Source organism: Lacerta agilis, chromosome 5 (assembly GCF_009819535.1).
Source record: "Lacerta agilis isolate rLacAgi1 chromosome 5, rLacAgi1.pri, whole genome shotgun sequence".
NCBI classification, from domain to species: Eukaryota; Metazoa; Chordata; class Lepidosauria; order Squamata; family Lacertidae; genus Lacerta; species Lacerta agilis.
Genome location: NC_046316.1, coordinates 10,354,234 through 10,466,460, shown reverse-complemented (window position 1 = coordinate 10,466,460; position 112,227 = coordinate 10,354,234). Strand labels below are relative to the sequence as shown.

Below are 112,227 nucleotides of genomic sequence, written 5' to 3'. Positions count from 1 at the left end.
CGAATGTACTGTACCTAACGTTTAATTAAAACTCACCCCTTCTGAAAACCCAACACCCCTCTCTCCTCTGTTCAGTTCCTGGAGAAAACCCTGATGGAAGTTATGGGGAAATAGCTTTAAGCCATGGAGACAAGAGGGCTGAAGAGATTCAGGTCATCCCCTGCAACAAGCGACGGCAATTAGCTATAACGTCGTCCATCGCCTCTGCTCAGGCTGCACAGAAAAAGCATTTTGGTTCCTGACATTCATTCATTCCAATGGTGCAGATAAAATATAACTGATAGAATTCTACAGGGTGGGGTATTCGTGTGTGAAAACTGCCCCGATCTAGTGATCTCCAGGCACGCGCCTCCAGATGGTGGAGATCTCGGGTGCCCAGGCATCTTCACTAGGTCACAGGTGGCTGAGAGCCGGGTGCCAAATGCGACTGGCGACTGGCTAATTTCGAACACTGGCTAGACCTGTCTCCCTATGCCACCTCTACAGCAGTCTATCAGTGAATAGGTGCTGTTGGTCTCCTCCCACCCCTAGGAAGGAAATGGTGGGGGACCATGTCATAGTTTGATTCAGGCAAGTTTGATCCCCCCCCCAATCGCCTTGTTCCTGATGTAGATCTTCACTCGCCCTTTCCTCCTTGGTGTGAAGGGTGGAGGGACGCCATTCTGTGGTTTGCCTCAGGTGCCAAAATGTCTTGGGCTGGCCCTGTTGCTTTTTCAGAGTCTTAGCCCTTGTGGGAGGGAGATGTTTATACAGGACCTATTGGAAAAGAAGGGCAGACTGATCTCTTCCGCATGCTCCCCCTTCTCCCTGCCTTCCGATTTTTCTTCCATAGCATTCCAGGCAGCGTTAGAAACTGAGATAGGAAAGCTAGGAGCTAAATGACACCTTAAACTTAGGTTATGGGCGCAGAAACAGAGTGTCTGGGTGCGCTTTTTTTATACCAGTAATACGAAGCTGAAAATGAACGAACTGCAGTTAAAATACTGTGTTCATTTTTCACATGGTCTAGTCCTTCCCCTGCCCACCACCCTAATATTCTTAAGAGGGTCTCTTCTCCAGTCTTCAGAGAGTAGCTGGATGTGGGGAGGCAGAAAAGGGCCCTCTTTTCCTTCCACTCTGCAGCTCAGAAACTGCTTGCGCTAATGAAAATTACCCGTCACAAAATGTGCCTGGAACAATGGGGGTTTCAAACACTGATTCCAGGGCATTTGCAGTAGTGCTGCTATCAGTGTTCGAAACTCCCAGGCTCTGTAAATGTATTTGCTTGCATTTATTATTATTATTATTATTATTAATAATAATAATAATAATTTTAAATGCAAGCGAACAACAGAGAACCTACACAAACAACGCTGACACCAAACCCTACATATATTAGAAACACCATCTATAATTTATTTAATTTTAATTTTTGTTTTTTATTTTTTTATTTTTTTTATTAGTATATATATGTTAGGTTTTTTGTTTTTTGTATTTTATTATTCATTGTTACTAGTATTATCATCATTATTGTTTTTGGTTGTAAACAATTTATTAGTATTTGGAATGGAAAGGTATGATATGGAAAATTTGTAAATTTGTAAACTATGTAAATGTTGATAATATCGTTAATAAAGGAATATTCATTAAATAAAAAAAAGAAACATCGTCTCCCCACCTCACCCATCCCCCCATCCCACCCACCTCTTTCCCCTTCTCTCCCTAATGTCTCAACAACCAAAACTGCTTTGTAAAAACGTTACATGGAAAAAAAAATAAGAGAGAGACATTGCACACACTTTTGTAAATTAAGAAAATCTTTAATAATAATAAAACAATGTAGTCCCTGCCTATCCAATAAGTATGATTGTTGCACCCCAAAAATGCACGACATACCTCAGGAGGAAAAACGGCACTCTGTGGAGAGTAGATTTTGCGTTTCCTGTGCGCAGCTCGAATCGCTGCATTCAAAACAAGACGGAACTGTGCGAAACCGGTTTGGCCAGAGCAGGATACTAAGAATTAACATGTGTATCGTAGTCAGTGTCTGAAGTTACCAGGACACCGCAAGAGCCTTGGGGCAGCCAGAGGGAAGGGCAGTCTAAGGACCAAGGAGCACGTCGGGAGCTCTGGAAGACCTAAGCCACATTCAAGCATTGTTCCTGACCAGGAAATGGCAACATGCGTAGCGGGCATGGGGCCATGTTGAGAAGGAAGAACTCCAGCTCTCAGAAGCCTGCCCACTTCACCAGTTACCATATTTTTCGCTCCATAGGGCGCACTGGACCATAGGGCGCACCTCGTTTTTAGAGGCGGAAACAAGAAAAACAAATATTTTTCTGGTTTTCCTCCTCTAAAAGCCCTGTTTTTTTTGAGGATCAGCTAAAGGTTTTGCAGCTTTTTTTTGCAAAGGGAAAAGCCCTGGTTTTTTTGAGGATCAGCTAAAGGTTTTGCAGCTTTTTTGCAAAGGGAGAAAAGCAAAGCTCCTTTTGCAAAGGGGGAAAAGCAAAGAGGAAAAGCCCCATTTTTTATGGGGTTCAACTCACATTTCTGCAGCTGAAGGAAAGGGAGCCTTTTCTACAGTTTCCAGACAGATAATCTAATCAGCCAGTCACATATCTCTGGGGAAACAAACAACCTCCCTCTGCAGCACATTCAACAATGGAGGGTGGGGCTGAAAGGGAGCCAGGACTCTTATCTCTCTCCTGATCTCTTGCTGATCAGCTGCTGAGAGGCAGCCTTTCAACACCCCCTTTTCTCTTTGTAAAATAAAAAGCACTATCTGCTTTTGGCCCCTGGGCAATTTGGCTCCAGGGACCACCATTCGTTCCATAAGACGCACAGATATTGCCCCTTAATTTTTCGGAGGGAAAAAGTGCGTCTTATGGAGCGAAAAAATACGGTAAGTCCCTGGGAAGTCTGGGAAGCTCCACAAGTTTCTGTAATTCAGTAGATTCCCCCCCCCCAAAAAGGCTTCTGACTAAACTAGACATGACTGAAAGAACCACATCTGTTTCCCCACCTCATCTCTCTCTGTTCTGTTTCATATAAAATGATGGAATCGGTTAAAAGGGCATGCGGTCAAGGGAAGCCAAATCCTGCCCCCCTACTTTCTCTGAGGCAACATGACCCCACGTATTTTTCTCCCCCAGCCCGGCTGTCACTGGATGGAAGAAGGAAAAATGACAACACAAGGTGTCAACAGGAAATGTACTCCCCAGTCGGTGTGTTTAGGATTGCAACCCGGGAGTGGCTCTAAAAATGTTGGCCTTCGTGCACTAAATCTTGTGAGTCCTGGCAAACAAGGCTCGCTTCTGGCAACGGAGCAATTTGGCAGCTCGGCCTTTAATCGTTTCCCTGTTGCCTGCAAAGTATCGGCTTCCGTTTCCACCGGCTTCCCCATAAAACAAGAAGAACAAGCCCTGCATTTCGAGGGAGCCTTCACCACGACACATCTCACCTCACCTCTCTCTCTCAACTTTGTTAGGAGACCTGAGCGAGCAAGCCCATAAATCTTTGCCGTGAGGTTGGCATCAGTGGCAGAGAAGGGGGTGCAGCTTGCTTTATCACTACCCGAAGGAGTCTCAAAGCGGCTAACATTCTCCTTTCCTTTCCTACCAAACAACAAACACTCTGTGAGGTGAGTGGGGCTGAGAGACTTCAAAGAAGTGTGACTAGCCCAAGGTCACCCAGCAGCTGCATGTGGAGGAGCGAACCCGGTTCACCAGATTACGAGTCTACCGCTCTTAACCACTACACCACACTGGCTTGTTTGTGCCTTCCTAGCTTTGGAAACCGGCAGGTCTTAAGGACAGCATTGCTGTTATGCAGACCTCTCTTCTTCGCAGTTGGACTCTTCCTGCCGCCTCTCCGCCTGCCCCTTCTAAATCTCTCCCCGGGTCACTCTGGAGTCTTCTTGCTGTTATTTTTGCATGGAGTACAGCACATACTTTCGTGGCATCCTAATAGGCCTCATTTATACTACGTGAAGACAAGTTGTCTCAGGCCTGTTTACAAACCCCTAATAAGCACCAGGCCACCCAGTTTGTCCAGCTGACGGCTGTTCTCAAGTGTCAATGCACTACCAGGTTGGACTTGCAGAGAACAAGTGCCTTGACAGTCAGAGTTGATGCTCCAGGCATCATTTTATGTCATTTATTGATGAGGAAATATCATTTGGAAAGGGTAGAAGAAGCGAGTATCTGGTCTGATTCTTGCTGATTCTTCTTAGGAGCTCCAGAGGTGTTCCGAACACCTTTAAATGTGTCCCCTTAAACGAATATAAAAGTAAATGATGGAAAAGGAAATTGATGTGCGAAATATAGATGAATGATATAAGGAAGACATAATATGAAAGAAGGGAAGTGAACGTAACTGTAATCAGAAGGATTTGTGTGACATATTTTTTTTTGTTTTTATCATGATCTTTGTAACTTTTTTGTGATGATTTTTGTTTGTATCCGGTCAAAATTAATAAAAAATATTTATTAAAAAAATGTGTCCCCTTAGAAGCCCTAACTTTCACCTGGAACGTAACCCAATACAGGTGAAATTCAAAAAATTAGAACATCGTGGAAAGGTTCATTTCTTTCAGTAATTCAACTTAAAAGGTGAAACTAAAATATGAGATAGACTCATGACATGCAAAGCGAGATATGTCAAGCCTTTATTTGTTATAATTGTGATGTTGATGTCCTACAGCTGATGAGAACCCCAAATTAACAATTTCAACTTTGGGGTTTTCATCAGTTGTACGCCATAATCATCACAATTATAACAAACAAAGGCTTGACATATCTCGCTTTGCATGTCGTGAGTCTATCTCATATATTAAACTCCAGTAGCTAATGAAAACAATTGCTTACATAAATGGACTTTTCCACAATATTCTTAATTTTTTGTGTTTCACCTGTATTACTATTCAGGATTCAAAAGCATGTAACCCTCAGTTTAGGCCACCTCCTCTTTCTTTGCCGTACGCCACCTCATCCCTGACAACGCAATGTCTTCAAATAGCAGCCACAAATGGTGATCCAAAGTCAGCCCAAAGCAAGAGTCCCAGCTTGGCAACAAAAGGCTCCTATATAGTCCCCACTGTGAGGGACAAGTTGCTTGGATGAAGAAGCAAGTTCTAAGGTCAAGACATCACTAGGTCTAACAGTGTTTCTCAAACTCGGGTCCCCGGCTGTCATTGGACTACAACTCCCATCACCCCTGACCACCGGTCCTCCTAGCTAGGGATGATGGGAGTTGTAGTCTAACAAACAGCTAGGGGGCTATGTTTGAGAAACACCGGTCAGTGTTTCTACAACTCCCCCCGGCATCTAAGAGGATTGTGTTGTAGGCCTAAAGAAGTGGCTTAGGTCTGCAGTGGGTTAAGATAGCAGGGGCTTAGTGTGGTCAAAGCTTGTTGAGGCTTATGCTGAGAGTCACATCGCAGGAGAACCAAGTCACTTCTGCGTAAGGCAGTGGGAGAATCCTGCCTGCATTTTTGTCATGTTTGGTGAATGTATACATGCCTCCCAATGTAGGCTACGCTAAGGCAAGCTACGACTAGCAGCCGATTCTTCCCTATGAGCATGTGGTGAAGCAGAAATATTTTGCCATGTGTCAAACCCCACTGAAGATTTTGAGTTTCCAAAGCATAAGCAGGGGTGTAGTGGGGGGCGCGAGTAGGGGGCGGGCTGCCCCATGTTCCATAATGGAAGAGGTGACAAATTATCAAGGAACAATTACTAGGGCGGTTCATAAAAAACTTTTTTCTATATAAAAAAATGCCTGCTCCAAAGGTCTGGTCTTACTATACTAGGGATTATATAGCTATATATGAAATTTCATGCATATCGGTTAATATCTTGACCCTCCTCCACCAAAATAGAAGAGTTTGGATTTGATATCCCGCTTTATCACTACCCGAAGGAGTCTCAAAGCTGCAAACGTTCTCCTTTCCCTTCCCCCCCCCCACAACAAACACTCTGTGAGGTGAGTGGGGCTGAGAGACTTCAGAGAAGTGTGGCTAGCCCAAGGTCACCCAGCAGCTGCATGTGGAGGAGTGGAGATGCGAACCCGGTTCCCCAGATTACGAGTCTACCACTCTTAACCACTACACCACACTGGCTGTTTTCCTATGTCGTGAAGGCTGAAATTTCAGTTCAGTGGAGCACTTACTGTTCCCAACCCTAACCCTGTGGAAAGCCATCTAATTAGACTTTAATTTGATTTTGAGATGTTTTTAGGAGGTAATATAATTATTGTTTGATTTTATACCAGTGTTATGTATCTGATGTTAGCCACCCTGAGCCCGACTTCGGCCGGGGAGGGAGGGATATAAATAATTTTATTATTATTATTACTTGTTATTATTCCTTTGTAAGAAAATATGAAATAACGTAAAACCATTTTTGCAGGGGGGGGATATCAATGGGGGGGGTTGACAATAAATTTTCCGCACCGGGTACCACCTGACCTTCCTACGCCTCTGAGCATAAGTTTCCTACGTGGAAGTTACTCCCATGCAAGGAATTTTCCTCTGGCCCGGCCGGTCCTAATTCTTCCTTGGATTAACGTGGCCCTGCCGTGGTTGCCGTCAATTCTTCTCTCCTTGCCCCCTTTAAAGATATTTGCAATTTAAATTCTGCAGAGAGAGAAACTGCGAGCTGAAGGCTCCAGCTGTTTCCATTTCCTGTTCATTTATTTCATGTTACTTTTATATCCCAACTTTCCCCCACGGAGTTCAATGTGTACAGGCCTCTCCCTCTCTCTCCACCTCCATTGAATCCTCACAACAGTCCTGCGAGGTAGGTTAGGCCAGGAGATGGTGACTGGCCCAAGTACACCCAGTCGGCTGAGTGGAGATTTGAAAGCTGATCACCCGGGCTCTAGTCTGACGCTGGAACCACACCAGCTCTAGTTTCTGCAGAAAATTTACCGGGGGGTGGGGGTGGGTGGGGAACAACCCACCCCGAATTCCCCATTGCTGGGGGGGGGGGGGAAATCCCCCACAGCCCTCCTCCTACTGAGCCACTGTTGAGGACTGTAGAAATATTTGTCTGACAGCTGGTGTGATCCCTGCCCCGTTGAACTGGAATGGGTGGCATGCATAGTAAAGATGCTGGTTATTTGAAAATGACGGCATTCAGCCACCCTCCGTCCACCACCGCGCCGAGGCTGAGCTTGCCTGCTTTCCTAATGCGACAAGCTAGGTTTCAGACGACTGTTTCTGCAAAGGACGTCTTCCCCACTTTCCTCCTCTTAAAGAGCTGGCGAGTCCCTCTCCACCGATTCCACCCCATTCTGCCAAAAAGAATTGCGGTTCTGGCTGATGTCCAAGTGAGAGGGGGACTGTGCCAGGCAGGCTGGGAGGAGGAGAGAGGAGGAGGACGACGACGGCGAGGCTGGTTGCAGGAAGAGGCCAGTGACATGACTCAATGAGCTCTTCTAATTATAAAGCACAGCCAGGGGTGGGATGAAGTATTTAAAGGTGTCGGAAGGACAGGAAGACGGTTTTCTGATGCCAGTTCTTCCTACACTTCAGCCAAGCAGGACACACACAGCATGCTTCGGACTCGGGGTGATAACTCTCTCCGCCCCAGTTGAAATGAGGAGTGCAGAATATGGCCCCTGCTCTGGTAGAAAAACCTGACCAAAGGTAAGGGGGCAGAGTGCCCAATTTTAGCTCTCTAGTACAGTGGTACCTTGGTTCTCAAACGCCCTGGTACTCAAACAACTTGGAAGCCAAACACTGCAAATCCAGAAGGGTGTTTTCTGGTTTGCGAACCTTTTTCGGAAGCTGAGCGTGCTCCCTTTTGAGTGGCACGCTTCCGGTTTGAGTGCCACACTTCCGTTTTGAGTGTTACGCTGAGGTCTGTCTGCTTTTGCTATTTACTTTGCGTTTTTGTGACTGTGTGGAACCCAGTTTAGCTATTGATTGATTGATTGTGTGACTGCAGTACATTGTTTATTGCTTTCATTTTATGGATCGGTGGTCTTGTTAGATAGTAAAATTTGCTGTTTTAGGGGTGGTTTTTAAAAGTCTGGAACGGATTAATCCACCTTGCATTACTTTCTATGGGAAAGCGCGCCTTGGTTTTGGAACGCTTTGGTTTTGGAACGGACTTCCGGAACGGATTAAGTTTGAGGACCAAGGTATGACTGTAAATATTTCTGGCCTCTTGCATTGATGCGGGTGCCGCATCGACCAGCAAGCGTCGTATAGTTTAATTTCTAATCCCGTTCTGGTTTTGAGGCATCGCTCAACTGCAGCTGTTGTTGAGAGAGTTTCTGATTTGTGTGTTTTTTTAAAGAAGGCTTGGAGCTGGACAGAGCTAGAAAGGTCTATAGCTATCACACATCCAAAGGATTGGCGAGGGTTATGCGAGGAGACTTGTGAGTTGCCTGGAGGCGTGCCGTTTCTGTTGCAGGGTTTTTGTTGTCATAATGGCAAGCGCAGTGATCCGTCAAATCGGGCCGTCCCAAATTCAGACCTCGCCTCTGTCATTAACCTGTTAGGCAGGCTTAGGCAGTCCTCCAGCGGCAATACAGGAACAAATTACTGACCTACTTTATAGGGTTGTTGTAGAGGTTTGCAGTACAATGTGGCTGATATTTTTTTACACGGCATTGTCTTATTACAGATTGAATAGCAGGCTAATTGTTACAGTTAGATAGTATCACATATAAAGAACTTTATACATTTTCTCCTTACCAATCCAGTTGCTGATCACTATAATTTACCTGTGCTTTGGATTGTGGAGTTCAGACTGGTCTGCAATTAAAAAGAAAAAGAAAAAAAGGTTTACGACAATTTTTACCTTGGCTGTTTGCCTGCGTGAAGCAGTCCAATGCCTCCCAGGCTCAACCTCTGTTTAAACGTTAATTGGGGTAGATAATGTAAACCCCCCCCCCCAAACAAAAAAGGTCTGGTGTTTTTATGCTCAGGTGGTTTTTGTTTACAGGAGGGGGAGAATAGTCCCCACGATAGGAAGGGGTGTTGTTTACTATGTGTAATGACAATGAAGAGTCACTACAATGTGTGACACACACACACACACACACACACACACACACACCCTCCCCAATATACACAAGGGAAATTCCCTTCGGGAAGGGAGCGGGCTTAGGACAACTGTGGGAGTAGTTTTATTTCATGATTTGTAGCAAGGGCCAAAGACCTGCTCTGGGATGTTTTCATGGCTTGAATTGGGAAAAAAGGCAATACATTTAAAAAATGATTATGGGGCTTGAATTGGAAAAAAGGCAATACATTAAAAAAATATTGGTTATGGGGCCAAATGAATGGTCTGGTATGGTATCATTGCTGCAGTTAAGCAGGTACAGAACTTATCACTCCCTTGGATGGGAGAACACTGGGAGAGTAGGATATATTTCTAAAAAACAAGTCGAAACAACAGAAAATTCTTTCCAGTAGCACCTTAGAGACCAACTGAGTTTGTTCTTGGTATGAAGCTCATACCAAGAACAAACTCAGTTGGTCTCTAAGGTGCTACTGGAAAGAATTTTCTATTTTGTTTCGACTATGGCAGACCAACACGGCTACTCACCTGTAACTTAAAAACAAGTGTTCAGGTTGCTTTCTTCACTCCATTGTAATATTATCAACACGGGCCAAGGTTGTCGGCTTCTTTCTTTCTTTCTTTTTTGAGTCAAATTTCTATTAAACATTAAAATGTTCAATATATATTCCAGACTCCAAATTTATTATTCATTTCTCTTTAAACTTTTGACTTCCCGGCTTTCCCTCCACACTGTTCTTAATCCCGTCCCATTTACAACATTGCATTCTAACAAACATTTCACCTAAGACACATTATTCTATTTCAAGTATTACCCAAACTTCTGCCTCTCCTCATGTTTCAAATCCTGCTCGCGATTTCATCTGAATATATATATATATATATTTCCAGATATTCCAAGAAGGGCTTCCATTCTTCCATGAATAGCCTGCCATGTTGGTTTCTTTCTTTTGCCGTTAGTTCCGCCAGTTCCGGATAGTCCATTCGCTTTAGAATCCATTCTTCTTTTACCTCTTTCTTTCATTTGGAAACAGCTAGTGCCTCTAGGTTGATTCAGTTGTCCAGAATAGGCCAGCACGACATCTGATTCCTAAACAAAGCCCACATGGAGACTCTCTGTCTCTCTGGATCACAACAGGGTAGGAAGGAAAGCACATTTCTCCTAAGCTACCTTTCAGAACAGGGAGAACCATATAAAGCTCCTTGGAGGGAAGGGTAGGGGGAAATGTAATAAATACAAAGAACGACACAGTTCACACTGTGTTTTAGTGCTGAGGAATATGAAGTGGGGAAGAAGACGGAAAACCTGCTAACTCACAAGACGTCCACCAGCGGATAGGCTGCGAGCTGAAAGTAATTTAAGAATATATTCCCATTGTTCATTTAACTAGCAACGAAGCTCCAGGGAAAGGAGGAAAGACCCGTCTGCCACCAAAGCCACATTTCAACCACAAGTCTATAACTCTTTCATTCTGTGTTCACGACCAGGATGCTGAGATGCGTTCAAGAAATGCAGCAACGCTGTAGGAAGGCCAGGAATGAAAGGGACAAGAGTGAATGCATTCTTTTATCAGCAGAAATGGGGACGCCAACAACGTCTCCCTCTCTTCGGTGTTTTCCAGGGGGGGGGGGGAAAGACCAGAACATTCCTTTAGTTTGCTTCTTAGCAGCTTGCTCCCATGGGATCCCTGTGCCAAAAGGGCCCCAGGATTGATGCAATGGAGTTGCAGCTGTGGGCAACTCTGGCAGCAAAACGATGTCACTTTAAGCTATGGCTTTGTTGAATGTGATTTGATTCTTCAGTGATTTTGGGCTAGGGCTGCAAAGGGGAGCAAAATGTTTGCAGTGGAAGCAACCATGTTCCTCACTCTTAACTGGGCATTATATGTAGGACATACCTAGGTAAAGGTAAAGGACCCCTTAAATCCAGTCGCGAACGACTGGAGTTGCGGCACTCATCTCGCTTTACTGGCTCAGGGAGCCGGCATTTGTCTGCAAACAGTTTTTCTGGGTCATGTCGCCAGCATGACTAAGCCGCTTCTGGCAAAACCAGAGCAGCGCACGGAAACGCCGTTTACCTTCCCGCCAGAGCGGTACCTATTTATCTACTTGCACTTTGACATGCTTTCGAACTGCTAGGTTGGCAGGAGCAGGGACCGAGCAACGGGAGCTCAACCCGTGGCAGGGATTTGAACCGCCGACCTTCTGATCGGCAAGCCCTAGGCTCTGTGGTTTAGACCACAGCACCACCTGCAAGAAACACTAACAGATGGTAAAGTGGGGGGGGGGAGAGAGTAAATGGAGGACATTTGTAAAATGCATGCCCTCTGAGTTCCTTTTTGAGCCCAAATATTAACCTTAGCTGTTCTTCAAGCAACCGAGAATATAGCCATTCATAGGGTGCATACAGACTTTCTTTTGCGCTGCAGTTTCCAGACACATGTCCGAGCTTTAAAGATTTGCAGTTCTTTCTTTCTTTCTTTCTTTCTTTCTTTCTTTCTTTCTTTATCACAGCTCTTTCCCTGGGAAAACCAGTGTTTTACCACTGAACTGGAGCAAACAACAGTCTGTAGAAAGCCTCGCCTGTGGCTGGAACACGTGCTTAGAAATGTTTCACAAATGGAAGTCTGGATGTGCCCTCAAATGTCGGCATCCAGGGCAGCTCTGCTGCCACTCTCCATGTTTCATGCCAGTGAAACAACCCCCTGCCATGCCAATTAATGCGCAAAAAGAGCCAACACATCACGGCAGCAGAATGGTCCCACAATAAGACCTTACGCAACATGCAGGCAAGACACAACTGGGCAGCAGTGCTGTCAAGTATCCCGTTTTCCCCGGGAATCTCCCTTATTTCAAGCAATTTCCTGCTGCTATCCCTTATTTTTTATATCCCTTTAATTTCCCGTTTTTTCAAAGGAAGCAGCTCCTCTCCCTCCCCCTGCTGGCCAGGGACTGGGAAGACCTCGCTTCCTTGCAGCCTCAAAGCAAGCGGGAGCCATTTCCCGCGCTTACAGGCGTCGTAGCCCACAGACAGCATTTCCAAAATACAGTAAGCCTACTGCGTGCATTCACACCACTTTTGCTTCTGGCTCCGCCCACCACTGCCATGTGACTGTCCCCGGGATAGGTGAGGCTGCTGATCCCTTATTTTCAAATCCGAAACTTGACAGCTATGCTGGGCAGGCGTTAAGAAACCAAAGCGCTTCCCGCAGAGCACGACACCCTGGGTCAGGCCGCACAAGGGCTCGAACCCACGAGTGTCACAAGCAGCCTGCAGGTAGCTCCATTTTTGAGCAGCAAACATGCAGGCCTTCGCCCTAAAGTCACAGGGCAGCTTACATCAAAATTACAACACAACATTGATATTAAAAACACAACATTTACAACAACAACTGTAGGAGACACCAGACTCACAGCAGTAGAGACTGGGTTCCTGTTGAGGTTTTTTTGTGTGTGTGTGTGTGTGTGGAATCCCGAGGCAGAATACCTAGAACAGTTTTGAGATAAGGGTTAACAAATATTGAAAAGGCAAATCCTTGTTGGGCCAGGCCATTTGTGGTTGCTGCATCCCCCAGAACATTATTTCACCTTGGCTGCCACCAGCAGGGCTCCCACTTGTATGCCCTTGAGTTCTCCAGATATGAGAATGCGCCTGGGACGTGTGTTTTCTTGCTACGACTTATATACTACGGTTGTCTCTGGCTGCAGAGGTTGATGGGTCCCTGTTCCCCTCACGGCTTTGGAAATGGAGAAAGTGGGGGAAGGGTAATTTCAGTGGGGACATCGTTTTTAGCTCTTGCACATGACACTATTACTGTGGGAAACACGCAGGTGGCGCTGTGGTCTAAACCACCGAGCCTCTTGGGCTTGCGAATCAGAAGGTCGGCGGTTTGAATCCGCGCGACGGGGTGAGCTCCTGTTGCTCAGTCCCAGCTTCTGTCAACCTAGCAGTTCAAAAGCACGCCAGTGCAAGTAGATAAATAGGTACCACTGCGGCGGGAAGGTAAACGGCGTTTCTGTGTGCTCTGGTTTCCATTACGGTGTCCCGTTGCACCAGAAGCGGTTTAGTCATGCTGGCCACATGACCCGGAAAGCTGTCTGTGGACAAACGCCGGCTCCCTTGGCCTGAAAGCAAGATGAGCAACGCAACCCCATAGTTGCCTTTGACTAGACTTAACTATCCAGGGGTCCTTTACCTTACGGTCCTCCAAGCCTCTCTGTGTGTCTCTTGCTCATAGAAGCTAGCCTACTGTAGAGAGGCAAAATGTTAAATTAGTTGTTGTGGGCATAGAAACATGGAACTGTAGAATTGGAAGGGACCCTGCGGATCATCTAGTCCAGCCCCCTGCAATGCAGCTGTCCCATGCAGGGATTGAACCTGCAACCTTGGCACGATCAGCACCATGCTCCAACCAACTGAGCTATCAAGGCTGGGCATCTTTGCCCCTGTCCACTGACAATACACTTGTGACCTTTCCTGTTTTTCATTTCACAGAGAGGATCCGAATTCGCATGTGGAGAAGCCGAGGTCCTCTGGCACGATGACTTCTGGTAAGCTGACTCTCCCTGTATTTTTCTTCCACCTCTTGTCCTCTTGTGAGTGACGTATTTGAAGGTTACCAGATTTTTTTCAAAGAATCCGGGGACACTTTTTTTTTAAAGAGAAAAAACAGTTATTAAAAATTGTTTCAAAAAAGAAATTAAGAAGTATTATCTTCTCTTCTGTGGTCTCCTCTGTCGCATGGTCTTCCTCTGGGCCCTGGCCTGCTCTCTTGGAGCGCTAGCCGCCATGGAGTAGGCGCGGGTTGGGCCTGGGCTTGGCCACGTGTCTTTGCCCTCCTGGTGCTCTCCTACATCTCCTCCTCAGCGGCAACGGCGGCACAGCAAAGTCAAGGCTCCCTCTTTTTTCTCCTTCTTTCTCTCGCTTCCCTCTCCTCTTCTCCTTCTCTCTGTGTCGGGTCCGGGGTTTTTACTGGCCCTGGAGCGTCGCTGGATTTGGGTCGCGGGGGTGTGTCTGTCAGCCGTTCCCCCCCATTGATGTGCTGGGCGTCCCCGGTTCCCCCTCGGCAGCGGCAGTCTCAGCAGCCCAGAGCCAGCCTGGTAGCGCAGTTGGCTCTGGCTGGCTTCAGGAGCTGCTCGCTGCCGTGGCACCCGCCATTTTGCCTCGCCGGAAGTCCCCATATGATGTGTCTTGTGCCGTTGAACCAATCACGCAACATTCATTCCCTACTAATAAATCTACAACACTTGAAATATAAATCCGGGGACATTCCGGGGACAGATTTTGTCCAGGGACAGATTTAAGATCCGGGGATTGTCTGGTAACCATAATGTATTCTGCCGGAAGCAATGCAGAGAACCATCCCAGCATTCTAGGAGTAACTTCAGGTATCACATTTGACCGGTACCTGAATCCCTAGATTCCAGGAGCAGCATCCTTACGGAGTAGTTGGATCGAGGGCAGGAAACCTGATGTTGACTAGATGTTGACATTTTTTCTGCTTGGAACGCAGCTGACCTAGAATTCCAAAAAGGCCCAGAAGATCAACAACAAGTCTGCCTCAGATGTCAAATAAGACATTTCCCTAAGCATGCAAATATTTTAAGCCATATACTTATCGTCTGCAAGAAGTGGGCATAAACTGTGAGTGTCGGTTCTCCTTTAAGCTGCTGTTTATACTCATGGGCAAAATGCGGGTTGCGCCCTTGATCTCCAAAGCATCTAATTTATTAGCCGAGCTTGATTTTGAGGTCCCAGAACAGTCCTCGGCTAGAGATTGGAGGCTGCTGCTGTTAAGTCTGCAAGTCTCAGCACTGTAGAACAGTCTCTATGATTGAACTCACCAGATCAGGAAGAAAGAAGTGGAAACCGGCTTTTTCATTTCCCTCCCGCGCAGTGGGGAAGGAGCAATATTAGCAAGCCTGCTCAAATTACACTATGGTAGGGTGGTTCCCCCCCCCCCCCGCAGTTAACGCTTTGTGTACCTTTGTGCAGATTTTGCAGCCGCTAACAGAAATGTGTTAAAGGTGGAAGCCTTAAGCTGTTTGTAGTGATGTAAGCTCACAGCGATTTAAGCTCCCTGGTAATCTTTTCAGATCAGCGGTGTTCTCATTTGCCCACTGTCAGAAGCACTGTGACTCTGATTAGCAATTGGTGGGAATTGCAATTGGTGAGAATCTGCTTGTGGGTTTTCCGTGGAATTTAGCTGGCCACCCTGAGAACAGAGTGCCAGGTTTTTGGCTTGAAACACCTGAGCCCTTCTTAGGTCTTCCCATTCATGTACTCTCATCACCTGGTGCCAGTGTAATTAATTTTCACAACCTCCTGGATGTTTGGAGAGCATGCAACTCCAGAGTGATGATTTCTTCTTCTTCTTCTTCTTCTTCTTCTTCTTCTTCTTCTTCTTCTTCTTCTTCTTCTTCTTCATCATCATCTTCTTTGAGGCATACACAATACTCATGAATGCACTACCAATTAGCTTCTCAGGAATGTGTCTCAAAAAATAGTCAGAGTGTTATTAGCAATGTTTCACTACCACCTCCCATGCTCTCCTAGCCTGAGAGGATGATTCTTTTACCATCCTTGGACTCTGAGGATAAGTCTGCAGAAGAGATGGCACCTTCCCAGCCTGTTTGAAGCAGCAATTGCAGAACCATAGAATTGTAAAGTTGGAAGGGACCCAAGAGTCATCTAGTCCAACCCCCGGCAATGCAGGAATCTCAGCTAACACATCCCTGACAGAGGGCCATCTAGCCTCTGCTTAAAAACCTCCAAGCAAGGAGAGTCTACCACCTCTTGTGGGGATCTGTTCCACTGCTGAACAGTTCTCACTATCAGAAAGTTCTCCTTTCTTGTAACTTACAGCCATTGGTTCATGTCCTACCCTCCAGAACAGGAGAAAACAAGCATGTTCCCTCTTCCCTTGAGATATTTGAAGATGGCTATCATATCTCCTCTCAGTCTCAGTCTCCTCTTTTCCAGGCTAAACATACCCAGCTCCCTCAAGCGTTCCTCATAAGGCTTAGTTTCCAGACCCTTGATCATCTTGGTTCCCCTCCTCTGCAAACGCTTCAGCTTGTCAACATTCTTCTTAAATTGTGGAGCACAGAATTGGACACAGCATTCCAGTTGTGGTTTGTGCAAGGTAGAATAGAGTGGGACTATTACTTCCCTTGATCTGGACACCATACTTCTGTTGATATAGCCTAGAATAGCATTAGCTTTTTTTGTTGCTGCATCAAACTGTTGATCTCATGTTTAACTTGTGGTCCACCAAGACCCCTAGATCCTTTTCACATGCACTGCTAGTAAGCCAGGTGTCCCCCCATCCCATATTTGTGCACCTGGTTCTTCCTGCCTAGGTGCAGAACCCTACATTTGTCCCTATTGAAATTCATTTTCAATAGGAGGAAAGAATTAAAAGAGGACAGATAACTTCTCATTGGAGATGGGGCCAACTAAAGAACAGGCTTTGCTGGACTTTAATAAGGTTTCAGATAACTGCGGCTCTTTGCTGAGACAACATTCCTCCGTTACCAACACTTGGGTGTGTGAAGAACTACTGTGGCTCTGAATGCTCTCCATGGTCCTGATAAAGTTTGCCTGAATCTTGATTAATCTTGGCTAAATCAAAACGAGATGCTCCCTTTTGCTGGAAGGCGATGCAAAAGGAAAAGCTCCCCATACACTTGCAGCAAACTTGTAAAGGTGTCAAGACATTCTGCTGATGTTTGGGATTATATCAGGATTTGTACAGGTGAAACTTGAAAAATTAGAATATCGTGGAAAGGTTCATTTCTTTCAGTAATTCAACTTAAAAGGTGAAACTAATATATGAGATAGACTTATGACATGCAAAGCGAGATATGTCAAGCCTTTATTTGTTATAATTGTGATGATTATGGCATACAGCTGATGAGAACCCCAAATTAACAATCTCAACTTTGGGGTTTTCATCAGCTGAATGCCATAATCATCACAATTATAACAAATAAAGGCTTGACATATCTCGCTTTGCATGTCATGAGTCTATCTCATATATTAAACTCCAGTAGCTAATGAAAACAATTGCTTACATAAATGGACTTTTCCACAATATTCTAATTTTTCGAGTTTCACCTGTACATCAGATCATGCCACCTGACCCTAAATTAGAGCTTCTTTCAATATATTAAGAGCAGCTTCTCCACAAAGATATCCTGTTCCTCCTTACAGCTGCTGGAGTGGAGGTACCTAGATACTCGGCCGGGGAGGGAGAAGAATCCTCCTCTGAGCATTTACTACAGAATTTGCTTCACTAGAATTTGGCTTTGGGCAAAAGTTATGGGGCTGGCTAGACTGGCTTTAGAAGACAGTGTGTGGAAAGGAGAACAAGGCAGCCCTTGGAGAAGACAGGAGCTGCTGCAAGAGTCTTTGGCCGACTCAATCTGGAATGATCTCATCTTAGTCCTTTTCTGGAGAGAGGCGTGCATCCCACAGCACAGTGTTATCTATAACTACGCCACCTTTGCTTTGCCTTCACGGTGCTCTGCGTCTTTTAATGGCTGCGTGGAAGGCAGCCATTCAACAGGTTCAGAATTTCGCTGGCTAGGGTGGTTGTAGGTGAGGAAGGCCGTGCTTTACCTGTCCCATTATCCACCTTTAATAATTCAGGGCACAACGCCTCTCAGGAAAAGAAGGGAAAAGCTCTTGGAAACTCTGAGCGGGAGAGATTGAACGAATGTGAGCAGTGAGTGTGATTTTTCGGAAACGATGGATTAAGTGGTTTTATGGTGTGTTACAATATTAAGGCAGACATTTTGCATTTTTATTGAGTGTCCCCTTCCCTGAATTAGGGTACCCATTGCACGGGACACCATGCTCCAATTCTGTTTCCTGTTCCTTGCTCTTGCATCTTCCGTATACAGTGGGCACCTCGGACACCTTCCTGGCCTTGTGGATTCAGCATGAGAATGTTGTACTGATAATTTCTGCTCTTCTTTCAGAATGCAAAGAAGTTGAAGTTGGAAGCACTGTTGTGAATGGCTTGGTACTGGGCAGTAATGGACAAGACAGAGGTATGTTGAATAACAATACAAAATATTAGTAGTAGCATTAGTATATTAACCACCTTCTACACAAGCATCTAAGGGACGCGGGTGGTGCTGTGGGTTAAACCACTGAGCCTGGGGCTTGCTGATCAGAAGGTCAGCGGTTCGAATCCCCGCGATGGGATGAGCTCCCGTCGCTCGGTCCCAGCTCCTGCCCACCTAGCAGTTCTAAAGCACGTCAAAAGTGCAAGTAGATAAATAGGTACCGCTCCGGCGGGAAGGTAAACGGCGTTTCCGTGCGCTGCTCTGGTTTGCCGGGAGCAGCTTAGTCATGCTGGCCACATGACCCGGAAGCTGTATGCCGGCTCTCTCAGCCAATAAAGCGAGATGAGCGCCGCAACCCCAGAGTCGTCCGCGACTGGACCTAACGGTGAGGGGTCCCCTTTACCCTTTACGCAAGCATCTCAAAGCAACGGCAATAAAAATAGCAAACAAACCATTAAAAACACAAATATTAGTTGTGGAAGATGGAAAAGCCACCTGAGTTTCCCTGCTGTAGGAGGCAGTTGCTGGGTTTTCTTTGCGATATTACATTTGTGAGATCCACGTGTATGTAAATAAATTTCAAGGAGTGAGATGAGCAATAAATTCCCCCAAATCAGTAGAAAAAAGTAAGAGAATTAAAGTAGAGGAGCAGTCTGCCTGATGCAGCTGTTGGCCTGCTTCTGTAGAAGGAATGCTACTCTGATAAACCCAAAGGGAACAGGAATAGTCCCCCGTGAAGTTAAGAGAAGTTGTCCAAGGTGCTTGTGAACAGATTAATCTCTTCAGGCTTCCCTGCAGCTTCACAGCCCGGCCTTCCTGGCTGCATGCTTACAGTGCCGAGGATGCTAATGTATTGCCAGCTCAAGCCCTGCATATTGAAAATACTCCCTCCTCAGTTGCAGAGGAAGAGGTGCTGTTTTGTTTTGCAGCATCTTTGAGGAGGGCTAAATCTGGCTTCCTTAGAGAGTGCTTTGAGCTCTGGATGTTATCCGGTCCACTTCGGGCTGATTTGGGGCTGTCTCAACACATTCGTCATTGGGGCCCTATTCAAAATTCAGGATTTGCTGCAGTCTCAGTCGCACATCCCATGCCTGTAAAGGATTAAACAAAAAACACAGAAGCCGCTGTGTTCAGTGTAATGTGTAGTTTGGCTCTCCAAGGTCTTCACCTTGCATAAGACACTGTCATGGCAGGATGGTTGACTCTATATTAGGTTGCCTTATGCTTCCCCTCCTGGTAATATGCCCCTAGCCCCCCCCCCCAAAGCTCAGCTGATAGGAGATTACAGCTCAAAAGCATGGGAAAGGGAGCATGGCTGAGTCCTGCTACTGAGTTGTGGGAGGAGGAAGAGGTCTTAGTCTTTGTTTCCATGATGCTGGTAAAAAAAAAGGAAATGCCTTTCTCCGCATGCAGCATGGAAACCAGTGAGCTGAATTTGTGAGAATCATCAAATTGTAGATTTGGGAAGGGACCCCCCTAGGCTCATCTAGTCCAACCTCCCTGCAATGCAGGAATGAATGTGTGGGCAAGTAGTGAGAGAGTTGTTTCTGAATAGTGTGTTAGTGGTACCTTGGTTCTCCAACTTAATCCGTTCCGGAAGTCCATTCCAAAACCAAAGCGTTCCAAAACCAAGCCGCGCTTTCCCATAGAAAGTAATGCAAAACGGATTAATCCATCCCAGACTTTTGAAAACAACCCCTAAAACAGTAATTTAACGTGAATTTTACTATCTAACGAGACCACTGATCCATAAAATGAAAGCAATAATCAATGTTCTGTACTATAAAATAAATAAGACAGTATTGTAGATGATAAAAATTAAAACTATTTTTTCCCTTACCTGCACTTATGATAGTCATTGTTAAGATGGGGGGGGGGCGGCTTTATCCATTTCCGCAGTCACTCACTCACTCACTCACTCAATCATAAAACGAAAAACAAGCCAGTCACAAAAATGAAAAAGCCACACAAACAAAAACACAAAAAATAACAAATACGAAAGCACCAAATATCACCTCAGAACACTGCAATCGGAAACAGAAGGCTTTAATTGCAACGGGGGTGGGTGGGACTGAAATGAGCTGCGCAAGGGTAAAAACAGAAGCTCAGGAGCACGTTCGGCTTCCAAGGCAAAGTTCGAAAACCGAAACACCTACTTCTGGGTTTGCAGCCTTCCAAGTTGTTTGGGAACTAAGCTGTTCAAAAACCGAAGTACCACTGTATGTGCATGTTTCGACCTCACCCACTGACGATGTGCATCTCACAGCCACTTTCCCCCAAAGTTGTATAGCCTTTTGGGGGGGGGGATGAGTAAGGCTCCCTACCTTGTATTATATTGTGACGCCTGGTTTATTTTATCCGTTTTTCCTTGGAAGCTTTTCTTTAGAGTTCCAGAACACATAGGTTGTTGTTGTTGTGGTTGTTGTTCAGTCGTTCAGTCGTGTCTGACTCTTCGTGACCCCATGGACCAGAGCACACCAGGCACGCCTATCTTTCACTGCCTCCCACAGTTTGGCCAAACTCATGTTGGTAGCTTCAAGAACACTGTCCAACCATCTCATCCTCTGTTGTCCCCTTCTCCTTGTGCCCTCCATCTTTCCCAACATCAGGGTTATTTCCAATGAGTATTTTTCTAGGGAGTTAATGGGTTAAAAATAAGGACATGAGTGGCGTTTCCATTTTATTCTGCACTCCTGCCATACAGTTTCCCTTGTTTCCTATAGAGGTGAGATATGTGCCACATATGGTAACTAAGGGTTTCTTTCTATACCCATGTTCAGATGCTACATATTTGTTGTTGTTTAGTCAAGTCCAACTCTTTGTGACCCCATGGACCAGAGCACGCCAGGCACTCCTGTCTTCCACTGCCTCCCACAGTCTGGTCAGACTCATGTTGGTAACTTCGAGAACACTGTCCAACCATCTCGTCCTCTGTCGTCCCCTTCTCCTTGTGCCCTTAATCTTTCCCAACATCAGAGTCTTTTCCAGGGAGTCTTCTCTTCTCATGAGGTGGCCAAAGTATTGGAGCCTCAGCTTCAGGATCTGTCCTTCCAGTGAGCACTCAGGGCTGATATCCTTCAGAATGGATCGGTTTGATCTTGCAGTCCATGGGACTCTCAAGAGTCTCCTCCAGCACCATAATTCAAAAGCATCAATTCTTCGGTGATCAGCCTTCTTTATGGTCCAGCTCTCACTTCCATACATTACTACTGGGAAAACCATAGCTTTAACTATACAGACCTTTGTCGGCAAGGTGATGTCTCTGCTTTTTCATTAGTTGTATACTCTGCTTGAATCTTTCTATGCCGCATTTCAACAAAAAAAGTTCATTGGAGGCCGTTCTTGCCATTTTTAAAATCACTTCCAGGTTCGGTGTGATGAATGAGCACATGCTCATCATATGACAATTGGACACGTATACAGGTGAAACTCGAAAAATTTGAATATCGTGGAAAAGTCCATGTATGTAAGCAATTGTTCTCATTAGCTACTGGAGTTTAATATATGAGATAGACTCATGACATGCAAAGCGAGATATGTCAAGCCTTTATTTGTTATAATTGTGATGATTATGGCATACAGTTGAGATTGTTAATTTGGGGTTCTCATCAGCTGTACGCCATAATCATCATAATTATAACAAATAAAGGCTTGACATATCTCCCTTTGCATGTCATGAGTCTATCTCATATATTAGTTTCACCTTTATAGTTGAATTGCTGGAAGAAACGAACCTTTCCACGATATTCAAATTTTTCAAGTTTCACCTGTAAATGGGTAGGTGCCTGTAGTTGTGAAATAGACCCCATGCAATCCTGCATATTGCCAAAGTCAACAGTATTTCAAAACGATAAGCAGCCTTTCACATATAGACTGAGGTTTTCTCTGATGTAACCTTTCAAGCAGTTTATAACCCAGACTGAAGATGCTTTCTTCTGGGCAATGCATGTTGGCAAGCAAGCAGTAATTGTTTCAGACAGTGATGCTGCATTCTCAATAATATGGATGAGGGTGAGCAGAGCTAGCTGCTGTCTAGTGAACTCTTCCCTGCATACTTGCAGAAAGTTGAGCGGATTGAGATAGGAAGACCCTATAGCAGCTCATCTCAAGACAGCGAACCTCTGGGTTCACACTGAATGCCAAAGGCAACAGCTGTTCTCTTTTGCAGCTACATCTTATTTTAGGGTGAGCGGGGGCAGTTGACACGCTGCTGTCAAATTGCAGCTCTTCTAGGATCCTGGATTTCTCAGTTGTTTGATGTGGCCAGCCCCCAGTTCCACCCTGGGGGTTGGGAAAGGCGTTGAAGAAGACAGAAATCCAGTAGACTCGAGTTCATAAATGTAGTCTGCGCCCGAGAGAATAATAATAATAATAATAATAATAATAATAATAATAATAATAATTTTTATTAGTACCCCGCCCATCTGGCTGGGTCTCCCCAGCCACTCTGGGTGGCTTCCAACAAATATTAAAACACATCAAAATATCACAGATTAAGAACTTCCCTAAACAGGGCTGCCTTCAGGTAGTTGTTTATCTCCTTGACCTCTGGTGGGAGGGCGTTCCACAGGGCAGGCGCCACCACCAAGAAGGCCCTCTGTCTGGTTCCCTGTAGCTTTGATTCTCGCAGTGAGGGAACCGCCAGAAGGCCCTCGGCGCTGGATCTCAGTGTCCGGGCTGAACGATGGGGGTGGAGACGCTCCTTCAGGTATACGGTGTCGGTTAAGGAAGAGAGGATTGGGAAAGGAAGGAAGCAGGGGGAGAATGGCAATTGGTCTGCATCTTTATAGTTTATATAGTGAACATTGTGGAGGGAGGGTTTAGTCTTGGCGGTGGAGCATGTATGTGGAGCAGTTAAACAAAATGGAGGAAAAAACCCTTCCCCTTTCTGTAAGATGTGGGTATATTTCAGGAAAAAGGACATCTGCCAGAATCAGGTGCACATACACCACACTGTAACAATAACATATTGGCAGTGCCGGATTTACGTATAAGCTAAACAAGCTATAGCTTAGGGCAGTGTTTTTCAACCACTGTTCCGCGGCACACTAGTGTGCCGCGAGATGTTGCCTGGTGTGCCGTGGGAAAAATTGAAAAATTCAAGAGAATTACTTTATATATAGTCAATATAGGCACAGAGTTAAATTTTTTAACATTATCTAATGGTGGTGTGCCTCGTGATTTTTTTCATGAAACAAGTGTGCCTTTGCCCAAAAAAGGTTGAAAAACACTAGCTTAGGGCCCCACTCTCTTGGGAGCCCCAAGAAAATTTAAAGAGAAAAAAACACTGGGTGTACATTTCCAAAATATAAGGAGAAAACCACAAATAAAATAAAACCTACATACATCAACAGCATTTTGTGTTGTGTAGGCTCCTATATGTTATGTGCAAATGGCTTTAGATACCTATTAGGTCCATAAATTACCATACAGCATATATTCAACACAAAAAACAGCGACAATTTGTTGTTGACAAAGGACAGCTGGACATATAAAGGGCCCCATTACCTTCAGTAGCTTAGGGCCTCATCAAACCTAAATCTGGCCCTGCATATTGGGACTGGTCCTGCATATTGGCCCTGCATATTGGGACTGGTCTTAAACCTGGGTCTTCTTGCACCAGCAGGAGCATATCTCAGGGAGATACGAAAGAGGGAAAAGTTACCCTCATTTCTCCAGTCTCCTTCCTGGAGAGGTCAGAGAAGCACTATAAGTCTCCTGTTCCAGAATGCCTGGAAATTGAACCCTTCTTGGTCTGTGGTGGGGGAGACAGATGGGAATAATGAGAGCCTAATGTTTTAATTAGCAAGTTTTCTGACATTGTTAGAATACTTTATGCCATGTTTTTGCCCCCATGCCCTCCCCCTTTTGTTTCCTTCCGACTTCTGTACTTTTATGTTTGCAGCGAACGATGTCCCTTTATGTTCACGCTCTGTTTCTGCTGTTAAAATAATTCCCGTGAAGAAAGTGAAAAGTTCTCCTGGTCTAGTGTTGCCGACAGGTATAATTCTCTCTCTCCCTCTCTCTTTTTTTTTTAATTTTTGGTCCTTTCTCCACATATTCTTCCCAGGCCTTTTGCTTTGCCTTCTTGTTGCTAGAATAGTTTTCCTGCACCGTCTCTGTCCCTCCACTGCTTTGCCCGGCCACACATTTCATCAGTGCTATATAAAATTAGACCAGGACAACAAATATGCCAGCAGAGTTCACCAGAGAGCCATTCTGAAGATAATTTACCATGGAGGAGGGGGGGAGAGAGTTACGAGCAGGCCTCCACTTGCTCCAGTAGCGAGTGTCTGGTGAATTTTGAAAGGGGTAGGAATTTAGTGACGGCACCTGCAGACCACGGCCCTTTTGCTCATTCCCGCTTCAGCGCACACATGTATTTATTTATTTATTTTGCTTTGGGACCTAAACTTCTTCCTCTTTCCTTTCACCAACTAATTCAAAATTGTGCTTGCTTAAACAGTCAAACCTCGATTTTCGAACGTCTCGGCTGCCGGACACCAAAAATGCGGAGTGGAATGCTTCTGTTTTCGAACGCGCCTTGGAAGTCGAATGGCTTCTGAGGCATGTTTTTCATTGCCCCCCCCCCATTGAACTTGCTGACAGCCCTTTGATCCTCGATCCTGTGGACGTCCATAACGGATTACGTTCGAAAACCGAGGTTACACTGTATATTGTTATAGATTCAGCAGGGGGACCCTCCTAAACCCTAGAAATTAGTAAATTAGGGTTGCTATATTTTCTCAAGGAAATCGGCCCTGATTGCTCACTAGAAGGACAGATCCTGAAGTTGAGGCTCCAGTACTTTGGCCACCTCATGAGAAGAGAAGACTCCCTGGAAAAGACCCTGATGTTGGGAAAGATGGAGGGCACAAGGAGAAGGGGACGACAGAGGATGAGATGGTTGGACAGTGTTCTCGAAGCTACTAACATGAGTTTGGCCAAACTGCAGGAGGCAGTGAAGGATAGGCATGCCTGGCGTGCTCTGGTCCATGGGGTCACGAAGAGTTGGACTCGACTGAACGACAACAAATATTTTGCTCTTCTACTTTTAACTATAGAGGGATGCTGGTGGCGCTGTGACATGCTTTCGAATTGCTAGGTGGGCAGGAGCTGGGACCGAGCAACGGGAGCTCACCCCATCGCAGGGATTCAAACCGCCGACCTTCTGATCAGCAAGCCTTAGGCTCTGTGCCACCAAATGCAGTGATTCTTACTTCTGAGTAAACATAATGCATAAGATTGCATTGCAAATATAATAATTCTGATGGAAGCCGCCCAGAGTGGCTGGGAAACCCAGCCAGATGGGCGGGGTATAAATAATAAATAATTATTATTATTCTTAGCCAGATACTGTTAAAGTATCTGTTCTACATACCAGCATTTTGTTAAGCCTTCTGGAAGGACGTTCTGATGGTGGCAGACCATAATAATTAGACCCTGCCAACAAATTAAGATTCTGAAGTAGCTTGGACTGTGAAGGTTTACTTTGGAGAGCAGGGATAGTGGTGGCAGGTGAAAGAAGAGAACGGAATGTTGGAGAATTCTGACGAAAATGAAAAAGGAAGCAGAAATTGCTGCAGTTCACATGTTTGTGGAAATCAGCCAAACGAATACATAGTTGTTGTTGTTTAAGTCTGCAAACAATGCATAATTAATTACTATTTTTATGTAGTTTTGACATTTCCTTTACACTGAAATGAGTGAATGCTTTGAAAGTTACTCATATACTTAAGTAAATCACGTGACTTACGTTAAAGAATGGACAGTGTAACGGGTATTATAGTGTTTGGCAGAAACCGAACTGCAGTAGAATGGAAACAGCGCCGCTGATTGTGGCAAATACTGGTTGGAATGGAAATTTCCGCCTTCTCACATCCCTAGATGGGAAGCCGTTGAGGATATTTGGTCAGGGGAGCATTAGCAAGCTGTGAAGGAAAGGCTGGCAGCCTGAGAGGCACTGAAACGTCTGCAGTTAGTGCCTCTTCCAACCCAGAAAGTAGCTTTAGAAGTTAGAGATTCTCTGGAATCCCATTTAGCTGCTTAGTGTGAAATCTCACATATCCAGAAGCTAGACAGTCTTATACGAATCAGTTTGTGTGCCTTCAGTATTCTAGTGAAGAAGCTGCTCTGGCTGCTGCGATAGGCTTCTTAGGTGAAGTACAACTATAGTCAACAGAGGATGGGACAGAAATATAATCCTGCCTGGCTGATACTGGTGGTATATCTGAAAATGCAGCCGTGGTATCAAATTTCTATACATTATGTATTTTCTTTCTATTTTAGATCATGGTCTTGATTTGGAAATTTGACTCATCTCTCTGCAGATAAACTTACCGCATTTTTCACTCCATAGGGCGCACCTCGTTTTTAGAGGAGGAAACAAGAAAAAAATATTTTTTTCTGGTTTTCCTCCTCTAAAAGCCCTGGTTTTTTGAGGATCAGCTAAAAGTTTTGCAGCTTTTCTTGCAAAGGGAAAAGCCCTGGTTTTTTTTTTAGGATCAGCTCCTTTTGCAAAGGGGGAAAAGCAAAGAGGAAAAGCCCCATTTTTTATGGGGTTCAACTCACATTTCTGCAGCTTCTGAAGGAAAGGGAGCCATTTCTACAGTTTCCAGACAGATAGTCTAATCAGCCAGTCACATGTCGCTGGGGAAACAAACAACCTCCCTCTGCAGCACATTCAACGATGGAGGGCGGGGCTGAAAGGGAGCAGGGACTCTTATCTCTCTCCCGATCTCTTGCTGATCAGCTGCTGAGTGGGGTCCTTTCAACACCCCTTTTTGTCTTTGTAAAATAAAAAGCACTATCTGCTTTTGGCCCCTGGGCAATTCAGCTCCAGGGACCACCATTCGCTCCATAAGATATTTCCCCTTACTTTTTAGGAGGAAAAAAGTGCATCTTATGGAGCAAAAAATACGGTACTTTAGCGTATATATTTTTAAAGCTGGAATCAAAAGCTAATTTCCAGCCACACTGTTATGACTAGATCAATTTGCTCAGATGCTAAACCGAAGCAAGCAGGAAGCTTTCTGTGTAGACAGCATGATTTAAGATTCTTTCACATTCCAAATGATCATCTTAATGTTTCCCCCCCCCCCCCCGCCCCTGTAGACCTGGATCCTGCCAAAGTCTGTACTGGAAAGGGGGCGGTGACCCTCTGGGCATCTCCAACCTATGAGGAGAATCGGAGCGCCAGTCCTACAAGTCATTCACAAGACGTCCACCAATCTGAAAGTAAGTCCAAAGTGTGAGATAATTGCCATAGACTAGAAAGTAAAGTGCTTGTTGTTTAAGCTGCTGCCACTTGAGTTTAAAGACCTCTAGTCTTCTAAAAAAAAGTATTTCAAAACTAACTCCATTTTTAAACTAACATGCTTGAAATGTGGGCTATGTTTGGCTTTTGAAATTCAGGTTTTTCAAAATACAAACTGCAGCGAGCAACTTTTTATCCAGCTGAAAACCGAATCCTAGTTGTGGAATGTGACTGAAAAAGAGCAAAAAGGTCATCGACACGTCACATAGTTCAGTGACATCATGCATATGTCTGCATCAGAACTTAAGCAGTAGCACAAAATCCCCATTTTAGAAATTCAGAATGTGCTGTCTCAGATCTGAGCTATGTGAATTTTTGAATGCAGTAATTTTGAATTTTCAAAACACGGCGTTTCGGAATGAAGTTAATCTTTTGTTCAGTTCTAATCTCGGAAGCTGTCTGTGCACAAACGTCGGCTCCCTCGGCCAGTAAAGCGAGATGAGCGCCGCAACCCCAGAGTCATACGCGACTGGACCTAACGGTCAGGGGTACCTTTACCTTTTAATCTTGAAGTGGATGTGTTTGCATTGTGATGCAAAGCATCTTCTGCCCCCAGGCGGCTATGCTCTCTCACCGCGGTGGCATTTTGTCGTAGACAGTATTCCCAAGTTGACTCTGTTGTCATTAAAGCTCTGCCTCCCTTTAAATAGCAGGTACGTAATCGTAGTAAACCAGCAAAGGCAATAAACAGTGCTCAAATGAGTATCTGACCCTGGGAGGACAGGATGGTTCTTGAGATGGCATTTGCAGCAGGTACAGAGGAGGAACCGAAGCACTTTTTAAACCAATGGACAGTATAATGAATTTATGGAATGTTTGCTACCCTACAAGATACAGAGATGGCCATTGCCTTTTGTTGTTGTTCAGTCGTTCAGTCATGTCCGACTCTTCGTGACCCCATGGACCAGAGCACGCCAGGCACACCTATCCTTCACTGCCTCTCGCAGTTTGGCCAAACTCATGTTAGTAGCTTCGAGAACACTGTCCAACTATCTCATCCTCTGCCGTCCCCTTCTCCTTGTGCCCTCCATCTTTCCCAACATCAGGGTCTTTTCCAGGGAGTCTTCTCTTCTCATGAGGTGGCCAAAGTACTGGAGCCTCAACTTCAGGATCTGTCCTTCTAGTGAGCACTCAGGCCATTGCCTTTGATGGCTTCAACTAGGAACGAGTCAAATTTATGAAGGGTAAGATCTTTCGGTGGCTATAAATCAGGACAGGTGCATAGTCACCATTATGGACTGTGCTCAGAGCCACTCCAACAACAAATAAAAATGCAACAGGAAGATTCTTACAACACAGTGCTGAGCAATGTTTTTTCAGTGTGGCTAGCTTATTGTTCCCCAGCAAGGTGGTGGAATGAGAGTTACTCCATTAACCAGCCACTTCGTTCTTCTCAACCTGCTGTCCTCCTCTCAGAAGGTATGGGATGAAGGGATTTCTGGAAAAAAAAACCCCACTCTGCAAGGCTGCTTGGGTCTTAATAGTTTCAAACGCCTCACAGCCCCTGGTCTGTTCCCCCCACTAGCTGAGATCCTTTCAGGAAGTCACAACCCCTTCTGCCATTTGAAGGTCGGAAGGAGAATGGCCCCACGGCAGTTTATTTCCTGGGGTAAAATCCTAAAAAAAAAAAAAAAGCTCAACAACTAAGCTCAAGAATTTCAACCCTAAAAAAAAAAAAAGGTCCACAACATCGGTCGGCCATCACGCATGTTCACTTCATCAAATCTGGCCCTCTTTGAGAGAAGTTTGGACACCCCTGCCCTAGAAACTGTATCCCAACTATCATCGACCTGCCTCCCTTCAGGTATCGTTGGACCATAATGCCTATTAGCCCCAGGCAGCAAAGAAGAGGATGAGAACATTCAGTTATGCCTGAGGCATTTGTCAAAACCCGGACAACATTTGCTGCCTTTTTTAACCAGTCCTTATTTTTAACTGCAGTTGTATGAAGTTGTTTCAAGAAGGTCAAAAGAAACAATACTATCTTGTTTTGGTTTCAGCAGGTGGGATGGAGGCTGTTTTTATTGCTAATGGGCCTTACTCCTCACTTCCCTGGTTCCGCTTCCCCCAAATGGTTTTTTGTTGTTGTGAGAAAGGCACTCTGTTCATGCTGTGAAGTTTCTGTGCTTGGGCCAGTTGTGTTTAAAGATGTTCTGGTGCTAAGCCCTAGCGAGCTCTGGCTCAAAATAGAGAGAAAAAGAGAGAGTTCAGTCTCCGTGCCCTGAGACTCTTAATCTCAGGCTCGTGTCTTTGAGTCCCACGCTGGGCAAAAGATTCCTGCAGGCAGTTGGACTAGATGACCCTCATGGTCCCCTTCCAACTCTACAATTCTGTGATTCTGTGAAATTATTAAGACCTGTTCCTGGATTAGCTAAAACCACCAGTGGCATTGACAGAATCAGATAACTACTAGTTTTGATATTTCCAAAGTGAGGTTCTTGGAGCATTGAGTAAGCCTTCTAAGACTTACTTCTCAGTAGACTTACATAGGATCATGCTCAGAAATTGGTTCTCTGGTCTAGCACGCCACCATTTTACTTTTTACTTTATTGCAAGTGAATATTGCACTGTTGCAATTTATTGATATTTTATGAAAACAGCATTGAAGGGCTGTCCAGAAAGGTCTTGAATGTTTAAGGAGGCACAGTTTTTAATTAAGTCAGCAAGAAATATCTGTACTGTCCCTTAAAGCTTGGAACAAACTGCAGGCAGCACAAAACACTATGCTCTCTCGTCGGAACATCTATTCCCCCCTTTTAATTGCACTTTTAATTACTCTTTTGACCGTGCAAAGTGGAACGTGTGTGGATGGAGAGAAGCATTGACTCCTGGAGCACTCCCCAGTGGGCGTAGATACCCTGTTGAAATTCCAGATACAATGTAAAATAGAAAAGTCGCAATCGGAGAGTACTTAGTGTGCTGTACCAGAGCTCTTGTTAGCCACCTGTCTCGGTTTATCTCCCTCCCTCTTTCATGTGCTTCCTTTCCCCTTCGTCCTCTTCTCTGCACATCATCCCTCCCATCTATGCCATCTGTCCTTTTTTATCGCTGATGGCTTCCTAAATTTCCAGCAGTGAGTCATTTACAATGGAAAAGGATCATTGTGCTGACTCTCCCTTTGGAAAATGCCTTTCGGAGCCAGGAGGATGCATTTTGCATGTGCATCAACAGGGGGTTGTGCTGTGTGTGTGTGTGTGTGTGTGTGTGTGTAGTGGCACCAAAATCAGGTTCTGAAACATCTTTGAAGGGAGCCAGTGAGAGTTATGAACTTCCCTGGGATCTGATTAAGGACTTTGCTCTGCTGCGGCAAATTTGTTCCTAACCCCCAAAAGAGAGAGTGTTTGTTTGTTTGTTTGTGGTTTCCATTCTTAGGATCTCGGAGCAACGTGCGTAAGGCCAGCATGTAAATAGAAAATACTGTGTCACACCTTGTGGCCGGACTCTATAAAGATGGCACATGTTGTACCAAGCGCTTCTAAATATGTTTGTTTGTTTGCGGCTCTCACTCCCATCTCCTCCAGCAGGGTTAAGAAAGGACAGATTTATTTTCCACCCCTTGCCTACATCTCCATTTGAAATATTGAAGCCCTGCATTTGCAGCAGTGTGTGGCATTTGGGCTCCGTGCTGAGAGCTCCGGCTGCCTTTTTGACTCTGGAAGGAAATGTCAATGAACAATTGTTTCTTCATCACTCTGAATGAATTGCCTTGTGTTTACAAAGGTCAGGAGCGGTGAGGGAATCATGTTTCTATGGAAATTAGGCAGCCTGAGCTCCTAAGTATCCCATGCACAAAGTGGACTAAATTCTTAACTCTGATTGGTAAATGCAACCCCCCCCCCAATGTAACAGTTGATTTTGGTGTGTGTGTGTTTCCTAATTCCCTCCCTTCTTTTCATTTTTTCCAATGCTTGCCACCAAATGCTTCAGGTGTAGAGCCAGGAACACCCGAAACAGGTATTTACTGAATGCTTGATTTTCTTACGGTTTCCGCGGCACACCTCTCGGTTGCTTAAGCAAGCACAAAACCTTGGCTGTTCGGTAGAGCTCTAGTGATCTGAAGTTCTTCGTTTTGCAGATGACTGGGGGTTACCGCTTAGTGCCGACTCCAATGGGGATGCTCAGTCCTCTGCTCTGGCTGCCAAGGGCTACCGCAGTGTGCGGCCAAACCTCTCGGAGAGCAAACCACACGTGAGTACCTGCTTACAAATCCTTATGTGCTGGGAAATCTTTTGAGCCAAAGTCTTGAAGGGTGAAGAGACCTGTGCCACCCTCCCGGCCGTGCTTGACTGGGGAGCTTTTGTAATTCCTTTTTAATGGTCTGTAACACGAGCATAATGCCAAGGAACATCTCTCATGTCTGTTAAAACACATAGGTAGCTGTAATTGGTGGGTGGCGCTGTGGGTTAAACCACAGAGCCTAGGGCTTGCCGATCAGAAGGTCGGCGGTTCGAATCACCGCGACGGGGTGAGCTCTCGTTGCTCGGTCCCTGCTCCTGCCAACCTAGCAGTTCGAAAGCACGTCAGAGTGCAAGTAGATAAATAGGTACCGCTCCGGCGGGAAGGTAAACGGCGTTTCCATGCGCTGCTCTGGTTTCACCAGAAGCGGCTTAGTCATGCTGACCACATGAACCGGAAGCTGTACGCCGGCTCCCTCGGCCAATAAAGCGAGATGAGCGCCGCAACCCCAGAGTCGTCCGCGACTGGACCTAATGGTCAGGGGTCCTTTTACCATTTTTACCACAAAAGAGCTGTAGGGACGATGGTCGGGGTCCTTTTACCTTTACCTTTTTACTGCAAAAGAGCAAGTTTCCTTGTTTGTTTCCCTGTAGTCTTCTTCTGCTTGGGATCCATCTTTAGCCCCAACCTGCAACATGGACCCAGTGTTTCTTTGTTTTTTAAGTTAATGTGGACGATCACCAGAATCACCTAATACCAGAATGCTGTTACAGCATCGCTAAGATCCAACCATCAAGCAGGGGAGACTTTCTCAAGGCAGGCTGTTCTACTGCCAAACAACCCTTACCAGTAGGAAGGTGTCTCCTACTGCTCAGCTGAAATCTGCTTCCACGCCATTTCTGCCGAGAGATTCTAGCCCTTCCCTCTGGAGCCACACACACAAAGAAGTTTCCTCCATCTTCTCCCTACTGGATATTTGAAGACTTGCTGTCGTGCCTCCCCATAACCTCCTGATCTTCAGGCTAAAGAGCTCTTTCAACTGTTTCCCCTAGGACTTTGTTTCCAGGCCACACGCCATCCTAGTTGACCTTCTTTGAACATAACCCAGTTTGTCAATGTACTTCTTAACGCACGGCACCTAGAACTGGAGGCAGTATTTCAGATGTGCCCTGGCCAGCACAGAAGATTTATAGTCATTTGCTTTCCTTAGGGAACTTGGAGAGTTGTCTGGGCTGGTGGTGAGGGTGGAGAAGGGTTGGCTTAGGATCTCTAAAAGAGAATTCTTGGTACTCTCCAAATTACGATTCTCAGGATTTTGGGGGCAGGAGCCACGATGCTAGTAAATAGTTGGTATAAATATGTATAGCCTCACATACCCCACCCCACCCCTTCCCCCTTCTCTCTCCCTATTCTCTCACCCTTATACCAGTGGGGTGTAGTGGTTAAGAGCAGTAGACTTGTAATCTGGTGAACTGGGTTCGCTTCCCCGCTCCTCCACATGCAGCTGCTGGGTGACCTTGAGCTTGTCACACTTCTTTGAAGTCTCTCAGCCCCACTCACCTCACAGAGTGTTTGTTGTGGGGGAGGAAGGGAAAGGAGATTGTTAGCCGCTTTGAGACTCCTTCGGGTAGTGATAAAGCGGGATATCAAATCCAAACTCCTCCTCCTCTTCTTTTCTTAAGAAAGCAAAAGCAAGTATCATACCACTGGTGTGGTTCTCCACACCTTAACTGATGGCCACTGGGAGTGGACTGATAGTTGTTTTTAAATCTGAAAGTTGTTTTTAGATCTTTATGAACTCATTGGTCCAATGAGGTTAAGCACAGGCCTAAGTGGTGATCTTAACAGCTTCGCGTAATAACAAGGATTTGTAATGTTTGCCATGCACAAACCCCTGCTCTGTTCTCACAATCGCTCGGCATCGGTATGCTGGTTTCCATTTAACTGATGGGGGAACAGATAATGCTCACGGTTACACAATGAGATCTCTGGCTGAGCTGAGAATAATAATAATAATAATAATAATAATAATAATAATAATAATAATAATAATAATAATAATAATAATAATTTATTATAGTAATTTATTATTTGTACCCTGCCCATCTGGCTGGGTTGAGCTCAGGTCCAAGGGCAGAATGCTATTTGCAGACTAATGCCAACACTCAGTTGCAATATTTCCTGCTTGGCCCATCATTGACCATTTAAGAAGTAAGTGACCCAGTGCTTCATTTCTTTTGCTTGAATGCAAACAAGCTCAAGTGCACATGGGACTCTCAGCTAGTCCAAGGCATGCTGGTTCGAATCAGGCTGGTTTTTTGTTTTTGTTTTTTTAAATGCTGTGGGGTCTGCAATTGAAAACTGCTTAACAAAGGTTATGAGTTATAGGATTTTACCAGAAAGGCAATTTGAGGCTTTTTGACATTGCCTTTCTCCTAGAACTGCACTTGGTCAGCAAAAAGGGACCGGCGTTCTCCTTGATCTTGAATCTTGGCTCCACGTGTTTAATTTCCATTACCGAACGAAGCAAAGTAGGGGAAACCGCAGCTGTTTTCTCTCCGGCTACCAACCCTGCCTGTCCTTTGCCACAAACTGGATTCTTGGTGAACCAGATTGTTACTATGCCGCCACCCACTATGTATGGATTGCAGGAACCATTAAGTTCTGGGTGGCTGTGCTAAAGCTGGTGACAGGCAAAGCTACTGCTTTGTTTTATTTTGAATAAGGTCACTCATTATGAGCACCATTGCAGAACACAGATTTTTGTGCGTGAGAGGACAAGCTTGATTCATAATCTGCCTTCTTTATTACATTGCCTTAAAATTTTGCTGAGTTGCATCCTATGGTGCTTGCTTCCCCCCCCGCAAACAGAAGGTTCAGAGGCGTAGGAAGGTCAGGTGGTACCCGGTGCGGAAAATTTATTGTCACCCCTCCCCCATTGATTCCACCCCCCCCCCCGCAAAAATGGTTTTACGTTATTTCATATTTTCTTACGAAGGAATAATAAGTAATAATAATAGAAAACTTTTATTTATATCCCGCCCTCCCCGGCCGAAGTCGGGCTCAGGGTGGCTAACATCAGATACATAACATTGGTATAAAATCAAACAATAATTAAATTACCTCCTAAAAACACCTCAAAATCAAATGAAAGTCTAATTAGATGGCTTTCCACAGGGTTAGGGTTGGGAACAGTAAGTGCTCCATTGAACTGAAATTTCAGCCTTCACGACATAGGAAAACAGCCAAGTAAACAGCTATTTTGGTGGAGGAGGGTCAAGATATTAACCGATATGCATGAAATTTCATATACTTCTACAGAAAGTGAAGTGGCCCCTCCATGTGGTTCCTCTGCATTAACTTGAAGTATTCTGATTCCTGAAATTGCTGTCGATATATAACCAAAAAGGTTAGGGGGCATGGGTGGCGCTGTGGTCTAAACCACCGAGCCTAGGGCTTACTGATCAGAAGGTCGGCGGTTCGAATCCCCGCAACGGGGTTAGCTCCCATTGCTCAGTCCCTGCTCCTGCCAACCTAGCAGTTCGAAATCACGTCAAAGTGCAAGTAGATAAATAGGGACAGCTCCGGCGGGAAGGTAAACGGCGTTTCCGTGCACTGCTCTGGTTCGCAGTGCACTGGGCCTAACGGTCAGGGGTCCCTTTATCTTTACCTTTACACAGAGTTGCGTTTCATGTTTAGTTCCAGTTTGAGACTGAAACTGAAAGGCAGATTTTGCTGGTAGCATTCTTGAAGGTATACAAAGAAAGGAAAGGCCCAAAGGAAGCAGGCATCCATCTACATCAACAGCGATAATAAACAACAAACAGCAACAGATATTTGAATATTATGCTCTGGGTATTGCTGTTCAAGAACTGGCAAATTGGAGGAGATTTCAGAAAACAGCCAGAAAGATGACAAACGGCACAAGAATACTAGCTCACAGAATGCGGCTGTGAAACCTTAGACTGAAAAAAGGATCTTTAGGGAGTAGTTTGGTTCTCAAAATGTTTAACTGTTTAATTGACTTGCTGTTCCTCTTTCCTTAAAGGGAAAGGCATTCGAAGGGCACAGAGCAAAGGTTGGATTTATTTGTTAAGCTAATACAAAGGTCCGTATAGTTAAAGCTATGGTTTTCCCAGTAGTAATGTACGGAAGTGATAGCTGGACCATCAAGAAGGCTGATCGCCGAAGAATTGATGCTTTTGAATTATGGTGCTGGAGGAGACTCTTGAGAGTCCCATGGACTGCAAGAAGATCAAACCTATCCATTCTCAAGGAAATCGGCCCTGAGTGCTCACTAGAAGGACAGATCCTGAAGTTGAGGCTCCAGTACTTTGGCCACCTCATGAGAAGAGAAGACTCCCTGGAAAAGATCCTGATGTTGGGAAAGATGGAGGGCACAAGGAGAAGGGGATGACAGAGGATGAGATGGTTGGACAATGTTCTCGAAGCTACTAACATGAGTTTGGCCAAACTGCGGGAGGCAGTGAAGGATAGGTGTGCCTGGCGTGCTCTGGTCCATGGGGTCACGAAGAGTCGGACACGACTGAACAACAACAACAAAATACATGCCCTGTCCTCCTTTTGCAGTAGTAATAATCAGGGTAAAGGTAAAGGTAAAGGGACCCCTGGCCATTAGGTCCAGTTGTGTCCAACTCTGGGGTTGCGGCACTCATCTCGCGTTACTGGCCGAGGGAGCTGGCGTACAACTTCCGGGTCATGTGGCTGGCATGACAAAGCCACTTCTGGCGAACCACAGCAGTGCACGGAAACGCCATTTACCTTCCCGCCGGAGCGATACCTATTTATCTACTTGCACTTTGACGTGCTTTCGAACTGCTAGGTTGGCAGGAATATTCAGGGTAGCTTACCATAATTTTTTTTTAAAAAAAAATATGCCCGTGCCTTTTTTAAAATACCCCCACCCTAAACTATTAATCATAGACAATTATAGGAAAGGCAAATGTATACTGGACATGAAAGGAGACTGTAGCATCTGATAACTGCAAGAAAAGGATGTGCAAATACCAATTTGGGATGCTTTTGTTATGGGATATCATGTGATAGAGCAGAGCTTGGTGTGACCCAAAGCGTAACTTTCAGGACAAATAGCACCTGGGAACAGACTGTCAGGAAAGCATTAACCTCGCCTTCCTGGTCCAAATTTATTCTCCCTACCACCCAAGGGGGCTGATATTAATTTCCTTTTAAAATGCTGGTCATCTCATTCATTTTATCTCCTGCGTCATGTCTTGTTAGAGCAGAGTGTTGAACGAGGTGAACCACCAAATTCCTTCTAGTTGTGTCTATAATTTTACTCTCAGAGCTGCTCACTGATGTTTTTTTTAAATTGAAGTTTGCATATATGAATGAAATCTCAGTATATACGGAAATCCCAGTTCCAGAAAGATTTAGAGACTTACATAGCCATCTTCCAAATACAATCAGACACAGTTTCAAACCGTACAGTATCTGATTTTATTTTCAAAACACTCTCAATTTTATCCCAGTTTTTTTTTTTAAATTGAGAGTGTTTTGAAAATCAAATCAAAAACTTGTTCTACAAGTTTTGATATCTGTTTGCCCTGTTACCTTTTCGATAAATAAAGATTTGAGCGTTATTAGTGTTTTTCCAATTTCCACCAGACATTTTTCTTGTGTTGATAAATTTGATGTCCCACCCCCGCCAACATATAATTTGTACAGTAGTCAACAAATCATCAAGCTATAATGTTATTTGTGTACATCCTGGATAACACCTAATGACACAGGACTGGAGGAATGTGATAGTTCTGAACCAATTTTTCGTTAATCACCAAAACAATGGTATTTGAGAAAGACTTTATATTAGATTATGTCCACCAGGAGTAATTGAAATTAACATTCAGATTGCCACAGCGCTAACTCCTTGAATTGATCCCGGCAGGGAAAAGAAACCACTGCCCCTCTCTAGATTGTGGGACCACATCTCCCATCATACTTAATCACTGGCCGTAGTGGGGCTGATGGGAACTGGAGTCCAGTGACAGGTTCCCCTTGAATTAGGACCACTGTTAATCCCTCAGAATTTATGAGACTTATTCTGGTAGAACATGTTGCAGTATATGTTCGAAGAAGATTAACTGTGGTATACTTGAGATCTCGTTGCTCGGTGCCTGCTCCTGCCCACCTAGCAGTTCGAAAGCACGTCAAAGTGCAAGTAGATAAATAGGGACAGCTCCGGCGGGAAGGTAAACGGCGTTTCCGTGCGCTGCTCTGGTTCGCCAGAAGCGGCTTAGTCATGCTGGCCACATGAACCGGAAGCTGTACGCCGGCTCCCTCGGCCAGTAACGCGAGATGAGCGCCGCAACCCCAGAGTCGGACACGACTGGACCTAATGGTCAGGGGTCCCTTTACCTTTTACTTGAGATCTCAAAATGACAGCTATTGGTAAATGTTGGCTAATGAGATGGTGAAAAATATCACCCAATTTTATTTTATAATCAGTTTCGGTGTGTGTGATGCTTTGGCTTATATAAAGTCTCTGCCATCTTTTAAAAAAAGAAACATTTCACCTCTTCCCCCCCCCCCCCAAGCTAGCTAAATGTATGTATGTATGTATGTATGTATGTATGTATGTATGTGTGCTGTTAAAAGCTTGCAGAAACAGAAACATTACAATGGCATTTCAGTGGTCTGTGTTGTCCCCCCCCTTTTTTTACTATGCAACTATTTTGAGTTCCGTGCAAAAGCTCACTCCAAATGAGGTCTCTGCTTGTGCACTTTGTAATGAAAATCTGACTTGCTCATTGATCGCGGGCTTTCATTTGGTATCAACAAGTGTCACTCTCAAGGTTGCGTGGTAGATTTCCATCACTCTGCTGTTAAGAAGGTGTCGGTAACTAAATGATACGAGTTCATAACAGACCCGGAAAACGCATTTTTGGTCTTTACATAAGCGTTTTCCTTCAAAGGACCTCTTTGTTCCATGCACCTCTGGCTTTCTACAGAATCAGAAGTAATATTGCTGATTGTTTTGAGCAAGATCCTGAGCTGAAAACGTCATTTCAATATCCAGAGATCCTGAGAGGAATGATGGGATTCAGAGCTGTGAAAACTGTGATCCGGAGCATAAACTCCAGTGAATGCAATAGGGCTTCTGAGTAGATATGGTTAGGATTGTTGCATCAAATCCTCAGGCTTCCCTGGTTTGTCAACTAAGTAGAGAACTGAACGTGTTTACTATAAGCAGTACATAACATTGGCTTCTTGTTTATTTGCTTTCTTATTTAATATCATCAGTGCACACTGTGTTACAGTCAAATACAAGGTAATAAGAAAGAAAAACATATCTTAAATATAACACACATGTATATAAGTAAAGATCACAACATAACTTATTCCTCCAATTTAATTGATTCTTATAAACCTTGATTTCAATTCCCGTTCCACTCTTTCCCTGGTTTGAAAAGATATCGGATAGGAAATGCATACCGTTGACTTCAGTGTGATAGACAGCTACACCGATCTGGGCTTTGGGCTTTCAGCCAATACATGATACACTGAAATGACACACCAGCTCATCATGTGAAGATCTGGGAAATCCTTCGTTCAACAACAGGAGTGAATGAGCTGTGTGCCGACTTTGAAATTCCATATTAAAGTTTCGTTTCTTCCTGTTAACCTCAGTCTAATGACCAACTCATTTTTCTCTCTCCTCTTTTTCTCCTTTGTACGGTGCTGACTCCCTCCCCCTTTTGAACCCCTTAACCGGACAGATCCCTTCTCCACCCCACCCCTCTCCTCCAAACAAGGAGAGCTTTGCATGGCAACCTCGCACCAGCACCGCAATAACTGTCCTGCAGCCCGTTCCCATAACGGACTGTGTACACCCTCGCGCACCCAAGCCGCATTTGCGACCCAGCCTTGAGGGCCGGCCCAGTTTTTCCTCCTCGCCCAAACCCTTCGTCGCGGCTCCCTACGAATCCGCTAGCTCGATCCCCGCAGGCAGGGGGTTGCATGTTGGGCAACTGCGGCCGGGAAGTCACTACTCCTTGTTATCCGACACGTCATCCGGGCACCAAAACACCCTGGCGCTTGCTAAGGAACATCCGAGTGGTAAAGCTGGACTGAAACCCAACCACGAAACCAGAGCAGAGAAAAAGGTCAGCAGTCTATATGTAGCTTGTTTATCTAACAGCACTTGTTCGGCTCCGTTTGGAAATTCCACTGCCCGTTCAGATGTCCAAACACAAGGCACCCGTTTTGGAGCTGAGGTCACTGTGGCACCAGCCTTCTCCTGTGCTTCCTCTGTAACAGATACTGGAAAGTCTCTTCCTCCTCCTCCTGCCCCTCCCAGTCCATTCTTTAATATTGTTCTCAGTGGAGACTCAGTTAGTTATGGTCAGAGCCATCCCTCCAGGACTCCACAGACTGTTGACAACACAAAGGCAGACTTCCCACATACGACTTGCAGTGAGGACAGGATGAGAAAGGAGCCGTGCGTTGCTCAGCCGCCGCCGCCACCGCCACCCCAGCAACATTCATGCAAGGCAAAGGAACATGGCAGGGTACTTGGTTTTCTTCATAACCTTTTTTTTTCCCCTCCCCCTTTCACATGGCTGTATCTTTCTTTTCCTCCTCCCACCGGTGTGAAACGCACCTTTCCGATTTGGGTGCACCCTAAGATCTTTCCCTCTCTCCTGCTGAATAACCTGCGGCTTTTCCTTCCGAGACGGACGCATGTTTGTGAGGAGATTGCGGGTGCAGGGTTTGGGGTGTGTGTGTGTGTGGGAGCGCCTCGAGCCCAAACCGTACCAGAGAGGTTGGGATGGGCGCCGTTCTGTGAAACCCCTCTGTCTCAGGCTAAAGGAAACATAGCAGTTGGCACAAAACTGCCCTCAGGTGATGACCGTGTATTCTAAGGGATTTTGGGTTGCTCGATCTGTTGATGGCAGATGACTTGGAAGGTGGGTTTGGGGGCCTGGGAGTTGTGTGAATTGTTGTTGTCTTTTTTGAATGGCACAGAATCCGGCCGCTGTGCAAAACTTGCTCATTTGGGGGGAATAATGTCGTCTCGCGAGGCGACCTTTTGTCGAAGCGGCGCCTTTTGCATGCCACTGCACACCTCCACTGTTTCGGTTCCCCCCCCCCCTTGTGTAATGCCACCTTATCTCCCACAGGATGCGACTTCCTCTGCCACCACCACCACCCCAGCTCATACAGAGGTTATAGTAGTGCCATTCCAACAGGTTTACCCAGACAGAGGGCAAGAAGCCAGCTCAAGCACACCTCCACCGCCTCTCCTGCCATGTGGCCAAAGTTCGGCATTTTCTGACAACACTCCTCCTCCTCCTGGCTTGCTTCTGACCTTCCCGACATTAGACGATTTCATTCCCCCTCACCTTCAGAAAGGTTCCCAACACAACCAGCCGTCCTCTTCGCCGGGGATCGTGCCCCATGTTCGCCCGAAACTGCCTTCACTGTCGCCACCTCCACCACCTCCGCCTCCTCTGATTCCCCCCATCACGGAGGTCTCAGACAGTGTGTCGGAGCCCGAGAGCACAGGAATGATCTTGCGCACAGTAAGCCTTGCCACATGCCACCGTGACGGCTTTGCTAAATTTATGCTCCCGGATTAAATGACCTTATTTTTATTTTTCTCACTGGCATACTAAACTTTGAACAAGGTGCTCTCTGCCAGCAGCATGACAACCGAAACCTTGTTTATGTGCTATTATATTGCATGTGTGTCTCTTCCCCTCTTCTTGCTCAGTCACCCTTCGGCTGTGTAATGTTTCTTCCTTGTCCTTTCCTATTTGAAAACGCTATACCAGGGTTTCCCCCCAAATGTTTTGGCACCCATCATCCCTGGGAGGCAGGTGGCGCTGTGGGTTAAACCACAGAGCCTAGGGCTTGCTGATCAGAAGGTCGGCGGTTCGAATCCGCGCGATGGGGTGAGCTCCCGTTGCTCGGTCCCTGCTCCTGCCAACCTAGCAGTTCAAAAGCACGGAGTGCAAGTAGATAAATAGGTATCGCTCCGGCGGGAAGGTGAACGGCGTTTCCGTGCGCTGCTCTGGTTCGCCAGAAGCGGCTTTGTCATGCTTGCCCCACGACCCGGAAGCTGTACGCCAGCTCCCTTGGCCAGTAACGTGAGATGAGCGCCGCAACCCCAGAGTCGGACACGACTGGACCTAATGGTCAGGGGTCCCTTTACCTTTTTACCCATCATCTCTGACCACTGGCAGCTAGCGGTGATGGGAGTTGTAGTCCAAAAACAACTGGCGGCCCAAGCTTGGGAGGCCCTGCTCTATGCCTTTGGCCATAACCAGGGCCATGTACAAGGCACATCCCAACTTGGTGCCCTGCAAACAGTGCTGGACTACAAATCCCAGCCTCCTGACCTGATGGAAGTACTCCAATTTAGTCTTCCACACTGCTTTAGACTACCTTCATGGAAGGACCTAGGGTAGCTGTTATGCCACCGTCTTAGGGCTTCTTCCTTTGTTACAGCTTTGCATTTGCAATTTCACATCTGCGTACGAAAGCATGCCTGCCATTGTTGCGTTGCAGAACACGTGATTTTCCTTGGCCCCATTTAGTCACCTGGCAATGAGAAGAGGTCTTTAAAGACAGCTTCACATGCAATGCCTTTCATAGAATCATAGCTGGAAGGGGTTCTGGGGATCATCTTTGTGAGTGTGTAATAATTTTTATTATTACACTAATAAATAATTATTTGTTTTCAAATTACAATAACTCAATAAAAGCCTCATTGTCACAGTACCAAATTATAATACAATTCATATTCCCAATTGTTCAGATACCAAATTATATTATTTTGTTGGGCCCCCGCGTGCTAGAATTGATGATTTATTTTAACTCTGCATTCCCAAAACTTACGAATTCCAGTTGCACACCAGGCAGAATAACAAACCCTTATATTGCAGCTGCAATTTTAACGACTTCCATTCACATTAACACATCAGATAATTTGCAGTCCTACAGGTGAAGCCTTCAAACTCTCTCTTTGGATTCTGAGCATCATCTAAAACAACCCCTTGCAAGCAAGGCAGTTCCCCCATACGGGGATCGAACCTCCGACTTTGGCATCATCAGCAGCACGCTCTAACCTACTGAGCTATTTAAGCTCAGTGAAGGCTGGCGGGCTGTCTCTGACCATGGCAGGCTACCTCTTTCCAGAGGGGCCCCGATTAGAACAGCCAAACCTGGTGAAAAGTACTTGATGCCACCAGGGACTCCATACTCAGCTCTTCCAGCTTCAGGCTGCAAATTATGCCAGTCTCTATGGTTTTCTTCTTCAAGATTTGGCTTCTGCTGGCTTCACTTCCTGGAGTCTCAAAAGACATCCAGACACAGGAACAACAATTTAATGATGGGGCTGGGGGCTAAACAGGCCACCAGGGCCGTCTTTAGCAGATGCGGCGCTGGGGTGCAAATATCCACCCAGTGCCCCCAAATTACCATGGATAGTGTTGGGGTGGCCGTAGCTGCGCACTGCCAGCCACCAGGGGGCCCAACTCTCCCCATGCCGCTGCGGGAGAGCAACCCCCGCAGAGGTTTGGAAGTAAAGTTGCGCCCCTCCCAAGCCTCCTCGGGAGGAGAGCACAGCTTCCCTCCCAAGCCTCCTTGGGAGGAGAGAGATCCCTTCAGAGGCTTGGGAGGGAAGCTGCACGCCCGCCAGCCTTATGGTTGGCGGGGCACAGCTGGCGGACGTGCTTGGAAAGGGGAGGCCATCTTGAATTACTGTAGAAATTGGAGTTCTTGGTAATACCCAGAAGTCAAAAATTAAAGATTCCAAGAACTCTGGCCAGGCAGGAGGTCAATTTTAAAGTTTTCAAACAGTTTTATTCATATAGAAGCAAATTCCAGTCGAAATAAATTCTTCCTCAGCTAGATTTTCATGGTCAAAGCGTACCAATGAGGCATACAGAGAATTGGTACACTTTGACCATGAAAATCTAGCTGAGGGAGAATTAGCAAAACAGGGCCTTGTCCTGGAATTTATTTCGACTGGAATTTGCTTCTATATGAATAAAACTGTTTGAAGACTTTAAAATTGATCTCCCGCCTGGCCAGAGTTCTTGGATTCTTTAATTTTTGACTTCTGGGTATTACCAAGAACTCCAATTTCTACAGTAATTCAAGATGGCCTCCCCTTTCCAGGCACGTCCACCAGCTGGCGGGCGTGCAGCTTCCCTCCCAAGCCTCTGCAGGGATCGCTCTCCTCCCGAGGAGGCTTGGGAGGGGAAGCTGTGCAGCTCCCCCACTTGCTGGGGCGCCCCACTAACTCCTATGGGAAAGACAGCTCTGCAGGCCACCTCTCTTCCAGTTTCCCCTGAGGGCTTTTGTATACTTGCTATGGGACCAAATGGAGCTCCATGATTCTGTTGATCTTTGAATACCAAGTAGCGCCAGAAACCCCAGTGGGGCACATTTGGATTCGAATTTCCTGTGCTTCTGGTTTGATTCAAAGTGTTCCATTAAAATAAAAAAAAGAGTGGGGGAGATGCAGTTGAATTTTGACATTTTATCCCTCTGGGGAGGTAGGGGCAGCACACATGATTCCCCCGAATCCTTATGGCAACCCTGTGGCTTTAGGCTGGTCCAAGGTTGTCCAGGGACTTTCAGTGCCTGATGTGAACACAGGCCATGCTGGTTGGAACCCAATGATCCACCCAACTGGCACTGTATGGAGTTGCTTTTACAGGAGGACCCAGAACAGGAAACCCCATGCCTTGAGATGGTCCTTCCCGGTGCACACTGGCTCATTCAAATGATGGCATCATGAAAATAAGTAGAGGATCAGTATGGATTGTATGTAGTACAAATTCTATTTATTGGATGTGCAGACGTGGGTGGCGCTGTGGTCTAAACCACTGAGCGTCTTGGGCTTGCTGATCAGAAGGTTGGCAGTTCGAATCCCCATGACGGGGTGAGCTCCTGTTGCTCCGTCCCAGCTCCGGCCAACCTAGCAATTTGAAAGCACACCAGTCCAAGTAGATAAATAGGTACCGCTGCAGCAGGGAAGGTAAATGGCGTTTCCATGCGCTCTGGTTTCCATTACGGTGTCCCATTGCTCCAGAAGCGGTTCAGTCATGCTGGCCACATGACCCGGAAAGCTGTCTGTGGACAAACGCCGGCTCCCTCGGCCTGAAAGCGAAATGAGCGCCACAACCCCATAGTCGCCTTTGACTGGACTTAACCGTCCAGGGGTCCTTTACCTTTTTACCGTATGGGATGTGCACACTCACAGAATTGTGGAGTTGGAAAGGGACCCCACGGATCATCTATTCCCAACCCCCTGCAATGCAGGAAACCTTTTGCCCAACATGGGACTCGAACACACAATTTTGAGATTAAGAATCTCATGCTCTACCCACTGGCTATTCCTCCCCCCCCCAGCTTGCAGTTGGTCCCTAATTTTCTGCCACTCGCTGCTCACTCTGAACAAATCCTTCTGGTAGATCTAAACTGGAAATCTCAGGGTCAGGATGATCATTTCATCTTGACGGCCACCTTTATTCCATCGCCACAAACATTAAACAGCAGTTCTTATGTCAGTGATAACAAATAAACAGGTTCTGCAGCTGGCTGCGGTTGGCCCAAGGGTGTCATGCTCTGCCTTCCTCTCTCCTGTCTCTACCGGTTCCTCTCCACCTGTTCTTCGCATTGTCCTGATGTCCCCGGCGTCCTGCTGTCTAACAGCTTGCGGAGGGCGGTGCGTCCTAAAGTTATTTCCCTGATTCCCCCCCCCCATCAAATAATCCGTAACCGGCTTTCGTTCAGGAACTGCATGAGTTTGGCATGCCTGATGATTTCTGTGAAAGGAACACCTCTTTTTAAAAGGAAGCATGGGTCCGAACACACAGATCTCTCTCTCTCTCTCTCTCTCTCTCTCTCTCTCTCTCTCTCTCGGTCTCTCCGTAACCAGAACAGCTCACTCCTGCCACCAGCTGTTTGCCACGTATTACAATTTCTTTGAGCGACGCTTCTTCTTCCAGCGCAAAAAGGGGTTTCGGCTCTTTCCTCTGTGTGTACTAACGGCAACGAGAAAGGCGCCGTGCCGGTGCATCGAACTAAACTTTTCTCGGGTTTGTTGGTTCTCTGTTGCAAAGCGGCTTTCCTCCAGGTACCCTGTGGCCCTTGGGCGATAACGGCATATGTACCTTTCCGTTTCAGGACCCCTGTCCTCTGCTCTACGAAGCGCCTAGGCCCAGCGGTGGCACAGAGTGCTATGGCTCCCTAACTCTCACCAGCAAACCCACCTCCGGTTACCCCTCCACCACCATTGTCAACCCCACCATCGTCCTTTTGCAGCACAACAGAGGTAAGGGTGACAGCATATTGCCTCTTCCAGCTCAACTTGGGGGACAATTTTCAGTGTGGGTGAATATATATGACAGGGTAGTTGCAATGGGGTTGGAGTAGTCTGGGCTATATTTCGATACGTCGTTCAAAACCGGTTTGAAGTCGTGATAACGGTTTCATAATTTTTTTAACCTGGCAGTATATCGCGAAGCATGATGTGTTAATGCAAAAACTCACAATGTGGGAAAAAACATGAAGCCAGCCAAGGCTTCTCTCGATTCCTGCAGCCCCTGTGCTGGCTGAGTTCTCCCCTGTCTCATGCAGGGGGCAGCGAATTACAAGACCTCTCCATTAATGCGAATTAATGCCTCTCCATAGCTCCATCTTTATTTCAGACGCCGTGATCACGATGCTTAGCTGGTGATATATCACAGAGTTGAAAACCAGATATTACCCGGCCCTACTGTTTTGCCTATTTCAGACTTTGTGATATACATATGCATATATATGCATATGCATACACACACACACTTTTCCATCTATAAGACGCCCCCATGTATAAGACACCCCCTATTTTGGGGGACTGAAATTTCAGAAAATGGGGGGAGATGGAAAAAAGTTGTTTGGGGGGGATTATCGAGGGTTGCTGAACTTTTTTCAGGGGGGGATGCCGAAAATCGCTCACCCACATGCACCGCAAAATCCACCTCCCGTCTTTCTCCTCGCCGGCAGGAGCTGCCAACCCCCCCCCCCAGTTGCTGCAGCATCAGCCAATCAACAACACCCATTGACGCAGCAACCAATAACACGCACAATAGCCGCTGACAGCCACGGCAGCAACCAATCCAACACCCACCCTATGCACTACCCATGTAATAAGACGACCCCCACTTTTTTGCATGATTTCTAAGGGGACGACGATGACATACTCTTATACACGGAAAATTACGGCATTATCTATTTATTTATCTTATCTGTCAACTGCCTGAAGATTTTTCTTTAAAATAAAAACAAAACTGCAGGGAGCCGTCGCAGCATGTTAACGATGAGATTAAGTTATGACCTTGGAAACCCTTCATTTGAATTTTGCCTCTGCCCATTAAATCAATAAGTGGCCTTCAATAAGTCACCCTTTCTTTCGTCCTTAACCCGCACCTGCAAAATTATTAACCTGTCTTCCAAAGTTTGTTGCAAAAGGTCACAAGATAAACAGTCTAAAGTGATAATATAGATACTAATAATAAACCCACTGCTTGGAGGTGTTGGGGTGTTGTTTTTTTGAGCTTTGATATTTATATATCCTGTTTGGAACAACTGTGCAAGAGTTTTACTCACTCGCTGTATCAATGACTCGGGAACGTTGTCTAGCACTGCTGTTTTGAAGTTGTGCGGGGCTGAACGTTTATTCGCTTTGGTGGAAAGACCTTGGGTTCAGGGTCTGACAAGGAGGGCACCTAAGCCCTCGTGTGCAGCATGTGTTGTTATTTCTGCCTGCCCAGATCACTGCAAGAGTTGAGAGCTCTCACGTCTCTGGTGTTTGTTCCACTTATTTGTCTGTCGTTTTCTCCTCTCCCACAGAACAACAAAAAAGGCTTAGTAGCCTATCAGGTACGATGCCCAAAACGTTCCCGCCCCCTTTTCTCTTCTCCTGTTCTCCTGCTGCTGTGTTCACCTGAGAAGCGCACTGCTTTGTGACTTAGCAAGAGTACCTTTAGTGAATCCACGAGTGAAGAGCCTTTACTGAAAGGGGTAGATAAACAATTGTCCGCTCAGTCGCTGCGAAGTATATGCTCTCTCTCGAAAGCGCTGGAAGGAGCATGCGAATTCTTTTAAGACTGCCTTGGGTTTATTGGATTCTGAAAGGCAAGACTGCGTAGTCAGTAAATATGCTTGACAGCTACACAGTGCCTTGCCGCTAAAAAAAGAGAAAGACATTGAGCTCCCCCAACGCAACTATTCTGTCCAGTTCTGCTAGAAATTTGCACGCGTGTCTTCGCACAACCACTGCACCTCACCCGAGCCAATGCCTGGGGTGGGCTCCCAGCCTGGATGAAAAATAGTGTGCCCTACATACATGCCTGCAGATAGTAACGTGTTTTAAAACTGAACACGTTTTTACATGACAGTAAACCAGACCCAAATGTAGAGGGGGGAAAGGAACAACTACATTTCTCGACTGATTACACTTACGGGATGCTAAGAGGCTGGGTTGCGGTCTGGCACCTGTGTATTTATGAAATCCCCTTTTAAAGCTTTCTCAGCTTAGTGGCTTTTACCGCATCCTGTGGCAGCTCCTGCCATAAATTAATTGACCCTGTGAAGTATTTTCTTCCTACCGCCACCAATAAATGTCACTTTACCTTCCTTGTTGACATCACACACAATCTTAGAAAGCAACGTCGTGTGCCCATCCCCTTTATGCATTTATTTGTTGTTATATGTATATCCCACCTCTCCTGAAAGGAGCACAACAGTTCGTGATTCTCCCACAATCCATATTATCATCTCAGCTCCCCCAGGAGGTAGGTAAGGCTGAGAGATGCTCACTGGCCCAAGGTCACCTAGTGAGGTTCTAGCCACTCTTAGTCATGTTTATTTTCTAAATGAAAAATCCTCTTTAACTCTTATTCCACCCAGAGATGCTGGTTCAACTCCCGGCCAAAAGTGAGCCTCCTATACCAGTTTCTTTCCCATTTGTATAGTTTGGAGAGATCCGTTTGAAACAGTGCACTTTCACCATCCTAGTACATTTGGTGTCACAAGCAATCCTGACCCACTTCCCTGTTCCAAGTTGAACAAGTTTTTAAAAAGTAGAGATCCTGGGAGAAACCCACTTGTTTCTTTCCATCTTTGAGGTTTTTACTCGTATTACGAGCTCAATCAAGGACAATTTCTTTTCTTTTTTTAGTGTTACTATCGGTCTAGGTATCTATGACCCCAGAACTCAGTTTAAATTCCCCACTTCTAAAAGCTGGTGGTCTTTCTCTGGTTTGCTTTCTATAAAACAACAACTTTTCCTTAGCAAACCCATTGTGCTTCCTGGATTAGGTTAGCTGCCCCTTGAGGTGAATTTAGAGGATTACCATGCTGAACTTTCAGTGATTTTGAGACGTCTCCTTCGCTTTTCAGTCCTGTGCTAGATTTAAGAGCAGGACCCCATTCAAAACCTAGATCAACATTTATTCAAAACATGTATGCCACCCTGCAGCCAAATTGATTCAGGAGCAATTTACACAGGTTAACCGACAATATTTTTAAAAAATTAAGAGTATTGGATGAAGTGGCTCTGTACAGGATTTGCTAAGGGTACTCAGTGACTGAAGCTGGCTCTTTCTGCATGAGCCTTGTCCCGCACTATTTCAGTATCTCATTCTGAACCATACAGCTCTGGTTGGCTTTGGGTACTACAGCTGTGTGCATGATTTTAGTATCTGGCCCTCCCATCTTTCTCCAGTGCATGCTACGCAGTGATATCAGAGTTCCTGCAACTTGGCAAACTTTTGATGAGGGAAGTTGCAATGTCCTGTGTCCTTTTCACCCCTGAAATCCTTCACTGGGATTTCTTCAGAGTTGGGTCTTGAAGGATGCCCCACTGTAGCACTTGGTTATGCGACCTAACGTCAAGGAACGAGAGCCGAGCCAAATTTCTCAGAAAAGAACATTATCGGAGTTTCCTCTTTTGGTGTGTCTCTCATCCCACTTCTGTTTCAGTGTATCTGAAGAAGTGTGCATGCACACGAAAGCTCATACCAAGAACAAACACAGTTGGTCTCTAAGGTGCTACTGAAAAGAATTTTCTATTTTGTCTCATCCCACTGACCTCCAAGCCGGCTGGGGAGTTCAACCGAATGGCCCTCCCAGTTGCTCCACCAATATTACAAGCGGGGAAGATTTTGAGTGCAGCTGCAGATCCCATATATTTTAATATTCTTGAAGGAACCAACAGGCTTGGCGCATCTTCCTGTCCTAACTTTGCGCTTCCTTCATCTACCAGCACGAGCTAAGAACAGAATTCTTTTGAGTTTTTGCAGAATTACCCCCCCCCCCCCGAGAATTTCCCTTAATGCCTCCACTTCAAACAGTAAGAGAATCCCACCTTGCCCCAAAGAATACTTGGAGGAAATGTCTCCCCACCACCACAATTTTGCCACCCACAAATGGCGTGGAGAATTTCGGAAAGCCAATTTTTGCTCAGCCCTATAAATATTGCTAAGGGACGTGGGTGGCACTGTGGTTTGAACCACTGCGCCGCTTGGGCTTGCCAATCGGAAGGTTGGCGGTTCGAGGCCCCGCGACGGGGTGAGCTCCCGTTGCTCGGTCCCTGCTCCTGCCAACCTAGCAGTTCGAAACCATGTCAAAGTGCAAGTAGATAAATGGGTACCGCTCCGGCAGGAAGGTAAACGGCGTTTCCGTGTGCTGCTCTGGCTTCGCCAGAAGCGGCTTAGTCATGCTGGCCACATGACCCGGAAAAATTGTCTGCGGACAAACGTCAGCTCCCTCGGCCTGTAAAGCGAGATGAGCTCCGCAACTCCAGTGTCATTCATGACTGGACTTAACTGTCAGGGGTACCTTTACCTTTACCTATAAATATTGCTAGAATTAGGTGGTGCTTTTGAGAACCCATGTTTAGCCTGGTTTGTGGATTAGTGGCAAGAGTCAAATCCCAGACATTGATGGGCTGCTCCTTCTTGTAAAAATCCCTTGCTCATTCGGTCATGTTTCGAATTATTTTGCTGTCTTGGGACAGTCAAACTCATCAGTGTTTTGCCAAGGTTTTTGGAGTGATTGATGTTGGATTTTGTGTAATGATTGTATTGGAAGACAAAGCGATGGACTTGCTTCCTTTGTTTACAGAGCCAGCGATAGATGTGCCACTAGCTGATAAAGTAGATTATATGCCTGTCCAAGAAAAGATGAGCCAAAGCAAGAAACAAGCAGTGGAGGAACGGAAGAAAGTAATTAAGAGCCCGCAGTACATGACCGATTCCTCACCGGATGACATAGGCATTCCATTAAGGGTAAGGAAATTTGGCCCATTTTCATTCCACATAAATTCATTTGTGCTAATCTGTATGGGGTGTCAAATCTAAAAAAAATGTAGTATCAACACTGACAACTGGGAAACACTGGCCTGCGAGCGCTCCAATTGGAGAACAGCCTTTACCAAAGGTGTCATGGGCTTTGAAGACACTTGAACTCAGGACGCAAGGGAGAAATGTGCTAAGAGGAAGGCACGCTTGGCAAATCCACACCGTGATCAACTCCCGCCCGGAAACCAATGTCCCCACTGTGGTGGAAGGACGTGTGGATTCAGAATTAGCCCCCACAGTCACTTACAGACTCATTGTTAAAACCGTGTTTATGGGAGACAATCTTACTCGGCTACGAGTGATCGCTAAAGAAGAAGAAGAAGATGACGAAGGGGTGGTTTGTCCATCTTTGGCACCCACCCGGCACTCAGGTCTCACCTGTGGCTCCTGGAAGCTGGCAGCGTGCAACAGCGGCCACAATCCAGGAATGGCTTTGACTGGCCAACTAAACCAGGTGAAGGTAGCCGGTGGGTCTCAAACCCTTAGTGATTTAGGGACTTGTCTGTCCCCTGCTTGCTAGGACAGACTCTGGCAGATTGAGCAAATGAGACTGATAGTCTAATGGCCGAGAAGGACATTTACAGTAACTTTTAAAGACGTATACATTTTGTGGAACGACAACGAACCTTAATATATGAACTACTCAACAGAAAGCTCATAACAATATCGAACTTAGTTGGTCTCTAAGGTGCTGTGGGTTAGTTGGTCTCTAAGGTGCTCTAAGGCGCTGTGAGTTAAACCACAAAGCCCTAGGGCTTGCCGATCAGAAGGTCGACAGTTCGAATCCCCGCGACGGGGAGAGCTCCTGTTGCTCGGTCCCTGCTCCTGCCAACCTAGCAGTTCGAAAGCACGTCAAAGTGCAAGTAGATAAATAGGGACCGCTCCGGCGGGAAGGTAAACAGTGTTTCCGTGTGCTGCTCTGGTTCGCCAGAAGCGGCTTTGTCATGCTGGCCACATGACCCGGAAGCTGTACGCCGGCTCCCTTGTCCATTAACGTGAGATGAGCGCCGCAACCCCAGAGTCGGACACGACTGGACCTAATGGTCAGGGGTCCCTTTACCTTTAAGGTGCTACCGGAAGGTTTTTTTTTTTTTTTTTTACTTTGCAATGCAGTTATTGTCGCAGAGAATGAACAGAGTGCGTGCCGTGAGGCGAGCTTCCTTGTTTTTCGAACGGCGGCATGAACGCACACCAATAACTTGTTTTGTTCCTTTTTCTATTAGAACACGGACCGATCGAAGGACTGGTACAAGACGATGTTCAAGCAGATCCACAGGCTGACGAAAGGTACTGTTCGCCTTTCCCCCCAGAGGCTCTTCATGCAGATCGGTTTTGTGTGGGCAGCCTTAGCGGATGTTGGAAAGCCCTGCTTTCCTGGTACCCAGAGCATCAGGAGAAAGGTTGAGAACAGATTTAGACAGCCAAACTACCCACGAGGTTACATGCGTGAAAGCATTTAGCAGCTTGCCTTATTTTTGCCTTTTAAAGAGCAGCTGAAGGGGCAGCTTCAATCTGAACTGGGTACGCAGGGAGTGGCTCGGTCTCAAAGGAAATCCAGCCTTCCCCGAAGCTGCCATTAGCTCTAGAAGGGAAGTATTCATGGGGGCCAAGGGACGTTCTCCCCAAAGGCTAATAGCAGCTTTGAGGGAGGTGATTGGTCCTGACCCTGATCTTATGCTCGCCTCCATGACTGTCATTTAAAAAGCAAAAAAAGAAGAGGTGCGTTGTGTTTATACATATTTACCATCATTTGTACGTTGGTCCATGGATGCTGTGTGCCTACGTGTGTGTGAATTTTTATACATGTTTATAGTCCTGGCATGAAAGGGCATTGAGCACTGAAAGGGGCTGCGTATCCTTGCAGCTCCTGCCACATCTGCCCCTGCCCCCTACATGTTAGCATGGATGTCTGAGGTTAGAGATGTAAAATTTCCGGAAATTTTGAAGCCCGGAAAAAATGGAAATTTTCGGTAAAATTGAAAAAAAACGTTACATTAGCACTTCTTCTTTTTCTTTTCCAGATTGAAAGTCATTCTGTTACTTTAGAAACATAAAATATAACTATGGGCAATTTTAATGGGCATAAAATTACCACAACTAGCATATTAAAAAATATAGTGTATCCAAACAATTATTACAAAATGAATATACTTTTAAAATAATATTTATTTGTATTTGTAACAAATGGATCAACAATCTCCTGAACTGTTTACTAGTTTATGTGGAACTAAAAAAAAAACAACTAAAAAAACCCTCCACAAAACAATTTTTAAAAACCCAGAAGTAACAATTATTCATATTTCCTCTGCACTGTATTAAAAAAAAAATTCTCATAAAAAGAACTGAAGAAGGATGTGGGACTAAGTTTCAATGAATGGGCATGAAATTTAACCAGAATTATTTTCTGAGCTGTAATTAAGTATATGCTTTCAGGCCCTTTTTATTGCTCTATATTTTCTTCCAGTGCTTTGAGGCCTAGTGAAGAGGAACAGAACCAATGCATACCACACGCATGCAAAAACAAAAACTGAAACCTTTTTCTTTTCTGGTGACAACAGCACCTCCTAAAGGAAGAAATGTTATCTTGTTCTTGCATTGGAGAGTTCAGTTTGTAATCTAGGACTTGCTTGTCCTCACAGAAATTAGAATAATCTGATACCATACATTTTTTAAAAGAAATATTTGAACCCCTTATCTTAAAATGTTTTATTCATCATGTTAAAATAAAACATTCCATAATCATTTTTTTATTTTTTCAATTTTTCGGAAAAAGCCCAAATAAATTTTCAGAGGGGAAAACGGGGAAAAACTTCTTTTGCCGAATTTTCCTGGTTTTTCTGGAATGGGGGGAGCAGAGCTGGAAGAAGCCCCACACCATCGGGGCAGGGCCTGAGATAAGGCCCCACCGCCATCTTAGCATCAACTGCCTTCTAAGGACTGGCTGGCTGATACTGACGGACAGTGTCTTGCAGTAAATAAAGAACCACGCAGAGTCCAAAGATCCACAGGGAAAGGAACAACTTTACTGAGGCAAAAACTTTGTTACATGCAATGTGCAAGCAAAGTAAGAGAGAGAGAGAGAGAGAGAGCAGCTCGCTGGGCGCAGGAATTTATCTCTCCTAGCTCAGCGTGACCTTGAGGTAGTCAAAACAATATTTACATCAGAAGCATTGCTGTCAACTTTTCCCTTTTCTTGCGAGGAATCCTTTTCGGAATAAGGGAATTTCCCTTTTAAAAAAGTGAAAAGTTGACAGCTATGACAGAAGTGAGCCTGCTAGAAGCTTCCAGAAGCTTCCAGCACTTTCCAGTTTCTACCCCCAAAGACCTTAGTCATGACAGATACGTGTCGTGTTCTCCACTTCTCTGGCCTTGACTCCCTTGATGCCTCTCGCAACACTGCTATTTGTTTATCTTTATTTATTTCTCAGATTTCTATACCACCCTTCATCATAAGATCTCTGGGCAGTTCACAGAATAAAAGACAGGATAAAAACATGAAAATAAGTAAAGCAAAACAGCAAAGCGATAACATCCACCCCTTGCCACAGACACATTTAAAAGGCTGTATTAATAATAATAATAATAATAATAATAATAATAATAATAATAATAATTTTATGGTCAAAGACCAGTTCAAGTTAAAAGACCGTAGAATATTAATCAGCCCAAGGCCTGGTTGGAGAGGAACGTTTTTGCCTGGCACCCAAAAATATATAATGAAGGTGCCAGGCGAACCTCCCTGGGGTGAGCTTCCCACAAACGGGGAGCCACAACAGAAAAGGCCTCTTGACTACGAGCGGAGTGTAGGACGGTTTATATGGGGAGAGGTAGTCCTTCAGGTATTGCGGTCCTCCTGAGCTTCCCTCTATGAAACAAGCACTGTGTTTTGGCTTCATGGGGTTGAGGGAGCGTTGACCAACTCCTTCTGTAGTCCTCTATAACTTTGCCATTGGCTGAAACTGCGGGGGCATTTCCGTCTCATGTGCTATCAGAAGTTTGGTGGGGGGCAACTGGACCCCTTGTTTCCCTCTTCTCGCAGTATTGGTTTCAGCTTTCGCCAACCCCCTTCCCCTTTAATTCGGCTCTCCTGCGCACGAACCCCTTTTGCGTTCCTTCTCCTGTTGACAACGTGATATTTGGTGGGAGCAAGAGTGAGGAGAAGCGAACCGCCATCTCAGGGAGACGACGAGCCACCCAGGGATGGGGCTTGAAAGAAGGGCGCAGAGATAGTTGGCATCGGGGTACAGCAGAATGCTAAATGGATGTCTTCCGCACTTTTTTGTGGGGGGCGTCAATGTAAAATACATGGGCGTGCGAGGAGATTCACACTGATTTGTCCATCTCTCCCTTCATTTCTTTCCTCTCTGTTCTTTCCCCCCAAAATGTGCTCCTTCTGCACAGACCCTCCTGAAGAAAACCCTTATTGCCCTACCTACAAATTCCCCGAACTTCCTGATATCCAGCCCCAAACCAAAGGTACCCACAAGCTTAGCCAGTTGTTCTGTGTTTGGTTTTTAACCATACTCCTAAATCTTTCGCACTAAAGCGTGCTACTAGTCGAATGCCTGTCCTTTCAGCATGGCTGGCTCTTTGAGTGATGCCCAGTTTGCCTCCTTGTGTGATGTGTGCGGAGGCTGAATACTTCCTAACCTTTTATTCTCTGTCTGGAGTGTGTGATGTGATGCTGTTGTCGAACGAGGCCGCGAGAAGCTTAATGGGGATAGGAAATTGGGGAAGTGATATTTCCTCCACTTCAATGTGGCTGCTGTCCAACTCCATTGCTTTTCTCCGCTGCAGAAGAAAATCCTTATTCTCCTACCTACCAGTTTCCTGTGTCTACTCCTAGCCCTAAATCTGAAGGTAAATAGTCGTGGTTGGTCAACATTTCCTTTTGCACAAGCGCTGCTGCTTCCTCCTCCTTAACTTTCCAACCAGAGTTTTCTCCCCCCCCCCCCAAACCTTAGTTTGCTTCTTCCTAATGATCTGCTGCCAGTTAACTTTTGCCTTAACTGTTGGACTAGCTTTCTTGGCTTCGGTTTGCTCTCTCTGCTTTCTAACAGTCCCCAGACTAATGCTGCGGGACTTGGATCCGCTTGGTTTTTGTGTGCTCAATCCAAGGTACCGAGCCGTGCATCTGCAGTAGTTTACCTGGCATACGGAGCCCAATCCACCAAACGCAAACCGCATTGGATGGAACAGGACTGGTCTGAGAAGAGAGCCATTCGACTGCACATTCCCCATTCATTTCGTGGGGGGCTTTGCTGAAAATGTTCCCAGTGAATTGGGCTCATGATGCCAGCTAATTGATCGCCCTAAAATACAGCATTTAACCTAGTGTGTATTTTTTTTTAAAAAAAATATTGTCTTGTGTTTTTCCCTTCCCCTGCCCTGACTACTTTTTAAAGATTACCTTAGACGGGGTTTCCCAAACTTGGGTCTCCAGCTGTTTTTGGACTACAACTCCCATCATCCCTAGCTAGCAGGACCAGTGGTCAGGGACGATGGGAACTGTAGTCCCAAAAGCAGCTGGAGACCCAAGTTTGGGAGACCCCACCTTAGAAGAAAAAGGCTAACAAAATCAATTGATTGAGATGACCATTGACATGACATTTAGTGACCCTTAACACACACAGACGGAATTTATACATATTCAGAGTATAACGGTGCATTTATACTGTGCAACTTTACACATATTTATACGTATCTTAGTATTTTACGTGTCATGTATGATACGTAAAAGTTCTAAATATGTATCAATATGTATAATCATGCATTTCTGCTCTGACTCAAAATGTTTGGACTCATTGAAGCTCCTCTAATTCCGGCCCTCGGTTAGCTGCCCTCTCCCCCATGGATTACCTGCACTTCTAATTAAACCTAGATATTTGTACCCGTGTAATGCTTCCTACTTTGTTGCTGGTGTGGGGCTTGCTGGGGCCTGCCTTTCCATAGCTGGCGTGCACTCTCAGCGGCGACAAGCACAAGCTCTTAGATGTGGTGGATCTGGCATGCTGTCTGTAAGAGTGGCCCATAGCTCAAGACTTTAGAAAAACCCTTTTGGAAACGCATGTGTTTTGCATGCATGAGTCTCCCGGCTCACCCTCTGACGCTGCGGGTTAAAAAAAAAGATCTCTGGTGGCAGAAGAACCTGTGTCAGAGATAACTGCTGCTAGTCAGGGGTCCAAAGCTCAGAGCAAGTTTCTGTTCCATCTTGTGTGGTCATTTGAGGCCTTCAGACAAAATGCTATTCATTGCAAGGAATGCCTGTGTGATAGTTATTTACAGCATGGACTCAGAAGCCACCTGGCAGCAAATGAATGTTTAACAATATTTCAGTACAGTTGCGGTACCGGCAGTGTTGTGTCTAATGCTACAGAGCAACCCAGGACACCAAGGTTTGAAACCGTCTGGTGTGGAATTGTTATTCTGTCAGCTACTGCGATTACTAGATGCATCTCAGTTGTGTTACAGGAGGAGGGGGGGTGACTTTCCTAAGCCCTTGTTGAGCACCATGGCAAGCTATTTGTGGCAACGTCTTATAATGAGATTGCTGCCGCAGAAACCTTGCGCAGGATCCCAAGCCTAGGACGACAGCCTGCGTACTGTTGTAGCTCTGTTTTGGACCATTGGGTGGAGAAAAAGCAGGTTTCCAGCTTGTTTTAAAGCTTGCGGGTCTGTTTTATTGTCACAGAGAATGAACGCTTTCTGCAGCAGGAGGCTGCCATTGCTTCAAGAAGGTTTTGCTCTTGCTTGAGGCACTTGAGGAGAACTGGGGACTTGGTCAATGGACCCAAGTGCTTTTCTCCTGTGCCACAGTGGCAGCTTTCAAGCTGAGAAAACTGATAGCCAACTTAAACTATCAAGTCCAGATGACCAGAGGGTGAAGTGAAGCTTTCAGCTCAGTGGGAATTGGGTGGCATGAGGAGCCAACAAGAATCCTTGTATACCTTTAAACATCAGGGCCTGATTTCTCTCTCTGAGCATGCTGATGTTCAGGTGTGTTGGCTGGCATGCAGATAGGACAAGTTCATCTTCCTGCCTGACTCAAAAGGCTTTTTCTTCCCACTTTAAGGCAGTGGGAAGCTCCAGGTCAGCTTTTCCAAACAATTCTGCACCGTGAGAATTCTGCAACAGCTAAAATGCTGCCAAGGGTCCTTGGAAGTATAGAGATGTGACCTTGCTTGAGCATTATTGGATCTTCATACAAACATAGTGGAAACTGATCAGTCAAATGGGAAGGCCTCAGAACTGTTGGTGGGAAATGGGCAGGAGGTAATGGGCAGTATTTCTATGCATGGAATGGAATGCCAGCACCCATTTCCCAACCCAGCGTTTATTTATTTTATTCCATTTTGCTAATCAGTGCTGCTATGGTGTTGGGAATGAGGATAGTTTTGGCAGTCCCTATGAAAAATGGGATTCCTATATATCTAGATTGATGGGCATTCTTTCACAAATGCTGTTACTTGAGGAAGAAGAAGAAGAAGAAGAAGAAGAAGAAGAAGAAAGACACACATACTTGCATAAGGAAAAGCAAAGTCACACTAAGCATGGTTCAAAGTAATTGTATAATAAAGGATTAGATTGCAATACTGATAAATAGTGTGTCACCTGCGACCTCCTGCAGTCTTGTTCAAGTATCCCTCCCCTCCTGCCTACCCTGAATAATTTCGAACACAAGTTTGCTAGAACTGAGCATAATAAGATGCTGAGTTGATGTGGAGGGCCTTCTCGGTAGTGGCACCCACCCTGTGGAACGCCCTCCCATCAGATGTCAAGGAAATAAACAACTACCGGTAACTGGCTTTTAGAAGGCATCTGAAGGGAAGTTTTTAATGTTTGATGTTTTGTTGTGTTTTTAATATTCTGTTGGGAGCTGCCAAGAGTGGCTGGGGAAACCCAGCGAGATGGGCGGGGTATGAATAAAATAATCATCCTCATCATCCAGCCATTCTAGTAGTCAAACATGGAAGGAGAGGGAGCTCTTACAGCCACATGCACAGAGGTAAACATAGGAACACTTGTGTATTTATGCATTTATTTCGTAAAATTTATATACCGCTGGATTATAGAACAAACCTCAAATTGGTTAACGAAAAAGATAAAACAAAAAAATTATCACTGAAAAATATATTCCCATAGTTTAAAGCATCCAGAAAGTTTAAAAACAGAATAGAATAGATTAAACAAAACAAAACTAAACTGTGTAGGGTTGTCTAAGTAAGGAGGTTTTCAGCTGGTGCCAAAAGGAATACCTGCAGTGTTTCAAACTCCTGCCTTTTCCATGGTTAGAGAGGAATCCTGCAGACCTCTCTCTCTTCACTCTCTCATTTTCTCCTGCTGCCGTTCCCCACACGGATGAGGACACTGAAAAGGATACTGGCATTTGCCCTTGGAATCCTGTAAGGACAGAAGGCGAAACTCTTAAGTCATAGGTGCATAATGAATTACCTGAGGTGATTGTAAATCGTTTGTTTTTCAGATGAAGATTCCGATTCCTATGTGCCTCAGTACTCCTTTTACAAAGACAGTAAGTACCTGGATGTTTCGAAGTCTGAAGTGAACTCACGTAAATGCTAAAGATTTGAATGGTGTGAAAGAGGAAAGTGTTGGTGGACTGTTTGTTTCATCCCATTACTGCTGGAGAATCGTGTTGCTTCTAGAACACAAAACCTTTAACGTTTGAAAACATTGAGATCTCGTTGTTTCCCTTTCAGACGTAACCATGTTGTGTGTGTGTGTGTGTTTTTTAAATGCTCCCTTTTCAGCAAGAGCACAGACTTCAGTACCCCGTTCCAAAAGCGAGAATGACACTATCGACATGGAGAAGGTGATCAAGAGATCTGCCACTCTGCCCCTGCCAGCTCGTACCTCTTCTCTTAAACCCAGCACTGAAAGGTAACTTGGTTTCTCCTCATCAGGAGTGCTTTAACTTGCGCCACCTGTTTTGCCAGTGTGGTGTAGTGGTTAAGAGCGGTGGACTCGTAATCTGGTGAACTGGGTTTGATTCCCTGCTCCTCCACATGCAGCTGCTGGATGACCTTGGGCTAGTCACACTTCTCTGAAGTCTCTCAGCCTCACTCACGTCACAGAGTGTTAGTTGTGGGGGGGAGGAAGGGAAAGGAGATTGTTAGCCGCTTTGAGACTCCTTCGGGTAGTGATAACGCGGGATATCAAATCCAAACTCTTCTTCTTCTTCACGAGCCTCTGAGTTTTCCCTCACTTCAAACCAAATGTGTTTGGCGCAGTGAGAAAGGAGAGGTGCTTGCATACTTTGTGCATGCATCTGGTTCCAAACATAAGGCAGTAATTACAGTTTGGTTATTGGGCTCCAGCGCATTTTTGACAACTAGAATTATGCGTTGGCGTATCAGTGTAGGAAGGCAAAGAAACTCCTCACGCCCCTAATTTGAACCGCACGGTGCTCCAAGCCTGATTTTTGCTTTTGGTTGAAGCGTTTTTTGTGATTAAACTAGGATTAACCTCCCAGTGAAAATATTTAGTTTCTGTAACAACAACAACACTATATTCCGCCCCAGGAATGATTGGGAGCCTCCGGACAAGAAGGTGGACACAAGAAAATACCGCGCTGAACCTAAAAGCATTTATGAATATCAGCCAGGAAGGTCCTCTGTTCTGAACAATGAAAAATTGGTAATGTTAATTTTATCTTACTAATACGCTTTCCCCGCTTCCTGCACCGCTGGCATGCTTCCATGTGGCTAGGTTTTACAGTCTTGTTTTTTAAGTTTCCGTGTAAACTTATATTTAACATCTTAAAAATCCTCCGTCCTGTTCGAAAACAGCTGGTGAATAAGCCAAGGCCCCTTCACCGTTGCAAAGTTCTTTGGAGTGTGTTGAATGTGGTTGGTTCGCTTGCCAAATACTTAATAATCCATGTTGGACACCACCATTTGTTGGGTGGTGGGCCTGATTTTTAACGCCTTGTGTTATTGGTGCATTCAGTGTGGAACCTAAGCAATGAGTTTATTCTCTCTTGCTTTTGGGTTCCTCCTGTGGCCAAGGTTAGGAACATAGTAACTCTCCAGAGTTTCAGATGGAGATGCTAGGGATCGAACCTACGACCTTCCTCATGCAGCTCCAACCCAATGAGCTTTGGTTTCATAAATTCATCCGCTACTCAGCGGCGACTGCTCCTTCCCCACGCAGCAAGTGTCCTGAGCAAAAGCTCCGCTTGTGGGCGAAAGCTCAGCTGGGTCTGACGGAAGGTGTATTTCAAAACATCTGGAGAGCATCATTATATTTGGAGGCTGCTGTAGAGTCACTGCCATCTTGCAGAGATTAATAATGGGCTAAATGGACCATAGAGTATCTGCAAGAGGTCCCAGATTCAGTCCCCAGGACCTCCAAGCAGGTCTTGAGACATCCTCAGCAGTGGCTGACCTTTGGGTCTCAGATTTCTCCGGCACCTTGTGCGAGGCCAAAATTGAGCAACCCACCTTCCATTCTACATCATAGGTTTTTTAATTGAAGATTTTCTTCTGTTACGAAACAAACAAATTGGGGGGGGGGAGTACATCTCATCTCCGCTTTCAATTCATAGTCTTTTTCACAGTTCGTTTACGTGTAGTGAGAGACACTTTTGTCATAGACATCCTGCAGTTTGGGGGGGAAAGAGAGGGAAGGCGTGTTGTGTTTTTGTTCTGTTGCGTAGTGTTAGTGTAGGACAGGGGCCAGCAAACTTTTTCAGCAGGGGGCCGGTCCACTGTCCCTCAGACCTTGTGGGAGGGCCGGACTATATTTTGGGGGGGAAAATGAACGAATTCCTATGCCCCACAAATAACCCAGAGATGCATTTTAAATAAAAGCACACATTCTACTCATGTAAAAACACGTTGATTCCCAGACTGTCCGCGGGCCGGATTTAGAAGGCGATTGGGCCGCATCCAGCCCCTGGGCCTTAGTTTGGGGACCCCTGGTGTAGGGGGTTGTGTCAGCATAACGCGGGTCTTTTGTACCTCACAAAAGGTTAGGGGGTCCAGAGTTGGGTTGGTTGTGTTCAGTTGATTACAGCATGACTTGTTTGTATGTGGGTTGCGGTGCCGCCAAAGCTCTGCTCCGCTAAACCCACCACTGTCCTCTGTCTGAAGCACTGGAGAGAAACTGCCAGTCAGCGTAGATAGTTCTGAGCTGGATGGCCCAAGGGTCTGAATCCGTAAAAGGCAGCTTCCTGTGTCCCTGTGATCTGCACAAGGCAGCATTTTATGTTTGTATAAAGCTTTGTGAAGTTTCGAAGCTGTTTCTCATTAGGCAGAGGGAAGCCTGTGCTAAAAATACGATAATTGGCTCAGTTCAAATGATCGTGGTTTAGGAGGATTGTGAACAAGCCACAGACTTCCCTCTCTCATGTGTTGTCGCCCTTTTGATTTTTTCCCGTTGTTTGCTGTGATGTCCAAGCTGACAAACTAGCTCTGGGCAAGCACACACATGGAACATCTTACGCCCGCAAGGAGCATCATTCAGAATGTAGAGCTAGAGTTTCTGCTGTCTTTTTTTTGGGTAGTGGCATACTCCCCTTCAGGTCTAATGTTAATGTTGTAAATGGCTGACCCCATATCTTCCTGCTCAGTTCTCCATTGACTACCGCAGTGGTGTATGCCATCACAAGGGATGGTTTTTTTCAGCTAAGGGAGCTAGGCCTCTGCAATTACGATGCCTTATGAGGAACGGCTTAGGGAGCTGGGTATGTTTAGCCTGGAGAAGAGAAGGTTAAGGGGTGATATGATAGCCATGTTCAAATATATCAAAGGATGTCATATAGAGGAGGGAGAAAGGTTGTTTTCTGCTGCTCCAGAGAAGCGGACACGGAGCAATGGATTCAAACTACATGAAAGAAGATTCCACCTAAACATTAGGAAGAACTTCCTGACAGTAAGAGCTGTGACAGTGGAATTTGCTACCAAGGAGTGTGGTGGAGTCTCCTTCTTGGGAGGTTTTTAAGCGGAGGCTTGACAGCCATCTGTCAGGAATGCTTTGATGGTGTTTCCTGCTTGGCAGGGGGTTGGACTGGATGGCCCTTGTGATCTCTTCCAACTCTATGATTCTATGATTTATTGGGCTCACCATGTACCTTCTTCCCAGTGCTGTAGCGTGGGTTGCCAGTGCCCGGAACTGCGTGCAGGAATGGGAGGCGAGGGAAACAGACAGAGGACGCCCCATTCGCATCTAAGTGGGAGACTTAAATTAGTATGAAAAGAGGTGTGTGGTTGAGGGAAGCCGAACCTTTTCCCCATCTTGCTTCCTTAAGCTCTTTATACCTCAAGCACTTTCTCTCCAGGCTGTCTCACCTCCAGTATCAGAAAAGCCCTCAGAACAGTGATTGTCCTTTGTTAGACCCGGACATTTGCAAAGAAGACGGCTAGAGATGCTTGAGGAATTAAGTCTTTGCAAATTTCTAAACAAAAGGACCTGAATCTCTTCCTGACATGCTGTTTGGAACTTATCTGTCCGTCAGATCTTACACTTTTCCAACTGTCGTGATCCAGCGTTATCTGTGCAGTTTAGACATACCAAAATACACATTTAAATACATATTTTGAGAGAAAATGAACATTTAAATATGTATTTGGTTGTGTGTGTGTTGGAAGGATTCTTCTGCACCCCAGAAATTCCAAATTTATGTAAGAATGGAATGATGGGGGGAAATACATAGGCTAGCAGTTGACAGCTTACAGTAGGGGTCAGCAATTTTTTTTCAGCAGGGGGCCGGTCCATTGTCCCTCAGACCTTATGGGGGGCCGGACTATATTGGGGGGGGGGATGAACGAATTCCTATGTCCCACAAATAACCCAGAGATGCATTTTAAATAAAAGCGCACATTCTACTCATGTAAAAACACACTGATTCCCGGATCATCCACTGGCTGGATTCAGAAGGCAATTGGGCCAGATCCGACCCCTGGGCCTTAGTTTGCCTACCCATGGCTTACAGATATAGTTACAACATTGTCATAGCTTTGCTCGTCTCACAGGCAGAGAGGTATAGAGCAAGTTAATTCTGGACTGCTCCTACCTCAATTAAAGTTTGTCGAGGTTTCCAGCCTTACAAGGCTATTTTTTTCCTTTAAGTTTTAGAAGGCTTTTAAGTGGTTTTGTCTAAAAACTATCTTATAGAACCCTAGTGTGGAAAGGTCTCTCTGGGGCAAATTGCAGCTGGGGTGGTAAGGGTTAATCTCCTCCGCACCCTTGCCAAGTCCTTTTCTGGTTCAGAGTTGAGGAAAAGATACAAGAGACTCAGCTACACAGCTGCAAATAAAGCGTTTTAAATGTGTTGTAAAGTGCAATATGCAATTGTGACACTAGATGGTGACAGGGAGCTATGCAAAATTCAATGTATTTTCCCAAACGCTTTTTTTAAAGAAGCATTTTCACAGCGATTTTTTTATATCTGTGTCGATTCCAACCCAGAGGAAAATTCCGAGCACAAGACTCAGGCATGCTTAACATCACACCTAGTTTAAACATTTGAGATGTGTTGAAAGTGAAAATAAGAGTTATCTGGTATTTGGTGCCTCCTAGTTGGAATCCTTGTTGAACTAGCAGAAAAGAGTTTTGTGGAATGCGAGAGCTTACTATTTTCCTTTGCTTTTGGCTGCTAAGGGGTACTTAGAAAAATACCAGTCAGACCTGCAAGAGCTTCTGGGACTTCGCTAGAGAAGGCCTGAGTCAACATGGCTCATCTCAAACAAGGGCTAATACCTTTAGCGCCCTTGACAGTTAAGGTCTCATAGCATCTTTTTACAGTGGAAAGATTGGGGGAAGTGATTGACTTACGATGAGCCAGAAAGCAAATGTTAATATCGCTTGCCCCCTACTAAACTATAAAAAACAAAACAAAACACATTTAAAAAAATGAAAAATAATTCCAGTAGCACCTTAGAGACGAACTAAGTTTGTTCTTGGTATGAGCTTTCGTGTGCATGCATACTTCTTCAGATAGCTTCAGGTATCTTCTTCTTCGGGTATCTGAAGAAGTGTGCATGCACACGAAAGCTCATACCAAGAACAAACTTAGTTGGTCTCTAAGGTGCTACTGGAAGGAATTTTTTTAATTTTTATTGTGTTTTGACTATGGCAGACCAACACGGCTACCTACCTGTAACTGAAACAAAACACCTCTTTGTAATTTGTCAGACAATCTCACAGCTACAGTCAAGTGACCCCAAAGCACAGAAATAATGGGTGGGGGGTGTATTCCTGGGACCAACAAGAATGTTAGTCGCTTTGTATTGCTGGAATGTCACTTTCTCCAATCATTTTGAGTTTGGAGTCCATCTGCGCTTGCCAAGCAAAACATTTTCCTGCTGTATTCAGTCTCTCATGCTAACACCATCCAAGGAGAATGGAACCAAAGCACTGTGCGGTAGCTATCGTTTGGGGAGATTAAATCCCCTTTTAACCCAGGTGGATTCAGCACATCTCCCAGATTTCAAAATTAAGGTATCGGTTGCACCTCAGCTTGTTTTAAATTTGATGCAAAGCAGTTCACTCCACTAACAGTTGATGTTTAAATGTGCCCAGGTATTCAGTGTACAGTGGTTCTAATTAAGTACATCATTAAGAGCTCCAGCTTGTTGCTTTAAAACAGAATATAAGTACAAAAAGGAGAGTCTTTCTTGGTAGTCATTCTGTTCCTGTCCTGTCCTGTCCTGTCCCTACTCTGTTGGTTTTGTCTGAACTCTTAACTTTTTCCCTTGTATTAACTGTTGGTGGTCTAACAGAACAGAGTCTTGTGTGTCCATTCCCCTTAGAGACTTCTCAGTAACATGCTTTCTCTAACTGCGTCCTCTTTAGTTTAGAATTTCACCCTTCATCCTGTTTGCCATTTATGAAAAAGGGTTTCTCACATATCCATGTGCTGTTAAAGATGCCGTGTTCTGCACCGACACATAAATTGGGGGGGGGGGTTAGCTGAGGCGGGAAGGGTCGCAATTTCCAAAGTCTTAATTTTGGCAGAAGGGTGCCGGATGTTCCGAGTGGATTGCTCTGGAAATTTAAGCAGGACTTGATAGGCTTTATTCACACATTACATTTAGTGAAAAGGAAAGTCACTTGTTTCCATATGTCGCCCCGCTGTTGCTGGCCACGTGGTCTGCGTTTCAGCTCGGGGGAAATTTGATTTCGCCAGCTCTTCATTTGCCTGCCAGTAATGGGATTATCTGTCCTGGTTCAGAAACCACCCATCCCCATGTGGTGTGGTGAAGAGCAAGACTGCATCTTCCTTCCCTGACACCTTGGACACTCTGCATTGAAACGGAATTTCTCCAGTGACTTGTCAGTTCAATTTGATGCCTATCTACTGAGATGCAAGCACCATTGAATTCAATGGTACTTACTCCCAAGGAGCTGTGTATAACCGCAGCTTACGTTGCCAAGTAATGGGGTGTAGGCTGCCAACTGAATGCCTCATAAACCACCGGGGGGTGGGCGGGACGACGCAGAACGCCGCATCTTTAACAGTCCTTTCCTATTCTCTGCATAATGTTGTCGTTCTCTTTCTTCCATTCCCGTATCACCAACTCCTTTAGACTCGGGATATAAGCCCAGAAGAGATAGATTTAAAGAATGAGCCTTGGTATAAATTCTTTTCGGAATTGGAGTTTGGGAAGCCGGTAAGTTTTGATGGTCACAACCATTAAAAAAAACCCCAAAAAAAACACCAGCCTGCCTTACAAAACGCACATGCAACACTCCCTCCTCCATTCTGATTATAGTTATGACTGTAAGCCCCCCCAAAAATGCAACCTTGTGGTTTTTTTTAACAAAAAGAAAAGCAGAAATAATTTCTGTTCACGCATCAAGCCACAGATGTACAGCCTCTTGATGATACCTGGAATTCACTAAACCTATGTCAGCAGTACTGGTGGCCATTCATATGCCGAAGTTTAGTATGCCACTGCAATTCATGAGAAATGTAATTTCCTTTATCTTCCAGTCGGTGTTTCCCACTCCCCTAGCAACAGCAAAGACGGCCATTTTCTTTCTTGCTAAATAACTTCAAACCGGGATGCCCTCAACAACTCTTGCCAACTCTTTCCTGAAATCTTTGGCCAGCTTCCTACCAGCAGGATGAACCCTGTACAATACGCATAGCTTGCCCTCCCTCCCTGTGTGCTGCTTGCTTTTCTCCCAGCCACCGTCCTCCGAGGAGGCTGCAGTCGCAGCAAAAATTCCAGAAATGTCCTGATGGAAAAACGGGACGCGGGTGGCGCTGTGGGTTAAACCACAGAGCCTAGGGCTTGCCAATCAGAAGGTCGGCGGTTCGAATCCCCGCGACGGGGTGAGCTCCCGTTGCTCGGTCCCTGCTCCTGCCAACCTAGCAGTTCGAAAGCACGTCAAAGTGCAAGTAGATAAATAGGTACCACTCTGGCGGGAAGGTTTCCATGCGCTGCTCTGGTTCTCCAGCCAGTAAAGCGAGATGAGCACCGCAACCCCAAAGTCATCCGCGACTGGACCTAATGGTCAGGGGTCCCTTTACCTTTACCTCATGGAAAGACCCACTGTGTTAATCTTTCCGACATTATTCAAAGTGGGTTTCAGATGCAAGAGTGTCATATCAGAGTACTGTAACGTATGGCACCTTCCACAAACAACAGAATTGAGAATTTGACTCCATTGCCGTGTTGCATTTATGCACACTGCCTAGCATATTGTAGGTGCTATACCGATATTACATTATTGTGGTGGTTTCATGTTCATATTTTTGAGAGGCAGCCAGGTGGAAGAATTCTGCTGGAATGGATTATTCACCTAATTTACACAGATAGTCCTACATGCAGAATCCAACGGAAATTGGAAGTTTTTGATGGTTAATCCATTCTTATGTAACTTAGAACATTTCTGGTTAGGCACACTTTTCACGGGATGACTTCCGAAACCAATCGCAACCCACCCAGTTTTTGCTCTTGAAATAATTTTGATTAAGATTTTCACACCTTACAAACAGTAATGAAATGCAGAATTAATCAAAAACCTGTCATAACTATTAAATTTGGGGCACATGTGTTTTTCCTCCCGCACATTGTATAAATGGGTCCCATTTATCAGAAAAAATTGTCCCTGGGTTAACTTCTCTGCCAGAACAAGAGCCACACCTTTGACCACGAAGGGTGTTAAACATTATGAGCTATTCCCACCTGAGCCTATTCCTCCAGTTTCATAAAATGCGGAACAGATCTAGGTTTCCTTTTGCACGTTACGGGGATTCAAGAGAGCCAGGTGATCAAAACCACCACCCCCTCCAGAAAATTATAAATAGGGGGGCAGAAACCGCCAACGTTCTCTTATTAATTCCATGTCTGGAACGGAAAACAATCCACACAATACAATTGGTATACATTGCTGTTGTTTCTGTCAATTTACAAACGATAGATAATGGATTCTTTGACTCTCTCTCTCTCTCTTCCCCCCCCCCCCCCGGTTCGCATTGTTTCCTTTGCATTTAAATTGAATGGAGTGGAACAATGCGATGACAACATAATTTATGTAATCAATTAAGCTGCGTAATTTCGCCGCAGCGGACAGCGATTACAGAACAGCATTGTTTTTGGCGGTTGATGAACTGAGGCAAACATAAACAGCGATGAATACAGTGTGGGATGGTAATCTGGGCTACTTACATCCCTGGTTGTAAGAGACATGAAATTTGTGGCCTTTAGGACTGTGAAAATGCACTCCGCAACGTTCCGAGTGCGTTCCCAGCTAGCGATCGGATTCCATCTAAACATTCACTCAGTTTTCTTCTTTTTTTCCTTCACTTTTACATATGACAACAGTCCAAAATACTATCGGCAAAGTGAAGTTCTGCAAATTCCTCTTTGCTTACCCCCCGCAGTGCTAAGGAAAGACCCACTGTTGAAACTCTCACTTTAAGATCCCTATTAAAGGCATGGGAATCCTCTTAAATGGGGAATCTGGATACCCTGCTAGGGATTAGAAGGGCATATTATTCCATTAGAGACGGCCATTTTAATAGGCCCACACTGAATTTATAACGGGGTCCTTTTTTCCAATGTAAAATCTGCCAATATGGGCAGGAAGGAGGTGAGAGAGCTGAAAGAGCAGAAGAAAGAAGTGTCTTGCTTTGGAATTGTAAAAAAAAAACAACCCCCCAAAAACCAACCCTTTGTCTGTGAAACATTTGCCAAGATGAGTTTGAAGTTGTTTCCCTGTTCCCCACTCAGCACAGACAGGTGTGAACAGCCTAGATAAGGATCTAAGTTTATATAAATATATATATAAACTGTGCTCCTTCACATTTCCCCAGCAATAACTCCATCCATAGTGATGGCTTGTTTTTTTTTAACGTGTGATGCCCTCAGGTTAAATACTTAGGAATAAAGAAATCTGTGAATTACCCCCCCCCAAATGATATCCCGTTAAAAGGAGACTGTTCCCTATGAGATGCTTCTCTCAAACATGATGACCACATGCCCATTGCTGCCGTTATATCTGTGAATAAGCAACTGGGGGGGGGGGTTGTGCCCCTGAATAAACCATGACTCCCCAGTACTGAATACTATGCTCTCCCAAATAAGCTGGAGCGGAAAGCCATTAGGAAACATGATTTCTGACTGAAGGCTTTATTTTGGCACGTGTTTGAGCATATTGAAGAACCAGTTTGGATAGGGCAGGCATGGCCAAACGTGGCCCTCCAAATGTTTTGAGACTACAGTTCCCATCATCCCTGGCCACTGGTCCTGTTAGCTAGGGATGATGGGAGTTGTAGTCCCAAAACATATGAAGGGCCAAGTTTGGCAGTGCCTTGGATAGGGAGAGAAGCTTCTATCGGAACACCCCAAGGACCCCTTTAAAGGTGACTCACGCCATTTTTCATTGGTCTCCGACAGTGAGCTTGGTGACAACATAGCTTTTTTCAAGCCCACAGTCAAATCTGGACAACTGTTGCCCATGGTACATTGGTGTGTGTTTTAGACCCCTATTGGATTGACTACCACCTTGTTGAAGCCAGGACTGCAGCTAAGTCCAGTGGGACAATTGCCCCTGGTGGGACAGCCAACCTCATCTCTCCTCTCCTTGCACCGCTATATCTCAAGACCATAGGCCTTCCAAGAGGACTTGAAGACTCTGACTGGGAGGGTTTATGGCAGGCTTCCTCAACCTCAGCCCTCCAGATGTTTTGAGACTACAATCCCCATCATCCCTGACCACTGGTCCTGCTAGATAGGGATCATGGGAGTTGTAGGCCAAAAACATCTGAAGGGCTGAGGTTGAGGAAGCCTGGTTTATGGCCGCCTTGTGCCTCTGAACATAGGCCATCACATTAGGACTATTATTCCCTTCATCATTTGAGGGACTTCCCCGTTCTGATTTGATCTCCCTTTCTGCACCGTGCATGTCCTTCAACTACAATCTCTACAGATATATTCTGTGTGCTCAACATTAGTGCCTGAGCCACTGGTGGTTCACATAGCCTATGAAGTGCTAATAATGGTGTCCAGGATGGGCTGTTACTGCCCATGTTTAATCAGTTTCTCCTGCTGCCTCAATTTCTGCTTTCACTAGCTCCAACTGGAATGGCCTTCACTAGCTCCAACAACTCTGGCCTGGGCCTAGGTTGGATTCCCATGAACCTTCTTTCATCCCTGCCCTCCCTGGTGTGTTGGTCCCAGTGGTACCTACTTCCCCCAATATTTTGACACATGGGCTTCAACTGGCCTGTTGACCACCATTTCTGTGGTTATCTCCACAACTCTGGTCTTGGTTTTGCTGGAAGCTCCTATTTCCTCTGAGAAAGGTTGGCCCATGGGCTCAAGGCAGAACAGCTCAAACTTGTTGCTGTGAATCCTGGTTTTTACTTGATTTAGATGGATACTGCTGTTCTGGTCACGCCACCCATGCTTCTGGTATATTAGAAACCACCATATAAGGTTGGAAATCTCCTTGGGAGGGATGGCACGGCATGGTGTACCATTCCTCATCAGCATTTAATACAGAAAAAAGGATATGGCTGCCCTCATGTAGCAACAGAGCAACCATTTTCCTCCATTCCTAGTTTTATAAGAGAAGGCAGCCATATTGTTTCGGAGGTTTTTTTTCTGTACTAAGTGCCAGGGAGAAACAGCACCACATCATGGCGTACAGCCACGAGATTTCCACCTGAGTGACAGAGCTGCCGGTTTTCACAGCTTCAAGCTGCGGGGAGTTTTAAAATTAAAATGAAAAACGGTAAAAGGCAGACATCAGACCACCCTTTCAGATTCCAAGTCGGGGTGCAGATTCTGGAGTGGGCCACATTCTGAAATGCAAAAGCAAGTGGGTGGCTTCAGAAAAAAGGCAATTCACTCTAGAGTGTAGACTTCCTAAATCTCTCCTCCAAGCCTAGTTTCTTCAGTGTGGTGTAGTGGTTAAGAGCGGTAGACTTGTAATCTGGTGAACCGGGTTCGCTTCCCCGCTCCTCCACATGCAGCTGCTGGGTGACCTTGGGCTAGTCACACTTCTCTGAAGTCTCTCAGCCCCACTCACCTCACAGAGTGTTTGTTGTTGGGGAGGAAGGGAAAGGAGAAGGTTAGCCGCTTTGAGACTCCTTAGGGTAGCGATAAAGCGGGATATCAAATCCAAACTCTTCTTCTATGTTGGGTTTGTTTTTCCTCTGTCTGCCACTCGGCGAACTCTTGCTGCTGGATGGCTGATAAACTGAACGAAAGGTTATAGAAGTGAATCTCCATTCCTAGTTTTATAAGACAAGGCTTCTCATCGGCCTTTTTTCATTCTGCTACACCAGAAGCTATTGGTTGTGATTCCCATCAGTACAAGTCTCTGTTCCTTGGCCGCTGTGTAGCACCCCCCAAACCCTGATCTGTTGGGACCCGGGACCCGGTATCCAAACCTGGGTCCTTAATTCCCTTCTTTGACTAAATTCTTAATTCCACCTTCTGTTCTTTGTGAAAGATCAACAAGTAGCTCAAAGGGTGACATGAATAACTCTGCATTTTCATTGCCCCACACTGCCACCTCTGGGATTTCAGCCATTTGTTAACATGGTATGTATTTGAAGTCTGGGAAAGGGGCTGGGGATCTATATTTAAAAGAAAAACCAAAAGGCAACCCCACAATTTGCTCTGTTTGAAAATCTTGGTTATACCCCTTCTTTTTTCAGGGGGGGGGAGAGAATGTGCAACGTTTATTATTATTATTATTATTATTATTATTATTATTATTATTATTATTATTATTATGGTTTGGTTTCTTTAGCAAACTCTATTGGAAGTGCTTTCAGGCAAATTTTTAAAGCAAGCCCTCCTGCAACACAATGCATGCTTCCTCTGTCCCTCTCCCATAATCTCCTGTGTTTGTGGTTTAACAGGTTTAGCCCTGATTTCTTTCCTTCCCCTCTTCAATTTTATTTCCAGTGTTGATGCAATTTCCCCCCCAATGTACCCCCTCTGTTCTAATCCAGTTTCCATGTTCTTTGTGATGTCTTTCCTTACCTTCATTTCCTCATTTCCTCCTCTGCTTTCCATCAGCCTCCAAAAAAGATATGGGATTATACTCCGGGGGATTGCTCTATCCTTACTAGAGAGGATAGAAAGGTAATTCAAACATACGTTGTACTATAGTATGGTTTCTGTGTGTATGTGTGGCTTCAGCTTTCAGTCTCTAGCAACGTTTGGATTTTACGTGAGTGCAAGTGGTGGTTTGAATTTGATTGATTTTGGATTCCCTATGCCTTGTTGTAGGCTGAAAAGAAGCCCTAAAGCGTTGCTTTTAACCCTTGTAGGATCACAGCAACCTCCTTGCTCTTGTGATCTGTAGTGATAACTGTGCTAACAAGTGTTTTGTGCGGTATGAATGAATATTTTTTTTACAGTGGTTTAAAAAGAAATGTTTGCAAGAAACACTACTACACCGTGACAAATTCAGAAGGGAATCTTAAGCCAGCTGTGCATTTGAGTATGGAAAAATATTCGGCTTTTGTCTTGTCTATCTTTGTCACTTTAAAACAAAAGGCTCTGTTTTTCAGAATTAACTTTTGTTTTGCCTCCCCTCATGTGTTGTTTCTTCCTTCTTCTTCTTCCTTCTTTAACCAGACTGACCCAGAAAAAGACATCTACCTCTATCAGACTGAGTTAGAGGCAGATATAGAAAAAATGGAGAAAATGTATAAAGATAAGAAGCAGATGAAGGTATTTCCTCTTCATTCCACGCTGCTTGCTAATCCCTGTTCCTAAACCCTCCGCTCTACAGCTTGCGGCTGGATAATTAGCAAACAATGTTGCTGCAAATGGAGCATTTGCACACAGAGGCTGCATTCAGGTGTAACACTAAACCATGGTTTACAGTTACAGGAAGGGAGCTTGGGCAAGCTTTGAGCTTCTGTACGCTCCCCTCCTCTTCTGGTGCAGCCGTGAGGTGAAATTTTTCTGTTTCCATTTCCAGTTTAACACACAGTTAAATAAATATGGTGTACAGTAAACATGCAACTTAACATGAGGGGGGGGTTATGTTCCGGGGATCGCACCCAAAGCCAAAATTGCGTAGCATCAAAACCCATTTGGTTCAACGATGTTTGGCCCTGCCAAGGTTCTTTTTACCCCAGAAGGCAGTCTTCTATAGGTAAAGGGACCCCTGACTGTTAGGTCCAGTTGCGGACGACTCTGGGGTTGCGGCACTCATCCCGCAATCCCGTTACTGGCCGAGGGAGCCGGCATACAGCTTCCGGGTCATGTGGCCAGCATGACTTCGCCACTTCTGGCGAAACCAGAGCAGCACACGGAAGTGCCGTTTACCTTCCCACCACACCAGTGCCTATTTATCTACTTGCACTTTGACGTGCTTTTGAACTGCTATGTTGGCAGGAGCAGGGACTGAGCAACGGGAGCTCACCCCGTCACGGGGATTCGAACCGCCGACCTTCTGATCGGCAAGCCCTAGACTCTGTGGTTTAACCCACAGCGCCACCCGCGTCCAGTCTTCTATAGGGAAGGTTAAAGAAAAAAGGCTTAATGTTTTATTATATTTTTATATCTGTTGGAAGCCACCTAGAGTGTCTGGGGCAGGGTAATAATAATAATAATTTTAATAATAATTTTAATAATAATTTTAATAATAATAATAATAATAATAATAATGGAATAGGACATCCTTATTTCCATCAGAGGAATGTTGGAAGGTATGGCTTTATCTCCCATTTAACTTAATTTTCAAATGCGTTTGATTATCCTTATTCTTAATTAAAACAACACCCTGAAACAATCTCATTGCAGTGTACAGAAACCAAAGTTTCAGTGGCCCATTTTCTTTGCGTATGCTTCCCAACTCTTTTTGTACAAGACGGGTCGGAGGGAGGTATAATAATTCTAAATACAGCCTGTCTGCCTTAGAGCCAAGCCAGACACGATGCTAAATGTGCCTTTGCATTTAAAGTGCATGTATATAGCTTTGTTTCTGAGAAAAGCAAATAACTTCTGATCCCGGGAAAAATCCCATCCAGTGTTGCAGTGGGAAGGAAGCATTGAACATCATGTCTGATTTGGCACTTAGTCGCTACAAACTGTGATGTCCACAATCCACTCCCAACCTTTTTATTGTTCGCCCTGTTGAAAAGAAAACCGGCTTCAAGCTGTTTCTTTAAACAAATAATAATAATAATGAAGCATTTTATGATCTGGTGCATATGCATTTTACCTTCTACGCTAGAGAAATATAATCTTCTTTGGAAAGTGAGTGTCTTGGGCAGACGGAAGTTGCGGAGGACGTAATTATAAATATGTGCCTTCCACCAAGCAGTTTGTTTCCCTTAATTTGCTTAAGGCTTTCTTTAAAATAAGGCATTGACAGACAAATAATCACGGTGCAAAGGCATGACCCGAGTTAAAATCTTTTACTTCCGTGAAGGAACCTCCAATCAAATGCACGCCAATCGGAATCAGTGAATAAAGTCCAGGATTTGAATTTAGGGTGGAAAATTGCTCGGTGGAGTTACCTCTCTCTCTCTCTCTCTCTCTCTCTCTGTCTCCTTTTGGTTTGCACGAAAGCTTGTGCATATCAGTGACTTATTTGTCTGGATTCTTGCAGAGTACGACAGGCTCCCCTCCTCCGGAAACTTCCTCGGATCATTTGCCTCAGTAAGTTTTGAATGCTGCTCTCTGATGTTGATGTTTTGAAGCGTTTATCGCGTTGGGAGCTGTAGCTGCAGGTCTTTTAAGAGCTGTGCCCGTGTACAACATCGCAGGAATCATTTGGTGTGTCTCGTAAGCTGGATTCAAAGGGTATATGGGTGACATTTCTAGTTCTAAGTGTGCCCTGAAATTAGCACAGGCAAAAGGTTATTGGAGGGACCTAAGAAGGTTCTCTCTTAAAATCTTCCTCCGGAGAAACTCAGTCAGAATGTGCATAGCTCCTTCAGGATTTCATTCTGCCATTCTGAATCAAAATAATAATAATCAGAGTTGAAATGAATACGCCGTATGTGGTGCTGTCACAGGTAACGCGGCGCAAAGGTTGATAGTATTTTTGACCTAGTGCTACAAGATCTTTATTTTTCCTCACCCTGTGCACAGACGTGAGCAGGTGGGCTGGGCAAACCACCCATCAATCACCAGATACCGTGAAGATGTCACGTGACTGATAGATACATAGCCCCACCCACCTGCCAAAGATGGGTCACAATGTGTGTAAGGGGCAGAGGCAGAGCTACCTGCTCTGGCACCCATGCGGTGCACCCGGGGTTGGGGCCATGAGGGTGGGGCGAGCGTCCCAAGCGGGCTGCTTCCTGGGTGGGGGGTTGGAGCTGCACCGCTTTGCCAGCAGCCTTCCCCCCTTCCCTCTTCCTTTTGTTGGCTCGGGGTAGGCTTGGGAGTCGCAGGCATATCGCCCCCCCCCTCAGCGAAGACACCCCAGGCACACTGGCCCTACTGCCCCCTTCCTCCGCCCCTGGTGAGGGGTGTGCTTTGCCAGTGTGGAGTAGTGGTTAAGAGCTGTAGACTTGTAATCCGGTGAACCGGGTTCGCTTCCCCGCTCCTTAAATGCAGCTGCTGGGTGACCTTGGGCTAGTCACACTTCTCTGAAGTCTCTCAGCCTCACTCACCTCACAGAGTGTTTGTTGTGGGGGAAGAAGGGGAAGGAGAATGTTAGCCGCTTTGAGACTCCTTCGGGATATCAAACTCTTCTTCCGCTTTGCCAGCATGTCCCTCTCTAGAAATGCACTGGCAAAAAAGTACTCCTAGAATCATACAACTGTAGAGCTGGAAGGGGACCCTGAGGTTCTTCTAGTCCGGCAGCTATCCCGTATGGGAATCGAACCTGCAACACCACGCTCTAACTGAGTTGGGTTGAACTGTTCGCTCCCCAGCTGATGAGCAGTGGGTTCAGCCCTCCCTGCAGGGATCTGCTTTGACCAGCTCATTGCCCACAGGGAAGGTTCTGGTGAGATGCACCAAGCAGGATGGAGCCCTGCCCACCAGCTGACCTAACCTGATGGACAGCTGGGTGTGGTTTGGGGGGGGGATGTCCTTATAGGCCAATTTGGACCGTCCCCACCCCAGTTGGAGTGAAATGCTCTGGGCCTTTGTGACTTTACAGCCAGAGGGTGCCATTGGTTTTCATGATAAGCTCGGGTCGTTTCTTTGATGGAAGCTAGAGAAACACCCCTAGCTATGCATTTCAGCACTGCATAGAGAAGGAACAGCTGCTCTGCCTCCCCATTCCTCTTCCCATCCTACCTTCCTTTCGACGCTTACATTCCTGTCACGTAAAATACAGGGAACCGATGTGTGTTTTGCATACAAAAATCTCTGCAACCCCGAGAAGACGTGCGATCCAGAAATGCAAGGTGTTTTTGCTCTTAGCAATTTTGCAGCGGTGTGTTGAGCTGCCAGAACAACCCCCCCTTTTTTTAATTGCTTAGAAAATAAAGTCTCCCTCCCCCTGCATACTTTTAGCTCGCCGTATTCCCCCACCTACCATCCTGCAAAGAGAGAGTTTGAATCAGCTCTTGGAGATGCCACCGGGCCAGAAAATGAAAGGCAAATATACAAAAGTGTTTTAGAAGGTGGAGATATCCCGCTGCAAGGGCTAAGCGGTCTCAAACGTCCCTCCAGCTCAGCTTCCACTAAAGGTATGTCGATAGAGCAACAATTTCTGTGCATCTTCATGTACTGCCTGTTGTTGGTAGAACTTTAAAAACAGATTGTGTTAATATATCTGTGGCCAGGAAATGGTGTGCTTGTGTCAGGATTTGAAATGTGATGAATAGTTTCTGGGGTGGTATAGCTGACTACACAATTTCATACTTCGGTTGGGGTGTGTGTGTCATTTTCAATGCTTCCCCGCTTTAAAAAAAAAAACATCCTTTAAAAATTTAGCCTGTTCCCTGCATGTTAGATTTCTACTTGCAGGGAGTTTTATAAAAAGGACCATGTAAATCACCCACATGCCTTCTGGGTTGGTAAAATTCTCTTGTCTTACTCTGCCGCACATGAAGACCAGGCCACAGTCAACCTACACTGGGATCAGATATGGATCCCAAAACAGAGGGCTTCAGATCCAGGAGTTTTATAAACCCAAGTACCCAAGAAAAGATTTGTTAATCTGCTGGTATCTGCTCTTCTTTCCGGGGTTTAGAGCCATACAGGTGAAACTCGAAAAATTAGAATATCGTTGAAAAGCCCATTTATGTAAGCAATTGTTTTCATTAGCTACTGGAGTTTAATATATGAGATAGACTCATGACATGCAAAGTGAGATATGTCAAGCCTTTATTTGTTATAATTGTGATGATTATGGCATATAGCTGATGAAAACCCCAAAGTTGTTAATTTGGGGTTCTCATCAGCTGTACGCCATGTTGTTGTTGTTGTTCAGTCGTTCAGTCATGTCTGACTCTTCGTGACCCCATGGACCAGAGCACGCCAGGCACCCCTATCCTCCACTGCCTCCCGCAGTTTGGCCAAACTCATGCTAGTCGCTTCGAGAACACTGTCCAACCATCTCGTCCTCTGTCGCCCCCTTCTCCTAGTGCCCTCCATCTTTCCCAACATCAGGGTCTTTTCTAGGGAGTCTTCTCTTCTCATGAGGTGGCCAAAGTACTGGAGCCTCAACTTCAGGATCTGTCCTTCTAGTGAGCGCTCAGGGCTGATTTCTTTAAGGATGGATAGGTTTGATCTTCTTGCAGTCCATGGGACTCTCAAGAGTCTTGACGTATCTCGCTTTGCATGTCATGAGTCTATCTCATATATTAGTTTCGCCTTTTAAGTTGAATTACTGAAGGAAATGAACCTTTCCACGATATTCAAATTTTTCGAGTTTCACCTGTATTTTGACCCCAGGTTTCATGGGAGCAAATTTTCCCACGTGAAATTGGGTGGAGGGTTAGAGGGGGGTGGTTACTGACTCATCTCTAGAAAGAGTTTGCTTATCGCCCATCTATCCTTTTCAAGTTGCCACGTTCGGCCCCGCTCACTTCCAAGCACAGTCCGGTTACGCTCCCTCTGAATCTTGCTCATGGCTTGACCTTCCCTGGCCATGATATTCTCTCCCCCTCACTCCCTCCTGTCTTCTGAGCATCCTCACAGACCCACAACATCACTCGGGCCCGTGGTAGAGTCTTCTCTTCCGCCCATCCTCTTGCCAGTTTAGCTTCCTAAACTGAACATTTATTTGGGATTGCCTTGCCTGTTGGCGTCACTTGTTCTTCTACCGCAGTGCTCTGTGCGGCCTTTCTAGGCTGGGATGACCTAATAGAGAACTAACAACACTACCGTATTTTTCGCTCCATAGGGTGCACCGGACCATAGGGCGCACCTCGTTTTTAGAGGAGGAAACAAGAAAATTTTTTTTTCTGGTTTTCCTCCTCTAAAAGCCCTGTGTTTTTTTTTGTGTTTTTTTGAGGATCAGCTAAACGTTTTGCAGCTTTTTTGCAAAGGGAGAAAAGCAAAGCTCCTTTTGCAAAGGGGGAAAAGCAAAGAGGGAAAGCCCTATTTTTTATGGGGTTTAACTCACATTTCTGCAGCTTCTGAAGGAAAGGGAGCCATTTCTACAGTTTCCAGACAGATAATCTAATCAGCCAGTCACATGTCCTGGGGAAACAAACAACCTCCCTCTGCAGCACATTCAACAATGGAGGGCAGGGCTGAAAGGGAGCCGGGACTTTTACGGTATCTCTCTCCCGATCTCTTGCTGATCAGCTGCTGAGCGGGGTCCTTTCAACACTCCCTTTTCTCTTTGTAAAATAAAAAGCATGATCCTCTTTTGGCCCCTGGGCAATTCAGCTCCAGGGGCCACCATTTGCTCCATAAGACGCACAGATATCTCCCCTTACTTTTTAGGAGGGAAAAGTGCGTCTTATGGAGCGAAAAACAGCAGTTGCAAAAGAGCCTCGAGCGTAATGGGAAACACATTATAAGCTGCAAACACTGCGGCTAATGCAATAATTGCAGAGAATTAATGCAAGTCAGAGTTGTGAATTAAGCCCATCTGATTTCAATGGGGAATTAAGCAAGTGCTTGTGGCACGTATTCATATTATAATGGCAAGCCCCCCACCCCACCCCTGTCCTGCAGTTCCTTTACGGGATTGCTCCTTGCAGAAGTAAAGAACTTGAATCGTCCCTTGACAGTCAGTGAAATGCAAACTTAGGAATCGCTGGAGTTGACAGCAATTAATTCTATGTTGACAGCTTGCTTCTGGGTTGTTTTTCTTTTACATTTTTGCAGTTACCGTACTTTTCCGAATGTTATCTCTGCAACCTTGCCACACATTTGTTGTAAAAAAACAACAACAAAAAGTTCCCAGGAACTCACAAGTTACTCAATGGCGTCACAGATTTTGGCCTATAGAGGTGCAGAGAACGCTCACATTGGCCCCACATCTATAAGAAATACAAAATAATTAATGAGATGTCTTTTATGGAACCAACCTTTCTTACTGTAATAAATAGCCTGAAGCTTTTCAGTTATGTTTTCCTCAGGCAGAAACGGGGCAAATTCTCAGAGGTTCAGAGGGCAACATTGCAGTTACTTTTAGGGATTTCATCTTGGAGATAGGTCATCTAATAGCAAAGCCTTTTAAACGTACAATAGTGTCTTTACTAGGAGTTCCTAGCTTTTATAATGTGCAAAGACACCATTTGAAGCACAGGATATAAATCTTCGAATAACTATAGCCTTTTATATTTGACAAGCTTGTGGCTATTAAATCTTCCAATTGTATATAATGCAGTACAAAACAGTACAGCGCTCTCTGGAAGACTTGGAGACTCTCAAACCTCATTTGTGCAGTCAAAAAGTACTCGCCCACAAATGACAATCTGTTCTTTTCCATTGTCACTTCCAAGTGTGATGCGTGGGATGTTCAGAGCTGTTAATTTTTAGCCTTTGAAACCTCAAAAGAATCTACCTTGTGTGTCCGTAGATTTACAGGGGTGTTAAATAGCGTCACATTGTATTGACGGGAATTATTAGCAGTGTTGCTGCCTTCGGGTGCTGAGTATTTGTTTATTTTTCCTTCAGAGAAGATTTTGCTCTTAAGCGGAAAGCTTGCATGCTGTTAAAACTGGCAGCTTTATTTATGCACAGGTGTTTTGCATGCCAGTTAGATTGCAAGCTTTTGCTGATTTCCACATGAGCCCTTAATAATATAACCTGATGCTCCAGATTCCTGAAGCAGCGGCACTGACTTGTTGAGAACTTGCTGGATCTCCGCCACCCCTAGTTTAGAAGCTCCTCTAATGTCGCAGGATTTACCTCCCTGAACACAAACTGTCCTGTGTTACCTCGGCAGCACAGTTTGGCTCTTCCATCGCTCTCCTGCATTCCTTTTTAACATTGCCTGTCTCAAGATTGCATTGAGTGAAGCCACAAAAAGCATGTCATTTCCCGCCCTCCCCCTTCCCTCTTTATCCACAGCTTTGCCACACTTAAGCTAACAGGTTGTATTTATTTTATTCTGCATGCTTTCCAGTGGATCGTAAAGGTGGGAATGCTCATACGATTGCACCCTCTTCAGTTAATAGCCGAACCCTTAACTCTAATAATGCTGGTCCAGTAGGTCGCCCATGTAAACATAAGAAACCCTTATCTGCTGCAAAGGTCTGCATTGCTGAAATTCTTCCGTCCAAATTCAAACCCAGGCTGGCTGCTCCACCTATTTCTGGGCAGGACAGAAAGGATCTCTTGCCTCACGAGAAAACGCAGAGCTGCGAAAACCTCCGCAGCTCTTTTGCCTCCTTTGATAGCAGGAAGGATTTCGAGAACTTGCTGATGAAGTCTAAGCAAGAGTTTGCTGTCAAATCCATCAGCACCCAGAGCTTGCAAGAGTATGGATCTTCCGGCTCCAGGAAGGGATCTCGGAAGAACGAGAAGGAGTTCACCATGTTGTATAAAGACATGCACCAGATCAACCGCTCCGGGATCCAGCTGGGTAGCATTTCGTCGTGCAGCGTGAAGGAAATTGCATCTCTGTTTGAAAACGAGCCGAAGGACAGGAGGGAGCCCAACCCCAGCCGGGAGAACCTGGAGCAGATCCCCAAGCACACGGTCTCCTCCCGCATCACTGCCTTTGAGTTGCTGATCCAGAGATCCCTGTCCATGCCTGCTCTCAACTTCTCCGGCTTCCAGGTCAAATCTCCCGCTCCGAGTTTCTCGAACAGCTGCCTAGCTTCAGCTCGTTCAGCCGAATACCTGTTGGATTATCCCAAGCTGGATCTGGGAGAAAAGGATATTGCCAACCTCGCCGACACGTCCTCCTATTCGTGCAGCAATACGGAGGACTTGACGTCGGAAGTCAGTGACCTGGCGCCTGTGGAAACGCTCTCGGCTTGCACCGACGAGATAGATCTCTTCTCCAACGCGTCCAACGACAGCGGCGGCGACAGCGTCACCGGTGGACCCTCGAGATACAAAGCTAACAAATGCAAAGGGTCCTGCCCTGCTTCCTACACCAGGTTTACAACCATTCGGAGGCACGAACAGCAACAGTCCGGCAGAGGGGAACCCCAAGAAGATAAGCAGCTGCTTCCCAGAAATGTCTATCTCATGAGCCCTCTTCCCTTCAGACTGAGGAAACCCGTGCAGCACAGCTCCAGAAAGACTCCGCCTCTCCAGATCCCGGGAGACCTGTTGGCACCCAGCTGTGAGATCCAGAGTAATCTGGCTCGGTCGAGGGGGAGCCTAGTGGGCAGGGTGGATAGCCACCTGTTCCACGAGCTGTATACCCGACAGAAACCTCTGGCCCCCAAACGCCTCTCTTCGTATGACGTTCTCAAAAGGTTTAGCCACTTCCTGGATATGGAAACATGCCAAAATAGCTCCGTTTCCCTAATGGACATCCCAGGTGCCTTTAATAATGGGAATGTTCCATATGCATTATACCACAACTTGGACACAAACAACAACCCACACAGGACGTACTTTGGAGGTGGCATTTTTGAGTATTTTACTGGTGTTACTTCATCTGTACCCCACTTTGCTTCTCCTCTCTGTTTTTGTTTTTGTTTTTAAACCCATCCCCTGCATTCCATCTTCTCCCGTGCGTCCCTTGTGCCGTCCTCCTTCCATTTCAGGACTTGACTGAACTGAGAAATTAATTCCTACTGCCTTTCTAATCACCAATCGGAGCAGGTTGTCTCAAAAGCCAAAATTTTGGGATGTGAATTATTTAGGGGGGGCACAGATTAAAATCCCACATAATTTGCACCCTCGGAGAATTAAATAACAAAACCTAATTTATTTTTAGGGGCAGTTTTTCAGGTTCTTGGTGTGGTGTGTGTGTGTGTGTGTGTCTTTCCGTGTGCGAATGTGTGTGTGTGTGTGTGTGTGTGTGTGTGCATCTGTATCTTTGCATGCTGTGATGCAACTTTCCTCAACGGAACTACATTCAATCATATTTTGTGAACAGCAGATATGTTGTTTTAAGCCCTCTCGCGGGCCTGGGTTTGATTTTGTCGTTTCTTATTTCTGTGTTATCATTTTTCTCCCAATTTTTGGAGCACCAAAAGGAAAAAAATAATAATCCAAAATGTTAACCAGCACTTGATTGCAAATTAATCAGCAGATTTGAAGCCTTTTCTTTCTTTCTTTTTTCCCCCTCCTTCCCCCCTTTTTCTAGTTTTGAATCAGTTGGTTTTTTTTAACTGCCTTTTGTTGTCTTAAAGTAGATTCTGAATCACCAAGGCATTTTGCACCACTTGATTACATGGAGAGTCCTGAAGAATTTTCCCGCAGGCGCCACAGTGATAAAGAGGTAATTTTTCCTGAAAGATCTAGTAATACTTCTCCCCCTCCTCCCAAAAAAGGAGTAGACCTTAAGCAAGATGCTCTTAAGATGAGTCTTATGGGTAGAATTGTTATTCGCTGCCCTGGAATTTTATTTTTGATGGTTGCAGGGTTATAAATATCTAAAGAATAAAATAAATTAGAGCGGAGACTATCAGTTTGCAGTTAAACGACAACGTTGGTGATAGTGGACAGGAATGTACGAGCACAGAGTACCGGACAAAAATGGGGTCAATTTTTTGCTTTGCCCCTTCCCATCCCTGCAATCCCAGACATGTCTACTTGGATGTAAGTTCCATTATGTTCAGTGGGACTTGTTTCCAGGTAAAAGCACCTGCTTAGGAGTAGGGATGAAAGGATCTGCAAATTTCTGTTCTCTCAAGTTTCTTGGTTCCCCCCTCCAAAAAAAAAAAACTCATATTCAGCCGTCCAGATTTGTGAAGCAATTTGCAATTAAAAGGGGGGAAATATTATCGTGAAAATTTTGTACGCAGTTTTGAAAGGGCTGTCTCAAAGTAGAAACAGCATCCTACCCCAAGTTTACAGAAGTTCCTTTTGATCCTGTCTCACAGTCTTGTTTAAAAAAAAAAAAAAGACAAGCAGGTCGTTTTGCCATTACGTGCCTCGCTTTAACAGTTCTGCAAAAGTGGGCACACACAACAAATGCGAAAAGCCTCTTCAGTTTTTGCTGCACATTTTTGGAACACTTAGAGGAGAACGTGAATCCATTTCTGTTTGCACTTTTCAGCATTAAGATCACCTTGGATTTGCTGGTCTTGGTTTCCTTGCTGTGTGGCGTTTTAAGACGGTGGCGAATGCGATTGCATTTAGACCCCGCAGTGTGTTTTTCAAGCACTGACTTGGTCATTCTGCCAAGCTCAACCAGAGTTGAATCACATTATTCACCTGCTGGGCACACCTGTTGCTTTGGGGCGTGGTTGGGTAACAGCATAGGAATTACCCTGCAAGATCAGACCAAAGGTCGATTTGGCTGTTTTCTCTAACCACCTGTTTTTAACAGCAGACAGCCAGGTGCCTCTGGGAAGCAAGGCTTGAAGACAACAGTTCTTCTCTTACCAGTCCCCAGCATCTGGTCTGCAGACATATATTCTCTGTGAACACTGAGATTCAACTTAGCTATCTCTGCTAACACCGGTTGATGAATTGCTTTCTAAATAAATGAATGGGGCCCTGCAATAAAATGTTGCAGCGTGAAGTGCTCCTGTGTAGAGCGCCAGCCAACTAGACATGCTCTTTTCCAGGGACCTTGGCCTACTGGAGGTTTTTGTTTTGCCAGTTTGGCCCTCTGTAGCCAAGCTACATATGGGACGCGGGTGGTGCTGTGGTTAAACCACAGAGCCTTGGGTTTGCCGATCAGAAGGTCGGCGGTTCGAATCCCCGTGACGGGGTGAGCTCCCATTGCTCGGTCCCTGCTCCTGCCAACCTAGCAGTTCAAAAGCACGTCAAAGTGCAAGTAGATAAATAGGTACCGCTCCGGCGGGAAGGTAAACAGCATTTCCATGCACTGTTCTGGTTCGCCAGAAGCGGCTTTGTCATGCTGGCCACATGACCTGGAAGCTGTACGCCGGCTCCCTCGGCCAGTAAAGCAAGATGAGCGCCCAACCCCAGAGTCGGACACGACTGGACCTAATGGTCAGGGGTCCCTTTACCTTTACCTTAGCCAAGCTACATTGGAGGTGGTGGGGATTACCACGCAACTGCAGCGATGGAGTCCGCATGCTTTTGCTGCTACCTCAAATTCTTTTTCTTCCCTGAATCTGGGGATTCCCCGTGATTTGAAAATCCAAAAAGAGGGAATTAAAGGAGTCACAATGGGTTTACAATCCACGCTAAGGCCCATAAATTTTGGGGTCGCTTTCCTAAAACAAAATCTGGATAGCATTTGTGAGCAAAGTACATTTCTGAAGAATATGCAATCTTATTGAATATAAAGGTAAGGGACCCCTGGATGGTTAAGTTCAGTCAAAGGCGATGCGGGTGGCGCTGTGGCCCATGCCACTGAGCCTCTTGAGCTTGCTGATCAGAAGGTTGGCGGTTCGAATCCCTGCGACAGAGTGAGCTCCCGTTGCTCTGTCCCAGCTCCTGCCAACCTAGCAGTTCGAAAGCACGCCAGTTCAAGTAGATAAATAGGTACCGTTGCAGCGGGAATGTAAATGGCATTTCCGTGCGCTCTGGCTTACATCACGGTGTCCCGTTGCGCCAGAAGCGGTTCAGTCCTGCTGGCCACATGATCCAGAAAGCTGTCTGCGGACAAACGCCAGCTCCCTCGGCCTGAAAGCGAGATGAGCGCCGCAACCCCATAGTCGCCTTTCACTGGACTTAACCATCCAGGGGTCCTTTACCTTTACCTTATTGAATATATACCATTAAATATGTATATATATTGTACTTGTGCAAGCCTTGTGGTTCCCCCAGTCCTTCTGACACCTCCCTCTTCTGTGTGGATGTTGCTATTTTGGCTACAATAGGGTCCACACTTGGGAAATGAGTTTGCTTGTTAGTACAGTGTATATAAGCGGGATCTGCAAATGTGACCTTGTGGAATGCTACCATTCTCGGTTCCAGCACCTCTGTCTCGCCGTCCTTCCTAACAACCTACCCAACCCAAACAGTCGCCTGTTTGTGGCCACCGAGCACATGCAGTCCTCATTGGGCTTTTCATACATTTGTGTGGATGGGGATTCTGAATTATTTTTTATTTTTGCAAACCTCGAGGCTCCGCCAGATCTGTCGATACTTCCCTCTTGTGCAATGGTGGCGCCATTTTGGCTGCATAAGCAATGGCCGCCTTGGCCTCGAAAACAGAAGGGAAGGTGTTTCTGGTGATAACGGAATTGTATCCTCCATGAGTTCTCCATCCTTTCTAAGCTTGTGGCCATTGCTGCAAGGATTCAGTTGTCTTGTGATCCTGCTCTCCAGACCAGAGTTCTTAGGAAAATGTCCAGTGTGCAGCATTTAACGATTTACTTTTATTGTGGGTTTTTTTGGGGGGGAGGGGGGACTTTCTGTTATGTTTGTTAGTTAGTATGCATTGCAAAGAGGTGGGGTATAATAATAATAATAATAATAATAATAATAATAATAATAATAATAATAATAATTTGCTGGCAATTTTGAAATGCCGTAAATTAGATGATTTACTGCCCATTTTATGCAATTTCATGGCAGAAACTTTTAGAGGACCAGAGACGGCTTAGACGTGAGCAAGAAGAGGCTGACATTGCAGCTAGAAGGCACACAGGGGTCATCCCTACGCACCATCAATTTATCACTAATGAGCGGTTTGGGGACCTCCTAATTGTAGACGATACCGCAAAAAGGAGATCTGGGTCAGAGGTCTGTTGTGGTTGCCTCAGTCTGCTGCTTGACCCGGTTCATATTTGCCTCTCATAGCGTTGTGCTTTTAGCCCAACATTAGCTATCCAAAGAAGCGTGTTACTTTTTATTTTCCCCATTCGCGCTTGACTTAGAAACTGCTTTTTTACGACTTTGTTAAAATGAATTAATGGCTCTGTACCAAAAGCTGTATGTACGTGTTGTTGTTTTTTAAAAAAAAGCATGCCTGCTGAGGATTGCTAGTGCACAACTTGTGATGCATGCCTTTAAATTATCTGTTAGTTTTATGGCAAAATCAGAGGGCATTTGCTTCATCTTTTGCATCACGTAATGCTACATTTCTCTCCTTGTCTGTGCCTTATGCTTAGAACTTCCATTGTCTTGTTGATCCTGACCATGTGATTGTCTTGTAGTGGATTAAACACTAGATGGCGCTGCTCTTCCTCTCCTCTCCTTTCGTTAATATTCTTCCCGTCAGGAAAACAAAAACAAAAAAACGACAACCCCAGAATATCTCGGCACATTTCATTTACAAACAGCAAAAAGAGACAAAAGGGGGAAATGGTTTTTCAATGAGTCACATTTGCCAGGAGCTACGCAACCTGGGTGGCGCTGTGGGTTAAACCACAGAGCCTAGGACTTGCAGGTCAGAAGGTCGGCAGTTCGAATCCCAGCGACGGGGTGAGTTCCCGTTGTTCAGTCTCAGCTCCTGCCAACCTAGCAGTTCGAAAGCGCGAAGTTCAAGTAGATAAATAGGTACCACTCCGGCGGGAAGGTAAACGGTGTTTCCGTGCGCTGCCAGAAGCGGTTTTGTCATGCTGGCCACATGGACCAGAAGCTGTACGCCAGCTCCCTCGGCCAATAAAGCGAGATGAGCGCCGCAACCCCAGAATCGTCCACAACCCAACCTAACGGTCAGGGGTCCCTTTACCTTTACGCAACCTGCATGTAGCTTTTCCACCAGGCCCCACCAGAGCAATGTTGTGTTGCATTCTGTGGTCATTTTACTCCTTAGCTTATAAGTGACGAATGCTGGGAATTGGCCGTTTATTTTTTTTAAAAAAACAGTGATCCTTCAAGACAAAAAGCATTGCCTTTGTTTAAGATGCCGACTGTGTAGCGTTTATCGCTAGCAAAATTTCACAAGTAGTGTTAAAAAAACAGTTCTGAAACGTTTCGATTAGCCGGTAAAAGAACCCTGAAATGTTGTTCTAAGCTCATCTTACACTTTGATTTAGAATTGGTACGAGGGATGGGAGTGCTGGTATAAATCTGGAGGTATGTGTGTATTCGGCCCATAGGCAGTTTAAAATTGCCAACACCCCTCCTCTCTTCTCTGGATTAAAATATTATATATTATTATAGGGACGCGGGTGGTACTGTGTCCACTGAGCCTATTGGGCTTGCTGATCGGAAAGTCAGTGAGATTAGCACTGCAACCCCGTAGTCACCTTTGACTGGACTTAACTTTCCAGGGGTCCTTTACCTTTACCGTTATATATATTATTCCCTCAGAACTATAGAAGTTATTTTAATTAAAACCTCGGGTTTTTTTCTCCATTGGCTTCTCCCTTTTGTCTCTTTCCTGCCGATCAAACTGACAATTCGTGAGCGCAGTTCAGGTGAACAGGTAGCTGCCTAGAGATGCTTCCTTGGTAAATATCCAGAGTGCCGTGTCGAGAGGGACTCCTTGTCGTCTAGCTCCACCAAGCTTGCTGATACGCATATCAGAAGGGGATGTCACCCTAAATTCTGTGGGTCCCTGGAGCCATGTTTTCCCCCCCAGATGCAACCTTCTGCTATGCAGAGTGGATCGCAGCCTTGTTTATCCAACCCTTATCACCAGCCTAGGCAAATCTGCTTTGTGTTTCCTTCCGAAACTGGCTGGAAATGGTTTTTCTGAGACTTAGGGAGGCATTGGCCGCGGTACCGACGTTCATTTTTGTGCGTTGTCTCCAATTAGACTGGTTTTGCAGAAAAGCTGAAAAGTAAGCCCCCTCCCATTATTCACACCTTTTGCTTTTTATCTACAGTAAAAACTGAGATTTTGCCACTGGCTGTTGAGAGATCGGGGTTTCCCCCCTCCCCAGCTAGACCATTAACATCCAACCAGGACTCCCCCAGTCATTTAAGATAGCAAAACATCTGAATGAACCCTTCATAGTATTTTTGCCCCCATCCCACACCTGACCTTAGCATTTCTTTGGCTGGGATTTCCATACTATCTAAGGCCCTGTCCCGAGGAGTTGGCAGTTGTTTAAAATGTGTTGTTTTTAACCCTTAGATGAGAGCTGCCAGAGCGAAGTTTGACTTTAAAGCCCAGACGCTCAAGTGAGTATATGTGTGTGGTTGTTTGCTTCCCTCCCCAATGATAAGACTCTGGTTTTTAAACCAACTGAATGCTTCTCTGTGCTCCAGCCAATTTCTGTACTCATTTCCCGCGATTGTTAACAAACAGAAGAGTATTGCTCTTTATCTTCCATGTGACATTTAAGGGTGTATCTAGATTTTTAATTGCATAACATACGGAGGAGTTCAGGTTGGGAAATCTAGTATAGATTTTTCTTGTTTAACATTGAATTGGAGATACAGGTAGGTAGCTGTGTTGGTCTGCCATAGTCAAAACAAAAACAAACAAACAAAAATTCCTTCCAGTAGCACCTTAGAGACCAACAAATTTGTTCTTGGTATGAGCTTTCATGTGCATGCACACTTATTCAGATACACTGAAGCAGAAGTCACCAGACCCTTATACATAGTGAGAGGGTGGGGAGGGGTATTACTCAGAAGGGTGGTGGGAATGGGTGATTGGCTGATAGGTGTGGAAAACCTGTTGACGACTGTTAACGACTGCAATTGGTCTTACAGGAAAAAGCAAGGGGGTGAGATGGCTAAAGATAGCTTTGTCGTGTATAATGAGATAAGAATCCAATGTCTTTGTTCAGACCAGGTCTCTCCATGGTTTTAAGTTTGGTAATTAGTTGCAATTCAGCAACTTCTCTTTCCAGTCTATTTCTGAAATTCCTTTGTAGTAAGGTGCTACTGGAAGGTTTTTTTTTTTTTTTAAATTATTTTGTACTGAATTGGAGAGTTTCTCTCACTCCAGTGCTTAGAATCTGCCCTCCATGTACAACTCAAGGTAGTCTAATCTGTAAAGTGATACCCTCCCAACATTTCTGCTATGAAAGTGGGGAGGTCCTATTCAGTAACAGTGACGACAACAACTTTATAATTGATAATACTTTTATCATTTATACCCTGCCCATCTGACTGGGTTGCCCCAGCCACTCTGGGCAGCTTCCAACATATATAAAAACAAAACATTTAACATTAAAAAAAAAACTTCCCCAGACAGGGCTGCCTTCAGATGTCTTCTAAAGGTGGTATAGTGGCTTATCTCCAACATTTCTCCGATGAAAATAGGGACGTCCTAGGGAAAAGCGGGGCATTCCGGGATCAAATCAGAAACAGGGACGGCTTCTGTAAATCTAGGACTGTCCCTGGAAAATAGGGACACTTGGAGGCTCTGTAATGCTCTACCTTAAAACCTATGTGCTTCCAAGCCACTCCTTCCCTCTGGAATTTTAATATTTTCTCCACTCGCTTCTAACCAAGTATCCAGACAACGTGCTTGCCAGCCCATTGCATTCCATGGTTTCGCACGTTATCTTCCTGCAGGTTTTTCTAGACCCAATTCATGTTGTTGTTGTTGTTGTTGTTGTTGTTGTTGTTGTTGTTGTTGTTACAAAATGCAATCGCAGCACCAGCCACCCTAGTATAGCTAGTCCAAGAGGCTCTTACGGGCTCCTTTGCCCTCAAACATTTTCTGTTTGCAGATTCAGCCCCAATTTATTGCTTCTTAAAAATAGCGGGCGGGGCTTAGTGATGGAAAACCTTCATGCCAGTTTCTGATTCAGCCAGCTTCGTTTAATTATTTTCATTTTTTTTTAATGGTGAAAAAAAAACTCTGAAGGCTCTTTAATATCAGGGAAAGTGATGCTGAGGAATAAAGCGCTTTGTTAAATGCTTATGCATAATCTCCATGTTAATTCCATCTAATTGTGGAAAAACAATGTCTCCGCGGCACTGTGGAAGTTGACCAGAGGGAGGAATTATTGAGGGAGGTTCTCTAGGTCCAGGTTTGCCTTCTTTTTGGAGCTCTGCAAGAATTTGGATCTGGGGAATCTCCAACAGCGCTTACAGATAAGGGCATGCGTATGCTACTTGTATTTACAAGGGATGTTAATTGCGCACTAACACATAACCTGTATGTTTTTAACAGGGAGCTCCCATTGAAGAAAGGGGATGTTGTTTACATTTATAAGCAAATTGATCAGAATTGGTTTGAAGGCGAACACCATGGAAGAGTTGGAATTTTCCCACAATCATACATAGAGGTACTTGTCAAAGTGGTGAGACTTGGTTTGTTTGATTCAATTTATATCTCGCCCATCTTCCCGAAGGAGCAATTTCAGATAAGCCACAAGGTAGAACGTTGGTGATAAATATTTTGTGGCCACATGCATTGTTTAAAACTTGCCCGAGACACTTGAACCATTAAAACTTCTTTACAGTCACCCCTTATGAGAATCGTGCTTCAGATTTGTTCCAGTGTGTAACACAAGAGTTTTGATTCAGATGCAATGGTAAACCACCATTGGGTGTTTTTTGGGGACTTACATAATTCACCCTTTCCTCATTTTTTCCACAATAATTCCACGGGGATGGTTTCCGATTGCCAAGCCATGGTTTAGGCGTTGCATCTCAACCGAGTCAGTCAGAAATATAGTCAAGCTGTCTTGCACATCCACATCTAACCTGGTATTGGAATCCAACGACTGGGGTCCTTATATCAGAGGGCCTTCTCGGTAGTGGCACCCGCCCTGTGGAATACCCTCCCACCAGATGTCCAAGAGAACATAAACTACCAGACTTTTAGAAGACATCTGAAGGCAGCCCTGTTTAGGGAAGCTCTTAATGTCTGATGAATTATTGTATTTTAATATTGTGTTGGAAGCTGCCCAGAGTGGCTGGGGAGGCCTAGCCAGATGGGCAGGGTATAAATAAAAATATTATTATTATTATTATTATTATTATTATTATTATTATTATTATTATTATTAATCTGCCTTTTGGGGTGTGTGTGTGTGTGTGTGTGTGTGTGTGTGTGTGTGTGTTTTTATAGCTACTCCCTCCCACAGAAAAAGCTCAGCCTAAGAAAACATCACCAATACAAGTCCTGGAATATGGAGACGCTATTGCCAAGTTCAATTTCAATGGTGACACTCAAGTGGAAATGTCCTTCAGAAAGGTACAGGTGTCTTTAGATCATGAAAATCAGCAAGAAATGTCTTTCTTTCTTTCTTTCTTTCTTTCTTTGGAGGCTTTCTATTTTGTTTCCTGGCTGCCCTTGCCTTGCTCCTTTGTAGCTTGGTGAGTGTCTACGGTAACACTTAACCATGGTTAAGCAAGGGTGCTGGATTCACATGTAGTGCCAAGCCATAACTGAAACAACCAGGCTTTAGAGTTTGGTTTGTTGGCGAACCGTGGTCAGGGTTAACACATGCTGCTAAGCTATGTGTTTTCACCAATGCTGGGACGCCACACCGAGTGGCAGACAGAGATCCAGCTCCCAAGGAGCGCCAGGCCTGAAGCCAGGAGCTCTTGATGGAATAAGCATTCTTGTGAGCAAGTGGACTTTGCTGCCTCCGTTCAGAAGTGTGGCGGGTAGGCAAGATGGATTGTTTGCCCAACTTCATGCTCCTGTGCAGTCTTCAGATCCCGGTTCCCTGATCCTGAAAGCCTCGTCCCTGAGCTGTGTTTAGGGAACCTTGAAGCTCCTCTCCTAAGTTGGCTTGATCCTTGCTGCATTGCTGGCACCTACGGGCATCTGGATTAATTCCTGCTCTTCTCCTGTTGCAGAGTTTGCACAGTCAGCCTGCTGGAGAAAAGCTTGGCCACTTCATTTAGAAGAAAGCACACCTTGTCTTTGTTCTTGGGCAAGAGCCAGGGCAGGGATCTTGTGCAATCAATGGTTGGCTTTTTCACCTTGTGTTCTGCTTCATTGTTGGGTCTCAGGCCGGAATTCAGCAAGTGCCAACGTCTGACAATAGCTTTGTGGCCATTCCTGGAATCCTTCCCTCTTGTTCCCCTCCCCAATATGTTTCATCGCGGTTTGGCCACCGGTCCAGGAGTTGGGTAGCCGCAGTCATGCTCTCTGTTGCCTCTGAAAGCCAACTAGAGGGTCTGCAAGTCTGATTTAAAACCGGGATCATGTGTCGAATCCCTTTTAGCAGTTCCGTGCAAACTGCGAAAGCATAGGCGGATGTGCAAATTCAGCCTTCCCACCTGAGCAGCAGGGTTGAAAGTCTTGCTGCAGATCAGGAGCTTGATCTGCCCATTCATACTTTCTCCGCAGGGCGAGAGGATCACACTGATTCGGCAAGTGGACGAGAACTGGTATGAAGGAAAAATCCCCAGCACTCACCGCCAAGGCATCTTCCCGGTCACATACGTGGACATTTTCAAGCAGCCTGTGCTGAAGAACACACTAGACTATGGCAGCTTGTCGTTCTGCCACTCCCCGAACCGCAGTCTGACAACATCCCCGCAGGTACCTGCTCTGAATCGAGCCTTGCGAAACCGTAAGGCGTTGCTGTTTTTTTTTTTGCTAGAGAGTCCCTTCCCCTGCGAATGACTCTTAGGTAGTAAGGAGAACACATTTACCAGCGGTATATTCAACAGATACGCCTTTTGCATCGCCCCGTATGGAGTGGCAGTTGTGGGAAGTGTTGACAATAAACTCACCCGTTTAGGAAAGTTCAAGCGACCTGTTTCACACGTGACACTAAATCAGTGTGAAAGCTCTGTGTGAAAGCACAGAAAGGAGGTTGTGGTGGCCTTTCTTGGTTCTGCTGCTGCAGGCTAAACATGTTGGCATAGCCCAGGTTTGTGTGTTTGCCTTGCTCCAGACAAACCATGAGCCATAACCCAAGAATTGTTATTTGGTTTACTACTTGTGGTTTGGGGAAGGCAAACCATGAGCCCAGGTTCAGATGATACCCTGAGTTAAATCACGGCTGTTCTCAAAGCAGCACCAGGAGCAGAGGAGAAGCAAAGTGACCACAAGCTATTGAGGAGTCTGCATGCCCATTCGTTTGCATTAAGCCATGGTTTGGCTTAGAGTTACACGCCAACTGAGCCAAAGCAATTTCGGCGAGAGTGAAATAAACAGGGTCGTACAATTGTACCTTAAGGATTTTGCCTATGCATTCCTCCTTAACTTTGAGCAGGAAGAGGGTTTGCGCCCATAATTCTAGTGCGGCAGAGTGTGTACATTGCTCAGAGGCAAGCACAGTTTTAGAAAATAGTTTTAGAAACGGCAAAGCCCAGAGGATAGCCATATACTTTTTTAAAAAATTAAAAATAAATAGCCACGTGGCAAAATTGGTAAGCACCCACTTCTTAATGAACCCACATGCACATATTTTTAAAGTACAGGTGAAACTCAAAAAATTGGAATATCGTGGAAAAGTTCGTTTATGTAAGCAATTGTTTTCATTAGCTACTGGAGTTTAATATGTGAGATAGACTCATGACATGCAAAGTGAGATATGTCAAGCCTTTGTTTGTTATAATTGTGATGATTTTGGCGTTCAGCTGATGAAAACCCCAAAGCTGAGATTGTTAATTTGGGGTTCTCATCAGCTGTACGCCATAACCATCACAATTATAACAAATAAAGGCTTGACATATCTCGCTTTGCATGTCATGAGTCTATCTCATATATTAGTTTCACCTTTTAAGTTGAATTACTGAAAGAAATGAACCTCTCCATGGTATTCTAATTTTTTGAGTTTCACCTGTAGTTCCCAAACAGCGTAAGCACGGGTAGGAAGTAGTAGTTTCCCCCTCCTGTTCCAGCTGCTCACAGTTTCTACCAGAGCAACACTGACTTTGTTCCTAGAAGGGTGTTGTGTTATGTTTGGGGTTTTTAGAGATGCTTCCTGAGCTGCTACAGAGAATCTCCTGGAAAGCAGTTTGGCAGTGATTGAGGAACAAAACAAAACAAAAAAAAGGAAACGAGCACATGCGTGATTAGAGGGAGGCTTCCATTCCTATGAAAATATATTGCCTCCCAAGCCTTTCGATGACAATCATGAATGCAGTTAGGCAGCTTTGGTCTTTTTGAAGGCCGTGAGATGGATGCCGCCCAACTGGTAGGATTGCAGCTTTAGTCGGGCAGGACCGATTGGGTCAAACCAGTCACTGAAATGAGCAACTGATTGTCACTGCATTTCACTGTCCTGTACCACTGGCCCAAAGGAGGGCTCGGGTTGCACGGATATCCACAACGCCAGAGTGATCAGTAGAAGATATCTGAAGGCAGTCCTGTTTGGGGAAGCTTTTAATGTTTAATAGATTATTGTATTTTAGCGTTCTGTTGGAAGCCGCCCAGAGTGGCTGGGGAAACCCAGCCAGATGGGCGGGGTATAAATAATAAATTATTATTATATTATTATTAAAGAAGGGTGTAGACTTACAGCAAAGCAGCCTGTTGGGTCTCCTAGCTTTGTTGGACGGACACTGCATCCAAGCATACATTCTATATATACACAAATCAGCATAAATGATTTTATGTAGGACTCCCCATCGCTTCCCCTGCACAGGTGGCAAATACCCAAGTCTTACAGATAGCTCCCCTTTTTGGACTCAGAACAACCCAGCACCCCAAGCCCACAGAGAAGGCCAGTTATCCTATTATCAAAGCAAGTGAATATTAACCCATATGAGCTCATTGCTGCAACTACTACCAATTAATTGTGGGGTTTATCTTGACTACCAGAATGGCATAAGCAGGGCTTCCAGAACAGTTCCCCTTTGGTTCCCCATTGATTTTCATGAGGTTCAGGTCTGATTACAAATGATGCTTCTGTAGCATCAAGACTTACAGAACCAGAAAAAAAATGTCTCTGCGTCAAATGTAACCTGCTGGTTACGGCTCTCAGGGCTGGCTCATATGACAATATTGGGCATTTGTCATGTGACATATTTTTTAATGGCAAAGCCTCTGGAGAGGGGGACCTTCACATTCGTTCGCCTTTTCAGATTATACATACAGTATATACATGTGTGCAGTTGGAAAAACCAGAAGGGGAATTGAAACTGAGGCAGCTTCAGATTAAAATAAGGGTCATATAGTTTGCTGCATTTATTATGTCAACAGACATATTTGGTGAATAGGTCCCCTGTCTATTGAACAAAGGGGGGATTTCCTGAGCAAAACGACAAGTCAGATTCACGCAAAACAAGAATTTAGAGTTGTATCAAATGTTAGTCCTATTCAAGGTTAGGCCTCTTGAGGTTAATGGACACAATTAACCAAAGACCATTGATTTCAGTGGGCCTACTCTGATTATAAAGGGACGCGGGTGGCGCTGTGGTCTAAACCACAGAGCCTAGGGTTTGCCGATCAGAAGGTCGGCGGTTCGAATCCCCGCGACGGGGCGAGCTCCCGTTGCTCGGTCCCAGCTCCTGCCCACCTAGCAGTTCAAAAGCACGTCAAAGTGCAAGTAGATAAATAGGTACCGCTCCGGCGGGAAGGTAAACGCCATTTCCGTGCGCTGCTCTGGTTCGCCAGAAGCGGCTTTGTCATGCTGGCCACGTGACCCGGAAGCTGTACGCCGGCTACCTCAGCCAATAAAGCGAGATGAGCGCCGCAACCCCAGAGTCATCCACGACTGGACCTAACGGTCAGGGGTCCCTTTACCTTTTACTCTGATTATAACTTAAGAGTTTCTATACAGCAGACATTCAGATGTGGTGGAAAAAGGAAGGAGTGAGCCTCATTGGCACCACTGTCTTTAAGTGCTTTAAGAACAGCACAGGTGTAAAGTACCCTGTTGTTCCACACCCTGCTTCCCACAATGTTTCCAGGAAGCACAGAAGCCATAAAGGCTTGAGGCATCTGCTCTTCCTCCCCAGCAACTGCCAGTCAGTAGCCTAGCACCTCTGAACCTGGCAGTTCCCAGAGAGACGGTTGTGGTGGCCTTCCTCCTCTGTTCTGCTGCTGCGAGCTCAGCCTACCAGCCAAAACTCTGGCTTGGTTGGTGGTTTGTTTTTTACTTGCTCCAGACACACCATGAGCCACAACCAAGAATTGCTCTTGGTTTACCACTTGTAGTTGGGAGAAGGCCCAGATTCATAGCTGATCTCACCGCAGCAGAGCAAAGAACCGTTGACAGGCTTGCCACCTGAATCCTCTCGCACTGCCACGTCTTGTGATTGCAGAGTCCAGAGATTACGTGTAAAGAAGTGTTTCATTGTCTCTTTCCTGCATCTACTCGCACTCAGTTTAGTCTTTCCATAGAGTCTAGTATTTTCACAGAGGTAGGAAGAATTCTTTCTATGCCCTTTCTCCACACTGTTAAAAACCTCTTACCATGTCCCTCCTTTTAGTCACCTGCATTTTTAAGACACACACAAAAAAACAACCCACTGCCAAATGCTCTCGAATTTTTCTTAGGAAGGCTGACCCTTGTCATTTTGTCTGGCTTTTTGTGAATTCAAGCTCTTACCATTTTTCTAGGTGGGGCGACCAGTGCTGTTCCAAATGTCACTACACCAGGAAGGCATTACAGTACTGGCAGTGTTGTATTCCGTGGCATTTGACATTCATTATTATATTAATTACACTCCCTTCTCCACAAGGCGGGGTGCGGGTGGCGCTGTGGTCTAAACCACTGAACCTAGGGCTTGCCGATCAGAAGGTCGGCGGTTCGAATCCCCACGATGCGGTGAGTTCCCTTGCTCGGTCCCTGCTCCTGCCCACCTAGCAGTTCGAAAGCACATCAAAGTGCAAGTAGATAAGTAGGGACCGCTCCGGCGGGAAGATAAACGGCGTTTCCGTGCGCTGCTCCGGTTTGCCAGAAGCGGCTTAGTCATGCTGGCCACATGACCCGGAAGCTGTACGCTGGCTCCCTCAGCCAGTAAAGCGAGATGAGCGCCAAAACCCCAAAGTCTTCCGCGACTGGACCTAATGGTCAGGGGTCCCTTTACCTTTACCTTTACCTTTTATTGAGCCATATACTTAAACCTGCATATGCCTACCTTCATGTATCTGCAGAACTTGCAGTAGTGCCTATATGCTCTAGCAAACGCTTATTTCCATTCCTCTTATTTCTGAACCTTTGAAACACCCTAAATTGTCAGTGCTCAGCCAGGCACTGGCCTTTCCACTTTTCTCCATTCTTTTGCTGTGTACACACTTCATTTTATATTATTATTTTTAATAACCTTTTCTCCTTCTTTTTCTTTCTTTCTTTCTTTCTTTCTTTCTTTTTTTCTCTTTCTTTCTTTCTTCCTTCCTTCCTCATTTTCTTTTTGTCAAGTCTCCCAGTTCTGAGCTGCTTTTCACACCAACTCCTCCACCTTTGCCCCCCATGCGCCCAGCCCTGTCTCCCGAGTTGCAGGCTGTCACCTCCGAGTGGATTTCCCTCACCTTGGGGGCGCCCCGCGGCCACGCTCCCCCCGACACCCCTCCATTACCACCTCTCCCTGACGCTTCTCTCTGCAACGTTGACTATCTCACCCCTTCGGTGGTGGCCAGCCCTTCGCCTTCCATCAGCCTCCACCCCTCTAACAGGTCCAGTTCCTCGACCCCTACCTCTGTCATTTCCCCGCTGCCTCCGTCCCCTTACGAGCCTCAGTCGCCCGCCCAAAACGTCAGCCTGGCGGCTCGGCAGAGCGAAGAGAAGTTTGCTAGCTCCCCTTCCCCGCAGATGAGCTACTGCGATTCGCCTCGCTCTGTACTTGGCAGCCCCGACAGCTTCCTCTCAGAGCTCAGCGATGCCACTGAACGCCAAGGCAAGTTGCAGAAGAGCCGAGGACCGGGCCGGAGAATGGAGAGGGAGGATTGCATTGCAGCCGACAGAAGTTGCGGTGGCATCCCTGAGATCTGTAGGGCGAGGTGCCTATCAGAGCCGGAGAAGGCCGCTAGCTCACAAAAGAAATCTCTTCACACCATTGATGAGAGCACACTGTATCAGGAGCAGGGAGGTAGCCCCGTGTGCAATTATAAGCAAGTTGAACAGAGGGGAAATCAAAACGGGCCCTTCAAGGTACTTCTTCTGCATGCGTGTCCCGAGGTTAACATCGCTGTACGTTTGAGTGTTGCCTGTGTGTGCTACTGACCCGGGCTGCACCTCATACTAGCTCAGTGTTCCCCAAACTTGCGTCTCTAGCTGTTTTGTTTTGTGGACTACAACTCCCATCGTCTCTTGCTAGCAGGACCAGTGGTCAGGAATGATGGGAACTGTAGTCCAAACACAGCTGGGGACCTAAGTTTGGGAAACGCTGTTCTAGCTGCTATATTCCCTCTAGCTTGACGGTAACTGCCGTAACAGCAAAACTTTGTCCCCTGAGCCTGTTGCGTTGGAAAAGAGTCAACATAGTGAAGATCATTTTGGGATGGGTCCCAGGATGAGAAGTGGTTCTCATGCATAGCCTAGTCCAGAGCTTTCCAAACTGTGTGTCGCGCCACGTTATGTGCGTCGGCTGCAGTGTGTAGCCGTGTCGTGCGAACGCTCCTGGAAAGGGGTTAGTTTGACCTTCGGTTTGCTAGTGAAGCTGAATTGCTGTGTCCTGTAAGGATGCACGTCTAAAAAGCGGCGTCGCCGACCTGAAAAGTTTGGAAAGATCCAGCCTGGTCTGTTGGACAGTGGCTCTCAAAGGATGTGCCTGGAGAGCAGCTTTGCTTTCGTGATCCGAGGAATGCTGTAGGCAAAGTAAGCTGTAGTCCGCGTTCCCGTAAGATGTTAGGATCCAGCTCAGGTATCCCAAATGGAAAGCATTCTTTGAGCTAGTGTCATTTAGCAAAACTGATGCACTCACCCAAACAACTGCTAATAGTAATCTTGGGGGGTGGCGGGAGGAGTGCAGTGAAAAAGCTTCTTCTCTGGTCCTCTAGGGAAAGAGCTTATCGGTGCCTCTAGGTGCCTTCAGCATAGATCTATTGCTTTTCCAGGCACCCAGTTTAATTGAGGGTTTGAACCTTCAGCAGAACTGGCACTATCAGCAGAACTATGGTACTATCAGTAGAACTATGGTACTATCAGCCAGACAGTGAAAGTACCGTATTTACTCGAGTCAAATGCGCCATCGAATCTAACGCGCACCTCAGTTTTCAGAAACTTGAAACCAAAAAAAAGAGAGCATTTGCCGGCGAATGTAAATGTGCTGTCGAATCCAGTGCGCACCTTAATTTCCACAACGTAATTTGGCCCCCAAAAGGTGAGCATTAGCTTCGAGTAAATGCAGTAGGTAGTTGGCTGCAAGGCTGGGTGGGGGGCAGGATCTTTTGCATAGGAGGATTTAAAAAATGGTTGCTGTGGGGCTGTTTTAGTAGGGATGGCGTGTGCAAAACTGGAGAGGAGTTCATTAGACTACGTCCATCTCTGGAGGGGAGATGATAGTACTCGCCAACGAGTTGTAGACCTGGACTAGTAACATGCAGGCTGGGACAACTCTTAGAAGCAACAAAAGGTGTTTATTTCAGCTGGATCTCAAATATTGGTTTTGGCATAAGGCTCCGTACACACAATACATGAAATTTGCATCTCTCGTGCCCCAAAGACTCCCTGAAACTGTAGTTTGCCCCTCACAGAGCTACAGTTCCCAGACCCCTTACAAACTACAGCTCTCAGGGTGCTTTAAAATGTACTTTTAAAATGCATGGTGTGGGCCTAACCCCTTGAGACCTGTGGAGGAACAACCAGAAAGGGATTGAATTATAAGTAAATATATTTCCAGGCGCGCACTAATTCTTGTCTCAATGTTTTCAGGGGAGTCATGTCATTGACCTAACAACATTCATTCAGAGTGCATTAAGCTTGCGATACTAATATGGGTCCCGACAACTTTGAAAAGGCATGCCTGGTTGTTGTTTTTTTTGCATGGACTTGTTGACGATATTTGCACCGAGTTCAGAACGCGTTTTCTTGTTTGTAAGAGCATCATTGCTGCAGTGATGTGTCGACGGGTCATTTCCGTTTGCTGACCAACTTTTCCTTCCTTTTAAAAGTCTGTCAACGCAAAACCATTCTCTCCATCTGCTCTTCTGTCTCCCTCTGCAATTTCTTCCTTTGCGGTTAGAGCACAAGTACCTCCCAGACTCTCACGCACGGTCAACGTCCCACAGGTAATCACGGGAGTTTGGGGCCTGGGGGGGAATGTCATCGATTGATATTTCATGCTCACTGCTGTCGCTTATCAACATGTGAATTTCAGAGGTCAAGTAACATCTTTTATATTTAGTAAGTTGCTGTGTTAGGTAAATTGCCGGAGACCATCTAAGACAGGCATAGGCAAACTCCGGCCCTCCAGATGTTTGGGACTACAGTTCCCATCATCCCTGACCACTGGTCCTGTTAGCTAGGGATGATGGGAATTGTAGTCCCAAACATCTGGAGGGCCGGAGTTTGCCTATGCCTGATCTAAGAGCCAATTGTCTGCTCTGACTAGCAAAAGTAAAAGAAATGTACAAGCACAAAAGGCACGAGGGAGGAAACTTGAAAACAGTACTTGAGTTTTTATAAAACAGCAGAAAGGCCTTCGAAAACGCTCAACCCATTTCAGTTCAAGACCACCTTCAGGGTCACAATACAGTTCTATTAAGGCAGTAGCATGTCTTAATTAAGGTATTGCCTTATCAGGAAAACTGTATTCTTTATTCCCCGCAAGGAGTAAAACATGTCAGCCATTTTATAGGTCCTTCCTACTATTTTATACCATGATGCTTTTTAGCACTGTTTTGAGATTTTTGCCTGTGTTTTATTTTTCTGACTGTTATTCTGACTGGTAGCAGCCTCTCAGGATCTTCCTTTTTCAGCCGTATAAATTGGATCCTGTCTTCATTGAGAATATTAATTGATTGGGTTTAAGGTCGTTAGCTTCACAAATGGTTAGTTCAAATGGTTGAACTAACCCTATTTTGGGGGGGGGGGAGATTTTCATTACGAGTGACGTGGAAAAAGCTGTACTGTATCTGGTGTTAATTAATAGGTAATACTGGCCTAGATGGGCCAAGATCTGACTCAGTGTACATCATTTTTCTATGTTCACAGGGATGAATAAGGTGCATTTATGGAACACTGCCAAATGTGCTAAATTAGCACAGGCCCTATTAATCTCAGCCAGGATTCCATGTTACTGTCCTTATATAAACTGTGCATAACTTTTTGGCAAGGCAAGGTTTTTGTGTCAGCATCACGTGGGTAGATTCTCTATTTGTTAGCTTTCATTTGGCAGTGAGAGAGATTGGGGGGTCCCAGGGCATGGTTGGCTGTCTGCAGTGAGTTTTGTTATTTGTGGATACCAGCCCTTTGCCATGTCCCTCTGCTCTCAGGAGAAGTTTTTTGAAGGTGGTCAGAGGCCTAGTGGCTGCTGTTTTTCCTGCTGGCATGTTTAAGAAGGCATGTAGCTGGTAGGGTGTTAGCCAGGGAATTTGGGTATCCACTACTTGGTCTTGTATTTCTTGTGTCGGTATGGGTTTGTTATTTTTGTAGACATCTGTTAGGTGTTGCAAGGCTTTGGCTTGCCAATTTTTTATTTGAAAGTTTGGGGCTGTGTGATGGAGTTGTGGATGGTGGGCCCAGGGGGGTTAGTGGGGATGGGGTTGGAGACAGTTTGTCAACTTTTCCCTTCCATGCTTTAAACATGGACTGTTTAGTGTTGCGGGGATTTTCCTTAGTTTGCTTTGGAAGAATGAGTATGCCGTGGCCGAGGTGTTTTCAGTTGTGTCTATCTTGATGTGTAACTATTGTTTCATCTCGTCTTCTAGGATATACGAGATTATGTGCCGTACTTGGTTGGCGAGGTGTAGTTTGGTCAGAATCGCGTATATACACTTCCAAAGTTAATGCTGAATACATTACTTCTGGTAAATGAGCTCCTTTTTAGACTCATCCACCTATGTACTAGGACACGGGTGGCGCTGTGAAACCAAAGGGGCTCGTTGGTTACCAGATGTGAAATATATTGCCATTATTTTGAGCTCTCCTACCTTGCTATAATCCTATCTCAGTGTTTCTCAAATTTGGGTCCCCAGCTGCTGTTGGACTACAACTTCCATCATCCCTAGCTAGCAGGTCCCGTGGTCAGGGATGATGGGAGTTGTAGTCCCAAGTTTGAGAAACATTGTTATAGAAAAGAAAAAACCAAAGTGACAAAAGTTTTCCTTTAAAAAAAAGGAAAACACAAAGGTGTGATCAGTTGTCTGTCCTTTTCTGAACGGAGGGTACCAAGGACTGGATGTGTTTGTGTGTGTATCATGCTACTAGCTGGAAGTTCACATAATCCGGACTCTCAACAGCTAATTAGTGAGTGGCAAGGTGTTGCACTAATTGCATTAGGATGCAAGGCACAAGGTGTTGTCTTCCAAGTCAACAGATGATGCAGCAATTTGCCCTGCCAACACACTGTCTTGAGAAGCTAGAACAGCCCTTGCCAGCTAGCCATTACAGACACAGTAGGAATTGAGAGACAACTTGGGAGCCGAGTAGAGAGAACAGAGGTGCTTTTCGGTAACAATACAGCTGAAAGGACCTTTTCTGCCTGTTACGAAGCCGAATCATAGAAATCGTAAGGGAGAGGTTATGTATCATAATTCCAACGATGCGAAAGACCACTTTGCCCAATTTGTTCTCCCCAGATTCTGTCTTGAGAGTTTCAGGAAACTGCTTAGAGTGTGAGGTTATCTCTTGCTTAAATGGATGTCGCTGCTGCGTCGGGTTTCTTTGACATGGGAACTGAAACAGCACGGCTCTTGCCATCCATCGAGAGATTCTTGTATGTGAATGAATAAGCTCTATTTAAAAAAAAAAATGAATCTGGCTTGTGTGCCTGAGCCCAAATGCATTTTTCTGCGGCTGAAATTTATGTCTGTGATTTGCGATGGCTTGTGCCCAGTAACTTGAATGTACTCTCTTTCCGTCTTAAGTGGGAAATTGCCACAGCAGACATTCCCAGGTATATAAAAGGGAGAGGGGGAGATACAGAAAAGAAAAGGGAAATGAGTTGAGGCTAGCAGCAAAGTGTAAACCTGGAAGCCTCCCTATCGGCATCACTTGTTCCTGCTTCTCCTATCCCCAGAAAGGACTCCTATTTGTTCTTTGTTTTCCCCCAGAGGGGCAGCTGTAGTCGTAGCAGCTTAAAGGCAAATAAATATATTCTGGCATAAGCTTTTGCGGCTAGAGTACAATCTTAAATTGGCAGGCATGTATACCACTTTATAAAACCATGTTGACGTGGGTTTGCCACCACACACACACCCCTTTACAATCAAGCGGTTTATAAATTTTTGTGAAATAAAATAATAAATAAATGTACATGTTTTGGGGGAGGGATGAAGAGGTCCGCAGGTACAGAAATGCATAAAGCATAAGAATTATAATATAATAACATAATAATTAAATAATAATAAACCACAAACCATGAGAATTGCGTTAAAGCAACGCAAACACCCTAGCTCACAAACTGGTCAGCTAATTAACATGCAGTGGAACATTAAAAAAATAGTGTAATCTTGATTAATCTAGGTGACATAATTGCATTTCCTGGTCAGTTATATTTCAGCCATTTCGCACAGTTGTTTCCTTAATGGGCCCCATTTGCTTTCAAGCTGATTGATAAAGCGGTTGAAACTTGGGTGCACCCCAAGTTTTATAATACAGTGGTACCTTGGAAGTCGAACGGTATCCGTTCTGCAAGTCCGGCCGACTTCCGAAAATGTCTGAAAACCAAGGCGCAGCTTCCAATTGGCTTCAGGAAGCTCCTGCGGCCAGTTGGAAGCCGCGGATGTTCAGGTTCCAAAGAATGTTTGCAAACGGGAACAATCACTTCCGGGTTTGTGGCGTTCGGGACCCAAAACTTTCGTCTTGCAAGTCATTCGAGATCCAAGGTATGGCTGTAGTTTATTCATTTACCAAAAATCCCCTCAATAGGAAACATGGGTGATCAAATGCCTACCTGTTTGGAAGCGAAATGGTCCCACGTGAAAAGGTGTTAGTAAAGAACATACGCAAGGACCTCCATAGGTGTGTGAATATAAGTGTGTAAATTAAAAGAAAAAGCTAACGTGCTCGATGCTTGCAAGTGCTTCTATATATAAAAAGGCCCCTCCCACCCTGTGACCGTCAGGAGTTACAGAATGTTGAGGACAAAAAAATAGGAAAATTTTAGGCTCATTGTCTGGCAAATCCTATCATCAGGGGCTTCAAAGCGCATCTTCTTGCTCCAAGCAATGCTCATATGTATTCTACACATTTCCATTTCCTCCCCTGGTAATTCCCCAAATCACGGAGTCTAGAGGTTGTGCTCTTTTGTGTCCTTCCACAGGAACTGTGCCATAATATTTTTTTGAACATCGGTCTTTGTTTTGCTAACCCATCATTTCATCTCCTAGCTCCTCCTCTTCTAATCCTTCTTGCCAGAGTCACAGTGTGCTCTACGACAGCTGTTCAATAATATCCAGCGGCGAATGTCATTTATGTCAAATTTCCCTTATTTATTTTTGCTTTGCTTTCTTCCTATGATTTGAATTTGACTTGCTAGTGCATTTGCTAAAATGTCTCCCTTACCATGTGCTTTGGTGATCACACAGCCTTCTCATCATTCATTGAGGCCAGGACCAGATCTCACAGAATCTGAAAAGAGCTATGTGGTAAGATCGCCTGAGATTCATATCTGCAGCCCCATTTTAGCATTGTTCATGCAGCGCCATTCTCTCTTATTTCCATTTCATACTTTTGGAGGTGTAAGCCAGGGGTCAGCAAACTTTTTCAGCAGGGGGCCGGTCCACTGTCCCTCAGACCTTGTGGGGGGTTGGACTATATTTTTTTTTGGGGGGGGGGGAAATGAACGAATTCCTATGCCCCACAAATAACCCAGAGATGCATTTTAAATAAAAGCACACATTCTACTCATGTAAAAACACCAGGCAGGCCCCACAAATAACCCAGAGATGCATTTTAAATAAAAGGACACATTCTACTCATGTAAAAACACACTGATTCCCAGACCGCCCATGGGCTGCATTTAGAAGGCGATTGGGCCGCATCTGGCCCCCGGGCCTTAGTTTGGGGACCCCTGGTGTAAGCAAAACAGTACCGTATACAAGAGGTATCAGCAGACTCTGAGTAACCCTGAGGTTTGCAGATGCTTAAAAAAAAATCTTTAGAAAACCCTAAAGGGAACAAACGCCCCCTAACCATTTTCATAGGAATTCAGTGGTATGAAATGTTGTCTGACTGAGGTTGGGTGGGGTTGTGAGAACTGGCTGGGAGAGGAATGGAATGGCTGCAAAGTGAAAAGGTGAGGAAGAGATGCACAGATGTTGACATGAGGTTGAATAAACCATCTCATTTTCTGGACAGGTCATTTCCTAATTCACCCTGAGAAGCTATTTTAAACGTTTCTGGGGGTAGAAGCGAGAGAAGTCCAAAGATTTGTTATATAGTAGGGATATAGGGATTGAGAAGAACTATGTCCTCATTCAAAACGAACACAAAAATGGAAGGAGGAAATCAGAAGACCCTCCAAGTGTCCCTATTTTCCAGGGACAGTCCCGGATTTACAGAAGCTGTCCCGGTTTCTGATTTGATCTTGGAATGTCCCTTTTTTTCCTTAGGACGTCCCTATTTTCATTGGAGAAATATTGGAGGGCATGAAATAGGATGTCCCTATTTCCATCGGAGAAATGTTGGAGAGTATGGAATAGGATGTCCCTATTTTCATCAGAGAAACGTTGGAGGGGACATACAATTGGAGAAATGTTGGAGGGCATGGAACAAGCCCCAGGCCAGTGATGACTGAGCATAGTCACTTGACTCAAAATAAGGCCTGACTTGTGGGAGGAGAGAGCAAAAAACAGAGGGAGAGGAAATGTAGCAGAGTGACCGTACCCCTGAACCAGAAGTATCTCAGCCTGCAACATTTTGGTGCAGTGCTGCACTCATAAAGCATCTATTAGCTGCTTCTTGACATCGTAGTCTAGACGTGCCAGTATTTTTTTTGGGGGGGGGAAGGAGCCCCAAATGCCAGAGCTGGTCAGAGCGGGTTTGGTTATGTCAACAGTGCACAATGATCATTTTTTTGACTCTCAACCCTAATTCTTTTGCCACTATTGTCCCAAGTACATGTGATGGAGGCTGTGATGCAGGGCAAGCTGAACCAGGTGCCATTGCAAACACCTGGCTTCTATGTGGAGTTTTAATGTGCAGTTAGGCCATTGGAACAGCAGCTGAAAGTTTCTGAAACAAAGGCTACTGTAGACAAAGGAAACGCAGGCATTAAATATCTGTAGCATGGGGGGGGGGAGCTTCGGTTGCATGCATGTGATGTGTTTTGAAATGACGCACTCAAGAGCTGGAAGATGTGAATTTGAGGTCCTTGCTAATTCCAGTATCTTTTGCTGCTACTGCTTTGTTACAAATATGTAAATCTATATATCTAAAACTAAATAGCAAACTCTTCTGTATCTTGCCTCTGTTTTTCCATGCTTGCAATCTGGATTCCTCTACACTTCATTGGCTGGATCTACCACTGTATTGTCTTACTGGACTTCTGCAACTGGATTTCCCCATCTCTTACTGACTATTCCCCCCCTCCTCCCCACTTTTTCCTGTTCACTGTCCTCTGATGTGTGTGGTCCCCCCCCCCCGTGGATGTCAACCCTGCACTGTCTCTACCGCCCAGGAAACCGTTTGCAATGAGATCTTAAACATTGCGGAAAAGTCCGTTCATTACTGCAGCACAATTTCTCAGCCTCTTGTCTCTTGCCACAAGGGGCCCCATAGTGACAATAAATCGTCTTTCATCATTTCTCAGCAACCGCAAGTCCTGCCGCTGGGAACAAGCCTCAACAGGAACCACGCGCCACAAGATATGTAAGTTGGTCTGAAAGGGGACGCATTCGCTCCTCATTTCAGCAGCTGTCGTACATTTGATGGATGGAACGCAAGAGACACAGCACAAATTTTAGTTTGATGGAGTTTCTTATTTATCACGAGGGACCACCAGTATTTTGGTCTTGTGGTCTTGGCTGAGATCACCAGAGGAAATTGTGCCCTATTGATCCTACCAGACCCGTCTCCATCTTTTAAAATATCATGGATCAGAGGTCTGGAGATGGATGCGTGGAACCTTGGTGTGGACTTTTGGAACTTCCTGCTAGTTGGAAGACTTCAGAAGGGCAGAGGCAGATCATAAATCCTCCCCGGTGAGGTCCTGTAGACACTTTTGGCGTCAAGAGTGCCACAGGGCCACTGGATGAAATTCTCCGTGCCACTCCTTGCCACCTGATCTGGTCCCATGGTTTCAAGATTTATTAAGGGGCTGGCTGTGGTGCAGAATAGGGTACGAGGGAGCTGATGGTCAAAAAACAGTATTGTTGGATAAAGTTGAGCGAGGGCAGAGGAAATTTAGACTCCTATCACTGCAGATCTCCTGTGTTTGTGGAATGCTCTCCCCCAGGGAGCTTCACCTGGCACCTTCTTTATACATCTTTAGGCACCAGGCAAAAACGTTCCTCTTTAACCAGGCCTTAAAGACATCCAATGCCCTTTTAGAATGTTTTGGGGAGGGGGGGAGGATTGTTGGGTTGGTTTTTTGGTTTTATTATGCATTTTGTGTTTTTATATTGTGATTTTTGTCTTGCAACTGCCCTGAGGCCTGTGGGTATAGGGTGGTATACAAATCTGAATCATCATCATTGGATCTGTATTTGAAGAGAGTTAGTTACAAGAGGGATATTGCTACTAGTGACTGACAATCTCTTCCCTTAATTCTACCCTCCCCCCCCTCCACTGTTTCTGTGCGTTTTCAGGCTTAGCTACCAAGCATTGTACAGCTACGTCCCGCAGAATGAAGATGAGCTGGAGTTAAGAGATGGAGATATCATAGATGTCATGGAGAAGTGTGATGACGGCTGGTTTGTTGGTGAGCATGACATCTGTCATTTCAACTCGTTTTTAAAACGTTAACGGGAACATTATTTAATTAATTTCATCCATTCGATTCACAGACCTATTTGCACAAAATCTACAGTTAGCCAGAGCAGCGTACATGCTATAATTCTGATAATTTGCTTGACTCGGGAGTGATTGCGTATATTCTGCTGTGAGTCTGCTATGCGTTTTAGCAGTAACAGCAGCAGCTACAAATCTTTAATGTTTTTCCCTGTGACCCCCCCAACCAATAGAAAATGGTCTTAACAACCCAAAAACTTTCCTGAGCAAGATTCAAGCAGTAGGCCTATATACGTTTCACACAAGCTACTGTAGAAACAGCACTGGGATGAATCAGTTTCTACTTCCTCGTAGCCCAACACACACTGATGTTCTGCAGCAAGAAATTCTGCCATATGACCCACCAGTTAAACAACTGTATAGTGTTAAATCTCATTAAGTGGAAAGGCTTACCTGACCCACCACATTTATTAAATATTATCCTTTCCCTTTCTTCCCAGCATGTATAGAGGGAGAACAACATTTCCTGGTTATGTTTAGATATAAACTTATTTTCCTCGAGCATGTTTGAACTGCAGAATGCCTCAAAATAGCCATTCATTCCTTAGAAAGGCTCAGCGGTAACCAATTTTGATTGCTCGGTGTTCAAGACAGAACACACATGCTGATTTGTAAGAGGCTTTGTGGATGTGGACAAAGTAAATATAGCTAGTAGTTTAGAGAGGATATTCACTCTTGAGTTTCCAACCGTTGGTAAACTGACCTCCAAACAGAACACCACTGGCCATGCATTTTGGTACCCCAAATAGATTTCTCATCACCTTACCGTACTCTTTCCAAAACACTAAATTTACTGTTGACCCCCATTGGAATTCCAGACAATTACGGCATACGTAGACTGCTCTAAAACCTTCAACTGTTGCAAGAGGCTGTTTAATTGATCCAACTATTATCTAATAAAGGCAACTATTATTCACATGTTCGTCCAAAAGCAATTTATAAACTGAAATCCTTTTGGAGAACAGTGTTATTTTACTTTTATCGTAGTTATTGATAAGCCAATCACTCAGGCAATAGGTCGTAAAGACCCGTTCAATACCAATAGGTTAAAAAAAAACCTGTTTCAGACTATTTTAGTCTTTTCAGCTCAAGCCCAAGCCCTTGAATTCCTTCACTGTTCTTCAAACACTGCCAGAGTGACACCCACGCACTGACTCTGTGGCTCGAGACCAATACTTTTATTTCGAAACGGGGCCTCCCTCCAGCTAATCATTTCAAATTGGAGCGATCAGCATGCACGGCGCTTTTGAGCGATATTAAAAAAAAAACATATCTTGCCCAAGGAATCTTACAAACTGAATTTTGATGTAGCAGAAGACAAAAGGGCAGGGAAGCAAGGGAACAAAAGATGTAGAGTTATCGGCACATGATCTTTTATTTCAGCTAGGATTAAGCCAGGCTCTGCTGGAAAGATTTATTTTGAGGTTAAATTTGAAGAAAAAGAGGGAGCTTTTCTGGGGTGGACTTCCAAGGAGAAGGGGGATCAGATCAGGTATCTGTCCCATAGGGCAGGATGTGTTTAAGCATTCTTGGAAGATGCAGGAACAGGCCATTGGTCCACGTAGCTCAGTGTTGTCTACAGACTGGCAGCAGCTCACCAGGGTTTTAGCCTTACCTGGAGATAAAAGGTAAAGGGACCCCTGACCATTAGGTCCAGTCGTGTCCGACTCTGGGGTTGCGGCGCTCATCTCGCGTTACTAGCCGAGGGAGCCGGTGCACAGCTTCCAGGTCATGTGGCCAGCATGACAAGCCGCTTCTGGCGAACCAGAGCAGCACATGGAAACGCCGTTTACCTTCCCGCCGGAGCGGTACCTATTTATCTACTTGCACTTTGACGTGCTTTCGAACTACTAGGTGGGCAGGAGCAGGGACCGAGCAATGGGAGCTCACCCTGTCGCGGGGATTCGAACCGCCAACCTTGTGATCAGCAAGTCCTAGGCTCTGTGGTTTAACCCACAGCGCCACCTGCGTGCGTCCCTGGAGCACTAACCGTGCAGTAACCAAACAAGTGGAGAATCCTTTCACGGGATCAAGTTGCAGGTTACCCTGCCACACAGCGATAGCAAAACAAAGATGGAAAAGCCGCCATCACCAGCCTGCTTTTTGGGCCGTCACACCCACATTTGTTCTCGTTTTATTTCTCAACAGGCACATCCCGGAGAACACAACAGTTTGGTACTTTCCCAGGCAACTACGTGAAACTTGTATCTTCATAAAAGCCATTGCTAGCCCGTTGGTGATTTCACCAGGAGAGAGAGAGAGAGAGACAGACAGACAGACAAAGAGAAGGACCTGGGTTTGAAACTGTAAGAAAAAAATGTTCAGAAAAGACTTATTTCATGAATGTAGCCGACAAGCGAGGAGACGCGGATGTGAATGTGGTAAAGTGTTGGACTGCCGCGAAGCCCTTGCCTCCTTTGAAGATGGGCCAGAGCAAAGTGCGGAGCCGCTTACAATGCTGCCTTTGTGTCTGCTTCTATCCTTCAGGGGCGGCAAGATAAGACTTCGCTTTCGTTCAGTATTGAGTATTGCTCTCCGCGGTGTGAAACGGGGGGGAAAGCAATGAGATGGGAGTGTGAAATAACGTGAGCAGGGCGGGGAGGGGAAGAGAACACGAGAACAGTGAATGCATTTTGGTTGCAGGCTCTGTGACTGCAGTCCGGCTGGCAGAGGAGGAAGTTGGTGTCTCATCCTGCTAAAACCTCATGCAGCTCTTGTTCCCTTCCTTTGGAATGTGCACCTTAACACATATGAGGGGGCAAGGAATCTATGGAGACCCATTTTAAATAGAAGGGCACATTGCCAAGATCATCCTCCCATTATCTTTTAATTCACTACATGAGATTTAAGCAGGCTTTTCTGTGTTTCCTATTCCCCCGTTTTATTGAGGTTGCAATCTTCTATTTTTGTTTTACTGGTCAGTGGGCTGTAAGAAACCTACTTTTACTGCACTTAACTAAAACAGCAAGTAAGGCATTGGTCTTGACACTGTGCCTTGAGGCAGACTAAAAGAATTGAGTTTGGATCTTTGATTGGTCATTAAGATTTGGCGTTACCGGCAGATAAAATGTTGTATTCTATTCTGCTTGACATTATCCAGCCACGTTCTAAGCATTTTGACCCAGCTTTTCCACACATATCCTGAAAGTTCTGCCCACTGCATGTTCTAGGCCAGATCTACTCAGAATTTCATCTGCATAAGCTTCCTAAAGCTAAATTTCTGCCAGCGGAGCTTGTGCTGAAGCCATTTCCAGTGGTTTGTGCCTTTGTGAGAATTCAGTGCATTCTTTTTGTGTGTGCTTTGGATGAACACTGCATTAAAAAAAAAAAAAACCCCGCACCAATCGTGTGCATTTTAAAGCATAACTGTTGCCACTAATGCTTCCCTGACCTCTTAACTGGAATAGCTCCTGGCGGAGGATTTATTTGGATGTCAAATGCAGTGGTTCCAGGTATGGGTCACCTAATTTCCTAAGTGGACTCCTACCAACCCCAAATGGCAGACCAGACGATTGGTAGGGTAAGAAAAAGTGATCCATTCATTCACAACTCTCTACC

General features: G+C 45.3%; 1 protein-coding gene across 35 annotated transcripts; it reads left to right on the top strand.

Annotated features, from left to right (window-relative positions):
- The first annotated feature begins 7,412 nt into the window (after positions 1 to 7,412).
- SORBS1 (sorbin and SH3 domain containing 1) lies at positions 7,413 to 111,603 on the top strand. 35 transcript variants are annotated; one of them, XM_033148465.1, is made up of 35 exons: positions 7,413 to 7,627; positions 13,507 to 13,562; positions 17,997 to 18,068; positions 23,992 to 24,087; positions 27,201 to 27,323; positions 31,330 to 31,356; positions 31,478 to 31,590; positions 40,740 to 41,141; positions 45,760 to 45,907; positions 47,467 to 47,496; positions 50,743 to 50,906; positions 52,202 to 52,265; positions 55,380 to 55,454; positions 55,776 to 55,838; positions 59,461 to 59,508; positions 59,747 to 59,876; positions 60,518 to 60,632; positions 66,527 to 66,610; positions 72,485 to 72,550; positions 73,049 to 73,144; positions 75,036 to 75,085; positions 76,901 to 77,076; positions 80,919 to 82,373; positions 83,113 to 83,198; positions 86,420 to 86,587; positions 88,872 to 88,918; positions 90,870 to 90,984; positions 91,773 to 91,898; positions 93,006 to 93,200; positions 97,978 to 98,706; positions 100,668 to 100,784; positions 105,246 to 105,305; positions 107,339 to 107,529; positions 108,468 to 108,580; positions 110,818 to 111,603. In XM_033148465.1, the coding sequence occupies exons 1-35, from the start codon at positions 7,593 to 7,595 to the stop codon at positions 110,883 to 110,885; spliced, it is 5,703 nt and encodes a 1,900-aa protein (XP_033004356.1). In that variant the 5' UTR covers positions 7,413 to 7,592; the 3' UTR covers positions 110,886 to 111,603. The 35 variants fall into 35 exon arrangements, with proteins under 35 accessions (XP_033004356.1, XP_033004361.1, XP_033004357.1 ...); XM_033148466.1 differs by lacking the exon at positions 40,740 to 41,141 and having other exon boundaries at positions 7,415 to 7,627; XM_033148472.1 differs by lacking the exon at positions 80,919 to 82,373 and having other exon boundaries at positions 7,421 to 7,627; positions 83,110 to 83,198.
- Positions 111,604 to 112,227: the final 624 nt, after the last annotated feature.

Excerpts from the sequence above, each read along its gene's own strand:
- SORBS1 (XM_033148465.1), top strand. The coding sequence starts at position 7,593 with ATGGCCCCTGCTCTGGTAGAAAAACCTGACCAAAG. Across the intron at positions 91,899-93,005 it reads TGGAAATGTCCTTCAGAAAG|GGCGAGAGGATCACACTGAT; the intron begins GTACAGGTGTCT and ends CTTTCTCCGCAG. Across the intron at positions 107,530-108,467 it reads AACCACGCGCCACAAGATAT|GCTTAGCTACCAAGCATTGT; the intron begins GTAAGTTGGTCT and ends GTGCGTTTTCAG.